Source organism: Orbicella faveolata, unplaced genomic scaffold, assembly GCF_042242905.1.
Source record: "Orbicella faveolata isolate gen_17 unplaced genomic scaffold, um_ofav_v1 contig_4, whole genome shotgun sequence".
NCBI classification, from domain to species: domain Eukaryota; kingdom Metazoa; phylum Cnidaria; class Anthozoa; order Scleractinia; family Merulinidae; genus Orbicella; species Orbicella faveolata.
The window spans coordinates 7,045,204-7,186,678 of record NW_028301569.1 but is presented as its reverse complement, the minus strand read 5'-3'; the positions used below and the strand labels follow the sequence as shown (position 1 = coordinate 7,186,678).

General features: G+C 39.2%; 10 protein-coding genes and 1 long non-coding RNA gene across 18 annotated transcripts; 3 read left to right on the top strand and 8 right to left on the bottom strand.

Moving 5' to 3' along the window:
* Positions 1 to 13,064: 13,064 nt before the first annotated feature.
* Positions 13,065 to 16,286, bottom strand: LOC149101288 (uncharacterized). Its single transcript, XR_016203174.1, has 3 exons — positions 15,584 to 16,286; positions 15,240 to 15,282; positions 13,065 to 14,831 (listed from the first exon to the last, which is right to left on the bottom strand). It is a non-coding gene; the product is annotated as an uncharacterized LOC149101288 (long non-coding RNA).
* Positions 16,287 to 19,166: 2,880 nt separating this feature from the next.
* LOC149101287 (ragulator complex protein LAMTOR5 homolog) lies at positions 19,167 to 23,470 on the bottom strand. Its single transcript, XM_089276356.1, has 4 exons — positions 23,351 to 23,470; positions 23,209 to 23,270; positions 21,232 to 21,349; positions 19,167 to 19,315 (listed from the first exon to the last, which is right to left on the bottom strand). The coding sequence occupies exons 1-4, from the start codon at positions 23,383 to 23,385 to the stop codon at positions 19,255 to 19,257; spliced, it is 276 nt and encodes a 91-aa protein (XP_089132482.1). The 5' UTR covers positions 23,386 to 23,470; the 3' UTR covers positions 19,167 to 19,254.
* A 1,906-nt stretch (positions 23,471 to 25,376) lies between these two features.
* Positions 25,377 to 38,405, bottom strand: LOC149101286 (cationic trypsin-3-like). Its single transcript, XM_089276361.1, has 8 exons — positions 38,248 to 38,405; positions 35,699 to 35,758; positions 34,047 to 34,154; positions 32,011 to 32,124; positions 30,596 to 30,655; positions 27,953 to 28,171; positions 26,415 to 26,662; positions 25,377 to 25,743 (listed from the first exon to the last, which is right to left on the bottom strand). The coding sequence occupies exons 1-8, from the start codon at positions 38,324 to 38,326 to the stop codon at positions 25,447 to 25,449; spliced, it is 1,185 nt and encodes a 394-aa protein (XP_089132487.1). The 5' UTR covers positions 38,327 to 38,405; the 3' UTR covers positions 25,377 to 25,446.
* Positions 38,406 to 43,207: 4,802 nt separating this feature from the next.
* Positions 43,208 to 63,123, top strand: LOC110045545 (fibronectin type III domain-containing protein-like). Of its 7 annotated transcripts, none has more exons than XM_089276024.1 (16): positions 43,208 to 43,349; positions 48,815 to 48,887; positions 49,619 to 49,927; positions 50,478 to 50,795; positions 51,784 to 51,886; positions 52,436 to 52,644; positions 53,485 to 53,629; positions 54,536 to 54,666; positions 55,161 to 55,445; positions 56,698 to 56,946; positions 57,791 to 58,036; positions 58,698 to 58,943; positions 59,637 to 59,945; positions 60,502 to 60,642; positions 61,535 to 61,646; positions 62,170 to 63,123. In XM_089276024.1, the coding sequence occupies exons 2-16, from the start codon at positions 48,821 to 48,823 to the stop codon at positions 62,318 to 62,320; spliced, it is 3,021 nt and encodes a 1,006-aa protein (XP_089132150.1). In that variant the 5' UTR covers positions 43,208 to 43,349; positions 48,815 to 48,820; the 3' UTR covers positions 62,321 to 63,123. The 7 variants fall into 7 exon arrangements, with proteins under 7 accessions (XP_089132150.1, XP_089132147.1, XP_089132151.1 ...); XM_089276021.1 differs by having other exon boundaries at positions 48,804 to 48,887; XM_089276025.1 differs by lacking the exon at positions 43,208 to 43,349 and adding an exon at positions 45,137 to 45,420.
* Positions 63,124 to 64,415: 1,292 nt separating this feature from the next.
* Positions 64,416 to 74,458, top strand: LOC110045463 (tetratricopeptide repeat protein 41-like). Its single transcript, XM_020751072.2, has 7 exons — positions 64,416 to 65,098; positions 66,903 to 67,117; positions 67,605 to 67,964; positions 69,023 to 70,770; positions 71,752 to 71,986; positions 72,614 to 72,904; positions 73,413 to 74,458. Exons 1-7 carry the CDS (start codon positions 64,674 to 64,676, stop codon positions 73,697 to 73,699), a joined length of 3,561 nt encoding a protein of 1,186 aa, XP_020606731.2. The 5' UTR covers positions 64,416 to 64,673; the 3' UTR covers positions 73,700 to 74,458.
* Positions 74,327 to 83,464, bottom strand: LOC110045464 (endoplasmin-like). Its single transcript, XM_020751073.2, has 12 exons — positions 83,307 to 83,464; positions 81,330 to 81,592; positions 80,819 to 81,061; positions 80,501 to 80,703; positions 79,924 to 80,242; positions 79,370 to 79,486; positions 77,770 to 78,146; positions 77,356 to 77,527; positions 76,817 to 77,202; positions 75,880 to 76,042; positions 75,179 to 75,427; positions 74,327 to 74,800 (listed from the first exon to the last, which is right to left on the bottom strand). The coding sequence occupies exons 1-12, from the start codon at positions 83,356 to 83,358 to the stop codon at positions 74,756 to 74,758; spliced, it is 2,589 nt and encodes an 862-aa protein (XP_020606732.1). The 5' UTR covers positions 83,359 to 83,464; the 3' UTR covers positions 74,327 to 74,755.
* A 378-nt stretch (positions 83,465 to 83,842) lies between these two features.
* LOC110045512 (cysteine-rich with EGF-like domain protein 2) lies at positions 83,843 to 95,429 on the top strand. Of its 2 annotated transcripts, XM_089275873.1 has the most exons (15): positions 83,843 to 84,204; positions 85,159 to 85,241; positions 85,614 to 85,668; positions 85,816 to 85,871; positions 86,482 to 86,534; positions 87,071 to 87,109; positions 87,635 to 87,684; positions 90,134 to 90,260; positions 90,638 to 90,739; positions 90,916 to 90,996; positions 91,387 to 91,488; positions 91,985 to 92,068; positions 92,230 to 92,325; positions 93,238 to 93,372; positions 95,251 to 95,429. In XM_089275873.1, exons 1-15 carry the CDS (start codon positions 84,055 to 84,057, stop codon positions 95,367 to 95,369), a joined length of 1,332 nt encoding a protein of 443 aa, XP_089131999.1. In that variant the 5' UTR covers positions 83,843 to 84,054; the 3' UTR covers positions 95,370 to 95,429. The 2 variants fall into 2 exon arrangements, with proteins under 2 accessions (XP_089131999.1, XP_089131998.1); XM_089275872.1 differs by having other exon boundaries at positions 93,238 to 95,429.
* Positions 95,430 to 96,016: 587 nt separating this feature from the next.
* LOC110045564 (tubulin alpha chain-like) lies at positions 96,017 to 100,290 on the bottom strand. The gene is made up of 4 exons (XM_089276349.1): positions 100,225 to 100,290; positions 99,588 to 99,807; positions 98,465 to 98,613; positions 96,017 to 97,530 (listed from the first exon to the last, which is right to left on the bottom strand). The coding sequence occupies exons 2-4, from the start codon at positions 99,703 to 99,705 to the stop codon at positions 96,565 to 96,567; spliced, it is 1,233 nt and encodes a 410-aa protein (XP_089132475.1). The 5' UTR covers positions 99,706 to 99,807; positions 100,225 to 100,290; the 3' UTR covers positions 96,017 to 96,564.
* An 837-nt stretch (positions 100,291 to 101,127) lies between these two features.
* On the bottom strand, positions 101,128 to 112,218 carry LOC110045590 (uncharacterized). Its single transcript, XM_020751190.2, has 4 exons — positions 109,489 to 112,218; positions 108,985 to 109,369; positions 104,700 to 105,016; positions 101,128 to 103,621 (listed from the first exon to the last, which is right to left on the bottom strand). Exons 1-4 carry the CDS (start codon positions 109,540 to 109,542, stop codon positions 102,143 to 102,145), a joined length of 2,235 nt encoding a protein of 744 aa, XP_020606849.2. The 5' UTR covers positions 109,543 to 112,218; the 3' UTR covers positions 101,128 to 102,142.
* Positions 112,219 to 112,327: 109 nt separating this feature from the next.
* On the bottom strand, positions 112,328 to 115,851 carry LOC149101285 (large ribosomal subunit protein eL29-like). The gene is made up of 4 exons (XM_089275889.1): positions 115,743 to 115,851; positions 115,563 to 115,628; positions 115,395 to 115,459; positions 112,328 to 112,446 (listed from the first exon to the last, which is right to left on the bottom strand). Exons 2-4 carry the CDS (start codon positions 115,597 to 115,599, stop codon positions 112,360 to 112,362), a joined length of 189 nt encoding a protein of 62 aa, XP_089132015.1. The 5' UTR covers positions 115,600 to 115,628; positions 115,743 to 115,851; the 3' UTR covers positions 112,328 to 112,359.
* A 13,445-nt stretch (positions 115,852 to 129,296) lies between these two features.
* LOC110045550 (dual specificity protein phosphatase 6-like) lies at positions 129,297 to 132,170 on the bottom strand. The gene is made up of 3 exons (XM_020751150.2): positions 131,634 to 132,170; positions 131,013 to 131,414; positions 129,297 to 130,340 (listed from the first exon to the last, which is right to left on the bottom strand). The coding sequence occupies exons 1-3, from the start codon at positions 132,064 to 132,066 to the stop codon at positions 130,021 to 130,023; spliced, it is 1,155 nt and encodes a 384-aa protein (XP_020606809.1). The 5' UTR covers positions 132,067 to 132,170; the 3' UTR covers positions 129,297 to 130,020.
* Positions 132,171 to 141,475: the final 9,305 nt, after the last annotated feature.

Below are 141,475 nucleotides of genomic sequence, written 5' to 3'. Positions count from 1 at the left end.
GGAGAAGCAGAAAGTTTCAAGTCTCATCGCTCCCCTTTTACTTTCCAAATGCGTGTCACTGTAATTTCATTGACTTATCAAGGCTCTGTGTGAAATTCCATGAAAGTGATATTCAGCGTTGAGCCTCTTGCCAAGCCCACTCTCCACAAGCAAAGGGCGTTATTGGGGTAACTCTGAGGGAAGCCAGGCTGATTTTCAGTGTAATTTTGGCCAGTTTTCAATCTCTCTTTTAGCAACGTGCAATTGATTTCAGACAAAACCAAAACCATATTTGTAATGCACTATTCTTAGGCGTTTATGGGTGAAAACATTAGCTCACAGGAATCTTTCGTTAGGCCGTGGCTGTTATCACAACTTGGTCCTATTTGAGGCACATGGGAAGCAACCGGAAATGGCCTGTTTTTCAGACCGCATATTTTCCATGCCCATGTTTTATATCGTGAAATCTTAGTATCCCTGTAAAGTTCAGCCCTTAGTTTAGTAATATCAAGAAAAAAAATACTAAGGTTGAGGCTTTTTTACTAAGAAAAAACTTACAAGAAAAGAACTAACCAGGCCACTTTCGGTTAAAGTTTCAACAAAGCGTGTCTGTAAAAATCATTCATTTCATTTCGATTAATACCTTTTCTACTTCTAGGTCATGAATTAGAGACTTAATTGTAACCGAAAAGACTCACCGTTAATCAAACATTTTCATGTGATTTTTTAGGACCGATCAGATTTTGGTCCGGCAACGGTTATAAATTTTCTGGAAGAAGTCTTGAAAATTACAGATAATGGAGTCACTGTGAAAAAAACATATATATACCTAGCAATCCATCTCTTGCCGGTTAATCACAATGCACCATTGCATCTTTTTTGGTCCAAACTGCAATATTAAGTTTATTCAACCCGTTCAACGAAACAAGTCTGTGGCTCCGAGTAATGAAGCGTTAATTAAATCAGGAAATAAGCCGCCAAGCTTTGTGATCCCATTTCGTATCATAATCCACCTGTCAGGGAGTTCTTGTCTGAAGAAAACAACTTATTAATCACTCTAAATGCAATTGCAACGTCTCTCGTAACACTATTTTAAAATCGCTTTGAACCTTAAGGAAATTTCGAATATAATTTAGCTAATTGTCTAATACAAAATGCAGTCTCGCTCTTCGAGTCTATATGCAAAGTGTCTGGATAAATTCACTTACTATAAACGCTTACCTGGTTTCAGGTTTAGAGGCATGCCCCTTTCTTATAATCCCTTAAAAGTGAAGCAACGTTTAAAACCTTAGCCTCAGCGATAAATTGGTCGTGAGTGCGTTGTTGCGAGTAATGAAAATTCAGGTTGATTCATACCGTACATGGCGAAGCTACGACACGCCAACTTATCTGTAGTTTGCTGGCTATGATTGACTTGGAATTCAGTTTTTTCTTGTCTAGATTCGTCTCCTTGATACTGCAGAGAATGATTAAGTATGGAACTTGCTTGAGAACCTAAAGAACAAATGGATATGTTACTGAATATTTATTCATACCCAGTCCAACAGTGCAACCGGTCTAGGTGTTATAAATTGAGGACGTCCAAGACGGTCCCTTTTCCCCACCAAGTCGCGAATGTCTGACCAAATTACCAGAAAATTACTTATTGGCACACTTTCTCTATCGGGATTTTCCTTTTGTTGCTTTCTCAGCCAGTACAGATCCAGACTAAATCAGTTTACTGCGCATATCCAAAGATAAGACAGGATAGGAGTGGATTTCCCTTCAAAAACTGCTGCTCATGGCACCCCTAGCTGTAGAATTGCTGGTCCTTAACTCCGATTTCCATAGTAAGAAGCGATAATCCCCAGGATGACCAGTATGCTTACTGAGGTGGTATAAGGTAAGTCGTCACAAGGTCCAGTGCCTCATACCTGCTGGAGCTTAAATTGGTTATTGCTCTCCTTCCCTGAACAGGATGATAATCACCGGTTCCCATTTATACGTCTGGGTGGAGAGAGGCATTGTGAACGAAAATTGCCTTTCCCAAGACGACATGGCAGCGCCCTAGTAACCAGGAGCGCTCGATCCGGAGTCCAGCCCGCTAACCATTAGGTCGCGACCGTGCTATGCTCTAGGCAGTTGCCAGTTTTGTATAAAATCCGACTGTGTCACTACGTTACAGGTTTACTTCAGTCTGTCGTAAATTGATGAAATGCAACCGCGAAATGAATATATGGCTAACACGAGGACGTCTTGTCGGTTGGATTGTTTATTTGCAAGAAAAGAAACTATCTGCGATCAGTTAATTAAACTTATTAAATCTATTCAGTCTGTAAGTGAATTTGTTTCATTTGAGTGTGCTTCAAAGGCAGAGGAGCGAAAGTCTGGCTATTGCAATTTAGTCTCCTGGAAAACTACATGTAGAAACATGAGTATACGGTGTCCCTTTTGGAAAGAAGATGACATATGCGGGGCTTGAGATGACAAGCCATCAGAGCCTGCTGTGACTCTCACAGTAGCGATGTTATATCAAGATGTTACCCACCTGATGGTCAAATTAAAGTGGGCGCTGGTGGTAATAAACTGGCCGCGTCCCACAGAGTTGACAACTTCCCTGAGTGGAAGTTAAGGTATGAATTAAAGAAGATTGTGACTTGCCCACGTCACCGCCGAAAATTCACCTGTTTGCGTGACCAAAGTGGGGCATGTCAACACCCTTTCAATCAAGGAGAAAAAAGAAATTGAAGACACCGAAGAAGATTACCGCTGACGTTTCAGATAGAATATTTTAGGTGTTCGGCAATGTGATACCTACTGCATCCCTTAAGTATCCTAGGGTAGAGTGACTGCATGCATGTTCATCAGACATAAATTCATTTTGAACAGAGAAACAACAACAACATGATATTGAGTGTAGATTCTGGATCGTGGGTTCTAATCCCATCTGGGACTAGGATTTTTTTCGGAGTATACGTTTCTCCCAGAATTCACACTTAAAGATTTTTTTACACGCTTTGATGTCTTAAATTCGTTCCACTTGTTCAAGGATCGTTCTTCCATCATCATCTGCATACATAATTGAACAAAATATCTCTAACTTAAATTGTCTACCCACCCACAATTCAATTGTCAACATTTTCGACGCCATATTGGGTGTTGTTTCCCTTGAAAAGTCGAAAGAGCTTGGAGATGAATTAAGTAGTTTCACATGCCCAATATTAAATCACAGCGGAGACGCTTTGCGTGCCATGCTCAAACAATGTAATCTCCAGGCGAAAATAGGAAGTAATTTGGTCCCCTATTGTATCACGAGGCTTACTTACTTACAATCTCTATCATAACGATGGTATTCGTATTTAGAATCGATACCAAAGAGAAGCAAAGACCGAAGCTTGAAGGAAAGCATCTCTGGGTGTGTCGTAGCTAAGTCGAAAATTTCAGTACCACTAGTCACGCAAGCTATTTGTGATCTGGCAGGGAGAAGGAGAAAAAAATTCAAGGCTTAAACTTCTAATAATGATGAATAGTCAGCTATGAAGGCACTTGACGTTAGAATGTCATAAATTCCAAAACATCCATCATATTGAATCCACCAGTCTGGATTTCATGACTATTTGATGAAGTCAAAATATCGTTTTTGCCAATTATAGCAAAATTAAAAGAGAAGAGAAAGGGTACTAAAGGAATGAAAAGATGCAAAAAACTATGTTTGTCCCAAGAAACTTGAAAACGTCAATAAAAACAGAGAATGGAATGAGAAAACTCAAACTTAGGGTAATTATGCCTGACAAAACAAGGTTGCCATGGAAACAAGGCAGAGTCCCATAAATAAGGCTTTTTTGGGCTCAGCTTTTCCCACCTAACTTATACACTCAGTAAACAGCTTGTTTCATTGTATTTTGATTACTTTTCTTGTTATCGACGTTTAAAGTTTCCCCCTCATCTCCTTTCAGTCCCCAGGGTACAGGGTACAAATGCTGCATAAAATTTAGTTTCAAATCTGTCAGTAGGAAAATTAATTTCTAGTCTATGGTCTGTAAATATATATTTCCTTTTAATAATTCACTTCGAGATCAGTAATTGTATGTTAATTTTGCGGCTAATGTCTAAAAGTCTCTCCTAATAAGGAATTAAGACTTTGACAGGAAGTACGTAGTAGGTAATTTCTCTTGAAGTGTTTCGTAGTAAAAGAGCCTCAACCTTAGTATTTTTTTCTTGATATTACTAAACTAAGAGCTGAAATTTGCAGGGATACTAAGACTTCACGATATAAAACATGGGCATGGAAAATATGTGGTCTGAAAAACAGGCCATTTCCGGTTGCTTCCCATATGCTTCAAATAGGACCAAGTTGTGATAACAGCCACAAGCTAATGAAAAATTCCGTGAGCTAATGTTTCTACCCATAGAAGCCTAAGAATAGGGCATTACAAATATGGTTTTGTTTTTGTCTGAAATTAATTGTACGTTGCTAAAAGAGAGATTGAAACTTGGCCAAAATTGCACTGAAAATCAGCCTCTGGGGACCCCCGAGGGGCTGATATCCAGAACTCGGCTAAAAGAAGGTCGTTGAACCTGAAACTTTGGCATATTAAATAAGGCCACATAAAAACTTTGTATACCAATTTTAAGCAAAATCGGCCGACCTTCATTTAAGTGGAAACTCGCGAAGCTTGTCTTTGCCTCAGTTTTACAGGCGTCTTTTCTGTAGAGCAGAATACCAAAAGTCGGCATACTGTTAGAAATTTTTAGCATATCCTCTACGTTATCTGTAAATACTGGGTTTAAATATCATACACTCATTTTATATGTTGACCGAGCCAGCCTGGGGGTACCCAGAATACTTCTGGGTCCGGTGTTGGCGCTATCAGTTCCTGGATGATGTCTTGAAAATTTCTGAAGTCAATTTTTTTTCAAATGTCAACAACCGAGTCACGTACCTGATGTTTTTACAAGTAAAACAGTCGTTAACAATACCACCAAGAAATTGTTCTTTAATTTCATTTTCAACATTCGGTCACTTTGCGTTGATGGATTCTGATGTGACAGAAAAAATACACATAAATCATAATATAAGTTGTAGTTATCATGATAAAGTAACATTGTAATGCTGACTGTTGAGTTGCCCCTCAATAACAAAACGAGTTTTGAAAAAATAAAATAAAATAAAAAAACAGCAACAACAACAAAACCGAGAGAATCTGTATATGGACTACGGAATTGAACATATTCTTTCACTGGCCGGGGCAAACTTTTAGCTACAAAGAGTGCACGTACCTATAAAAATAAGAACAGCTAAGTAAACTTGTCTAAAAATTTGAAATTTGAAAGTGTCAGAAAAAAGTATCGAACGATTTTGTTTATAACCGTGGGGATTATTAGCGTTATTTATTTCTTTAACACGCGATAATAACCGTTGAACTTACAGCCATCATGTTTTTCAGGTTCATTTTACTTGTTCGTGAAGTTGCTGCTCGCAATCATTCAATTCAATTCGCTTTCGTTATTGCTAACCGTGATCGTGTTCTCAAGAACAGGAAGAAGCTCAATAATTTATAAGATCCTGGATACGAAGGCGATATTAGCCGAAATTATCCGATAATTCAGCCTTGGTTCTAGAAACAGGGAGACCTGGGGTGGGTGGGGTGGAGTGGATGGGAGGAGTGGGAGGTGGGGTCTGTGTTCATATGGTTCAAAAAGGCAAACATAGAAATCCAAACCTAACTTTGTTTTCTCTCTCAGTCATAAATTTAAATCTAAAATGCATCTTATGTCGTGCAAACTTTTGAATTTCATAAGACAGATTAGTATAAATCTACTAGCGTTCTATCATGTAAGTCGTTCTCTGATTGGCTACGGTACTCACTATCTATTCTGAAACACTCTATTGTTAAAATAGAAATCTCGAGCTCATCATCTAATTGTTTAATAGAAACACGATTTTTAAACCAATCAGCGCGCGTATTAATCCTTCAAAGTATATAAGTGCTGGAAAGAGGTACTTACAAGTGTTGACAACCACCTCGCACCAGGAAGTCTGGTGCGAGTGCGCGCATTGCAAGTAAACAGCGGAATTGAATAATAATAAATGGCGGACAATTTCAAAGAAAGAACTCAAGAGGTTCCACTGGTGTGGGATGTTTTGCTTCTAAAACTTGCTGTTCGATCCCTTATTCAAAAAGGCCCTAGGGAGATCATGTTTTATTCTTTACTTTTGTTCGTTTTTTTTTTTTTTAAATACTACAAACTTCATCATGGAGGTTCTTAACAATTTGGTGTTTACGATATGGAAGAGGCTTATATAACACACACAAGTTGAAGATGTCTTTTGATGATTTTAAGTATTCTAGTCTAGTCTGTGATTACTACTGGAGTCATTATCATCTATTCTGACTTTCCTATCATGAGACTTTCATGTAATTTGCGATCTTTGTTGCCATATATAATTAACAATTTCTGGACGAGCTTGAGCAAAATATCGTGATTTTTCAGTGCCTTGTGATCAATTCTTTGCAAAAGCCAAAGGCATCCGCAAATAACTAATCTGTGAGACACTGACATATAACGATATTTTGTGATGACTGAGCTCAATCATTTCTGTTTTATCATTCAATCGCCAAGTTTGTTTTCTTATTTAAATCACTCGCTGACAGCTCAGGGAAGCGAGCTGCCATTTTTCACGTGAGAGCATGGAGTCAATTACGAATGAGCAGAATATTACCAGCAGTAAAACACATTTAGATGGTACTGCGCATGAGCACATTATTTGTGGGCAGTTATTTGCAGGTCATATGGTGGGCTTTTAGCCATTGAAAAGGAAGAAAAAATGCATTGAATGATAATCAGATTTAGCTGTATATCGCTACACTGGATGCTATCAGGGAAAAGAATTCTTTAGGGAATCAAATTAGCTCCCCAAGTCGTTGCTCATGCAACACATTCAGGGTACTACATTAATTTCTAAAATTTTATATCAAACCTTGTAACTCAAATGTCTTTTGGGGTGATTTATGGTAGATGTCAGAGTCACTTTAAAGGAGTATTGAAAACTTAAAAGCACACTAGGAAAGAGCTCGAGAGCTATTTGTGACTTGGGATATTAGAGCAGTTTTCAGATAAGTGCCCAAAAGTAACTGGATTTGCCTTACTATGCCACACGATTGACTTAAAAAATTCACGCCACTTTTTTATCCAGTCATTAGTAACTACCTTCATTCCTGATCAGAAGTGGATCTAGAGTGAAATAATACTCTCTTGGACAGGTGCTCTAATAACTCAGTATGTTCTAACCTTGGTTTTGTCTCTTTTGTTTTTTAATAGCATGACCAAGGTGGTCAAAGTTCTTTTAAAAATAGCTATTTTAGCTACTAGCGTACATTTGTTTGGTAAACATGAGTCAATTGCAAGGCAGTTTCAAATTCTGGGTAGTTTTCGTTACTAAGCCGGTACATTTGACTTATCACAAGTATAAACGTTCCTGCTTTACTTGAATTGCTTTTTATCTTTTGGGTTAAGGGTTATAATTACAGAGTGTTATTGATTTATTGTTGAGAGTGTTCGTCTCAATTTAATTGATTATTTTATAACAGAGTTGCTTGTACTTTTGTGTTACTAATCTATTATGAAAATTACGCTTTTCTATAGAGGGGGAGAGGCGGTGGGAGAATTTTTTGCAGCATAACAACGAGCATACATTTGTAATCGTGACCATAATGGGAAGCATAGTCAGAGGAGTCCATTTTTGGGTGACGCTGAAATCCATAAAGCTCGATTTTAGGAGCAACCTCTAAAGGAAGCAATTTGGCATTTCTTGAATGACGGATTTTACTAAGTCAGTTAAAACTGGTCTTAATTGCTTACTCGATTAAAAATGACCTGGGTAACTTAGGAAAACAGAACAAGTTTTCATCTCGCCATTTTTATTTTCATTTAAGCTCTCTTTATTAACTTGTATCCAATAGGCAAAGACCTGCAAAAGTATGGATCTTAATTGGGAGGTTTTTTATTTCGGAAATATTTATAAAAGGAGTTCAAAAAAATATATCACTTAAGTAAGGTGTTTCATTTTTGTCATGGCGCATTTTACATAAGCATCTCTTGATGTGCATCAGATGTGCATATAGGTACCGTTAAATTTGCTACCCAATTCAAGGAGTCCCCCTGTAGCCCAGTGGTTACATTTCCGAGCTTCGGTTCGGAAGGACATGGTGTCAGCCCCCATAGGGGGACTCCTTTTTTTCATATTTCTGTTGGACCCCATTTTTCTTTTTCGTGCAATCTTTTTTTTGTTTGTTTCAACCGAGTTAGGGATGAAAAGACATTTTAAGAAAGAACAACAAATCTGGCTGACCTTGAAATATATGCAGCTTATTATTTATTTTTTGTTGTAAGCTGTCTTTATTAATTTGTATCCAGTAGGCGAAGAACTATAAAATAACGGATATTGATGGAAATGTTTTTTTTTTTTGTGCCCGGGAAAGATTTCAAAGAGACTCTATAACTTAAGCAAAGTCTTTTACTTTTTCATCGCATATTTTCCAAAGCAAGATGAGGCTGCCAATAAAAACTACATTTCATTTGCTTATAGGTACCGTTAAATTTGCTACCCAATTCAAGGAGTCCCCCTGTAGCCCAGTGGTTACATTTCCGAGCTTCGGTTCGGAAGGACATGGTGTCAGCCCCCATAGGGGGACTCCTTTTTTTCATATTTCTGTTGGACCCCATTTTTCTTTTTCGTGCAATCTTTTTTTTTTTGTTTCAACCGAGTTAGGGATGAAAAGACATTTTAAGAAAGAACAACAAATCTGGCTGACCTTAAAATATATGCAGCTTATTATTTATTTTTTGTTGTAAGCTGTCTTTATTAATTTGTATCCAGTAGGCGAAGAACTATAAAATAAAGGATCTTGATGGAAATGTTTTTTTTTGTGCCTGGGAAAGATTTCAAAGAGACTCTATAACTTAAGCAAAGTCTTTTACTTTTTCATCGCATATTTTCCAAAGCAAGATGAGGCTGCCAATAACAACTACATTTCATTTGCTTATAGGTACCATTAAATTTGCTACCTAATTCAAGGAGTCTCCCTGTAGCCCAGTGGTTACATTTCCGAGCTTCGGTTCGGAAGGACATGGTATCAGCCCCCATAGGCGGACTCCTTTTTTTCATATTTGTGTTGGATTCAATTTTTTTTCTGCACAATATCTCTTTTTTTGTTCCAACCAAGTTAAGGATGAAAAGACCGTTTAAGAGAGTACAAGAAACTTGGCTGACCGTAAAATATATTCAACTTATTATGTCTTTTTTATTTAAGTCCTCTTTCTTAGTTTGTATCCAATTTGAGAAGACTTGCATAAGAACGTATCTTTATAGAAATTTTTTTTTTCCTAGGAAAAGATTTAATGAGGGATTTGAAAAAGACTATAACGTAAACAAGCTCTTTCATTTTTTCCATTGCATATTTTCCAAAGCAAGATAAGGCTGTCAATAAAAACTACATTTCATTAGCTTATAGGTACCGTTAAATTTGCTACCCAATTCAAGGAGTCCCCCTGCAACCAGTGGTTACATTTCAGAGCTTCGGTTCGGAAGGGCATGGCGTTGGACTCCCTTTTTTCTTTTTTCATATAATCTTCTTTTTTTAACTTAACTTAAGCAAGGTCTTTCATTTTTTTCTTCGCATATTTCCCAAAAGAAACTGTTTAAAAAAGTTGAAATATTTGAAAAACGAGCTTTTGTGTTTATCAGCCTATAAGCGGGTTCATGTGGGCTCCATATAAACAAAGGGAATGCAAATTTGTTGCAGGAGAAAGCTTGCAAAGGGTGTTGTAGTTAAAAATTTTTGACGTGCCTGCAAGCTGATTGGTCTAATCTTATTTTGCATATTTATGATGACTATTGCTGACCTGAGTTGCTTGTTTGTCATTTTGAGATGTTTGCCGTCGGAGTAAGATGTGTACCGTTCCCTTCTTCGCTAGAAGCGAATTGGGACTTTGAAGAAGAAATGGTTTCGACGTTTGGGGAAGAGAAGACGGTTGACATCCATTTCTGCCAATGGTTAATGTCAATTTCTTTGCATTCTACCTTTCGTAAGTAAAATTTCAACCAAAAGTATCGGCTTTAAGTCCTACCACGTGCGCTTGCCGGACTCGGCTTACATTTCGCGTTGAACTTAACAGAGTGATACGTGCGTAAGAAGCTAGTTCAGGAACCATACGAGAAGCTAGGTTCTTAGCGGTTTTTTCGATTAAAATTGACCTTCTACATGAAAATGACGTTCCTTTGTCAAAGTTTGTTTTGTACTTGTCAACGCGCACATTTGATTAAAAATTCAGTGAATTCTTTTACTCCTCATTTAGTTGTTTGTTCCTTATACAATTTTTTTATATTCTATTTTCAGGGTCGTTAACAAGACCGTGAGGAAATCAAAAGGATTCAAGCAGGGAGGATGAAGACAAAGTTGAGAATAGATTTCGAAAATTTGATTGAATTGAAATCTCTCCGTTAAGAAATGGCAATCTTGAAACCAGAGAAGATACTCTCGAGTTCAAAACTTCGTAGTTCAGTGAAAATTGTTTTGTTTTGTTTTTCTCGGCTGAAATATCTGCATTCGAGTGGGACATTCGGGTGCGGTAAAAAAATGAAATGAAATCGGCAGTGACTGTTAATTAATTCTGCCATTTTTGACGGAGAGGTTTTAACCGTTTTCCAGTTATCATTTAGTGCATCTTTTCAATTGGTGGAGAGTTTCATTCTTTGCTTGAGCGATCTTCAACTTGATTGAACTATATTTTATCGGTCGGCATTTGCATGCTTTACTACGTGCACTTTGTCAAGTCGAGTATGTTTTGATTCTTTATTTGAAAATTCCAAATTTGTGTAAAATCGCTCAACTCTCCAAGTTTGAAAACCTGTTACCAGGCGATAACATTTGTAGAGTATTTTAAGGTGGCGCTGCATGTGGAAACCAAACCGTGATAGTAACTATTGGTTACGTGATCATGTCAATCATAACAAATTCTGTTTTGATAAATTGGACAAACAGTACAACGCGGAACATTTAATTTGTCGTGTTCTCTAAGTCGCATTTCAGCACTAAGTTCTTTTATCATCTGAGGTTTTGAAACACGTTAAAGATTTTTTTGCATATCTGAATTTGTTCGACACTTTATTCAAGTATTTATGTTTGAAACATTTGTTGACATGATCACAACAAATTATTTCACGCTTTCTTCGTTGTTTCGATCGGGTTTCTTTTTTTTTTTTTTTTTCGTTTAATTCACTTTAGTAAGAAGTGCAAACATTTTTTGACGTTTGTTGTGTATTTGCATGCAGAGCCACCTTGAACATAAATAATTCTAGAAGAGGATATTGGGTTTCTGGATTGATCTTTGTATCCTGAAAATACAACATTTATCGGCAGATGTTCTTTATTTCATTTATTTATTTTTTCAAGAAGAGATATTCTTTTATTCATTTCTATACGGAAAACGTTCGGTTGATATTTTGTTTTTTGTTTTTTCGTCGGAGGGGAAATAAGCGCAAAAAGGTCAATCAGAAACCAAATATATCCTCTTGTTTAACTTCCAGCGAGGCTGTAATGAATTATGTCTGGTATCAAGCAACTCTTTCCAAAACTATAGGTCTAATTGTCTGATTTTTCAAATTGTTTTGGGTTTCATTTATACTATCTGATATATTGAGTTTAAGAAATGTAGCTTCAATTGTCTGAATATTATAAAATGTTAAAGCTACTATTTCGACTGATAAACATTTTTACCGAAAATGTTCACGAGTAGATCTGTTGTTTACAAAAGTTTGTAGTCCCAATTGTTTGATTGTTCTAAAATGGTATTGCTTTCGTCTGCAACCGACAGACAGACAGAATCAACCGTTATATCTCTGATTTTCAAAACTTGGTTCCAATTGTGCGATTCTTTGAAAATTTCATCGCCTTCATTTTTTTCTGATTCACTTTACATTTCTTACAAAAGAACGTAGCTCCATTTGTCTGATTCTTCTAAAATATTTTCGTTATCGTTTGCTACTACACGGACAAACTTTTTTCAAAGATGTTATTCCAATTGTCTGATTCTTCTAAAATGTTTCTCATTTCTGACCGATAGTTTTGCTAAAAGTGTATAACAGAAGATATGATATATAGAGGTACAATTTGAAGCTTGATATATAACCAGATATTAATCTTTAACACCTCACTGGAAGTAATTTCTAGTAGATAACGAAGCAAGCCATGTACAGTTTTTTGTAATTGGCCTTTAATTTGTCGGGTTTTGCTCTTTCATCTCGGCTGGAAATAACGGAAGTTCTAAAATTTCTGAAACGCGGTTTGTTATTTCGTGGGAGTTATCGGGTTCATGGCTTGCCTTTGCTATCTTCTTGAAATATATTGCATGATGATATCATGTTAAATAGTTAAGCTGTGAATGACGGGCAGCTAGAAATCTATTTCCAGAAATGAGACGAGCCAGTTAAATATCTACAACTGCAACGTTTCTGCACAAAATTGAGATGGTGGCGACATTTTAGAATCGTTTTAGTTAAGAGAGTTTATGTAATTGGGGCTCAAGTTACCCGGCTATATAAACTTTCTTAAATATTTCGATTTAGAAATGTTTTCACCCTCTCAACGTTGTGTAGAAACGTTGCAGTAGTAGAAATTTTAAGTTGCTCTTCTCATTTTTTTAAATAGATTTCTAGCTGCTCGTCGTTTTACGGCTGACTATTTAGCAAGATATCATCATGGAATATACCATCTTGAACACAATCAAATATTCAGTGAATTCAAAATCGTTTTTTTTTTTTTTTGAACGACTGGAATCAAAACTTTTTCGTTAGTTTGTGTTCAAAATGGTATATGTTAAAATTTTTTTGGCGGGAAAAATTCAATGGGGTACCCCCTTAAAATTTTTGTCAAAAAAGTTGTTAGGGGAAACGCTGTGCAAATTTTTTCAAATTTTCCCGCCAAAAGTCTTAGTATATATGGGGCAAATTTTTTGATGACACCTTTGTAATTAATTTAATTGAATTTTAATTAATTAAGTTTTGTATTAGAACAATTAAAGGAAATAAAAGAATTGAAAAGAAACACTTGTTGTTTATGCTTTATTGAGATATTTACTTAGTTAATGAAGATTGCAAGAGAACTTTACCCCTGATTAGAGTATTAGACTTATTGACAATGAATAAAAATATAACTTAAAAAAAATAATTAAATAAAAATCAAACTTAAGAAAAATAATTTAAATATCATCCTTGAAAATTAAAAAAAAATAATTGGCGCGTGCGTATTTTGGGCGCCGTATTTTTTCTAAGTTTTATTGGCGGGAAAATTAATTTTTTTTAAACGGAGTACATGAAGTATAAGACAATTTTTTTTGAAAAAAATTGGCGCATGCGTATTTTAAGCGCCCGTATTTTTTCTAAGTTTTTTGGCGGGAAAATTAAAATTTTCAACATAGGTTACCTTGATGAGCATATAGAGACAACCATTCGCTGAATTCCAAAATAAAGCTTTTACACGACACTTATTCAACGAAAATTTAATAAAAGCTTTGAAAATTTTGCCATTCTAGTAGAAAAAAGGAAAACACTTGAAAACAGCTGTACAAAACGCTATGATTTGAGCAACGTTTAAATAAACTGCAACGATATTGTCAAAAAAAAAAACGCACTGTATAGCTTGCAATAAACAAGTTGGAAAAAATAAACTTGATTTGTCAAAATTTTTTAGCGAAATTGAAGTGTTATTCCAAAGAATTTGCACAATTACGGCTGCAGTTTCTTTATGAAGAAACAACCTCCGCAATTATGCAAGGTCTTCTAAAAAGCGCATTTTACCAACTTGTTTATTACAGCTATACAATGCTTGATTAGCCTGACAAGAAATTCTACTACCCAAATGCCTTAAACGTTCGCAAGGTTTAAAATTCAAAACTAAACTTAGTAAACAGGTCGCTCGAAACTCCTCACGGCATCAAAATGTTTACAATTGTGACGAGCCACGCACGAAATATTTCTCGTTTCTCTAAAGATCAATTTTTAGTGCTTAATTTTTAAGACCTTAATATTTCCTCCGCGAAAATAGAAGGCAGCCGGGCAGTCAAAAGTATTACAAGCTTTCCTTCCTTCTTATAAATGACTCCAAGAGTTCGAAACTAATTAGTGGTTCCGCGATATTTTGACAAATTCATTTCCGTTCTGAAATTTTTCATTGGAAAACTAGCAATAAAAAATCTGCCTCTCGTTAAAAACTCGATAAAAACTCGATAAAAACTCGATAAAAACTCGATAAAAACTCGATAATATATCCCGCGAGCGATGTGCTACGTTTCAAAAATATAAACCCACGGAGTCATTTTACAGAAACAAGGCAAGCCTATTGAAATTACGTAAATATTTTGAAACCAAAAATCCTAGAGAAAAGCAATACTCGAGGCTCGTTTGTCAACAAACAAGACAATTAGAATTCAGCAACGAATTTTTCAAGCCTCGAACAAAATGGCCTAGTTAAACTTTTTGATGAAACAATAAAATTTAATGAAACTGAAACGATGAAATGTGTTTTGAGTAGTTCGAAAAATATACATTTTAATTTGCATGGCTCTAGACCATCGTCTTCTCTTCAAATATTTCTTCGTTGTTGTTGTTTAATTCAAGAGAAAAATCGTCATCTAGCCGTGCCTAATATTCTTGAATAAATTTTCAGCTGGAATTAAATCTAACAGTCTATCTTACTTTGCTCCATCGTCTAGTATTCTCTTTGGTGTTTTCTCGTCATTATCTTTCCTCCATATATTCAGTTTGTTTCCAACACCATAGCGCATTGCTTCCATTCTTCTCGTTGTCACAAATCCTGAAAAAAAAAAAAAACAGATTTGATTACTGAACTTGCTCTAGAAATGTAGTCGGAGCTTCAGCTTTCAGCACAAAGCGTACGTATTCATATCGATAAAAGTAAATATATATAAAACGTCTTCAAAAACACTATAAATTTTCATAATCTTAAATGTTCAGTTTTTCCTAAAGCTTACACTTTATTTCTATGTAGATTACGTAAACTTGATCAACATCTGATTTCTCCTTATGAGATCAATAAAGGTCAAGCAAAAAGGTGGTGGGAATAAAGAAGTTCATCAACTAGGGAAACTGTCGAGATGTAATGACCCAAATTCCCACAACTAGCATAGAAAGAAATGTGTAATGACCAGTAAGGAAGGTTTAAATTTTGAGTTTTGAAGTGAAAATTAAGGAGTCAAGTTACCTGTAACGTTCCATTGCAATTGATGTCTTCTTTTCATCGTCATCTGAAAAAGGATAAAAAGAACTATTTAAGCAACCCATTTACAGCCATTTCCCGTATTTTGTGAGCATGTACGTTTATAACCCGTCTTGTAACCTCAGGAAACTGATACATGGCCAGAAGTTCTTAATGTAACCCAAATACTTTGACTTGGTGAACGAGGTATAATTTGCATGTACTGACAACTGACAATTGGCCGTCGTTGACTTTTTCAGTAACATATCTTGTTTAGCGCCGACTAACTAGGACAAGAAAATTAAATTAATTTTACAACCTACAACATTACGTTCGAACACAGTTTTTACCTTGGGAAGGATTCAAAAGCCATTTGCTGCGTGACATCTTGGTTTCTCCAAAGCACGTGCTCTCAGAGTTTGGTTGAAGCAAAGTTCCTGTGTCTTGTTTTTGGGTTTCCTCACAGCTCTGAACGTATAGACAATCTTAAACTGAGGCTTGGTACTGTTTTTGAAGCAATAGGCGAAGCCAAAGGTGGATTTCTACAACTTTAAGTTTCAACTTGGCTGGTTAACCTACGAACAAATTGCACGCGAGAGGAAAATTCATCACAAGCATAATTTGCAATTTAAATTTTGTGAAGTTTGTAATCACGCGCCGAGTAGAATGCGCTTATCTGATTAGCTCGTCTTCTTATGTTTCTTATTGAAAGTGAGCGCGGGAAATTCAAATTGTCTTCAATCTTGGAAATGATATTTGGTTTTGAACTTTGAAACGTTTCCACAAAACTTTACAAAGTTAACTGTGATTTGTTTTGGCAAAAGTTAAACCTCTTTAAAGCACACGGAAAGGGAGGTTATTAGCTTTCAAAGATATTTTGGTGGGTGGGGTGGGTAGGGCTCGAGAAAGAGGGAGCTTCTAGAGGGAAGGACGAGCTTGCTTTGATTGTTGAATCAGCCAGCACATCTGAAATTAAAGAGGACATCATATCCCATATGAATTTTGATAAGTTAACAAGGGGAGGGATGACGCTAGAGAGCCCCCCCCCCCCAAAAAAAAACACTTACACTACATTTCTTTACAATGCCATTTAAGCGTTGCAGGCAATAATGAATGAAACAAGATTTTTTGTCACGACACATGACTTCACTGCATAACGCGTGAGAAAACCTGATTGATAAAGACTTTTCATTAGTAGCTAGTTGGCGGTAAGTGGTCTCGGGCTTTTTGGACCCATATCCGACACACGGGACAGTCAGATCAGATCGGGTCGAGTCGGGTCATATCGAGTTCAGTCGGCTTGGGTCGGTATGGTTCGGGTCTGATCCATGCCGATCCAAACATGATCATCCAGGCTTAAACATGATTATGTTGATATTTTGCTTATTAATTGGGATAACAATGACCGATAAGCCGCCATCTTTAGAATCGTGAATAAAAAAGTATTTCTCTAGCGTCCCTTCACAAATTCCATTTTTCCGTCAGGATAAAATTGTCCGACTTCTCTTCGGCATCGTGAAAAATTACCCTCAATTTTTCTGGCCCAGGGTTGGTTGATATATTTCAGAAGTGTAGCGGCTTCCGTAAGCTTGTAATTCTCTTCATTGTTAGCAGCTGTTATTGTTTTAGGGCTAGGGGTATTGTCTCTGTTGTTTGTTCTATTGTTCTCTCAAAGGGTATCAAGCCATTCATGTGAGACCTTACGAAAGCTGCTACATCATCCATATATTTGAACGGAAAATTCAAGCCTTATTTCATTTTTTTTAAAAAACTTTTTTTCTGGCTTTTTGTAGGCTCAATGCAATGAGTGAAATCACTTACCTGGAATAACAGCACATATGGGGAGCTGCTTGACTTCATTGAAAATCCTCAACTCTGAAGCTTGGACAGCCTAAAACCGAGGCGCCACCTTCTACACGATTTAATCGATGACGTCAACGAATGGCACCGACAAGCAACCCGTTCCCAGTCCCTGACGTGTGCTTTGCGCTCGACCGGAAGAGAACGGCTGGCGAATAGGCTGAAGAATGCATAAAGTTTGACTCCTTGGCTTTTCATACTTTTTCATACTTTTCCAGGTCTGGAATAGCTGAAAAATTGCCCAATCTTTATAGATTTTGGACTTTTTATGAACCCTGCTGATACATGACAAGAGGCACTTAATGACTAACCCCAAGGGAAACAGTGAGTTTTGTTTCCCCGAGACCGTCAATGTTCCCCTAGGCGAAGCCAAGAGGAACACTGGGAGTTGAGGGGAAACAAAACTCACTGTTTCACGTGGGGCCAGTCAGTAAGTGTTTTGTTCTACCTCCCAACTCAAAATAGAAAAAAACTGAAAAAAAATTTTTGCTTGACACCGGCTGACGCACAAATTTGCCGCAGTTTCAAGGTGCACGACCTGATCACTGCGAAAGTTCAAGTTGTTATTTCCCTAGGAAGTTCGTGAGTTTTGATCCATGACACATGACACGTTCTGCTCCAATAAAAAGTATTTGATGTAGGAGGTATAACAACTTTATTTAATGCTGTCAAACGCACTTTGACTGAAAATGAGAAAGATTGGGAAAGAAAATATGAAATGGGAAAGGATGGAGGAGAGGCAGCAATTTACAAATCTGCACGTTGCGGAAAAAACTTTGAATGTAAAGGAAAGAATTGGCATGGTGAGTAAGAAAAAAATCCCAATTCTTTACAGCTAGCAGCAGTCAAAGGGTAAGGAGTGAAAATTTCTGGAAGGCACTAAGAGTACTCGATGGGCGTGGTGGGGGTCTCAAGACCTAAGACCTACGACCCACCATGGCCAGGACCCAAGACATCAATACCCAATACCCAAGACCCACGACCTAAGACCTACATGTAGTACTTAAGACCTAAGATCTAAGATCGTAGGTCTTAGGTCTTGTACATGGTAGGCTAAAGTTGCTAAACTCTGGTTTGTACAGTTCGGGTTTGGACACTGGCCGGGTTGTTGTGGCATTTCATGAACATAGTGGGTCTCTCTACATTTGCACCCGGGGGTATAAATGGGTACGACTCGAAGAAACGTTGGGACGCCGGGGGAGGGAGGGAGAGGAGGAGCTGTGACAGGCTGACATTCTTTCTAAGTAGAATACCTAGCAAGACTATCAATCTTCGTTATGACAACTGGCAAAAAGTAACGCACCTTGCTAGCCTTGTCTCTTAGCCGTATCTCTTTACATGCCTTTCTGCATCTACATGCATGTCAATTACTGGATTTAATGCACACATGAAAATTCAAAAGTGTCTCGCACAAAAACCTAACACAATGTCCCCGGTCAGGGCCCAAACGCAGACTGCTTGATCCAGAGTCAAACAAACTACTGATGAGGGCACCGCACCTCCACAGACCTTGTATCAGAGGACTGCATATTCAAAATAGCTGTCATGAACTAAGAGATGTTTTGTCTCATCTATTTATCCTCTAAATTGATGTGCGCCCACCCCCCCTACCTCCCCACCCCCTCACCCCTTTGCTCAAGCAGAGACACAAAACAATCTCTCTACAAACTCTGTAATTATTGGGATTTTTCAGGCTGAACCTAAGGCTTCAGATTCAAGGGAGCTGAATCAAACATGTGAGGAGACATGCTAGAGGATGGTGCTATCATGAAGGACTAATCTCTGTTCTTCTGGGCCAGGTTGTTCAAAGTTTGATTAAGCTAACCCAGGATTAGCAAGAATTTTGATTTCAGTTTTCTAACTTTTCGGTGATGTTTTCTGTTTATATTGTTTGTCCTTCAATTTTAAGTTGGAATAATCTCAAACTACTCAAAACATTGGTAGTGAAAAACGTTTCTATACAAGAAAATGACGACTTCGGTTAACTTTTAAACCTGGGTTAGCGTTAACTGGCTTTTGAACAACCCGGCCCTGGTTGACAAATAAACACAGAAAAGAGCCACGTGCACCAAGTCATTCTAAGATACCTATATTTCCTTCAATGATAATAAAATGTCATTTACAAACAATTTTAAGTACAAAAGTTCAATATTTCTTGTGTTTATGATGGGACCTTGTGGATTGCAACAGTTACATTTCCTTCTGATCGGACGAGTAAATTACTGCAAGAAGAAAACAATAAAAAATATCTAAGCAAGTAATGTAATTGATCATAGTCCCCTTTCTAATGAACACTTCCCACCGAGAGTTGACTTTCAATAAGTGCCCCTATTCCCTTCTTATAAGTCCACCCATAGTGAATGTAACTAAAAGAAATTGACACAGAATAGAGTGATTAGGTGAATGAATTAAGAGGTCTTCTTATCATCTGAGCATTATATTGAACATTAGTATATACGACACAAGAGAATAGTGCTTGTCAGAAGTGCTGATTGGTTAATTCGGAGGTGATTAGCAAAGCACTACGATTCACCCCAAGCAGCCAAAGAGAAACAAAATGGTTTATTGTCCGAAATAAAGTATTTTTTTTATTTATGTACTAAACCAATTACATGTATTCACTTCAGTATTGGTCAAAGTGGTGGATATTTACCTCCCCTTAGGTGAATAATTGTTAACAAAAACTATCAAAGCCCCTGTTGGTCCCTACTGTAACAGTTCTTGAGTCCAGGTTTTGTTGTTGTTGTTGTTTTTTACCAGAAAAAGGATTGTATTTTAATTATTATTATAAACACCAATGAAATACCACTTGAACTTTCAAGCAAAAATGATACCTTACTACAACAAAAGATCACAGTTGGTATGGTTACATGATAAATCATACCTTTAATAGTGGAAGTTAAATGGTTTGGTATTTCATTGTTCTTTACATAATAAATAGAGCATTACCGCTACATGACCACTCGGAGATACAACATTAAATCTCTTCTAGTGTTGAAAATATTTCACTCATTTGCTGCACTCACTTGTGAAACATTTTCAACACCCAAAGAGAAATTTCTTATCTCCAGGCATCCATGTAATAACCTGTACATGTATATATCCACCCCAGATGTTTATGTTCAAAAAGAAATATACCCTTGCCCCTGATACGTGCCCCCTCTCCAACAGGTATGTGTAATAATTATTTAATAAGCTACCAAAATAAAATTAAGCACCCTGGGTGCTATCCTATCATTACAGATTTACAGATACAATTACCTTCAGGAACCAAAATGATCTGATAATTTTTCAGATGAGCCTTATCACAAAGTAAGTACTTCAATCTGTCTGATGTTACAACATCATTTTTTTTTTCTGAAGGATTTATCTAGAATTCATCTACTGTAGAGATTAATTTTGAGAGCTCAATTATATTACCAAGAGGGATTAGTCTGGACAAATGTATTGCTTGCTTTAGCCAACTAATAAAAAGTAATACATCTACCCCCTGAGAGTTGTAACTCTCTGAAAGTGGAAATAGGAAAAGGTTGCTATCATAAAGTTGGTAAAGCCTAGCCTGCAGAGCAGGCGGGATTTTTTCGAGCAAGCGCTCCCATCGTAAAAATTTTAGCTGCCATCTTGAATTTTTCATGCAGTGGAAGACTGGAGAGAGAAAGAAAGTTCTACCAAGGGGGTGAATGATAGGCAAGAGGAAGGATAGAGGATGGGGTGGAGCGAAGGTTGTAATGCTAACTTGCCCCAATAAGACGCCTGCACTGCAGGCTAAGCAAAGCCACGCTATTAAACTCAGTAAAGCATACATTGGAGTCCAATGATGCATGCTTATAATGTGAGCAAGGTTAAAGTTACATCATCATTTTCGCCAATTGACAATGTTGTAAAACAACTGATTCATGCTACAAAAACTACAGTTAACTCTCGACTATGCCTCAAACAACCCTTACAGTCTTCTGTCATGCTCTTCATTCTTCCTAAGTGCATTACTGTATGTACATGTAACTCAATGATGCACCCCAAAAACTGAATCAATTGTCAAACAAGGATCATTACAGTACGCTTGGTACTTTACAGTATAAGATTAAAACTTGAGTTAGCGCAGACTACACACTTCACATAACACATAACAGTATCTTACCATGCATCTGACTCTAAACAGATGACCGGCTGAGCTTCAGTGCCTGGATAAAGTTTCTTTGCATTTTGCACCAAGGAGCAAACATGTCCTGCATACATAGGATTTGCAGTACCTTTAGCTGTTGAAGGAAGATAAATAATAATTAAAATTAAATCAAAGAGTTAACAATTGTGCACTTCTATAACTACTTCAATCAAAACCAAAATAAAATCAAGCATGTGACATAGATCAAGGAATGGACATCTGTGTTTTACTGTATATAATGCATTAGCCAATTCCAGCAGTGCCTATACCCCCAGGCAATAGCCAGTCATTTGTTCACACCTTAATGCTCGGGGCAGTACACTTGAAATCCCTAAAGCATTTGTAATCCTCCTGGGTTTGGTCTCGCATGTGGTAGAGAAGGCAAGCTTACATGATGTTGTCCTGTTATTAACTCTCAACCTGAGGCATTTGACCTACTTATTTGTTTCCACCCCAGGGAATTTGTCTCCCTGCCAAATGCACCCCAGGGATTTTCTGTAGGGTTGGTCTGTGGGCGATCGATGGGCACTACTAGAATTGAGTAGGGCATTTATAAAATGACAGAAAAAAGTGAGTGCTGTGAAAATGCTCTCAATAAAGTTAGAGTGTTTCTGAAATTACACTATTTTACCTCTCCCCCAGATCACTTATTCCTTACTCTGCACACATCACAGCTCCATTGTCCCCAAGAAAAGATTAAAGCTAATGGTGAGCCAAATTTAATGGTTGCAAATTTAATATTTTTCTGGTATGGTTTAAAAACTCCCATTTCATTTGCATGGAATAGCATTTTTTTTTTCACAGTTCATTAGGGATGTGTAGATAAGGCCAAGACAAAAGGTTACAAGGTTTCAACAATAAATCTTCCCTTGCATCTATAAGGTAAAGCTTAAAGATGTTCATTAAAACACAAAGGACAGCTTGGTTTTCATCAAGTCCTAATCTCTAACATAGTTCAACGTCAACCGGAATTCTCAAAATATGCTAAGGGTAACAACCCCTCAAAAGTAACGAGCCCCAAAGGCTACATGTACTAAATGCGAATGCAACAAGGGTCATTACTTTCAGAAGTTTACAGTTGGTAGAAATGATGTCACAATTTCAGAAACTTGAGAATTTTTTGTTCTTGTTTATCTTTATTCATTTGTGTGTAATTTTGCTGTAAAAATTGGTTTTTGTTTCTGAGTGTGTTCATGATAGAATTATCGCGTCAGTTTCATTCACACTTTGGCTCATCTGTCTTGAACAGAAAGTTTACTACATTTTCAAAGGGACGCATTGTATAGGAAGGCAATTTGACAAGTTACCATTTTGTCTACAGTGTATTTACATGTACTTCTAAAACCTTTTTTAAAGAAATTGCTGTATGTTTTCTTAGTGTGTATTTTAAATTGCTGAGATTGATCGAAAATAATAAACAGCAGTGATACGTAATGCTGATGGCCCAGTGTTTGGGGTGTTTACTTCAATTTTATCACACTAACTTGCTAAAATGAATTTTTGCACAGTGCATGGAGGTGTACATACTTGTGGAAATTCTGGACATATTGGGAGCCGGGGGGAGGTGTTGAAAAAATGGAAATTCTGGGAAGGAGAAGGGGTCGTACGTAAAATCTACTGCGTGGTGGGGTTATGGATATCTTCTGGATTTTACATTGTACACCTTGAACATTCAAACAATTAAACATTTACAGTGTTATGACTGAGAAAATAATGAATGCACCCGTATTATTTGCATTGCAGTGCAAATAATACTAGTAATTTTCTCTAATCATGAAATATTCAAAGTCATGTGATCAGCGAGTGACTTGTGGCAATTCAACTTACAATCTACAATTGTACTACAACTACAAACTGTAGGAAATTAGTAATGACAACACATAATTAAACGCGTTCTTCTGATGTCTGCAAATGCGAGATGTAAGTCTATAAACATGAGCTTTATACACTGACCTGACAGAGCTAGACCTTGTTGGTCGCTACATAACACTCCAATAACGCCATGTTCGGACATGCTAGGAGAAAACATTAAAATAAACATTTTTGCAATGAATGCTTGATCTCCTAATCATGACCAGATGTAAAGCGAACTTACATGTCATCTAAATGAGAATCTAAAGATTTTTCCATCTTAAAAATCGAGAAATATTCCAGGTAATCTTTGAAGTGATAATTATTATGTTACAGTAGTAGTTGCAGTATTGTTACGTGACGGTTCTATGAATTTAGGTACCGACCGCTGACATTTTCCTGGCTCGTCACTCGTGCCAGTATTCTCGCGTTCATAGCCCTCGCCTCAGTCGCCCACGAAAAATCACAGAACAGCACGCTCTTGGATCCCTTACTGGAGCTTTTGTGGGTTTTGAAGAAATTGAAATAGAGAGCAGAACCAACACTGCGAGAATATGCTAAGATATTTCTCCGCGGACATTATCTGTTCCGAGAAATGAACAGTTTTCCGCGAGAGTAGCTCGAGGAAAACTGTGGAGCATACTTTCGCCCCACATGGAGGCTATTGTGTTTATTATTCTTCAAATCATTTTCGCAACGCACGCAGTATTGAAAATTGGGAAATACTCTCGTATATTCCCCAGTTTTAGCCGGAGAACATTCGGTCACGTGACGCGTTTAGACCAATCAAGCGAGCGAAAATATTTGATGGATTATACTCTCGTATATTCTCCAGTTTTAGCTGGGGAATATTCGGTCAAGTGACGTGTTTAGACCAATCACGCGCGAGCGAAAATTAACAAATGGTAAACGCCATAGCGTGCACTATTGAGTTATGGATGCACGCGGGAGGTTGCTAAGCACGAAAGAAGCGTAAGAGTCGCACGAGGCGATAGCCGAGTGCGACTCTAGCTTCTTGAGTGCTTAGCAAACCTCCCAAGTGCATCCATAACTCAAAGTGCACGCTATGGCGTTTACCATTTGTTTTATAACATGACATTGAGACATTGGAACAACAGAAGTCCTTTTATTGAGCTACATCACAAAAAAAATGTTCGTGTAGTCTTGCATGACAAGAGAAAACAAGCGCGCGAAAATTCATTCATGACAACCGACTGCACACTAGTAACTCGATAAAGTTTCATCTTCATACAACTGTGAAGACAATTTCGCATTTCTGGCAGAAGGACATCGGCCATTACTTTGGAAACAATGTCTGTCAAAAGATTTGCTTTGTAAACACTACCACACACGTCAGCAGCGTACACCCATGGGCAAATAGTAGACGCTAAATTAACCAATCAGAGCGCGCGCTTTGCTTTAGTTATGTTATAATATTTGATGGACTATAACGGTCAATATTGAGCGCTGGCCTAGATCTAACGAATAACGCAAGGAAGTATGGATGAGAACTACTAAAGGAACAGAGCAGGGTTAAAATATGGATAAAGGGGGAAATAGGGAATACACGGGGAACTCACTGGAAATGTGGGAGGGAGCTTCTTAGTCTCACCTGGAAAAGATACAAGAGCAAAAAGGGAGCACGCGGTAAACTCAAGGGAAATATAGGAGGAAATACATTAATCTAACTGGAGAGCGTGGTTCGAGTATGGATAAACGAGGGAAGTGGGAACTCACAGGGAAGTACTGAGGACTATTGGATAGAACTCAGTGATCTCCCTGGGAAATGATCGAACGTAGCAGGGTGAGGAGAAACAGGGAAGACACGGGGGATACTTGATGTGAATATTATGCTGGAGGGAACTCATATGTATTGATCTCACTAGGAAATGATAAGCGACAAGGGGAGAGTAGGCTAGGTGAAGAGAGGGAACGAAGGGACACCACGAGGAACCTACGAAGAACTGAATGTATAAGGGCAGACATCCATCGCAAAAGGAAAGAGCTAAGAATAAGATAGGGATAATGGACTGGAAACAAATGAAAATGCAGGGAATTTATGAGAAAAATGCACCGCGGCAAGATCAAGGAACGGACCAGAAGCGTGGAGGGACGAAAAACACATCGAGAACCCAGGAAAGAGAGAGGGGGGGGGGGGGGGGACGGCAAACGTAGGGAGGTGGGGTACTAGGAGAATAAACTTTGAATGAATGATAGAACGCACGAATAAAGGCACAAGGAACGTACAGTACAATCAATCAGTCAATCAATCAAGCTAGCAATCCATTTTTATTTGTTTACCCGCTCTAAAAGCAACCGCGTGAATTTCCTTTAGAGGAATCAATTTGCGTTGATAGTTTCTTGCGCCCAGTACTTCAAATCCATCAAGTCAGCGTACACTCCATATCGACCTTCGCGCGCGCAGCCTACACCCCAGCTCACCGCGCCCATCAGATACCACTTGTTGTCATCTTCGGAACAGACCAGCGGTCCTCCACTATCTCCTTGGCATGCGTCAATCCCTCCCGCAGCGTATCCTGCACAGCGCATGCGCTTTGTGATAGTGTAGCCTAAGTCTTGGTAAGCGGCTTGACAGGAGTCACGTGTGATGAGTGGCACTTGAGCCTGTTGCAGTATCTGTAAGACGCGGAGTCAGAAAAAGAAATGGTTAAAAAATTTCAGAACAAAAAACTTATATTCTAAGGTGTCGGTGAGACAATCTCATTTCTAGATCCCACGTTCTCGTTAATCAGCGGTCCCTGACTTCTAGTCAAGTAGAATGCGAGCTCTGATGACGAAATTGCTGGAAAAGAAGCCAAGCTCGTTAAATGTCTTATCCTGACCCCTCGGTATCAAGGAGAATTGTCCACTGATTCCAAATTATTCAACACGCACACATACATAACAGTCATCTGTCATCTTATTTGAACATCCAGTGTGAAAAAACTTAAAATTATGATAAATACATTGCCACACATAGGCGCGATGAGTGCTATGAAAAAATTAAAATAATCAATTCAGTAACAAATGCAGCGCTCATTGAAAATTATAATAAATTATGATAAATGTGATAAAGGTTAACATTATGATAAATACATTACTATGCAGAGGCGCGATGAGGATTATGAAAAAAATAGTAGTAATTTAATTCTCTAAGCAATCAATAACAAGTGCAGCGCTCATTTAAAATTATAATAAATTATGATAATTGTGATAAAAGTTAACGTTATGATAACTAGATTACCATGCTGCAGAGGCGCGATAAGGATTCTGAAAAAATCTTCAGCGAATTTTTTGGATTCTGTTACCTGCGGAATGTCTCCTCCTTCTGCTGTGTGTCCCCAGCCAGTGATGTAACACTTGGTATCCTTGGGAAAGTCAAACTTTGGAAAACACACAGGCCTGACGCGCTTGTTGTAGGTGAGTGGAGACTGGAGCTTAATAAGAGCTAGGTCATAATCGTGATTGGCGTAAGCATCATATTTTGGGTGTTTGATAATCTTTTCGATTGGTATATTTTGCTCGTACCCTTCTTGTCCATTCAGGTCATGATCTCCTGTTGACAAAAATACGTCCAAATGCATTTCAGGTCCACGACGTTTCACAGCAAAAAAAGGAGGCCAGTAATATAAGCCCTGCTAGCCCAAAGTTACTATTTTCTAATAAAGGAAATTGTTAGCTGCGTCGGCAAGCATGCGCAATCAGTCCTTAGGAAAAAAAAAGATGGCGACTAGTACATTGACCCATAATTCTTAGCTCACGAAAACTTTAACAACGCTCATTAAAACTCACAGGAAAATTCTAAAACCTTCAAACCTCGCATACATGGACAAATATCGAAAAAATATGGCTGTCCTTGTACTTAATGGGCCGTGTAAGGTTCGCAGGGTATTGTAGTAAAATGTGCAGCCGCCATCTTTTTCCTACGGAGAACTGAAACACCTACCTATTTGGGTAAATTTAACGCTATGGTGGTTTTGTGAACATTTACTCTGACGGAGGCGGCCTAATGTTCGAAACGTTACCTTCACAAACTCGCACTACTAGTACAGCCTTGTTTTTTCGTCTCAAATTTACCAAAAATTCATCAATTTCCAAACTTGTGCTTGGGTATCTGAGCTTGATTAGTTAAGACCTTCATGGCCATTTTTTTCCGTTTGTGTCTTAGTCAGATTCGATTTAAAAGATATATCAAAAATTTCAGACAGTGTTTTACCGCATTTCCATACATTTCGAATTTCGTTCAAAATACTCCGCCGCGAGTTGTATTCAATTCTTTTCTCAGCGTTTATATTTGGAAGTGCGAACAGAAACACTTTCTCTCTTTCTGATATATTAATTAACTCCGTTAGTGGAAAACATATTTGAGGCTCTGATCACTGGAAAAATTCCATTTAGGGCAACTTAAATGTGATAAAAAAAAAAAAAGGTCCGCAATGTGTCATAACATAATCGGCGGAGTGTAGAGCTGAGTTTTTGCTCAAAACTTACGGAATGGAGCTTTGCAAAGAACAAATGACTGAGTCAGGCCCGGCTGTCCACACTAATCCGCCACGAAAACGGAACTTTTGGCAAACGCTCTACAAACCGGAGGAATTTGAAAACGCCGACTTTGCGTTCTAGTATGGACTGAGAACATTTTAGAAAACATGCACAGTTTTTCGAAAAGGGTGACATCACGATAATAATATGATTTCCCTGTACAAGATTTCCGGCATAGTGTGGGCAGAAAACATTTGATGCGTTTTCAGAGTGAAAAGGTAAAACGCCGTTATCAAATTTCTTCGGCGTAGTGTAAACGGAGCCTGTGACAACAGGCATGCATTACCCATCATGCAACGGTTACCTGCAACAATAGTGTACTGATCAGGAGCATCAGTATAAGCAAAACAGTGAGCCGCTGACACAATCCACTGCGGAGAAACAATTGAGCCACCACACCAGTGAGGTCTTGCAGCATGTCCCTTGTAGTCCATTGTCACTTGCCATGGCCAAGCCCCTGGTTTAGCATTAGTGCCACCAACAATTCTGGTTCCCATGACTCTAGTGCCACACTCGACGCTCCCTATTACAATCAATTAAGTACGTATTCGTTTTACATTATCATTATTTTTGTTTGCCTTTCGTACAAATTAATATAAGCACAGCTTTATTAAATATAAGTAGGAAATGAAGAAGACCAAACCATTTATCTCACTAGCAAAACACAAGCAGCGTTTGGGAACGCAAAAGAAGTTCTCTTTCTATTGCTCTTGCTTTTCTGTCTTTTTCTTATTTTGTCTTTGCTTGTACTTTTTTTACTTTGCATTTTGTGAAACACAAAGAAAAACATCTAAAATGAAAGCGAATTTGCAAGTTATTGAGTTGTTTTTATTTTCCGCGCTCAGGCTGACGTAAGTAACCGGAAGTGAAATTTCACCTCCTTACGAAGCGCGCAAGCGCGCGCATAAATCGGTTAATGGGCCCTTAAGGCAGAGCAAAATGAATTTACATTGATCAGAAAGCCCTGACATTGCTCTACAAAACGATACAATTGTTATTGGTTGTCACGTCATGTGACGTCTTTTGACCCGCCATCTTGGATCTGCTATCTTGGATTTTATCAGGAGTCATAATCGGGGACGGAGACCGCAAGTCTTGGGATCCGCGCGCACCTATGATATTTTTAGAACAAATTGCGCCATCCTGACGTCATATATCCGCGCGGATCCACGCACATGTCGGGGACTCTCGCGTGGATGTTGTCACGTTGCGTGATCAAATGGTGAGAGTTGCGAGATTCTCTTGCTGATTTTTCACAGCGATGGCAGGGAATAAGGCAGGGAATAAGAAGCAGGACTCTTATACGTAGTTTTATGCTCTGAGCTAATGGAAAAGGTGAGTTTTTCAGGGTCGAAAACATGACTTCGATTTCGCGCTGTGAATGAATGCTCGCGCTAGTTGTACGCGTAAGCTTTGGCGCTTGTTCTACAAAGAAAAGTTATGTAAGAAAACTCTTTACTCTTGTATCGAGTTAATTTGTGAGTTTCCCAAACAATGCTCAATCATAACCAAACCCTGTTTTGATAGTTTGTCATTGCTTCTGTTTGTTTGGCGAATTTGCAAAAGTTTTTGAAAGGAAAGTCTGACGCGTACAAGTAGCTCATTTGCATAGTGCAGCGCGTGCACTTTCAAGCCCGAGTCGGTTTCAACAAATCTTGACAAAGATTTCTTTCGCTGTGTTTTGTGCCGAGATGCTGCAACAATTTTCACCAACGCCAAAAGGCTACTAACAACATGTGTGTTTCTTTAACATAGTGAAATTTTACACTACGAAAATAAAACAGACAAGGAGTTTTGATAACTCAACCAACAAAATCGAAATCTTTATTCGAGCAGCGTGACTATTCGAGTTGATTGAAGAAAGCTGATTATTTCTGCTGTTTTCACATATTTTCAGCTAAGCTTTTAATATGTTCTCAAACATTTATCAACCTTAAACATATTTAAAAACTAGAGATACATGAGTTCGATGTAAGTTTCCACTCAAAAGTGGGGAAGTCCAATTTGTCATGTTTTACTGACTGTACAAAACACGCATCGGCGGGCGCTCTTATTCATCGACAACAGTCAATTTGTTGGATTTTTACACAAGCAAAACTAAGCAGCATCTACAGACATAAACTTTATTGTCACTTATTGGGCCTTAATAAAACATCAAGCGTTGCTTACGATTTAGGCTAATTTCAAACTTGCAATTATTATTATTATTTTTTTTTTACTGTTCGGTCGAGATGGACTCTGGTGAAATCCTCGCAAGCGTGTGGCAAGAGGAGGGAAACTTTGAAGTCCTGAAACGCTGCTATATCCAAATATATCCAACTAGTTTTTTGTTGTGTTTTGGAAAAGCTGTTAATCTTCAACATATGTGAAGCTTAGAGTGGAGTAATGTGGAGCCCTTGTAAAAGAAGCTGCGGAACACAACTTGGTCAGTGATATAAAGCGGCACATAACTAAATTTGACACTGTCTTACTTCACTCAAACTGGAGCAGCTTACGACGGAAACACTGAAGCAAAATTCAACAGACATGAAAGTATTGAGTTGTGTGCCAAAGGCATCAAACATTTCGGGAATTTCGGACGCCATTTCCCCGCGCTACATCCGAAAAAATCCTCGCAGCATGCACGCGAGTGTGCCGCAGGCGATGGCGCAATTTGTTCTAAAAATAGAATAATTGTCCCATATCATGGGGACAATCCCAATACTAGAGGTTGAGGTTAGAGGGTCAAAGAAGTAGGGCTTTTAGCGAGCATTATCTTACAGGGTGCTCTTAGTATAAATTTGAAACGTGTTTCACAGAATCGTAGTTATTTTATCAGTTCTTACTATATTTAGCGAGCAATGGCGTCTTTTTTAGGAATTTTACTCCTTCAGTTCCATGTTAATTTGAACTTTTCAGAAAGCAATGCTAAAAATGTGATTTAACTGACATCCAGGTTTTTTCTCACCTTGGTCAATAGGTTGTTCTGTTCGTGGAGGAGTTGCTGGCGCCGGAGTTGTTGGTGGTCCTGAATGAGGAAGAAATATATCTTAGTCTAAAAGTAGCTGGAGATGGAGAAGGAATCGTTCATCTCCGAAAAGCCCAGCTTGTACCTGAAATCTGAAATGGGCGCTAATAGTTCGTTAGAAAATAGTTGGTAGGTTATTTTAATAACCTACTAACCATTATATGTGTCACCAATTAGTCGAGGGTTTTTCCCCCATCGGCTAAATGTTAAGACACATTAAGAAAGTTTATGTATGTATGTAATAGATGAAGGGAATCAATAATAAAATAAATATAGCATTTCTAACCTTTTCGCACTAAACGGCATCTTTCATTTTCTAATCTAGCACCAAGTTAAACATAAAACATAATAATAATAATGCAAAGAACGGAGGCACCGATTGATAGAGCTTGAGGCGGGGAGGGAGGGAAGGACCCAGGGAAGACCCCATGGAGGGGGCCTTGTAGGGAGGGAGCCAAGGAGGGAGCCAGGGAGGCAGGGAGGGACGCAGCTAGGGAGGGAGGCAGCCAGGGAGACAGCCAGGGAAGATGCCAGGGAGAAAGGGAGGGAGCAAGGGAAAGGGCCAGGGAGGGAACCGGGGGAGAAAGGAAGGAACTAGAGAGGGAGCCTGGAGGCAGGGGAGGGGGGGGGGAAGTTGTAGGGGTAGATTGAAACCTCATTAAAAGAGCATCTTTGCTGAAAAACAGTTCTGTTCCAGATCATGAGCTTGTTCGAGGTTAAGTTTTAATTCCATCGATAATTTTTGCCTTTTTCAAATAATGGGCGTTTCATTTCTGCCATGTTTCGATTTCTAATTTCCACAAACCGTAAAAATTATGTTTTTGCAAAGCGTGATAGAAAGATATGACGTGATTACACGGCCTGGCGTTTCAAAATATATCTTCCGGATTGCGTGAATTTAAAAATGTTTTTGTTTGTTTCTAATAGGTATTAGGCCTCAATATGCACAGTTCTTCTGCGAAATCTTCTTTTTTTTCAGGTAGACTCCAATTGATTGATTTCCAACTGTGCAGTAACGTGTCAAATTATCATAAATTATATAATCTCGTTCCCAGATTTCTTTGACCTCGCCTATGCACCAGAGATCTGGGAACTCATTCAATTATCATAAAATAAACATGGCGGTTACCAGGTGATTTGAACTCAAAAATCGTCGCCTCACATTCGAGCCAGTTACAGAGTTTTCGACTAAAAACCCAAGAACCGTTTTAACATAAATCTTGAGTATATTTTGGAGCTTAAACTGTTTTCACCCAAGATTTCCTTCAATGATGGTGATACAAAATAGTGGTAAACTCTTTGACAATTGTCGCTAAATTAAAAGGTTATAATTAAATTCATAAATGTTATATTACCTTGGCAGAAGCCACATGTGGCTGGACAATAGTACTTCAGTGATGCGGCGTAATTTTCATGATCACAATAGCTTTGGTAAATTTTACAGTCAATTCTATCCACACATTCTTCGCCTGGAAGAAAAAAAATCATCACGTGATTCTGTTCAGTTACTGTCCTGTTCATGCGCACTCATGTCCAAGGCAGCTCGTTTCAGTTTGTAAGGGAGCGAGTTGAAAGTGTAACTAGACCAAAATCAAATTGGGTACACTCTTCCTTTTTTATTAACCCAAGTATCAGGCTTTTCTTAGCAAGAAGGTAGTGGTAGGGGGGAATTGCAGAGGTAAGCCTGACACAAACGTTTTAATTGGCTTATGTCGAAAATCCAAAATCTGGATGTTATGCTGATTGCATAACTGACACAATGCAACATAACGTCACACTACCGGAAGTGAAAGCATTTCGATTGGTGGTAAATTCTTTTCTGTTGGGATATTCATCATCAGGCTTGTTATTTCATCGTCGAGCTCAGAGTATTGGTCAAAAAACAGAGCTCTATTTGTTGAAGGTTTTGGCTGAGCTCCTTCAGCTTTATTTCCACAAGCGCTTTTTTGTTGCCGCTTCGCCTTTGGAATCACTCCAACTGGGGATCGCTGGCCTCGAACAGGAATTGAACCCCTAGGATTGGCTCTCGAAGGAGTTCTTGGAGCGCTTTCCTTCGCCTCGTCGAGTGCCCTACCACCCGCCAATGCCTCCCGTAACTCCGTGAACATTCCGTAGCAATTCACTATTTTCCTAACGCATTTTTTGCAGACAGACCTTTTGTCGTCTTTACTATCTTGAATGACAACAATTCTCAACTCGAGCAATAATTCCACAAGAATGACATGTTTTTCACACAGAACATTAGAAAACTCTGTGTTCGACGTTTTAGAAAACAGCGGCACTGTGGCGACATACCTTCCATACTTTGTGTGAAAATTTTCGAGGCAAATTGTGCAAAATTATCGGAAACCATTACAAACATGGACGAAACTGAATTATTTGCTCAAATTCTTGCCTTTGTGATCTGTGATGCATGCAACTAAACATGAAGGCCGGAAATGATTCGGATTGGTTAATACCTACACTGACGCTTGTCACCGTCGTTATGAGTAGGTGGAAGACTGTAATAAAGACCCTTGTGTCAAGCTTTTCTTTGCCGGGTGTTTCCTCTTCCTACCTCGCGAGTAAGAAAAGCCTGATACTCAGGCTATTTAATTTGATAAGAATATATTTTTAAATAATATCGAGGCTGAAATTTATGAAATTTTAAGAACATTTAAGAATAAGCCTGAGGCTCAGATTTTGAAAAGTGTATAATTTTGGGTGTTGAAAATTTCCAAATACGGTGAAACCCGCCTTACGGTCACCTCGTTAGTAAGGTCACCGCATTATTGCGGCCACTGTATTTTGGTTTGAAAACATTACCTGAAAGTGTGGGGAAATAAATGGATTCTTTGTCATAAAACAAATAAAGAAGCCTCGATCGTGCTCTGTTCCGTTGTAAAGCACTTAGAAAGCGGTAGAGCAAACCAGAGCCCAGTCGAGGCTTAATTTCTATATTTGGTTTACAGGTTGGAATTTTAGAATGTGGCCGTTGGACTTATTAACGGGGTGGTCGCATTAAAGGCCACTAAGACTAACTTAGGCAGCGTCCACAACACGCCGGAAAAATTTGCAAACGCAGCTTTATTTCGACGGTTAGGCCTACCTTCAACACCATTCCGTCACGCTCTTCAAACCGGAGGAATTTAAAAACGCCTTCTTTTCGTTTTAGCGTGGACGGATAATATTTTGAAAACGGAGGTTTTCGAAAACAATGGCGTCACGATCATCATGTGATCTCCCAGACCAATTGTTGCGTTTTTCAATTCCTCTGGCGTAGTGTGAACGGAACTCATTTGATGTGTTTTCAGAGTGAAATCTCCGTTTTCAAATTCCTTCTACGTAGTGCGGACTGGGCCTTAGTGTAAACCAGGAAGCTAAGACTGAACTGCTAGTGTGAACACTTTACCGCAAAGGTTGCAGGTTGCACGACAGTTTTTTTCCAGGTAGTCCTTATAATTAGGGTCGCTGCAGTAATCCTTATATGAAGAACAGAATGAAGACTGGTCGGCACAAGCTGAAGTGGACAAAATGAAGGAAAATGAATCAGTGGTCTTCTTCAATTGATGATAAAAAAAAAAACAGTATGACGCAAATGGCCAATCATTGGTGGCATGTTGTAGTCACTTTTCGTGACGTAAACGGTTACTGTAGCAACAACATAAACCGTTAAAACAACCTTAATTTTAGCTTAAGTTCTTACAACTCACAAAACCAATCTGGCCGCACCCATTTATTTCATCGATAAGCAGTGACAATAACAAAATGAGAGGGCTCAGAGCTTCTTTAATTTTTTTAAAATTTAAGCCTTGCATACAATGGCTGACAAAACCTTCTCTAGACATCTAAGCAAGCCTTAATAACAAAATCCTTGAACAACCTTTTCAGAGTGATAAAGTAAAAACCCACGTATACAAGAACCTGCTGGTCTGAAAAAAATAGGTTCTTGTATTTTGGGGTAGTTATTGGCAAGTTACTAAGCTAAGTAGATTGTTAATTAGGTTCTTAATTTCTATGAAGGAGATATTATAGCTGATGATTACCAGAAAAATAAGTAAACATGGGTTTGGTCCTTAAACAGACACTATTTATATTATTCACAACTGAGGGTAGCACAACTGGTTACAGAATGTTTGCGTATACGCAGTGTTGCCTCTATAACAAGAGTTCATAATTCAACTGTATCCCACATATAAGAACCTGCTTGATCTTGCTTGGCTAAACACCTTCTTGTATTTTTGGGTTTTAAAATGGGAAATTTCTGCCAGCAGGTTCTTAATCAGCTAAGTTCTTACATGAGGGTTTTCATTGTAGTGGCACATGCCAAAATAACTGTCACGGTGAACCAAAGGCTCTTCTCCTTTATTTACAATTTTGCCACGATCACCAAGGTGGAATAGACCAAAAATGAATGTAAAGAAAACCGTATTTAACAAAGACTGAGGTCATGGCTAATTCGTAACAGCTTTCTACTGAAATTATATAAAAAATTTTCTGCGAAAATAAATATTGCCTTGGCCATTATAAGAAGCAACGTTACAGTTTTAGAACTAGCCAATTCTAATGTTACAACATGTCCAAGAATGTGATGACATATTCCAACGCATAGCTCCGGAAAATATCTGATTGTTTTCGAAATAATTTTCATAATTTACTATAACATAATTTTCAATGGTCTTTTGAGAAGTGGCTTGGCTCCCAAGCTCAGGAACAACGAAGGAAATAGCAAGGGGTTGTTTCCAAAACAACAACTTGCATTAACCAATCACAACGCTGATATAGTGGGCTCTTTGTTTTTTTCAACCAATCAGAGATAAAGCAGAAGCAATGGCATTTGACTAACACGGATTTCGCGCGCTTGTAACGTGTTGCATGCTTTATTTGACCACAAATTCTGATCGGCTTATCATTGCGTTATTTGCATTTAATGTGGTTGGTCGGAGTGATTTTAAATGTGTCTGTCAATTACATGGCAACAAATTTTACTTGTCTGCATATTATCGCAATACAAGCCGGGAGTAAATGGCAGAACTAAAATGTAGGAATTCATAACAAACCTACCAGCTCTCTTTTCTCTCAGTTTGAATTCCTTCAACAACGTCAAGTCATTCTTCAAGATGTCTAAATGAAGTATAAGATGAGGGAGCTTAGCCTATCATACTGTATGCACGAAGCATTTAGTCACACGCGGGTGTACGTATTCCACGCGGGGATCGCGCGTGTCTTGCTGGAGACACGCAGGGCTAAAGCTGATTGTCAGATAAAGATCCTCTCGTACTGCTGCAATTAAACTTTTCCAAACTAATGACAAATAGTGATTTATATATTCTGAATTTCTTTGATGCAGAGGTGAAATCAATTTTCCGTCTGCAAATAGGGATTTCTATACTATACTAGAAAGAAATATAATCATTTCAATTCAAGGAATCTTTATACAAAGAGGGACAAAAAAAAACATTATCGAGGTTTAAGTTATGTGGAAAATTGTTGGGCGCAAAATATTTGGCAACTACAAAGTTGAAATCAAAACTACGGAAAACTTAAACTGCTCAAAGTCCCCTTTATTTCCTCGTAAAAGTTGGACTCTATCGATCAGATTAAACTGCTTAATTTGAAATATCTAGATTTCGATTGCATAAAATGAATTCTTCTCTATCAAAGACTCCCATTGAAAGCCATTTACAGAAACTACTCAAATTTCAATTTCTCATATCTCTTATATTTGACATTAATCAGTTCAACAATACTAACTGCCTTTAAGATATTTGGTTATTACGACGAAGTAAAATAAGGAGCCATAATCGGGGACGGAGACCGTAAGTCTCGGGATTCGCGCGCACCTATGATATGGGACAATTTTTCTATTTTTAGAACAAATTGCACCATCCTGACGTCATATATCCGCGCGGATTCACGCACATGTCGGGGGCTCTCGCGTGGATGTTGTCACGTTGTGTGATCAAATGGTGAGAGTTGAGAGAGTCTCTTGCGTATTTTTCGCAGCGATGGCAGGGAATAAGGCAGGGAATACGAACCAGGGCGCTTATATGTAGTTTTATGTTCTGAGCTAACGGAAAAGTTGGGTTTTTCAGGGTCGAAAACAAGACTTCAATCTCGCGCTGGGAATGAATAATAAGATCTGCTCACGCTAGTTGTAAGCTTACACGTATGTTTTTGCGTTTGTTCTGACTTAAGAATATAGCAAGAAAACTCTCTACTCTGGTATCGAGTTAATTTGTGAGTTTCTCAGACAATGGTTCATCAGAACCAAAACCTGGTTTGACGGTTTCTCATTATTTCTGCTTGTTTGGTGAGTTTGCAAAAGTTTTTGAAAGGAAAGACTGACGCGTACAATTAGCTCATTTGCATAGTGCAGCTCGTGCACTTTCAAGTCCGACTCGGTGTTTTCAATTGTCAACAAATCTTGACAAAGATTTCTTTCGTTATCTTTTGTGCTGGGATGCTGTAACAAATTTCACGAACGCAAAAAAGGCTACTAACATCATGTGTGTTTCTTCAACATAAGCATAGTGAAGTTTTACACTGCGAAAATGAAAATGGACAAGGAGTTTTGATAACTCGATCAATAAAACCGAAATCGTCATTCCAAGTTGATTAAAGAAAGCGTCATCGTAACTTTGCTGATTATTTCTGCTTTATTCACATATTTTCAGCTTAGCTTTTAATATGTTCTCAAACATTTATCAATCTTAAACATATTTAAAAACTATAGAGTTATTGTTTGAGTTCGATGTACGCTTTCACACGAAAGTGCCGCGGAAGTACAATTTGTCATGTTTACTGACTGTACAAAACACGCATCGCCGGGCGCTCTCATTCATCGACAACAGAGAATTTACTGGACTTTTTACACGAATAAAACTGAGCAGTATCTACGGACGTAAAGTTATTGGGCCTTGATGAAACATCAAGCGTTGCTTACAATTCAAGCGAAACTCAAACTAGCAATTGTTTTGTTTTACTTTTCGGTCGCGATAGACTGACAAATTCCTCGCAAGCGTGTGGCAAGAGGAGTTAGGAAACTATGAAGTCCTGAAGCTCTGCTATATCTAAATATATCCAGCTAGTTTTTTGCTGTGTAACGGAAAAGTTGTTAACCTTCAACATATGTGAAATTTAAAGTGGAGTTGTGCACAGCTCATGTAAAAGAAGCATCCGTCGCGTCGGAACACAAATTGGTCAGCGATATATGTAAGCTTACAGCAGAACATACCTAAATTCGACACGGTCTTACTTCGCTCAAACTGGAGCAGCTTACGACGAAAATACCAACAGACGTAAACGCGTTGAGTTGTGGGCCAAAAACATGAAAAATTTCGGGAATTTCGGACGCCATTTCCCCCGCGCGACATCCGCAAAAAGCCTCTCAGCATGTACGCGCGTGTGTCGCAGGCGATGGCGCAATTTGTTCTAAAAATAGAATTATTGTCCCATATCATGGGGACAACCCCAATACTTGAAATGGCGCGCGCTTACGGTCTCCGTCCCCGATTATGGCTCCTGGTAAAATATAATTGGGTCCATGTAAAACCATTTTAAAAAAATCGACCTTTAATTGTATTTAATCTTTTCTTCTCATAAATGCTTACCTGGAAGTTCATCTTTGTCATTTCCTTGAGCAAAAGGAATGTAAATGGCCAAAACACAAAACAGAGTCAAAGATACCATCTTTGAATACAATCAACCGAGGGCGAATTTAAATGGAAACCTAACAGCAAGGCTCGTTTTATCTAACATAACTCGCTACAGAGACAGCTAAGTCAACAATGGCTAAATATATTGCGGTTGTCCATACTGCAATCTCACGAGAGGGTATTGTTATGGAAATTTAAAGCTAATATCTAGTGAAAGACGATTTACAGTTGGCTAAACAGCTGCCAGATGCAGTGAAAAACACAATTCTTTTTCGGAATTAGCTTATTTTGCTCTTAAAAGTATTTGTTTATAATATCTGCAAAGCAAATAACCTAAACTGTTGCAGAAGATTTTAAATGCACGAGAGTGTTTTCAGGTCCTAATTGCGTTGAAAACTGTCTAGAGTATTGCCATGCGAAATGAAAAAATATTTTCGTCTAAGTTCGAGTAACCCATGACCCAGTGTTTTTTGTTTACATTTGTAAATCTTTTAAATTAGCTTGAGTCGGCTGTTTAACTTAAACTAGCAAATTAGGCTTGTTGCGCAAAAACAGTTTCCAGTTAAAAAACACGAGCAAGTAGATTTGAATTTGACTGTCTGGGGGCGTTGTGTCAGTTGAAAAATTTCACTGGATTCAGGCGCTGAAATGTTAAGAACCACCAGCAAAGTGTTTCTTTTCGTTATGTTAGGACTCCGTGCACGACAAAGAAAAACAAAACACTAGTATATACATTCTACTAAATAGACAGATAAGTACATAACAGGTCTTGACCGACAGGTCCGTAAAAATAAATATTGTTCAAGGTTAATTGCACCTCGGCAAACTACACAGGCCGAGCACCCATTAGGGGCGGGAGGTGGGGGAGTGTCCGAGTATCACCCATCCCGTACATTCGTGCCTAAATAACCCGTATCCAGTTACAAAAGTTGATAATTTTCCCAGTCAATATTCCGTTTTACCTAATCTTAATACCCCATATCCATAACTTTCTTCCCCAAAATATTCTGTTCACTGTATCTTGAAAAACCCATAATGGGCACTCCAGGCTATTTTGCAAAAATAGCAGATGTTTAAATACGAATTAAAAAAAAAAAAAGATGTTTAAATACGCAATTAGGGCAAAGTAACTTTGGTACACTTGTTCCTGAGGCGACATGCACCTCTCTGAAGAAAGCTGCACGGAATGGTCCAGAAAGGGTAGCCAAATTTAGCTATTTGGGTGTTGTATTGGACGAAACACTCTCTTAAGAAGATCACTTTGAGTATGTGAGTAGCAAAATCAGCAGTCGGCTAGGGATTCTGACTCCTATGCCATCGTGCCTCACGTTGGAAGCATGTAAACAGGTAATTACTTCACTCGTGTAGCCGGTATTTGACTATGCTGATGTTGCCTGGGGTGAAAACTCCGTAGGGTGTTGCAAAAAGCTCCAGCGCTTACGAAACCGTTCAGCTCGAATTATTCTTCAAGGGTAATATTCAAAAGACACTCTCCGTGCGCCTAACTGTTTAAGCTTAGCCCTGATAGGGCTTTTCATGATCATGTGACTAGAAGAAGTATCGACCTTCCCCCACCAAAGCCCAAACACAATATGGGAAAGAGAACTTTTAAATATGTAGGAATAATCCGTTTCAATTCATTACCCGTTTTAAAAGTGCCCCGTCCTTGAGTAATTTTAAAAGTTTGATAATTAAGCATTTTTATTTGTAATTTTTATTCCATAGAAATTTATAATTTTTTTATCATATTTGAACATTTTAGCCTTTTAAATGGTCTAAGATTTTATAAATTGTGCATATCTTTATTTCCCAGGGCCCCTTTGAAAAACAGCTTAATTCGTTGCAGAATGGCTACCCTGGTAAAATACATAGTCACTTATTTACTTGCCACAAGGATTGGCTGAGAAAACAGTGGAACAAGCAACAGCTAGAAACACTGTAACTAGCCCTTCACACAACATAGGTGCATGAAACACGGAGCAAATAAAATTACAGGTTCTTGTGCGTGGCTTCTGTTAGTCTGCATCAGTGATCAGGCTCCTAAGTACGGTACTTTCTCGATTAAACGCCCCCAGCGTTTATCTTAAACTTGAGTCACGGATCAGGCGTTTTTTGACTTTTGCAGTTTATTCGAGCCTGGAGTTTATTAGAGTTTGTAATCGTTATTTTTAGAGCTGTAAAACATCTGATAATTAAACCAATTTTTTTTTTTTTTTACCTAAAGGTTACTATAACTCGAATATAAATTCCTTGAGGGTCTTATTTACGAATCTACGTGGGAGACCCGGAGTTTGTTCGAGACCCGGCGTTTAATCGAGAAAATACGGTATGTAGGATGATTAGTGAGGTTATAGGGCAATCAAACCTGATGTGCAAGATAGTGTAATGTGCATCCGATTACTGCTCCGATTTTCCCAGTTTTGCCCTTTACTGGCTGGAAGAGATTTATTCTGATCTCCATCTCTTGACCGATTTACTTGGACTAGCGCCGCACTTGATAAGAGTCGAACGCTAGAGCGAAAATATTCTTAAGTATCACCCTGCTATCAGCGCTGCAGCCTTGAACCGGGCGTTTATTCGAAAGATTTGAATGCGTGCTTATTCAAAGAGGCTTATGCCTCTTAACCGATTTTCAATTAATATCGAGTTATACAAAACCAAAACCCAAAGTAATCCCTCTGGCCAATCTTTACTTATTTTTGAAAACAAGACCACATCCACATCTACATAAGGCGGGTCCTGTAAAGGGATGCACTCATCACTGCAAGACTAAAATAAAAGGCGAAAAAGGGAGGGAGACGGGAGGAGATAAATTGAAATCCTGCTGGGACTTGGGAATTGGTGTTCTTTAAGTCGATGAACAAGGATGAAAAACAACGAAGGGAAACCACTGCCTAGTACCCGGAACTCCTCTGAGTACACCGAGCATGCGTAAATCACTTGACGGGACGTCAAACTGTCTACGTTTTCATGCTGTTCACATAAATATACTTAATAAAAACTGGATTGGAAAATGCAATTTGAGATTTTTCATTGGCTTAGCCATTATAGGTTGTGTGCCATTATACCATGCTCTACAAATATGTTAAGCGTATGGGTGATTTTTTGGGACGTTTTTATGTTTATTTTAGTTTAGTTTTCTATATTTTTGGGGCGCTTTTAATAAAACAGTTATTCCACTCGCGCTTATTGGATATGATATGACTATAGCCATCTCATATCCAACGCGCGCTCGTGGAACAATTGTTAAATATCGGAAGATAATTCTCCCTTTAAGAGTTTATCCACTTTGAGGGCGGGTGTTCACGTCGTTTATGTCTCTCGTGTGTGGATGAAAGGGTGAAGCCCATAAAAATTGACTATATGTGGGACCTTAGTTAGTTTAACCATTTTGTCACATACAAAACGCAGTTTGGTCTAATGGTCACATGACTTGGTTAATTCAGCATGTTCAGAAATTTCTTGAATATCGGGCGTTCACTTGACGTATTTCTTTTGTTAATCGGTTCTATATCCCAAAGTTTTTACCGATCTTTAAAACGGGAAATGGCTAATTAATCTGGATGCGCTTCAACTTCCTTTCTAGCATTATTAAATTGTAAAGAGGAACCTTTCTAGCTCTTTCCGCTTTCTAATAATCCCTCAGGAAAGTTAGGCTTTGTGCAAACAGAGAGTGAAGTTTAAGACAAACTGAACGGCAAACGGAAAGATCAATCTGGACTAAATCAGTCCAATGCAAAAATAGAAAAAATCTCCTTTCCGCAGCAAATGCAAATTTTACCACAATTGCCACTCATCTCGCAATCTGATTGGCTAATTGCCGTTGTCGATAAGAGTCCAGACAACGCTGCTCGCGTCAATGTGTCACGCAATGCCTTTTTCAGCTCGCACTCTGAAAAAAACCTTTTCTTTGACGTTGATATTGTGGTAAAAAACAAATTGAATGTGGTTTAGCGTTGTCTGTACTCTTATCGACAACCATATGCAACATCACAGTGGTCAAAATTTGTTGTTTTGACCACTGTGATGACGCATATCGTTGTCGATAAGAGTACAGACAAAGCTAAACCACATTCGATTTGTTAACTTTCTCACTTGTGTATAAATGGCTAAAAAAACCGAGGGCTAAGGATTAATTTTTGCCGTTTGCCTTAAGCCGTAAACATTATTCTTAATCTCATTGACAACTAAAAGCCCTAGTAACTATATGTACGTCACGCGGATCTATTTTCCTCTTAGCATGACAGGAAGTCGAACCTTAGCCAGCGTCTAAGTCACGTTTCTGATGTTAATGTATTGTTATCATAGTGCCAATGATGCAGAACACGTTTGTGATAATAGCTTCGGTCAAACTACTTGACACTGAGCTTCGCTTACGACACGCTTTTTTTTTTTTTTTTTTTTTTTTTTTTTTGAAGCCACTAAAAATAACTTTGATTTGTTTTATAAGACGTAAGGCAAATAGACCATGATAAGCCTCGAAAGCTATATCCTGTATGTTCGACGCATGGTCTCCAACCTTTAACCGTTAAAAATATACTGTATATGGCGCGCAAGTCGTAAGCCGCCTTATTCGCCCGAGGGGGGAATGGGCCAGTAAGTATTAGTTAACATGACTGATAAGCACAACACAACGATAATCAGATTTGTGTCTATGCTAATGCTGATAGGGAGTTAAATTTGACGTGTTCTCGAATTTTCGACTAAAACGCCAGCATGAAAGTGTGCTATAAACAAGAACTTTCAGCTTTCAGTTGCCGTCCGTGAAACCTTTGGTCCCTTCGTAGCCGTCGTTTGGGGTTGTTACAAAGCTCCCTCCCCCACCATAACGTGACGACAATTCCAACGTCCGCTGATGCAAGGGGTGTGTCCGAGCTTAACCCTAATTTATTCCTTCAATGAGCTTTGACGTATTCAATTGACGGAAGTCCCGTTATATTTATCTTCAGCGTTACTTTACAACGGTGAATTTTACTGCCCAGTGAAGTTATCCCGCAGCTAACGACAGACACTGTGACAAATTTACTACCAACTCACGCAAAACACACGAAAACAAGGTAAGAGATGTGCATTATACAACACTTATTGATGCATAAGCCCCCAAAGTGATTTCCTTATGAGATAGGATGTGATTCCAAAATCCGAACACTTCTCGCACTCTAGGGAAAATATCTCTCCCTAGTAGCTCATTTTCAGGCTCTGCATGGCCCCAAATTAAACTTTATCTTCAGATACTTGTAGGGGCAAGTTAACGTTAAAGTCAAGGCTGTATATATGTATGTACATAACGTCCCTGAAAACACAGAGCATGGTAAAAACATAACGCCTGTCTTTAAAGCCTCCTGGTCCATAAGCCCCGGGACTTAGCACCGGCCGGCCAGATTGAAGCTGCTGCGTATTGCTACTAGGCCTGGATGGCGCTGCATGTTGTTCCATTACAGGTAACCCCCCAGCATTCGGTCGAGTTTCTGTTTAGGTTACAATCCGGTGGTACTCATTTATACACCTGGATAGAGAAAGGCATTGTGAGAGTAACGTATCTTGCCCAAGAACACCACACGATGTCCCCGGCCAGGGTTTGATCGCCAACCCAGAGACCTCCCGATATGTAGCACAGGAGACTAACCACGCATTGGGCACCGTGGCTTACTATTTCCTGATCTTGCGGAATCCAATTTACAACAATTTAAGAAACTGAAGATAGTTTTCAAAAGTCGCTTTTCAGGAAGTCCCACGAGGTCTAAAAATACCGGCTCCTGTGTACATTCAGAATCAGTACCCTGAAGAAAAAAAAAACATATTTTATAATGGTCTCTATTCGATATATGCCAAACGAAAGTGCCAGAAATGAACCTTCTTTACTCTTTTGTCACTGTGGGTTTTATAAAATTATTTTGATTTTCAAGCTTTTGCTTTCTTTTTCTTCATTTTTGCCAGCAGAGTCATCTGTAGATTAAAGATGCGTCGAGAAAGACGAGATTGCTTGAACGGCATTGCGGCTTTACGAAAAGAATCTACCCTTTTTCGATTCTTGACCTGAAAAAAATGGATCAGTTAAAACCCGCGTGTAAGAACCTGCTGGAAGACTAGAAATTTGCCATTTTAAAACCCAAACAATATAAGCAGGTTCTTATATGTGGGTTACAGTTGAGTTATGACAAACATTTTAACCAGAAAATACATAATCCATGCAGTTGTGAACAAATACTTTATATTAAAGGACCAAACCCAAGTTTATTTGTTTTCCTGGTACTCAACAACTTTATCTCTTTCATAGAAATTGGCAACTTAATTAAGAACCAACTTAGGCCAAATTACCAATAACTACCCCAAAGTAAAAGAAACGGGGTTTTTACTGTAACTTTCGTTATAGTCGATGAGCAAAACAAGGATTAAAAACCGCTTCGTGCTCAAAACTCGGGCTCAAACCAGCTGCTTCGGGCTTATCAGTAATAGGATCAATCTTTTACATTCGAAGCACGCGAACATCACGTCTACGGGTCTTTACGCATGAATTATCACATAGGAAGACTTCCGTTCAATCTACTTCCCGAATTTCCAGTTAAAGCAAAACGGAATTTGCTGATTCTGGGAATTATTTTCCCTTCTTCCAAGAGCCATAAAATGCACTGAGGCTGTATTAAAAATTAGAGAAAGGGATTTAATTCCTCCTGCATGCTGAGTGTAAAAACTCATTCCATACATACAAAAACTTCAAATTCCAGTCTCGAAACTCGAATAAGAGATGCTCTTCGCTTTGTTTCATGATCATACGAATAAGCTGATTTATTTTTTTTCCTTCCTGCAAGTATTCTGCGCAATATTTACTTCAAGTACTTATATTATTTAAAAACTGAAATGACTAATAACGCGTTTACGATCCGCGTTGCACGTGCGTTATTGACGTCAAAGTCATGTTTACAAGCTTAAAACGTCATTTATGCGAGATGTTCTGGTCAAATGCGCGTAGTAATTCTGATAGTCAGTTTGCGGACGTCTGCAACCAGTACTTTTAAAACTTCAGCCGTATCTTTCTACAGCACCGTAAAATTCTTAAGGTATCGCCCGCACGTGCATCAACCGAAACCAAACAAAAGGAAGTAAAACTTGATAGCATATGATCAGAAGGTAAGAGCAGACACAAGTCTATAACTCATGATATCTATATCAATTACTAAAAAAACCTGAGTTCCAGATTATGTCCTGCTGGGAAACGAGACCTCAGTTAAAGAGGTTTTCTTGGAACAGCTCTTGATGGCTCAAATCGTACAGAAGTTTTTGTAATAGCTGTCTTGAAAATTACACATTTTCCTCTGTAGTAAACCCATTCAGTTATTTATTCCTTATCGTATTTCACTGCTTTCAAAAGTTCTGTTTATCTTCACAATATGTAATTTCGATTGTTTCAAGAAAGACATGACGAAGAAATTAAAATAAAATCGCAGGCACACATTCGCAGTCAGCGTAGTTTCAGTGTAACGCAATGAAAATTTAACTTGTGGTAAGAATATAACGTAAACAAAGGTGATAAACATTGCCTATGGTAATTTCTTCAAAGTAAAGGGTATACGGGATCCCCCGGCCCCAGCATGTGAGATAGGCCGGGCCCCACCACCAGATATCGGAAAGATTCTTGCATTCTCAAAATTTTCAGGGTCGTGTATTCCGAATCTCCTCAACTGAGCGTGAGGTATGCAAATAACAGTCATTGCACTAAACTGGAAGTAGAAAAATGGATATTTCTAGTCCTGGAGGATATTATTGCTAAGATTCTTTACATGTTTTTGTACTAAGGCACGTTTCTTCGTAAATATATTTTTTTTCAGTTTATCAACTAACCAACAATATTCTATGGCATTTTAAAATTGACATTTAAACTCGTTACCAGTTTTGTCCCCTTGACAAACTATGTCGCATGAAAGGAAAACTTAAAAAGTGATTTGAAACATTTGAAATACTTTGAAAACATTCGAGAGTTCGTCTATCGTTGGACAAGATTGAATTGATTGCAGAAATAATCACTTAAACTCTGGCAAGCGAACAGAAAATTAAGTTATAAATTTCCATTACACTGGATGGTGTAATTGAGATGGTAACTCGAGAATAGCGTCACATTCCACGTTAGCGTGACTAACCCAGCCCAATTAATTCAGACACAACATGATCTTCAACTATGTGATGCTTTGATGCACAAAAAGTTCAGATCTGTAAATCACCGAAGAGCTATCGTTGGGTTACAATCATTAGAGCGTGTGTTCACGAGAAGTAGTCTTTATAACGTTTTGCCCTTTATGCTGCATGTCCTTGGTTGAAAGACGAATTTAGATGAACTAACGTACAGGTACGGCCTTTCTTTTATATCTCTCTCAGTTAAGCGGAAATGACAACTATTATTCTAAACACGATTTCGAGAAATCACGGAAACCAAGCTATATTATACAAAACACAACTGGGTTTAACGGTTTTATTACGAAAACACTACTCAAGAGTCACAGACATCCATTACGCCGGAGAAAGGACGGCAAACGACCGCGAGGACAGAGGCAATACATACTTCATTCTGACGTTCTCATGTTTTGCTTGAATTCTCTCGAAATTTTGGCCGCACACAACTTCTAAATTCTTTGTGAAACTGTGGGAACTAAATTCATGAACATATTAGAGCTTTGGATGCATTTTCCTTCAAAGGAATTAGTGATTACGCAAAAACAAACTGAGGAAGCTCATTTAAACAGATATCAAACATTGTGTTTTCTTTACGCCAAATAAAAACATGCTTCGTCCTTTTCTCGAATTAAATTCGAAACTAAAATCATGCCATCACGCACAACTTTCTTTAAAGCAATATTTTGTTAAGTTCTCCTATATCAGAATTTATGTGAAAGTAATTTAAATATTGTTCATTACAATTTAACGTTTCAGGGTTGAAGTGTACATTTATGTTGTGCATAAATACATCCTCTAACGGACATAAAAAAATTTTATTCGCGCAGAATAGAACAAATCAGGTCAACAATTTGACCCTTACGAATTTGCACAATCTTTATTGGAATGCTGAAAGCCACTCCAGTGGCAGATAATTTTTTAAACAGGTCACCCAAAGCGAGAAAGACAAATTTCTAGGTACGCTGGGAGAGTCGCCTCGTAAACTATCACAACAATGGTATTATAAAAATCTGGGCCGATTTTATAGAGATTTCAGTCATGTGTCACTTGCGGCAACTTAATTTCCGTGCCGTGCCGTAACCGATAGAATGTTGTCTCAACTTTTCGTCAATCAGCCAAATCCACTTTTCTGTCAATTAAATTAGAAGCCTGCCAATTTGAACTCCAATGACATTGCCAAACCCTGTAATCTTACGATTCCACACATTCTAGCTGACTGTAAGTTCTTTAAAAGACTCGAGACTAAACGTCTTGAGAGCTTTGAGAATATTTACCTCTTTTGGGCAAAGTAGGATCAGGCAACTCCTCGAAGCTTTCTCTGCGCGATGAAATCCGCCATCTTGAAAAGTTAGTAAGTTTCGGAAACTTGGAAGGAAAAGACCGGAAAACGATGTAATTTTTTTTAATCGGATTTCTAACAAGCACAAGACTTCTCGCAAAGTGTAATTGTGTGAATCAAAACTTGTAATTCGACTGCCGACGTTTTCGAAAGTAGAGAAGTGATTCGTGCGTCTTTGAGAGTGTTACAGACAAAAGTAAGAACAACTTACAAAACGTGACTGCGTGCACTCCAAACCGCGCTATTAAATTTTACCAATAAATCTTTTTAGAGCTATCTTGAAGTTTAAAACTGCGGATGATTTAGAGATCAGCTTTACTGAAATAATTCGGCACCGGTTCCGGTTTTCGGCAAACGATAATATTTTTGGCGTCGATTATTTTTTAACGGAAATCGTCGACGAGAAACACAAGAAAACGTTGTTTCGGTAGACATCTCGGTCGCCGAAACGCAAAGGAACTCAAAATGCAGTCGGTCAAAGCAGGGAACTTAACCGGTTCGTAGTGTTTGTTGAGGGTCTCAATGGGGTGGTGTCTTTTACGGGCTAACGGTTCATATTTTGGCTTTTGACGGCTAACAGTTAATTTATTTTCCGTACGGTTTAATAACGGACGTCTTAGAAATTGCCTACCAATGTTTTCGAAACTCAAAAATTAATTTCCATTGACTGCTGTAAAACATATTTATGGTTATTGAACCATTCCAGGATGGAAAAAAGGTATTATTACTATGGTAAGATTTGGTGACGAATAGAAAGTCACCGGGAGATAATGTGATGTTTGAGAACTGGTATCTCTTGCTAGTAAAAGACATTTCAAGCCGCACCAACAAATCAGGATCATGGTACCTCTTAGGGGTTATTTTCAAAATTTCCAAAGAGCACCCCCGCCCTTTTTAGACAAGAGTCTCTCCCCCCGGGTCTTCTCACGCGTATCTTGTTTCGTGGCAGACCTCATTGTTTTTGCTGTTTTGTTATGGATAATCTAATTATTGATCTAATCATCAGTTTGTCAACAGAAACAAATGGAGAAGGTTTACAGATTGCATATTTCAGCTTGGTTATTCAGCCTCATGGCAGCTGTAGTCACAGGTAATCTTGGTTAAAATGATTGGTCAGAGTTTTCAGCTTTCGACAACGTTTATCAGAGGCACAACACATCATTCCTGTTCGCTTTTGACTGGAAACAAAAGCGATTTTTTGGGGGGTGGGGAGGGGGATGGATTGGCTGACTAGCCACCCCTTCCCATCCCCCCACCCCCATGGCAAAAATAACGGCAAATGGCTTTGACAGGCGTTGCTTGTATTTCTGGTGAAACAGTTTTCAATCAGGTTCCAATTCTTAAATTACAACGTTTTTCGATTCTGCAACCCCAAGGTACCAGCTACCCCCCCCCCCCCCCCCCCCACCCGAAAAAATACTGGATCCGCCCATGAGATAGCTCGAGTCCGAAACAAAGTTTGATTGGATATTCCTAGTCATGACGTCATCGAAGAACAACAGGAAATTGTTAAATGAATGTTGAGTGATTGTTGTGCCATACACTAGACCTTTTTAACTTGCTTGTCTGAAATGGGGCAACAAACCGTTCAAACTAAGAAGGTCTATTGGGCGCAACGTTGCAAATTGAAGAAGCAATTATGTCTGGAAGGGTACAGTTCAATTTAGACATTGTGGGCCATGTTGCAGTGTGTCCAAGATTTAATTATTTTAACCTTCAAACTCAGTGGTGTCGTGCCGATTGCAGCGACCAGAACAGAGGCACAAATCCAAGAGAATGAAAATTTGAATAGTAGTTATTATTTGTTTGCATTTCTTTCAGCTACAAGCAAACAACCTCCAATGATCACAAAGTTTGCACAAAGGGATTTGGTCAAACCAGATGATGTGACTACAATGACTGGCTTTAAGCTTCCCTGCGAGGCATCCGGGACAAACTTAACTTGGACCTGGAAACATAATGACAAAGAGATCATCTACTTTTATGGTATACCTTATTCCCTCAGTGAAGACGGCACTTTGATTGGACAATTTTTATCATCAAAACATGGAGGAACTTATCAGTGTTTCGTGAAGGACGAAGAAACTGGTGTTGAAGTTTTCAGTAGAAAGCTTCAAGTTGCCGTAACAGGTAAATTATCAATAAATACAATCGCTTTAATTGCGTAATACGGGCAAGATTTTTTTTCCAACTTGCCATGCAACAATGTAGCATTACAAGTTTTGTAAGAACGTGCGTAAATGAGGCCAATTTAGCTTTAAATCTTTATATTGATGTCGTTTACTTTTACTGTCAGACCCGGCCTCGAAGTAAATAGAAACGGTTAGAACACTGGGCTGAAGTCCCTGCAACGGTCACGTGGCAAAAAATCTCAACGCAAGCTTAAGGGGGCCCAATTGACTTTTGACGGGGTGTTAGTGGTCTGGTACAATCGTGATTTTTTCACCGTTTCATACACTAGGAAATGTTTTTCTCAGGACGTGTGTACGCATTTTTTCCTTCTCCGTGTAACATGCTTTTTTTCGGCAGTGGTCTTGAGCATGAAATTTTTTTCTCAAAAGTCAAGTGGTCCACCACTTAGCAAACATATTTGAGTTTTACATTTTTTTTTCCACCTAGCAGATTGTTCACCTTTAATGATACAAATTTATTATAACAAAAAACCTCTGTTCTTTGTCAGTTGTTGGAAATTTTATCAACAAAAAAGATGTGGTGGAAAAGGTCGATCTTGGACAGTCTTTCCAATTTCGATGCCCTCAGCATACAGCAGGGTTCGGTGCATTTTACAACTGGTTACAAAATAAATGGGACACCCATTTTTCACGAGATGAACGCCGAGGGATTTCACCAGATGGTACACTCTTTATCACATATGTTACCCAGGAGGATATTGATGATATCGACGAGTCTGAAGGAATCAAGTGTCGAATGACTGCTGGGAATTCTTATCAGAATTCTGGAACATTGAAACTTGAGAAGAACAATCCAGAACAGTCAGGTAAAGTTAGGCCAAAAAAGGACAGGAAATAGTCCGTCAATTCCCTGGGATAAAAGGGACAGACACATACCCAGGGGGTAGATTTAGTAGCCCCCATCCCCCGTTGTCCCGCTCGTATTGCTGGAAAATCTACCACACGAAGGTTCAATCTGCCTTTCAAGAAAAATAGTTAGTCGATTCCGTAGGATAGAAGGGGCAGATACATGCCTAAAAATAGATCTAGGAGCCCCCATCCCCCATGTTCCCGCTCGTATTGCTTGGAAAATCTACCACACAAAGGCTCATTCTGCCCTTCCAGAAAATAGGTTATTCTCACTCATTATCGCCATATCCTATAACATTAGTGACCTTTAGACTGAATCAAGGAACTGAAATACGAGTACGATTTGCGAATTTAAAAGCACTGACATTTCCAGAGCCCTCGCTCTTCATTTTGGTTTAAGGTAGAGTGGGTAGCTTATGGGATGAGATGGGTATGTGACGCCTGATAATGTGAAGCCTGCAAACTAGGATTGGAAAGTCGTACTCGTGCTCGATCTCGCACTCGTGCTTAAAGCGAAATTCCTCAAATGAAAGGGGGTGTTGTAAATTGAAGGGTTTTGCTAAAGAACTAGTCACAACCAGATCAAAGCCAGACTCATAATGTGAAGCTGTAAACTAGAATGTACCTTTTTAGCTTGGGTGGTTTGTTTTCTCATTTCAGACCACGTAATATTCTCCAGAGAATTGTTCTTTTATCCATCTGAACATTATTCAGTCATATTGACGCAACTATATAAAACTTTTAAAGCAAGACTTCTCAAGAGTATCATCACATGGTCTGAAATGGGACAACAAACCGCCCGAACTAAAAAGGTCTATTGAAAAGTCCTAATCTTACTAGATCTCCTACTCGTGCTCAAATCTGAAGTCCCCTAACTTGTTAATTTATTCTTTCGACTTTTAGTTAGTGAACTTAGAAGTAAACAACTTATTAATCTTTCCCCAGACCCCAACACTAACATTCTGCCTAGCTGGGCAGAGGTTCCCGAAAAAGAACAGATGGCCATAGAAGGAAAAAGTAAAACCCTCTATTGTATGGCTTATGGAAAGTAAGTATGCCTTGTCTAGTGAAATATAACAAGAGTAATTACATACATCGTGGATAAGCTGTCCAATTCAAGGAGAGCATAATGTCACATACACTGCATACGTAATTAATGAACTATTAGATTATTCACTCTTGATTTCTATCGCGTGATAGTTGGCAAGGGTGCAGCTTTCTCACACAGGCACTTTAGAAAACTCAAAGAAGCGGCCGCCATTTTGTTTACAACCGCACACTGCTAGGGTACTCACTATCTACAACAGAATAGATAGTGAGTAGCGTAACCTATAAGAGAACGGAATTCGTGATAGAACGGTAATACGTAATAACATCGGAGAAAAAGTACTTTTTCACTCTTGATATTTGATGGTTGTTTGGGTGCAACTGCGACGGTTGAAAATCACAGCATTGAATTTTGTGTGGTGACTTGTCATTTAGTTATTAACCAACCAATTAACTCGAATCTAAAGTAGCTTGAGTACGAACGTTTTATAAAAGCTTGAGATTACTTTGTTCATGATAATTAATGATTTATAGAACACATTACTTGCAGACCGCCACCCACCATAACTTGGAAGAAAAATGGACGACAGATTGTCTCTGGGCAGAATTCCTTTGAGATCCCAAGCCACTACCATGGAAGACTTCTGACCATCACTAATGTGAGCAAGACAATTCATCAAGATGTGTACACTTGTGAGGCTACAAATTCTCTGAGTAATGATCAGCCGTTAATTCGCACCATCAACTTGGTAGTGAAAGGTAACTAGCTTTTGTTATGCATGTACTTGGGGCTCCTCTAATACTTGAACGTTTACTTGACTTTCAACGTGAAGTATTCGAATGATTTGCACTCGGAAAAAACGAGGCATAATAAACAGTACCTGTTTAAGTGCGGTCGATAGCTTTTATTGGAATGGTCGTACTCGAAGGATTCATGCACAAACGAACAATCTTGCACTACTCGGTAGCTTTTATAATTACGAATGGTCACTTACTACGGCTTCATCCACAGACTTAAAAGTTAGAACCAACTTGTACAGCATAATAAACAGTACCACATGAGAGTACTGCTCAATAGCTTCCATTTGAATGGTCACACACTAGGGTTTCATCCACAGACGTAAAAGTTAGAACCACCTTGTATAGCATAATAAACAGTATCACATGAAGGTATTGCTCGATAGATTTCATTTGAATGGTCACACACTAGGGTTTCACCCACAGTCTTAAAAGTTAGAACCACCTTGTACAGCATAATAAACAATAACACAAGAAAGTGCTGCTCAATAGCTTTCGTTTAAATGGTCACAAACCAGAGTTTTGCCATCAGACTTGCAAGTTTATAGAGCCACCTTAAACAGCGTATAATTTATAATGATTGTAATTCAACTCTAGCGTCATCCGACATCCGACAATATATGAAAAGGAGACACACAAAATGCGAGAGCGTATTGAGTATCTCAGTTTTGGCGGCGTTACACATCCAGCTCCTATACATTTATTTGTGTATTAGTTGTACTCGCGCATGAACACTCAAACTTAATTCGGCAAGATTAAAAAAGCAAGTTACAGACTCAACGATTTTACGTTTTTCTTCAGTTCCTCCAAGATGGACTAAGGGCCTTCCACCAAGGAAGAGTGATGTTATCATCGAACGAAATGAAACTATAGACTGTACAGTGACGGCAGATCCTGAAGCAGCAATCACGTGGTATAAAAATGGAAAACCATTGCAATCATCAAGGTAACTTGACTTTGGAGATTGAATGCTTTGTTTCCTTGTAAATTTAGTTGAGCAGTTCCCGGATACCTCAGTGGGGCGCGGGCGGGGGTTGGAATGGGGGCGGATCTCATGTTAAAATGTCGGGGATGTTCGTCGTCTCTTTAGCGGTGTAAACCACGGATTTTGGCCTCACTTAAGGTGTTGACGACGAAACGCCACTATTCTTAGCCGTCAAGGTATCTTCTAGGATTGCACTTTCACAAATGACAATATAAAAAAACCCCTATCTGTTCGTTTTAAAGTGGTATCTTTTAGGGTCATTTAAGCCTCAAGCTATTAGGGCTTTAATTTAAATCTATCGACGAGCTTCCGCCCTTTTTACATCGGGGTCCCTCCTCCCCTCCCCCCTCCGGCAGGATACATGTAGTTCACATCGTTGTCACCCACAAAGAAAGCAAGTGTTTACTGACTTTTCCCGCCCTTTTACTCGACAGTCTACTCTGATCATGAGGGAAAAGTACCCAATTTGAAGGTATTAAATTTCCAGCCATTCTCGGACCTTCTAGACATAGGAATTTCGTCCTCTTGCTAATCCTTGGCAAATGATGGTTTGCAATGCAAAATGATCATAGCCATGGAAATAGAGGCGGTTTTCAAAAAAAAGGTTATAAGTATGCTGTTTTAAGGGATCAGATTGTTTTGTCCAAACTATATTTTAGTTGCATGGCGCACTGAAAAGTGTTTGAAACTTACGAGAGTCTCTGTTAACTGCGCGGAACAGCAGTCCCAATCTCTTCTGATGTAATATCAATTGCAAGTTTGCAAACGTGAGCTTTGAAAGACCGGACTCGATTTACAGTGCCAGCAAAAGCTAAATCAAAATTGTGTTGTGCTCAGCAGTTTATGGATGTATTTTTGACTTTACAGTGATCACTTGATAGTGGCTGGAAGCAAATTACATCTCAGAGATGTAAATCTCACCGATGATGGTGTTTACCAGTGCGCTGTAGAAAATAAATACGGAATGCTTGTGTCCGCGACTTGGGTTAACGTCAAAGGTAATGGAACATGCATGTAATACGGCTTTTCTTTTCTAAAAGATAATCATGCACTCGTCTAACACTGGGGAAACTGATCTATCATTTTCAACAAGGGTGTTCAACGGATAATATAAATGGCATTTAAGAGTTTACGGGAGATAAAGCAAGTACAAGGAAGGAAAAAACGAGTGAGTAGGCAGCCCAGCCCCTGCGTGGGAGCATTAATCAGTGCCGAGCATCCTAGTACTTACGAGAAAAGCTGTGAAAAAGTAAGAGATCTTTAGGGTAGAGATTGAATAACGAGGGCGCAATGGCTGATAATTGTACCACAGTTTGCACGTAATCTCCAAGATACGGAAGCGCAAATTGTTGTGCGCAATATCGCAGAATTTGGAATGCAATGTCAATTTCAGGGTTGCAACATTATCTATCATTTTCCGCAAAGTTTATTCGTGTCCAGACCCTAAGAACTTTTCAAGTTTGCTGATTTTAGATTTTCTCTCACCATACAGCTTGGAAACCGTCCTTCGCCGATGGGCAGTTTGGACCTTTTTCCCTGTTGCATGGTAATGAAGGTAAACTGCAGTGCAAACCGAGTGCGGAGCCTCGACCAACGTTCCAGTGGTTTAGGAATGGTGTCCTCATCTTTTATGGAGAGAACAGTCGCTATACGTTACAAAGGGACGATACACTGGTGATTAAGAAAGTAGAGAAGGCCAAGGATTCTGTGAATTACACTTGCAAGGCTCAGAACATGATGGGCCAAGATTCAGCAACAACAGTTCCAGTTGTGCTTGGTAAGATATCAAGTTGTTATACACTAAGGTAAAGGTAAAGTCTGTCTACGAGCCAAGTGACCCATTAGGCCGGAGCTTATCTCCGGTTTCAGTAACATAACGCGAATAGGAGTATTTCTACCCCCCCCCCCCCCTGGATGGGATGCTAGTCCATCGCGGAGTTACCCCCCGGCGTTAAATTCGCTGGTACCCATTTATAAACCTGGGTGGAGAGAGGCACTGTGAGAGTTAAGTGTCTTGTCCAAGAACACAACACAATGTTCCCGGCCAAGGCTCGATCCGACCGCTCAATCTGGAGGCGAGCGCAGTAACCATGAGGCCACCGCGCTTCAAAGTTGTTATACACTATCGGGTACTTAAATTTAGGAGGGGAAATAATGGATCGCGATAGAGTTCTTTTTGGTTACATTGTGTGGTACATACCTAACATGGAATAGAATAACACCACCTAAAAATGGGTTAAAACTTTCAGAAAAAGAATAATAGAAATACTAGATCTGCTACTGCTATTCTTCATAGCAATAAATAATAACATTACACCAATCGCCACTATTTGTTCATATAAAACCCGAGATCTTAGTTTCCTTACCGATTATTTCTTCTTAGGCTGAGTGCAATGGGTTCTAAAGCAATCAATTTGCAACTGATTACTGTTGCGCTTAATTAAGGACCCCAAATTAGGCACAATCCCCAAGTTACTCAACTCAGTTTCAGTTTTTCCTATAATCCCGAATTTTATCATGTCATACATGAATGCTTTTTCGTTCATAATAGGCCCTTTGCAGCTGGGGTCACGTGACCAAATTTTTCCTAAAAAATTTTTGTATTATGGGCTATAACTTAAAGAATGCCAGAAATGGAAAGAGCGCATCGAAAATACCAAAGAGGCCAAGTTTGAGGCCCCAGGAAAAAACGAGTAAGTTTATATCATAGTTTGAATTTTCGGAAAATTTAGAGGATTCGTATGGAAAATGTTGCTGGAGAGCAAGGTCTTGCTCTCCAGCAACATTTTCCCATACAAATCTTCTTATTCTTTCAAAAATTCAGACCATCATAAAATCTCATTCTGTGATGATGGGGGCCTCAAACTTGGCCATTTTGATATTTTCGACATGCTTTTTCCATTTCTGGCATTCGTTAAGTTGTAGCCCATAATTTTATGAAAAGTAGGTCACGTGATGGCTTAGCTGCAAAGGGCCTATTGTATCTCAGGTGCGTTTCTGAGATCTTTTAATTCTTTATCCCTGTATAGTACTACCAAGTTTCGTAACGAAACCTAGGAACCAAACAGCGAATGAAAACGAAAGGGTGACATTCTATTGCAACGCCAGTGGTAACCCAACACCAACCATAACCTGGCTAAAAGACGGAACAACTGTGGGTACAGGGAACACACTAAGATTCGATAGTACTCGGCGTTATCAATCTGGAAGATACTGGTGTGAGGCACAGAATGGACTAAATGTCACTATCAGAACCAGCGCTGATCTTAATGTGCAATGTGAGTATAAACATGTGCGAGAATTAAAGGAAAAGTCCACAAGATTTTGTTTAAAAAAGCATACCTCTTGATGCGCGTTCGCACTGATGCTCCGTCTATGCCAACTTGTTTTCGCTCAGATGTATTTTCGTCAATGCCATTTTACCTATTGTCTCAATCGATACGATCGAAAACGCGAAGATTTTAACACGCTGGCAAGCGTGGTGGAGACATTTGAAAATGTAACCCCCATCGTATCAGTGTTGACGACGAAACCGCATTGGCGACAGTTAACGTATTGGTGTGGGCGGGGCATAAAATTTTGAAAGCCCTCGTCATCTTTATAAATGGACAGAATAAAAACGGACACTTGAGAAAACTCTTCACGAACTGAAAACTGTTGAAAACGATACTCAGTGGAATTAGCAAAGACAGGTCAAAACGGAGCCCCGTTGCTTCCGCCTAACAATGAACAGAGCAGTGTGGAGGCGAAAATAATATTAGTGCAGATGGATGAAGGGACACTAAACTGGCTTAGCTAGCTTAGCTTCCGTCATGGCATTTCGAGTTATTTGGAAACGTACAAAATTGCCTTTAAATTGGAGAAAACCTTAAAATATTAGTTAACTAAGATAGAAAAATAGTAGTTTACTAAGAAAGAAAAACGCCAAAGAGATAATAATAAACCATAAAGGAACAAGGATGGTTAAGGATGGAGAAGACTGACAAGGGTTACAAACGACGAACTTGAAAAATTTAGGCTAAACTTTTCAAGATGCGCAAACCGTGACGTAGCTCCTTTAAGCAGCAGTCTATAAAACCTGAATAAGCTGTTATGTTGACATTGTTTTATTAAATATCCCAGTTCCGCCATATTTCACAAGGCGACCAACTGACCACTCCGTCATGGAAGGCCATGAAGCTTTATTCTACTGCACTGCTTCTGGGAATCCAAGCCCGATGATAACGTGGCATAAAGATGGCAAGATTGTGGGCACAGGGGAGGTACTGAAATTTCTTACATTCAAGAATAATTCTGGAAAATATTGGTGCTCAGCGGACAACGGTTTGGGTTTACCAATCAACACTAGTGCTGACCTTAATGTGCAATGTAAGTATGAACCCTCTATAGCTTCTAATGTATACCACCTTATTGAAGAAGTGAACATTTGATTAACGATGAACATAACTTAATGTATTTCCTTCGTTAATCCCAGCGGGTGCTTAGTTTTAGATCTGACAAAAGGGTTGGAGATTATTAGAACTTTGTTTGGCCAAGCAAATGAGCTTCTGACCTATTTCCGATTCAAGTCGTAATGTTATGCATATATTACAACAAATGTCGTGATTGGTACACCTGATATTCTTGATTAAGACACAGTTTAAAATAAAACTGGAATGGGAGAACGTACCCCACAGGAAGGGGATAAATTGAGGTAATTAAGGAACTAACTTGCATTGTTCAAGTTCGAGCTATTGACAGAAAACTTAAGTTCATGGAACTATTTTTGCGTTTTTTTTTTCTACGCGGGTTTACAGATTCATGTAAATTAAAGATGACACGGGGTTTGATCAAATTGAATTTCTATTTACTCTCAGATTCTTGTTCTTTTTTTATCTCCATGCACCATTAAATACAATTTGTCGAATCAATTAAAAGTCTCTTTCCGCTGTTTACAATTAGCCTTACGTCCGAGGTGGAACGGCCCTTTTTTCAACCGACTAGTGTATTGTCTTCCATGTACCCATAGACTTTCGCTATATATTCACAGTTCAGCCACGTTTAATCGCCAAACCACGAGACCAGAGAGTGGTCGAGAACACTACAGTGACACTTCAATGCAGTGCCACTGGAAACCCAACCCCGAAGATAACATGGACTAAGGATGGGCGGAATGTGGGGACAGGAAGCAAACTGACCTTTGTCGCCTTGAGGAGTCATGCCGGACGATACTGGTGTTCAGCGGACAACGGTTTAAGTGCAGGCGTCAAAGCAAATGCGTATCTTCATGTGTTCTGTAAGTAGTATAACGTGACAGAATTGAAATCACTTGTAAATATTTGAAATCACCTTTTCATATGGTTATGTCCGCCTTGCATACGGCGACTGCGCCCGCAGCACTAGCGGCAGTCTAAACCGAACTTCGGACACGACACGGTAATGGTCTTTCTCTTCGCAGCTAAAAAATTAGAGGTGCTTAAGTCTCTTTGGCCTCTTCTAATATTTTTTTCGAGAATTCTCGGCTTAATTTGATGAGGAATAACATATTTTGTTCACAATAACACAACTTTTTTTCCAACCCGGCGACACTTGACGAACTACGAGTGAGTTAAAGGACGCGGGCGACCCATTTTTGGCGCCAAATTAACACTTGGATCCACAAAATATTTCATGTTTTTTACTTTTTACAATAAGGTAGGGTTTTGGAAATTACAAATTTTAGCCGCGCCAGCCGTATGCAAGGCGCAATGTAGTGGTCAAGATTTTTTTGGCTTATGGTTTTCTCTGTGACCAAGTCAACTGTCCCAATATAAAGGTTCTTTGAGAGAAGAGGCTCGATGACGTAAGGGAAATCCTCGAAAACTATAAATCGAAAGAAAAAGTCTTTTGAACAACTTGAACCCACACGTTATTCTCTGAATATTGCAGAATTTACTGATTATCGTACGTCATATTTACGTTCTTCTTTTTATTTGCTTAATATTCTCAGCTGTTCCTTTGCCTCCGACAAATGTTAAACTATCAGACTGCAAAGATTGGACTGCGAAACTATCCTGGGTCCCAGATCCCTCAGACAATGCCTCCATCACTCACTACCTGATTGAGCAAGAATCGAGTGGGAACCCCGGGGTGTTCTTATCACTGCTTACTGTTACTAACCCCAATACAACAAGCGTCTTCTTAAAGCTGAGTAAGGGGTCTGTGCCACGTTTCCGCATGAAAGCAGTCAACAGCGTTGGAGCTAGTCGCCCTAGTTTAACAGCGGAGACCTCTTGCAAGAGCAATGAAACTAAAGTTGGTACGTACGTGTATTTTACAAACTCTAAGTGGAATGGTTGTTTAAGACTGCGCTTGTCCAAAACTAAAGCAACAGGATCTCGTTAATGGCAGGGCCAGTCAAAACCGTTATTAAACGCGGGAAAATATACAACGGGCGCCAAGCGCGAGAAAACGCGTGAAACACGTAAAAAAGATACAACCGGCTCTAAGTGCGGGAAAAACGCACATAACCGGTTCCAAGCGCGGGGAAAACTAATGTTAAAGGCGAAAAGCGCGCGGAAACTAATGTTAACGGTAAAAAGCGCAGGAAAACATGCAACGGGTGCCAATAACAGCCTGTGTATCTTCTCCCGCATTAGCCAACCGGTGACTAGCGTCTGTTTTCGTTCCGATTGGCTCGGGTTTTGCATTCCTACTTTTGATTGGTTCCATATAATGCCTATTGAAAGAAAGTGTCATTCAATATTACTTCTTGTTTTGTTGTTGTTGTTGTTTTTGTTTTTGTAAGAAACTATTCGTTCGAAGTTTTCTTCTATCTCAATAAATATTAATTTTTCTTTTTTTTCCCCCTTCAGGTGCGCGGCAAAATCAAGAAACTCCTATCTACCGCACGGCTTGGTTTCTCACTGTGCTTGCTCTCGTCGCTTGTGCGATCTTGTTCGCGTCGCTTCTTGTTCTCTACCGTAAATACAAAGGAAAAGGCGTTAAATACAATGGTAATGCAGTGAATTATTACGTAAAGTAACGTAACGTATCGTAACGTAACGGAACGTAAAGTCCCAAAAGTGATGACTCCAGCCCGTCCCCCAAAGAAGCGACCCTTAGAAAGTAAGAATGAATTTTTTAAATTTGCTCTGTTTTGATGTAATATGCATTATATTAAACAGCATTTACCCTTTTCAAATCTCTACAGAGAGAACACATTCCTACTTTAGTAAAATGAATCGGTCAAAATTTGGTAATCGTTTTAGCGACCCTTCGAAAGTACAGGTAGTGAAAAGACACTGTCAGACCAACAACGACGGTCGTTACTTTCGGAACAATAAAAAAAAAAATTAGAGAAACGTAACATAACGTTACACATCAAAGAGTAACGCAAAGAAACGATACATCAGACCTACGTGAACCTGGAGGAGTAACTGAAATACCATAATGAAATATAGGTTATTTTGCAATTCCCCTGTATTGTAATATATTGTACTATCATCGAAAGCCTTAGTTATGCTTAAATGATAGCTGAATCACAAGTACTCCAGATGGCTGTATAGTTAATATATCAAACACGAAAGACCGTGTTTGACCACATTTCCAAACACCGAGAAGAGAACACGACGCGAAGCGGAGCATTTTTGGCGAACTTCATTCAAGGTGTTTGGAAATGTGGTCAAACACTATCTTGAGTGTTTGATATATCTTGTCAATCGAAACTAAAGCGAAGGAGAAAACGAAGGTATGAAATCGTAAAAATCTATTATAATTAAGATCAGATATCCAAACACTGTCACGGTCGTGATTTCCTCTGTTTAATGAGTTTGAGTAGATAATTTCTTACACGAAATGATCTGAATACTTAGCTATTAATTATACTTTCTTCTGCTTATTTTTTAGTTGCAAAACGCGAGAAAAAACGAGGCTGTAGAGACGAAGTACCACAATCCGAAGAAAAAAGCGATGAAGAAGGAACGAATAGCTTAGTTGTGGACTCTGAAAACACACCACCGTAAGTTAACAAATCAAAACATAACATCCATCTATAGATTTATATCCAGCTACTTGTTAGAGCCTGTGCACACGCCAGTTGAAGAACCATGTCAAAATATATCTAGCCGTTTATTATTCTGTACAAGCTCATGTGAAAATGGGAAAAAAATGCTGTATAAAAACCCAAACGAGGAATGAGGTTGGTGAAGATTCCAAAAGGCAGATTATGAACCACGAATTTGAATCGTTTTAAAAAAATCTTTTTTACGTCTACATCTGTGTCAACATGGCCAGAAACTTCGAACATGTCAGTTTATTTTGAGGTGTTACTCTAAGCGAGCTTGAATTAAAAGGCTGAATCTGTAACTCAGTTTGTGTAGAATTCGGTAACTGTTGGTCTTACGAGTGAAACTGGGTCAACCATGATATAAAGAATCTTTTTTTGCCCTCCTTGTCCTGCATCAAAATTATACGTCAGGGCTAACAAAGAGCCTAAAAAGAGATAAGGTCATTGAAATGTCTTCGCCGTTTTTATCTTTCAGCGATGAAAAACCACAACAGTTAAATCGCCGCCCAAGACCGACCTCAAATTACAGTCTTTTTGAGGTGCAATTCGGTGAAGATGCCTCTTTTACAGAGGAATATGGCGACCAAGATGAAATGTTTCAACATATCCAAGGCACGTTTGTTTGAACTGAGGAGTATTTAACCTTGAACCCAGATTTCCCACGGCTGTGTCAAATAGAGTGTGGTCTGGGAACGAGATTAAGGAGTATAACGAGCTTAAAATGTCATGCTACAAGAAGTATACCTTGAGAAACAATTGCGATGACAAATGTCCACGACTACTGTTCCTATAAGGAACAGCAAAAGAGTAACTGTTAGAATTTCACACTACAAGAGTTGTGTTTCAGGTGATGAGGATTATACCGTGGCAATCCTAAATGAAAAGTACCGTATAAAATGACAGGCTACATCAAGCGTTGTGTTACACATGACAAATAGCGCATCCCTTTGGGTCGATCTGGATCAGGATCAATGAATGAAGACCATTCAGATCATATTGTGTCAAAGGAACTGCTGAATCCACTCTGGACCAGGATTCATCAGTTGCTTTGATGTGCCAAGTGATCTTTGATCACTGATCTCAATCCGGATCATCCAAGAGGAATTTTCCCAAAGATTAATGTTGTAAATAGATGTGTAAATTTAGTTAAGTTTTACTTTTGGTATCAAAAAAGCGTTGAAAATTTAAATGAAGGTATTTATCCACTACAAAGCCAGGAAATACCATCTTTCGGAAAAGAGAAAAGCCACTTGTAAAGTAAGGTTTGAACTTATTTAAATATTCATTTAAATTAAAGCCATCTTCAGTTTGTTTCAGTTAAAGAAAAATAATTGAGAGATATATCATTTTGTATATTACATATTTAAAATGTTTGAATAAATGGATGACATTATTGATGAACTATATTTCATCAAGCCAGCCAAGGAAAGTAATCTGTACTTGGACTAGCCTCCTTATGCAGACTTTCTTTCATCACTGATCACTCACGCCAGTCAAGATGTGTCAAAAAGATGCCTTCGCAGGAAGATATGGCATAGTGAGTTATAAGCACAATCGCTCTATAAATTGCAATTTAGCCTGCATTTATATCATGTGCTATGTTACTGAACTTGTGCACATGAGTCAAGAATTAACAAAAGAGATCCAGAAGGCTTTAGTTGCCTTGAATCATCTTGAATGGTTTTGAGTGAAAGGAGGCCTTTTTACATGTCGTTTTATGTGAGTTCACACTTGCTGACAGAAAAAGAAAATGGCAAAACATCAAGCAATTCTATAAGCAGTTAAGCCTGGGGGGGGGGGGGGGGAGTACTCCCTATAATGGCCTATAACCCTTAGGCTTCGGATATATAAAAGAGTCAAGGGAGCTAAAAAATTGAGTTATATGGAATGGTAGGGATTAATCTGTCATTGAGTTATTTTTAAAGGTCCTTTAATTAAAAGATTTTGCACAGACGCACTTTATGGCTGGATCATTTACTTTCATGCACAACATGAAAATAGCAAGAAGACTTTTTTTTGGTGCTAAAAAGGTATCTGAAAGGGGTACCCCATCTGTCAAAATGGTATACCTCGGGGTGGAGCCCCTCCGTATTAAACTTTGTAGAGTACTCCCCCAACCCCCCTGCCCCGGGAGGTTAATGATTCTATCAGTCCCAGCACTAACAATGATCTCCCAACAGACATGAACAGACATTTCTCGCAAAATGCTTTGTCAAAATAATTGTAAGCTTATGTAGGTATGAAAGTTCACATACCACACTGTCGTCTGCCATCTTGATTTTTTCCTCAGCTGTGTTTCGTGACTGTCTTCCAGCCTTCAAATTTTAGATCACATCACTTTTTCCTCTTTCAACTGTACCTCACAAAACCAGTCTTTGAACAGTAATAGACGACCCGCAGCAGAATGCCAAACCCTAGTAATCATCGGCCTCACATGGAGAAAGAAGCGTGATTTCATTTCATAAGCCGGCATAAACCTTACAGAACTTCTACAGGAGAAGTGAATCTGACGCTGTCAGGTTACTGCTGTGTAGCCAAGCCTATCAGGTCCATTCTCCCCCGTCGGGGTGAGGTCTAACCAAAGTATCTCCCAGTTTTTGAAAGAAAAAAAGGCTCGTAAATGAACTGGTGACCAACTTCTGTGAGTGATTGTTAAAATCGTTTCTAGAGACCAAATTAGTGAAAGTACGTCAGAAAAAAAAGGTATTTTATTTATTTTTATTTTTTTCGAGTTAACACTCCAGTCTCCCCCCGTCCGTGTTTTGGTTTGGCTAGTACCCAGACTTCTCTCTGCCGCAATTAGCATATTCTCGTTGCTCCTGGAGCTTGTTATGTTTTCGTGGGAACAAAGACCGCCAATCGAGAACGCAGTTATTGACTCATGATAAAGTCGTTTAAGGTCGTTTTTGTAAATACTTCCTATTCATCTAAACAGTAGTGATACGATAGTTTTGATTAGGAGTGATTTTCTCGCGATCGATGCCGAAACTGCGAGACGGATCGAGTTTGCCCTCGGTGAGAAGTGAGGCAGCGCGAAGACAGATAATTCGTCCTTTCGTGTGTTCCACGTTCAGAGATTTCCACACCGAGCGAGACTTCTTGCAAGAGAGGATATTCCCTCAGCTGAACAGAATATGCAAAGAGCGAGGAACTTCTTTCATTCCCGTAGATTTACGTTGGAACAAGAGTCAATCTCAACAAAATAACGAACATGTTCTCCGCGTGTGTTTGGATAGTATCGGTAGGTGTGCTCCGTTTTTCATTTGCTTGCTAGGGGACAGGTACGGGGTCCATCGGGCTGCTGAGTCGGAAGAGAAGGACCCCGCTACAGAGGAATGGTTGGACAGGAACTTCGAGACGGCTGCAGCATGTGGGTACGACTGGGTGCTTGAAGAGGAAAACAGGTAGGTGCTTCATGCACATATCCCGTATATCACCGGCTCTCCCCCTAGGATTGATCCCTTGGTTAACCGTAGGGATATGTTGGAAAGTACTGTACACAGGTCCACAAACATGGTCAAACATAGTCTGCGAGCAAGCATTCTTAGGTTCTTGAAGAGGAGAACATGAAGGGCTTTTTATACCATTAGACATTACCACCAGTTTTCCCCCAGGGAACCATCCACGGGGTAACCGTAGGGATATGTTGGGAAATACACAAACATAGCTTGCTATCAAGCTCTCTTAAGTTCTTGAAGACAAGCACAGGTATGTTTTTATGCACATAGATCACCAGCATTCCCTGGAATCAATCCCTTGGTTAACTGTAAGGATCAAGTTGGGAAGTACTGTACACAAACATATATAATCTGTTAGCAAGCATTCTTGGGTTCTTGAAGAGGAGAACATGTGGTGATTTTAATTCACATATCACATGATGAACACAAGGTTATTATCTCTCCCTCAAAGAGGCCATGAAAGTGTCTCTAGTAATTGCTATCTGATTGGCCACAGCACAGTGGCTGTCTAGAAATTGACAGACACCTTAAGGTTAGGTGAACTTACCCTATTTCAGACCCAAAGTGTGGTTTCAGAGTATATTTATACCCACCCTGGGGATCTCAAAGCCAAAGTTTTTTAAGATAGTATCAACCAAAACTGGAATTTCCAGAGGGATAGGGGTGCAGTTCATGGGCAGGGTATAGATGTTTTCTGGAACAACACAATACATTGTGTATGTCTGTTTACATAGCCTATTTGAGACCTGGCCCAAAAATCATTACGCTATTTCAGACCAGGCATATTAAATTTCAAGACATGAATGACAACAATGATAAACTCAGATAGTTTACATAATTAATGACCAGACTAAACCAGTCATAACTTACATGTATTTCATACCTAAATGGTCAAAACGTTATACTACATAACGTTATACTCTTGACTACCTATTTATTTCAGACCAAATTGGCTCAAAAACCAGAACTCCTGTAATGCCAAAGTTCTCATCTCAACTACATAACAGTAGGATATTTTACCAAATCATACGTTTTATTGGCACTGTACAACATACAATATGATATATAGATTTAGCCAAGCCTAAAAGTGGAGCTACGGGACCGGGTTTTTCAAAGCCCAAAAAGTCTCATTTGAGTTTTGTAACTTTGCGGAGAGATTTTCTGTTTTTTGTTTGGCTTTCTATAATCTCAAAGTACACAAAACAAAAGACTCCAGGTTAAGAGAAGTTCACTGTTGGTTGTGCTTTGGAGTCTCTCCACAAATTGTAAGTGTTCACTGTTCACTGAACAATCCAGCCTTGATTACAACAAGTTAACCAGACATGAGCTCACGATCCAATCCACAAACCAGCACTTGGTCAGTGGTCAACTTTAAAAAAACCCTCTGATCTCGATGAGCTCTAAACTTGAACCCGCAATATGGTCACATGATACTGGTCAGTGGATACCCTATTTTGACAGGTGTCAATTAACCATAACATGGATGTCCAATATCAAAGATGAATGCTGTAAACCAAGGCTACATGACTTGGTATTAGCTGTAGTATGGCTGCTATGTAGTGCGATGTCGTCGTCGTTGTTGGGCGCACGCGCCTGCGATCCATGCTGACCATGAGAAAAAAGTTGCATGGGTTTCTATTTCTATGCATGCATGTGGTTCTGTTCCTATGGTTATGGTGCTCCGCTAATAAGTTATTTTTGTATAACTGATTAATAAAATGTTATTATCTTGGGTCATTTTGCATTCTAGATATAACAGCATCACTGAGTTGGAAATTGTGCAGGCTTCCTTCCGTAAGAAATATGACTATGGTTATTTCTATTTCCGCAACTCCACCCATGTGGAAGAAAAGCTTCAGGATGTCGAGCCCTGCCAGCAAGACAGTATTTTGTCTATTTATAAACCTGAGAATGAATATGCTGCAAGGAAACTAAGAGAACTTAAACAGCAGACCATTGACACAGGTTTGTGACCCAGTCTTGAATAACTGATGTGTTGATTGTAAGGCCATTGGTTGGATGTGGGAGAATTATTCCGGGCTATAAGTAGTGTTTCTGTTTTTGGGAGGGGGTGAATTTCTTGGGGGCTGAGTATTTAGACAAAACTTGTTTCAAGGTTTAAAAGTCATCAGAAGGGTTTCAGAGCCACCTTAAATTTCTAAACTAAAATGGGCTCAAAAGGAATGGAAACCATTTCATATAACTGACATGGCACTGTGGGCACCAGACAAATTGACAGGCTGAGAGGATGGTTTTGCTCACCTGGTTTGACCATCTGGAGGAAAGTTTTTCTTATAAAGAAGTTCAGTTCAAAAAGTTTTGCCCACCTGTGAAAACCGGTTGCCCTCCTGCTGGTCAGTCTTTTTGCCACTTCTACGATTTCTATGGAATTTCCTCAAAGAAATGCAAGTCAGCAAGACAAACTGGTATATATTTCTCTTTTTCCTATCAGAGTTGCCTGTGCGTCATTTTACCACCCTGGAACAGCTTGGAGACCTGTTGATTAAAGACTGGGCTGCAGTTATTGACTTGCTGTACCCTCCAATCAATCCACTCGTATTCTCCAGCACAGAGTCAGAAGTCTTCCGTCAGTGGTCCGCTCATGAGGCATTTGCAATGGCGCGACGCCAAGTCTTCGTCAAGACACCAAGGATAAGAGAGATGCTTGAGGTGCTAAGCGTTCATGCTGAAGTGGACCAGGGAATTAGAAGAAAGACAAGCATGGTGGTACCAGCTGCGGTGTTAGGCACTTTTATGACCAGTCTTCCTGGCAGTGACAAGGAAACATTGCCCCCTGTGTTGGTGATAGCTGGTATGTGTGTGCAGAAGATCTACCATTGAACCCCCGGGGGAAGGACTCACAGATAAAAAGGACTGAGGTGTTCTTCATCCCTTTTAAAAAAGCGGTTTTGTTGCCTCTTTAGTCTTAGGGTGTTCAGCCTCAAAAGGTCCACGGCTGGAGCTTTTCCGGTATCATTTAGGGTATTATGTCGGAAAAAAACATAACAGGGGATTATGTGTTGTTTTAGAATTAGCACCTCTTAGGGATGATAAAAATTTCCAGCCACGCCCACAGAACAGGATCTTAGTACCTCTTATGGGTTCTTTTCAAAATTTCCGACGGGCACCCCCGTCCTTTTTATATGGGAGTCCCTGTCCCCGGGGCGTTGAAACCCCTGGGAGACTCCTACGTGAAAAGGTTGAGGATGCGCAGCGGAAAATTTGAATTAAACCCCAAAAAGAGACCAATTTGGGCGTGACGCGACCTTTATTTGACCCCTAAAAGATACCACTTTAAAACGGACATAACAGCAGTTTTTATTACTTCTAATCGGAAGCAACCCTAAAAGATCCTAAAAGATACCTTGACGGCTACAAATAGTGGCGTTTCGTCCACGTTTGAGTTGCCAGTCTTCCTGGAAAGGCCTGTGGAAGGGAGTTACATGATCAATTGTATAGTGATTTGAAGACTCGAAGAAAATAGGCCTGGCTCGACTGAACTCTGAATGTTTCAATGTTGTTCAAATTACAATAAATACTACCTGTAAAATTCTGAAATTAAAGATCTTCGTTGCTTTTAGACCTTTCAGACATTTCATAGCGCTACTTCGGTTGGTCTTTCCATGAGGTAGCAAAACAAGCGGTACATAAATTGAATCTTTTATGTGCATCATTAGAAGTTGTTTGGCGGCTTCTGGTAACTTTTTCAAGCCTTCTTTTTTTCAGCTGTGAGCATACAAGTTCTTTATTTTCTCGTTTTCTTTATAAAAACTTTCTTTAATTTATAGTCGAAAGGATGTATTCGTAGCTTGTTTTGTGTCATTTCCCACCTGTATTTCAGACTACTGCTTGCTTCTTTCTGTTTCTCAGGTGAGAGCGGCTGTGGTAAATCTACCCTCGTGGCTCATTGGCTGAAACAGTTGACCTCAAGCTATCCCCAGGTCGTCACCATTCCCCACTTTGTCGGCTGCGACTCGGGCAGTAGTGACATTGCTAACTTCATGCGCCGCTGTACAAGCCAACTACGGCTTCAGTATCTTGATTCTGACGTCGATGACCTCGCGGACAACCAAGACCTGAGCGACTTCACTCGAGTGGTGGAAGCGTTCAGAGCGGCCATCTCCTTAGGTCCTTCTGTAATCGTCTTGGACGGGGCCGATCATTTGGGACACGCTTTAGATGTTGCCGCGTTTAAAGTCAAGGAGATGCAATGGCTGCCGTCCTCAGTCCCAGTCTCCTGCAGAATCATCGTCACCACGACCAGAGCGGACATCACTTACCGCGCACTGTCACAAAGGAGGGATGCCTATTGTATTGACATGCCCCGGCTGTTTGATGTTAGAGGCAAGAATGATCTTCTGAAAGAGTATGTTGGCTCCAACTACAAGTTCTTGGACGCGACCCGGTTGTCAAGGATAACTTCTTCCAATCTGGCACACCTTCCCTTGTTTTACGTCGCCCTTTCCTGTGAGTTGCGTGTTTTGGGCGCGCACAAGAACGCGGACAGGTTGCTAGAGTCGTACGTTCATGCGCCGACTCTCTTCGATCTGTGGAGCTTGATATTTCGTCGTTGGACTCATGAATACGGCTGGTTGCGCCCAGCGGTTTCGCGCAGCCCTGTTCCCGCCATTAAGGCGCAGGTATCACGTGATCGTATGAACAGTGGCTGGGTGGCTGATGTGCTGAGGCTCTTTGCTCTGTCACGTGAGGGATTATCTGAAAGCGAGGCTCTAGGCGCTCTCCAAGTCATGGGCTACATAAAGAACTACGAGGTGACCAAGGCGCATTGGGAAATGCTTCGTTTGATCGCGGAGCATGCGCTCATCGAAATGCCGTCTGGGTTGTTTACCTTTCCGCACCAGTCTGTCCGCGGTACCGTGGAAATTGCGTTGCTGGGTAACCTCACCTCTCCGTCCCAAGAACGCGCGGTTTCACCCGCATTTCAAGAGAACTGGGAACGACAGAAGCAACAGGGTCACACTGTGCTCTCAAGTTTCTTTTCCAAACAACCTTCATCCGGGCGCATGGTGGACGAGTTACCATGGCAACTGGAGATGAGTGGAAACATGGACGCACTGAGCAAAACAATTTGTGAACCGAGAGTGTTTATAAAGCTCGTGAGTTTGAAAAGCGAGCAACGACGAAGGATCGATCTGTTGTCATACTGGAGTGTTTTGAAGCAGGCAAACCGTAAACCTGAAGAGATTCTCTATCAAATGGCCATTAAGGCCGAAGAGAGATTACAAAGCGAATCAAAGGAAACAACAGAACGAGACGTCAGATCTGCTTCTTCAAAAACCAGAGAATTCTCGGCCGTTGACGAGTTGTGCCGTAAGAGCAGCGACGAGGAATTTTCTCAACTTGAAGTAGCGCTTGTTCACTACTTTTCAGGAAACTTTCTGGCGGAAAATGGGCATGATGTTATGGCCCAGAATCTCCTCTTGAACGCTTACAAAATGGCATATCCTGTCGTTTCAGTAAAGGACATTTACTTGCTCTGTGATATACAGGAGTCATTGGGGAATTTGTATCTCAAACTATCTGAGCCGAATAGAGCGGTGTATTGGTTTAATGGTGCCTTGAAATCTGTAGCAGAAATGACGCGTGTTTCTGACACGGTAAGTCGTGTTTCTGACACGATAAGGCGTCTTTTGACACGGTAAGACGTGTTTCTGACACGTTAAGGCGCTTTAGTGATATTAAACCCACTAACTTTATTACTTCCGTTTTGAAATCACTGGTGGTCCTTGCAATCGGATTGGTTCTCAGCAGTGCGATTAATTCACGAATCGCACTATTTTTTTCGCTTAATCGCATCTTTTTCTGTTCTGCGTACAAAATGACATGTAAAAGCGTTTCCGGTTCTGCTTTTTCAACAAACCGGCTCTGGATCAATAAAATATTGGTAATGACCAAAATCCTGTATTTGAGGGATTAAATTGTGCGATTTCAAAATGGAGGTAATAAAGTGACAATTGAACTTCGTGTCGTACAATTTTCGGTCTGAAATCATGCTTCTGATTTCAGCATGATTTCAGACCAATGGTAATTGTATTTACAATTACCATTGTAAATACAATTTTCGATTTGAGAAACAGAGAAAATAAAATACCACCACATGAAAGTACTATTAATAAGGTCAATAAGAGCTTCCATTTGAATTGTCACATGCTGTGGGGCTTCCTCCACAGACCTACTGGCTGCATGTAAAATTGGAATCCTTTGTACATGAAAGTTCCAGTCACATCGGTCACACACTAAGGTTTTGTTCACAGACGTGAACGTTAAAACCACCTTGTAGAGCAAAATAAATAGTACCACACGAAAGTACTGCTCAACAGTTTTCATTTGAATGGTCACACACTAGGGTTCTGTTCAGAGACTTGACGGATAAAAACAACGTCTTTGAAGAGTCCACTTTAGGCCAAATCGATGATTGCCCAATGTGGAACCTTCGAATCCGCCAAAAAATCGAGATTCCTGTTGCTTTAGGACAATGCGTTCCGAACGGTGAAACGATCCTTAAAGTCTCGTTTTCTAGATTTTGTTTATTGCTATCTTATGTGATCCTTTCTAAGTTGCATTCTGTTGGGTTCCAGGTTGAACACGCGGCTATGATTGGCCGCCTCTTGAATCACATCGCTCTATGTCAACTGCCAAGTCACGTGTCACTTCCACCGGAAGTAGTGAGTCGATCACGTGCTTCTGCAAGGAGCGGAAGAGTGAAAACGCCAACCTCGGTTAAAGATAAAACAGAGGAGACAGGCTCGGATAACGTCGGCGCTATTTTGGATGACGCAATGAAGCACATGAAACTTGCCCAACAGTTTCCTGGTAAGTACCTGACATAAACTCCTGGCTGTTATCAATTCCAAGCAAATAAGCCACGTTACACTCGTATTCTGTAAAGCAGCTACGTCACGGTTAGCGCATCTTGAAAAGTTTAGCCTCAATTTTTCAAATTCGTCGTTTGTAATCCGTGTTAATCTTCTCCATCCTGAACCATCCTTGTTCCTTTATCGTTTATTTTTTATCTCTTGGTGTTTTTCTATCTTAGAAAACTATTACCTTAGGGTTTCCTTTAATTTAAAGGTAATTTTGCACTTGGCTAACTAAGAATGCTGTGACTGAGCTCCTTTTATCAAGATGGCCAACACTGCTTTCTCGAAAATTTATAATAGAAAATCTTTCCCTTCTTCGCAACGCTACCGTTATGTTAGAGAATTGCTTCCCTGGTCCAATTTGTGTAACTTTGAAAAAGAAAAAACCTGTAGCCCTGTTCATTGCCAGCTTTTAGTGACAGAAGGTTAAAAACAAATAATTCGAACTCAAAGAAGTTACAACTTGTCTTCAAAACACTGCGAGCTCTTTACATCGGGAAGCTTAACTGATCCCCTTGGCATACTGTTGAAAAGGCCGTGTTATCCTATATCTCGTCTTTCTCTTTTTCTCTTCGTTTAGGCCAGAGCAGCGTTTATTTTCGCATGGGTTTGTTAGCGGCAAAACAAAAACACTGCGAAGACGCCGAGTCTTTGTTTCGCAAATCGTTGGAGATGAGAGAGGAATGGTACGGGTCTTCTCATCCTCTGGTGGCGGAGATTTATGACGCGCTGGCCTCGCTCTCGTGTTCAGACGCTGCAGAGTCCCCGGATGTCACAGTGGCGGAGGAAATGTTTCGCCGTGCATTGAGCATGCGTGAAGATCTCTTGGGTCCGTCTCATTTGCTTGTTTCAAATACGTTGTTCAAGTTAGGTCAGTATAGAGAGTGTTTTGATATAGCTTGTATAATTGAGGGCATATTCCTTAATTTTGATTGGTTTACACATGGGGCAGTTTTCGTAGAATACACTGAAGCAGTTCCCGAACGTTGCCCGAGGGCTTACGAAGCATAGAAGTTGGCTCGGAAATGATCCGACAACAAATATTCGCGAGTCTCCCACTTCCCCCCGATGTATTATGGCGCTAATTTTGCTAGCCTTGTCATGAACAAGCATACTAACTATGGAACAAGTAAACGCAGGTTCCGTTCTAGATTCTGAGCACACAAGTAGTTTGCCTTCTTTAGATCTAGGTCGAGCTCGGAGCGGGAGAAATATTTACGACGTTAACAACCCGATTGCGGAGAGCGTAAAGTGCAGGAGCGAAAGCTGAGAATACCTACAACAGCGAAAAACCTGGAAGTCTATTGCGGAACTTGTGCAGATGAATTATTTCCCCATGAAAATGCTTTTTTTTTCTGACTCGTCTCTTCAATTACCAGGTAAACTACTTCAATCCAAGGGCACCAAAGATGCCACGAGAGAAGCCAAGCTGCTTTTCCAGCGTGCACTGGACATAAACACAGCAAAACAGGGCGTCTATCACACAGACACCAAGACAATCAGGCGTGCCCTGATGTCGTTGGAAACAGTCGATGTGGGCGCAAAATTTAGTGGCAAAGGAACTGCGAAAGACCAAGAGTTACTTGCATTGGACGGCCTTAGAAGTCGCCCTTTAACGAAGACATCTTCTCGAAATCTTGATTTCCGCCAAGCAAGTACATCGTAGAACGGTTGTCCCAGATCAGTTATTGTCTAGGCGCAGCTTTTGTCAGCGAAGCGAGAAGTGCGAAAGTATCCTTGCCTCGTCGCTAAGAATCCGCAATTCAGAGGCGACGATTCCGCCCCGAAGTTTACTTAATTAAAGGAGTATTCCAAACTTGTTGCGACAAAATAGTTTGAAGGCCTATAGTTGGACACAATTAGTCCCTCTCCATATAAGGAAGATATCAGTGACGTCACAAGCACTCTAAAGAGATTTCCTGGTCGGCGAAAGTTTCAAACCACTGTATCGTGGACTGTTTCTATTACGGCAGGTTACGATCGAAAATCTGTTTTTTCAGAGCGGTCTCTGTGAAGCGCCTCAGCGAATTTTGATGTTCTCAATTAAAATACGAGATGCTTCACTGTAAACGCTTGAAGGAAATTCGAACGCTGACACCTACGGAAAATCGTGTTAGACATTCAACACCAAGCGAGGGTTTCACTTGCTTGAAAGATCTTTCTGCCAACCGCACGCTTGGGTGATGTTAGCGTACGTGATCGTAAATGACGTTAATGTTTGTAAACTGATATACAGTTTTTTTTAATCATTTAGCAAAAGTTATTATATTTATTAATGAGAACAAAAACTACATTGTACTATAAATGATATTTTTATTAACCTCGCCTAAAACTTTTCTTTGTAAGAATGCAATTTACTGGACAGCCATGTTCCGGAGGCCCTGGTTAAGTTTTCAGAATAAAATTCAAGCGAAAGTTTCCAAGATCCACTGAGAAATGCCTCTTCTAAAGCTGCTTATATTTCAATATTGGCTTTTTTAAATGGGAAGGGCATTACATTAAGTTCTAGGTGAGTAGTGCAGGTTTGAAACAGAAGAAACAGCTTCCAGAGGGCACTTCCAGCATATTTTATCCTGCGAATTGGGCGTCTTTCTTATAAATACTTCTCGATCCAGGAAGTTCTTTGGCCGTCTTATTTTTGTACAACCGTGGAAGACAAACATCGCAACGTGAACGCACCAGAATATAAAGTCTATCAAAATTCTAAAGTGTTCTTGGGTTGTTAAAGCTCGTCTTTCGGTTCTGCTGGGGCCTCTTTCGATTCACCCTGAAGAGAAACAGAAATTAACCTGGCAGTTAATTCTCTGCGGCAAATAAACCCTTGTCAAACCCAAAATGAAAATGATTCAATGAGAGTTACAGGCTAAAACCCCTCACTTGACTATTTTCTATATTCTTGTCACTTGTCTGCTAGACAGTGGCTTCGTATTGTAGGGAGAAAATTGTCTCAGATCACCTGGAATTTTAAGGCTCGAAGAGGGCATTGTTCTTTGTAGGCTATCAACCCAAGGAAGTGGTAATGGAACTATTGGTTGTCACCTTACAGAACTGAGGGAGGACGAATCTCTCAAAGAAAAGAGGGGTCAATGTTTAACTTTGCTGTGCCAGCTTCCTGAAGGGCAAGGAGTCAATATCGAGTGTTTACCTCCACTTCATCTTCTTTCTCATCCGGTTTAGTCTCTCCTTCCGTCACTGCCTCCTCCGCAGTAGCAGATTCCTCTTCCGTCTTCTCATCTTCTTTGTCTCCCTCTGCATCTACCTCTTCTCCATCTTTGTCTTCCTCCTCCTCCTTCTCCTCTGCTTCTTCCTCCTCTGGTTCCACCATGGCTTCCAGGTCTACTCCCATGCTAAGACGGAGCATGCGCTCGATACGTCCAGCGAAGTCTTGGGAGTCCTGAAAACGTAAAAAAGTTGATCGTGTGAAGCTCGCTACAAAGACACGCTGATCGCTCACTGTACATTAGTCAACACAAATGTATGGAGACGTCTGAAGCTCTCTGTAGAGTGCACCACAAAGAAGACTCGATTTACAAAATGAAGGTAACCTTTGGACAAGATCTGCATGCATACCTAGTCCTGGTTATAACCGTTCCACCCTAATCACAAGCCCTGAGGTTAACACTGAGTTACAGGTGTATAGCACTGGCATGGCTTCTCTTTTAATAACATCCGGAAAATGAATTTTATCAGCATCAGCGGACCGAACAAACTTGCACAATTGAAAATCATTTGCTAGCTAACAAACGAAGCCTGCAAGTTATGTAATTATTGCCCATTAAAGCTGCAGTCCAGGCGACAAACCCTAAGAGAATTTGCAAAGAGCCACATTCATCAAGTCAAACTCACTTTGATTAAGTACCCTGATCTCAAAGTAGCAGTTTCAAAGAGCACACGAGCAAGATCTTTAGCAGTTTTGTCTTCTTTGTCTGTCTCCACTCTTTTGAGCAGCTCTTTGACCAATGGATGTCTGGGATTCACTTCAAGGGTCTTCTTCTGGTTGGCATAGTATCTAGTAAAGAAAACCAAACAGACAGTTAGGATAACTAGTAAAGCACTTTTAAAAAAATCAAGTTTATAACCCCAAATGTAAACACATTTCTTCATTTAGCACCATTCTTTGTAAAGTGGAATCTATTTTCAAGAAGTTCATTCCATGTTTTGGGGTACACTTTGTGTAGGATGTGATTGGAAGTTTGGAAAATGAGAAATGCAATGCAAAATAACCCATAGCCAAGTTTTGCCCACCTTAAATTTATAAAAACTGGATTGATAGATACACTTTGGAAACCATTAATTTTAAAATAAATTATCTTGGCTGGACTTCTTTGAGAGACTAAGTACAATGTTGGCATTGACAATAAGACCAACTCAATCAATAACTCTAAAGTTGTTCTTTATGATCAGCACCAGTTCTATCTTGCTACTTTTTACTAACATGTGCTAAGTGGGATCCTCAGCGCATGGGAAAGGGAAGTAGCGAGAAACTAACAGTTGACTCTTTGATGTATACTAATGCTAAAAAAAAACTGGTCATCCTCCATTAACCCTAAAGTTTGACTTTGTGACTTAACAAATGCCCTGACTGCATATACTGTAATGCAAGTAGTACATGGCTCAAAAAAAGTGCCATCCAAGGGCTTGAGCAAGTCTTCTCCAACTAAATTACAAAAAGAGCAAACTAAGACTTGCCTAGGGCAAGCAAAAGCTGAGAGCTGCTTGTCCAAAGGGCAATTCAAGTTTTTTTTTAGGCCTGAGTACTCCTGATAGATAGTGTTGCACTTACTCATTACTGGGGTCACCGCTCTTGGCATAGGCCTGAGATCTCATTATCCTCTCCATGTTACCAGACCAGCCATATGAGCTGGCTACGAGGGCACAGGGTGACTCATCCAAACGCTGAGAGACAGCTGCCTTTTCAATCAGATCCTTGAGGGCATCTTCCTTCAGCCATTTCAGCAGAGGCTCATATGTGCTCTCCAGAGCTGCCTGCTTCTTTTTCTGTTTCTCAGAATCTTCTCCAATCTTCAGCCCTTCTTTGGCAACATTTTGGAATTTCTTTCCTTCAAACTCTGGCAAGCTCTGGATGCAGTATTCATCAACTGGCTCTATCAAGTACAACACCTCATAACCCTTCTTCAGGAGTTTTTCCACAAATGGCGAGGTCTCAACCTACATTTGTAAAAAAGTGAAGGTATAAGTTATACTGGTGAAACAAATAAAGGTGGCATATGATATCTCAGAGGAACAGGAAACTACTGTTATACTAAGCACAGAAATTGTCTTCCTATGGGATGTACTTTCTATTTTTTAGCTGAATCTCACCTCCTTACGGCTAGTTCCTGCCATGAAGTAAATAGCTTCTTGCTTCTCCTTCATCCTCTCAATATAATCAGCCAAGCTTGTCATTTCTTTCTCAGAGTTGGAGGAATAGAATCGCAGTAGTTTGGCCAATCGAGTTCTGTTGGAGTGGTCCTCCATTACACCCAACTTGATGCTATACAAGAAACAGACATTAGCTTTTTTATAAAATAATACCATTACTAGATGAAAGTGTTAGCTGATTTAATCATTTGCCAGAGAAGAGAGCCCCTTCCCTGGACAATACTACACTGTACTTGAAAAACGTTTGTCTGACAATGTGCTCTACAGCAAAACCCTTACCAAACTTCCTAAGCATCTCCATTCCTTGCCCAACCCTATAAAAAGATGGATAAAAGTCATCTAATGCAAAAATACCTTGTACTGAATTCTTTCCAGAATTTATCCATGTAGTCTTCCTTGGGGATTTTCTTGATCATGTCTAGAGCCTTTCGCACAAGTTTCTTCTTGATAACCTTCAACAATTTGTGCTGTTGAAGAGTTTCACGACTGACATTCAGTGGCAGATCATCAGAGTCTACAACACCACGGATGAAGGAAAGGTACTTGGGCATCATGTCCTCAAAGTTGTCAGTGATAAAGACACGTCGCACATACAGCTTGATCTGGTCCATTTTCTTGCCGTACTCAGAGAAGAGGTTGTGAGGGGCTGATTTTGGTACATAAAGGATAGAACGGAAGGTCACCTCACCCTCAGCAACAAAGTGAGTCTTGGCAAGAGGGTCATCATGATCCTGAAACAAATCAATCATAATATTATTGATTGATATCTTGAAGCAATCTTATAAAACGGCATGCCAAAACTAGTGTACTTCATTTTCAACATTTCCGCCATTCCAAATTATTCCAGAAAAGGGAAAGAGGTTCATAAATTTATGAGTTTCTTGTTAGATTACATTCTGCGTACATTTAGGTACAATAATGAACACATGACAAAAGCAAGAGAACCCTTCATTTACATGATAAACATGATTTTCAAGAGTAAATATGCTTAGAGAAGATAAGGTAATTGCCACACTAAGTCATCTATAAGCAGGACTACTACTCAAAATGCTTTCTCTTGCCTGAAAGCAAACTTTATGACACATCAATCTTGTTGAACTTACAGATTTTTTCTCTTTATCTTTCTTATCAAAGTAAAATGACTGTTCATTTTTCATGGTTAGGAAAAGAAACAACCCAGAAACAAAGTTAGAAGGTACAGAGCATACCATTACACTCAAAGAAAATACTATAACAAAATTAAAAATTACACATACATGCAGGCAATAATTGTATGTAAAGTGGAACCTCTATTTAACGAAGTCCCCGATATAACGAACGATATTCTATATCCTGGCCAAAGTTACAGTAAAATATATGGAATAGAACCTCAATATAACAAACCTTGATATAATGAATTCTTCGATATAACGAACATAATCCAGAAGCCCAAACATAAAATCTACCTCGATATAACGAATTACAATGTTTCCTTGTTTACAAAGACAATTTTCTGTATGACCTCTATGTTGCAACATTTTCAAATTGCTACTCTGAAAGTGTCGTTCTTTTGTAAACAAAAGGTGTGCATCTGCTCAAAAGTGGAAATAATTGATACCGAAAGTCACCATGCTTAGTGAATTGCATGACAGAAGTCACCTGTGTTACAAATCAATCATTAACTATGACCTCGATATAACGAACATTTTGGTCGTTTTTCCTCAAATTTGTTATGTCGAGGTTTTCGAAATAACGAACCCTTGATTTAATGCACAAATTTGGCCGCTCCCCAGTGACTTCGTTAAATCGAGGTTCCACTGTACATGTAAATGTATGTGCAGCAGGTCATATTGTTTTCTGATTACCAAGTTTCAAACCAGACCCCAGTTGTACAAAAGTTGGACAATGCTATCCACTTGATAAATAACTATCCTGTGCATAGCATCGAGCAAGGTTCACTTGTAGCAAGATTTACCTTGGTGAATGATTTGTAGAATTCATTATATTCCTCGTCCTTGACATCTTTGGGTTTTCGGCTCCAGATTGGTTTGTTGGTGTTGATAAGTTCCCAGTCCCAGGTAGTTTTCTCCACCTGCAGGTAAGAACATCAAAGAAGAATCAGCAAACCAAACAAGATTATTGTTTCCAATAAGCCAACTTACATGTATTGCCAAGAGTGATCAGTTGCTTAATTCTCTCAACTTCTTGTAACAAGTTATAAGAATGATAAAATTGATTATATCGGCAAAACTACCACTAGCACAATAATTCTCCCAAGAGCAAGGATTTTCCAGGTTGGTACATTTATCCACAAGTCTACGGACTTTTTGAAGAGTTGCTTACTTTTTTCTTTACAGATTGTGTTTTAAATTGTTGGCTTGATCATGAGCCAGTCTAATTGCAAATTTCAGACAACTGCTTTTCAAACCCAATAAGCCTGCCCGAGACATCTTATAGAAAATGCTTGGAAGTACTTAGGAGTATTGCCATCATCTAAGGGCCAAATGGGTTCATTTTCAAGATGCACACCTTTTTAGTCTTGGGTTTCTTCTCCTTCTCTTCTGATTCTTCCTCAACCTCCACATCATCATCCTTGTCTTCCTTCTCCTTCTCTTCATCCTTCTTCTCTTCCTCTTTCTCTTCATCTTTCTCCTCTTTCTTATCTTCAGCAGATTCATCAGCCTTCTTATCGTCAGTGCTGGCTTCCTCCTCGACTGGCTCCTCAACTTCCTCTGTCTTGCTTGTCCACAGGTAGATGTTGAAATTTATGAACTGACTATACTTTTTCACAAGGTCTTTAATGGTCTCGGGCTCCAGGAAGTCACGAGCTTCTTCCTTCAGATGTACACTGCAGAAAAATATTTACATCTGTCAGTTAAAAACTAACAAACAAACCAAAAGTACGTATCTTAAGTTACTGCAGTATATATTGCTATCTTGCTTAAATCATCATCATCTCTTATAATTGTGCCAGTAGGCACATAAGGCCATATCTTGCTCAAATCTGTGTCATTATTTGCAAAGACAACACCTGCCTCATGGCCTTGTTAGTCAAAAGAAACTAGGAATTGTGCAAAACTAGTGACGAATGATAGCTGTCCATTACCTGACGGTCGTTCCTCTCTGGAGGGTATTGCCCCTGGGATCCTCTGTGATGCTGAAAGAAGCAGCATCAGATTCCCAGATGTACTGCTTGTCATCATTGTGTTTGGATGTGACAATCACACGGTCGGCAACGAGGAACGAAGAGTAAAAACCAACACCAAATTGGCCAATGAGGTCACTCGCCTGATCGCTTGACTGAGCATCCTGAATATTGAACAATGAAGCTTGAGGTAAGAAAACCACACAATGCAAGGCCAAGATAACACTGAAAATAATAAATTCTACTACAATGCAATAAGTTCTTAGGCTAAGTTCTTACCGCCATCTTCTGGAAAAACTCGCTTGTTCCTGACTTGGCAATGGTACCCAAGTTTTTGACCAAATCGTCCTTTGTCATACCAATACCAGTATCAGTAACATGAAGAATGTTGTTCTCTTTGTCCGCTTTGATCTTAATGGAGAGTTCTTCTGTAGCAGCAAGGGCTGATTTATCAGTAAGACTCAAGAATCTAATCTTGTCCAAGGCATCAGACGAATTGGAAATAAGTTCTCTCAAGAAAATCTGGAAAAAAGAGAAGCAGATTTTGTAAAAGCCACCACTTGTAGTACATACGTAAAATTCATGTTACTCTTTGTTACTCTTTCTCACTATTTATTACCCGGCTCTGCATCAAAGTTGAGTTTTGATGTTTCAGGGAAATGTTACATGTACTACAGTTCAACCCCTATTAAACGGCCACCCTCAGGAACACATGCACAGATATACTGTATGATATTTTTCCAGCAAACTTTCAACTATTCAAAATCTGTAGGCTATACCATTGTCTTACCTCTTTATTTCTGTACAGGGAGTTGATAATAAGCTTCATCATTCGACTAACTTCAGCTTGGAAAGCAAATTTCTCTGCTTTCTCCCTAAGTTCCTTCATCTGTGCTACATTCAAACCATCAAGTTTAATGGCTTCCTCCTCCCTCTGAACAGCCTCGTCATCAGTCTTTGATCCGTCTCTACTTTTGCCAACATCTTCATCTACAGTAGGTGGTTCTGTCTCTGTTTTCTCATCTGTCTTATCCTCTTCGGCTAAACACAGAGCTGAAAAATAGAAAGAAAAATTAGTATTTATAAACACATGTCAAGTATGACCATAAATTTAACTCTGTTTCCCCGATTGGGTTTTTGTCCTGTTAATTAATACAAAACAAGAAATTGATGAAACAAAAGTTGATTGTTTAGTTCGTTACTTGCTGTTGAAAATGGAGAAATTTTAGGTAATCAAGCTACATGTACATGTACAAGTCACTGACTCTTATGACAAAGACCTACATGTCAAAGACCCTGATGGAATTGTATTTTCAAGTTTAATATTATTATAGGTGCATTGAAGCAGCAAACAATGAATATCTAGCAAAAAAGACTACATTCAGTGTATTGAAGCAACAAAAATTGAAAATCTAGCAAAAAGAACCTAGATGACTTTAAAATGATGGAATTGTATTCACAAGTTTCATAATAATATAGGTGCACTAAAGCAATAAAATTGAAAATCTAACAGAGAAAAACTAGATGACTTTAAATTGATCACAATTTAACTGTAGATGACATTATCATGTTTAATTGCATGGAAACAATAAGCATTCTTATATGCTATTTACTAAAACTTGTACATCTGCAAAAAACTTTGGAAGCTGAGTAAAGAAACAAACAAAACACCACCCGCAAAAGAGAACAGTATTATTCATCACAAAAAGTTAAAAAAGGTACGACAATGTTGAAATTATTTCAATCCAAAAGAAGCATGGAAAATGAAAAGTCATTTAACTGTTGAGAAAACAATTAAGCAAACTGGTAGATGAATTAAATTTTAAATTCTTTCTCAAGTGGCTAAATAGCCTCTAAGCACTCTGTTCTTGGATATGGAAGACATATCTGGCCTAATCTAATTGGCTGACAACAAGCAGCCAATCAGAACTTGCCATATAACCAGGACAGATTTTTAAAATCTTGAAGTGTCAGTTTTTGCAATACCTCATGGAATGTACTACATTTAGACTTTCCCCTAAAATTTTGCTTTACGAATTGTTTGAAAGCCGAAAACTGTATTCAGAGGCAGTTCCAATGGAAAAGGTTTAAACTTATTCTTTCTAAAATGGTGAGAGAAAAATTTGGTTGGAAAAATCGTGAAGCATGAAGCGATAGAAAACGTTTTCTGCTAGAGTTTTCGAAACTGATTAAAATAATTTAAATGCAGATTGTCATTCTTAATATAGATTTTTATGGATATTTCATTGCGAACAAAGAAATCTGATTGAAGTGAATAGTACCTTATTCAATCGATAAAAATCAATTGTATGAACTTTTCAATCGAGATAAAAGTAACAACACTTGTAGGCCAACCGACAGTCTTTAAAATCTAAACTGATCTGCAGCTTCATGACATAGTTCGTAAATTCTAGAGCTCATATTCTAACAGTAGGCATATAAGAGAAGACAATTGCTCAAAAGGAAATTCAACTCTCACTAATTGATAACTACAAGTGGAATGAAGATCGAAACTGGTTACGTTACGCCATAAGATTTTTTCAAATGACCCAAACAAATATTGGATGTTCTTGCATTCAAGGAAAACCGACGGAGATCTGTGCTGAACATCTGAATCGAAGTATCGTTTAAATTTTCTTGAAATTTAAAGCTTTGAACCCAGTTTAAATTCTCCATCAGGACCATCAGTCACGACAAGGAAGCTTGCAAAACTTTAAACTTACTTGTGCAAAAGAAAAAGCAAAAAGAAAGTTAAAAATACACTTACAAGAAATTAGAAGGAGCCCCAAGAGGCTTAGAAGGTACGTTTTTCTCCCCATTCCTTGAAAACCAGTCGCAACAGCTGAAACTGACAGCGAAAGGATAAAATCTGTGCAAAACTTTCTAGCGAAACTGCAGCTTTCAAGCGATACAAACCAACCAGGACTTACCACGGCCAAAGCTCGTGTCTCGTGCTCATTGGTTAATTTTAGTCACGTGCTTAACGTGGAGCGCTTCCATTGGTTAATTTTTGGCTGCAAACTCATTGATTCCCGCGGGTGAGCCTTCGCTTTGCGCCAAAAATTTCCCAATAGTTGTGAGAATTTATAAATATTTCTGTAAACTAGCAAAAAATATTCCGTTATTTCTAGTATGAGGTAGTTTGAGAGAAATTGCAAGTTTTGGTTGACTACCATCTATACACAAAGTTAAATTTTCAACTTTTTATATTTATTACAGTAAAAAAAACTTGGAATAAAAGTTCTGATTGAATTATATTCTCTCTTCTACTCGCCATGGTTTTCCCTGGCTCCCCAGCGGTTTTGTACTGCAAAGAAACACGATAATTGAGCCGGTGAATTTCCACGACCGTTTTGTAGTACAAGAAACTTTCAGTGCTGTGGGAAATCGTATACTCTTTTTTCAAATTATCATACGATGTGCTAGATGTTTACTTCTGTAGTTTTTCTGTGCTAAATTTGAAGTTGCAGAAATTTTGTCGCGCTTGCAGTACCGCAATTCACGTGGACGATTTTATGGAAATTTCATTGAAGATGTCAAAAAACTGGATTGTACAAATCGTTTTAGTCGCAAACATTTTATTCTGTAGTGGTCTTAGATCAGCTGCCAGGGAAAAGAAAGCGAAATGTCCAACGTGTACTGACATTGTAGACGCTTTTAAAAAGGTAAATAGTTTTAGCTTATCTGACCTGTCTAATTATAACATCAGGAAAATAGGTTAATGTTTAATCTGTGCACGTTTTGAAATTTGATGTTATGGATATCGTTTTATGCTTTGGCACCTTGCTATTGTGAATAGAACCAATTCATCACTTTGTTGCAAGCTTTAAATTTTAGAAATTTTTCATTGCAAATATCAAAAGTTGTTTGCCACTTCTTAATCAGATGACAAGCTGAGTTCTGAAATTTTCAGTGTTAAAACAATAACTATTTATTTGGGTTGAAAATATGCGTGGATGTTAGTCTGTGGACATTACCGGTTTGTGTCCCAAGAAGTGAAAACTGTGAGTTTTAGAGTGCACTTCTTTGGGATGATCATGGTCAGGGTCAGTGGTCTAAGATGACTTGGATCATAGTGCATCAAATTAAAGGAGCCATTGAATCCATGACCAGAGTGGATTCATCAGTTCCTGGGATGCACCATGACCTGAGTGATCTTAGATCACTGATCCAGACCCGGGTCATCTCAAAGGAACGCATCCTTAGTTCAGGGTCAGTGATCAGAGATAACTTGGATCATAGTGCATCAAATTAAAGGAGCCATTGAATCTGTGACCAGAGTGGATTCATCTGTTCCTGGAACACACCATGATCTGAGTGATCTTTGATCACTGATCTTAACCTGGGTCATCAAAAAAAAAATGCATTCTTATTTGAAGTGTTGACAACATGATGCACACATGCAGACTTGTATGCATGCATACATGCCTGCCATCCAGTACTCTGACAGTCAAACAATCAAAACTAGGATCAACTTTTGCAGTTTTAATCCCAATAAAAGTGAATACAAGTTGCAGCGAGTCAACACTATCTTATTTGAATAAATCAGTGAAAGCTGGGAGTCATATTAAGTATTTATATTCATTGCATGGTGTTCTGTTTCTCATTTTACACCATAGGGTAAAGATAAAACAGAGAAAGCTAACTTTGGTGGGGGAAACACAGACTGGGAGGAAAGAAAACTAGGAAGTTATGCAAATAGGTATGGTCTGTAAAGGCTCTAACCTGCGATATGGAGTTCTTATTCTATTAATAAAACAACATCCCTATGTGTTCTAGTCACTGGCCTCAAAACCCTAGTGGCAAGACAGTCAGGGAAGCAGATTGTAGATGCTGAATTCCAACCAGTCTCTGAGACCAAACTGATTCCACTGTTTTCTTCTTAAAGTTTTTTTTTTCTTCTTTTGTTTCTTTCCTCTTCTTCTTCTTGAATTTGTTAATTCAACTGGTTGAGTCATGATGGTCTGACGACTTTCAAAGCTCTCTTGAGTGCTTGTGTTGTACTTGATTGGGCAGTGTTGACTTTGCTTTTATTCTTATATTAAAAAAAAGTATTTTTTTTTTCCTTTACTAGTGAAACAAGATTAGTTGAAATTATGGAAGGGCTTTGTGATGAAAGTGCTTCTGAGGTATGTTTCTGAAGAAAAATTTATTTTTTCATGTCATTGTTTGGCTTATATTTCAATGATTTTTATTAATAATTGATTGACACTACCTCTTTAGCAGTTAGCCATAATTAGTGGTGCAAATTGTCATTTTTATTTTTAATTATTTAGTGCCATGCAATGGTTGAAGAACAAGAAGAAACGTTAGAGGAATGGTGGTTTGATCAGTAAGTACCATAATTATTAGTATTTTTATAAGCCCCAGGGAAATGAAATTTTTTGTAGGGGGGGGGGGGGGGGTATGCCAGCCATTCCTCCTTATCCTGCTCTATTTCAGACCCAATAATGATTTTTCAGATACCCATCCCAGCCTTGACCTTCAACATCCAAAGTATTAGATATTGTCAGACCTGATACATGTACACATGTGTGTATTAAAATTATGTCTATTGAGTTAAATAGTGTCCCATATCCTACAGGGGTCGGAAAGTACATGCAGACATGGTTTTCTTAACTTTTTGATGAGGCATTGATCAGCTTACATGCATCACAATTTTGGGACAATGGGAAAAAAATCCACTGTACCTCAAGTCCCCAATAGGATTCGCACCTTTTACGTCATTAAATTCTCCCACTCCTGCAGTATTTAATAACACATGTCTTTAAATATCTTTTTCTGCCGTAAGGAACTTGACTTCAATTAATGTCCACAATTTTTGCCTGTGACCCAGTATTCACTAGCTTGTTTCGAGCGAGACTACAGTACGTAAACATTTAATACACTAAAGAAAAAGCCATCAGCTCTTAATTTTCTGTTCATTAATTTCCTATTTACAGCCAGTTCAAAAATAATGACATGAAGACGTGGCTTTGTATTGACAAATTGAAAGGTAAGCCTGCGTCAGTTAGTTTGATCCTTATTTTGAAAATACAGACTGTCAAATTTCTGCCCATTTCTAATTTATGACTCACCCGCTAGACAAACACCAGTTTATTTAATTTGTGATTTTCCTTTTGATTTGTTTATTTTGTAATACTGGAAGGAAGGAAGATACTAGGTCAACACAAAGGAAGTCTGTCATAGTCATGAACCATAAAGGATATCGAGGAATCCATTTTTCCCAGACCAGACAAATTACTGGGTTTTTTTGGTTGTTGTTGTTTTGTTTTGTTTTGTTTTTTTTCCATATTTGTTTTCTTTGGCCTGTTTTTTAATTACTAAACCTGTCATGGGAAATGAACTTCAGGGATTGAAATAAAATGACTCATGAAATTTTGTTCAGAGAATTTACATATGACTGAGCGAACCACCCATCTTTGTAACTTTGAAAATGACAGGGAAAATGCATTTTTTTTCCTATAAATTATGTTCAGTAGATCTACTGCAGTGTTATGAACTTAAATTAGTGTTTTTCATTATAACTAGTTTGCTGCCCAGATGGAACTTTTGGTCCAGATTGTAAAGGTAATAATATTAAATTATCATGACATGATAAGAAGCAAACCTTTCATTCAAAATTTACCTAAAGTTCAGGGTGCAAGAATACTACAGTGTGTAAGCTAAAATATTTACTGTGTTTTACTAGCCCAATTAATGCCACTCCCATTAGCCCCCCCCCCCCCCCCCAAAAAAAAAATTGATCTGATTCTGTAATTGCAGTACTTCTGTAAATTGAATTGCCTACATGTATCATGCAAGTGAAGGACAGAATCTATTAGCATGGCCGGAAAATCCACAAGCAGTACAGTGGCTCCATGATATCCAATTTGATGTTCTTTGCACACTGAAGTTCAATAATTGAAATCATCTTTTACTGCAATAATAGCAGTAAATTCCCAACAAATATTAATTTACTTTGCTCTCTGGTTACTCTATGAAAATACGTACCAGTAGTACATTTTAATTTCTATATTTTTCTCAGAGGTTAATGACCATCATACCTATTGAGGAATCTATTTTTTTCAGTTTTCTGAATGAATTTATTTACAGAATGTTCAGGAGGCAAAGAAAGTCCTTGTGATGGTCGGGGCAAATGTGAGGTATGCAAGAAATTCTGACTGTCTCGATATTTTATAATTATATCAAATAAGCACAACTTACATAAAACACTTTGTGGATGGCATAAAATTGAGGGTCCACAGGTCTTTCTACAGAATGTCAATCAGACAAAGGCATATGGTGCACGTTATGGGTACAGTTTTTCAATTTTTTTCCTTAGAGTATTCTAGTCACCCTTAGTACGTTAGTACACCTAGTATGGCAGTGTTTGTTTTATCTTAGTATTCTGGCCACCCTTAGTAGGTTAGTATGCCTAGTACAGCAGTGTTTGTTACACTGTAGTATTCTGGTGACCCTTAGTACTTTAGTATGCCTAGTACCACAGTGTTTGTTGTAGCTTAATATTCTGGTCACCCTTAGTATGTTAGTATGCCTAGTATGGCAGTGTTTGTTGTAGCTTAGTATTCTGGTCACCCTTAGTATGTTAGTACGTTAGTACACCTAGTACAGCATAGCCTGCGAATGCAGACGTATTTCTGGCTGTCACTTGGTTCCGCCGAAAAATAACATCTGCGAACCCCAGCCAGAAAACGATTTCTGTGGCGTAGAAATTCTAAGCCAATCACAGTTTAGCTTAAATAACCCCAGAACTACTGTGCGAGGTATTCGCAGTCATGTCATAGTATTCTAGTCACCCTTAGTACGTAAGTACGCCTGGTACCGCAGTGTTTGTTGTAGCTTAATATTCTGGTCACCCTTAGTATGTTAGTATGCCTAGTATGGCAGTGTTTGTTGTAGCTTAGTGTTCTGGTCACCCTTAGTATGTTAGTACGTTAGTACGCCTAGTACAGCATAGCCTGCGAATGCAGACATATTTCTGGCTGTCACTTGGTTCCGCCGAAAAATAATGTCTGCGAACCCGAGCCAGAAAACGATTTCTGTGGCGTAGAAATTCTAAGCCAATCACAGTTTAGCTCAAATAACCCCAGAACTACTGTGTGAGGTATTCGCAGTCATGTCATAGTATTCTAGTAACCCTTAGTATGTAAGTACGCGTGGTACCGCAGTGTTTGTTGTAGCTTAATATTCTGGTCACCCTTAGTATGTTAGTATGCCTAGTATGGCAGTGTTTGTTGTAGCTTAGTATTCTGGTCACCCTTAGTATGTTAGTACGTTAGTATGCCTACTACAGCATAGCCTGCAAATGCAGATGTATTTCCGGCTGTCACTTGGTTCTGCCGAAAAATAACGTCTGCGAACCCGAGCCAGAAAACGATTTCTGTGACATAGAAATTCTAAGCCAATCACAGTTTAGCTCAAATAACCCCAGAACTACTGTGCGAGGTATTTGCTGCAAGGAGCACTCAAGTTTCATTCTATCCTGGAATCTGATTGGCCAAGGAGAAACAAAAGTCATTACGTCACAGAAATCGTTTCGTGGCTCAGGTTCACAGACGTTATATTTCAGCAGAACCAAGTGACAGCTGGAAATACGTCTGCGTTCGCAGGCTAAGTACAGCAGTGTTTGTTGTGTCGTAGTATTCTAGTTAACAATTAGACCCATAGCCCACAAGTGCTACGGGTCAATAGCCCATTCGGCTTGGCCTCATATTTGGGCCCGTGGCCCTTGAGGGCAAAGGGTCTAATTGTTTTAGTATCACCCTACTAGTCGGACAGAAAAGGCAGTAATAAAGTTAGCAAATGCAAGTTGAAGAAATATTTATTTGGGAATAGAACGAGAGGAAGCGTCACGCTCGATTGCGCCAATTTCGCTACTCGAGGACTATTACTAATAGTCCTCTAGTAGCGTAGCCAATTAAAATGCAGGATTTGCATTAGTCCACAAGTTGGGTGATACTAATCACACTTAGTACATTAGTACGCCTAGTGCGGCAGTGTCTGTTGTAGCTTAGTATTCTAGTCACCCTTTGTACGCCTAGCACAGCAGTGTTTATCAACTGAATCTAAACATTCTGATATGCTAGTATTCTAGTATCCAGCACTAGCATATCCTTATAGCAGTGCACTGTCGAAGACTAAAGTTTTAGACTATCAGTTATACACATGACTGAGATAAACAAAATGTTTATTCTCTTAGTAAGCTAGTCAGCCTTACTGAGCTAAAAGCAAGAAATATGATTCCCGTCTTATGCCAGGTATAGACAGAGGAGCCGCTCCATTCAGGAGGCAAAAAATTAATCTAGTCTCTGATCATAGGCTTTGAGAGCCTTGGTGCCAGAGTTCGAGTCCATGGGCTTTGTCACTGGTGAACTCTGAAGACAGGGTAAAATAAGAGTTCAAGGGTAGTAACTGGACTCGAGAGCTTTGTCCGATAATTCTAATGAGGATTAAGCATGACTGACAAAATGTACCCCACCCAGGGCTTGAGACCAGATTGCTTGATTTGAAGTCCAAGGCCCTAAGCATAAGGCCATTTTGGTTTTCACTACTACTGATGTACCAGCATGTTGATTATTAATGTTTTTGTAGGGTGATGGCACTAGGGAGGGGACAGGAAAATGTTCGTGTGACAGTGGATATGAAGGAGACTTGTGCGACGAGTGTGCTGAGTTGTACTTTGAAGAGCAAGATGAAAATTCTAAAACCAAATGTACAGGTTAGTCTTTTACATGGTCTCTCAAGTTTGCAAGTTATTTTGGTGTTATTTGAGTGGTTGTTTGAAAATATGGAAGGGGTTTGTAACTGAAAAAAAAATTGGTAGGTGATGGGTACATGTGTCTACTGCAGGACAATAGCAATAAGTGCAGGATTCTTGTGTGGGGGACTTTGGTCAAAACAGGGAAGAAATCCAACTGAAAACCAATTGAAAGTTTTCTTTCTTTGATAATGTATGACTCCATCTAAGACAAAGAAACGCTTTGTCATCTAATTAGCAGTTAACAGCGGTTGGTACATGTACTGTTGAAGAACATTAACCAGATATGGTAATTACATGCTGGTATACACTGATTGCAAACTGTTGTTTCTAAACAGCGTGTCACAAGTCTTGTGCTGATGGCTGCAGTGGCGGCTCTCAGAAAGATTGCGAAAAGTGCAAAGCAGGCTGGGAAATGACAGATGAGGATGGCTGTAAAGGTATATGTTAAAACTAAATCAGTTTTAAAATGGTTTATTGATTTAAATTAGTTACTAAATGATGGAAAAGTCATGTACACAGATCATGGCTGGTTTCAGATTTGTTGTTTGTCTGATGGGCCACTTGGTTTGTTCATAGACTACCATACTCAGTTGAAAACTGTCTCCTTTTTCAGACAAGAATGAATGTGATGAAGAAGACACATGTGAAGCTGGACAATATTGTGTAAATAACCCAGGGTCTTACATTTGTGAAGGTAAATCTCCTATCACCTGATAATGAATTTTACGCCCCAGTTCAAGTGGCTGTAACAAGAAACAAGGAAATGATGTACAAATTTATAATGTGTAAAGTTGTGTATGTTCACGGTACAAGTAGAATAATCTGACAACATGAATGCATGAATGTTGACTTACGGGTGTACTGTATCTTCAAGCCTAAGTTAGCAAATCTGTTGTTGCCTAACCCAAATGTCAAATTGGTGTGAATAACAGACAGCAAAACAGTTGCTGGCAACAAGAAGTGAAACTAGACACAACGATGCATGTTATTCAGAGTACTTTAGTCCAAAATTGTTACTTAAACAGTAGAGTTGGGATATTGAACTGAAACAGCTTTTTTTTTTTAAAAAATCATTCCAACCCAGACTGCGACGATTCATGTGCAGGCAACTGCACTGGTAATGGACCCAAGGGATGTATTGAATGTGCCAAAGGTTATGACAAGAGTGATGAAGAAGGATGTAAAGGTACTTTCAAGCTTAATGTTCTCCTTTATACTGAAGCAGTGTAGAGCTACCTAGGAGTATATATCAGCCATTCCATTTCCTAAAATATAGTATGGCAAGAGGGCACTTCCCGCCGAAAGTACTAGGGCTTGTGCTGCTCCTGGCAAAACTACCAGGTCATTTGCTGTTCCCACCAAAACTGCCTGGGTGTGTGTTATTCACACCAAAACTATCAGGGCATGTGCTGTTTCCACCAAAACTGATCGTGCTTTCAAAGTTCTAAGTGAAATGCTCTGTGCTGTTTTACTGAGAAGTTACCTATTAGAAACAAGGTCACAGTCTGGAAGGTGGAGAAGACCCAACAAATTACACAATGACACTTTGCCCTTTGCTTTGATTAGATGAGAAATTTGATGAGCCAACAGGGAGTAAATGTCACAAAGAAATCAATCATGTGATGTGTTTCTCTGAAAACTTTAATATCTTGAAATAAAAGCAACTGGTAAATTTGTTTCAGATGTAGACGAATGTGCTGAGAATGCGACCCTCTGTGAAAACGGCAAGTTTTGTGACAATACGCCTGGATCACACGTTTGTCGAGGTAAATACCTGATTTTCTTTTTCGGGGAGGGGGGGGGGGGGGCGAGGATTTGGTCTCGATTATAATTTGCTCAAGTGGTTTGTTTGCCTGTTCACAAAAGTTGTAAGGTATATTTTGTGCATTTTAGTGGGCTCTAAACCTGAGCTGTGTTGTTATTTTAGTCTGTCACTCAGCCTGTGAGACTTGTATTGGAGAGGGTTCCCAAGGATGCACGAAATGCAACACAGGGTACAAAATGGCTGACAATGAATGTAAAGGTAAGACAAGAACAAAAATTCTCCCGCTACTGATATTTGGGTTTAAGGTTATTCCCCAGTATTGCATTGCGCATCCCTACTGCACATAATTTCACGCGTGATTAGCGCGCATTTAATTAAAATGGCGGCTTTTTCTTTACAGCTGAACCTCGCCATAGAGGTAAATCGTCATTTTCTCGCAAACGAGTATGGTGACGTCCTATCATTTTTTCTGCTGTTTTGAATTGAGTAATAAATTTCTCAGTGTAAAATAAATATGGACCAATTCTCAGTGTAGAACAAAAAGCAATCGTCAGAAACGTGAGTTTAGCAAGCAATCTTGACTACAATCATGGTGCTATTATAAGGATTTATATGGGTATAAACAAGGTGCTGTTGCTACTAAACGAACATGGGGACCCTTAAATTTTTATTTCAAAGTTTAAGTTCCTATAATATAAACAATCAATAGGCAAAGTTTCACAAAAATCTCAGTGCAGGTTCTATTTCAGTGGAATAACCTTAAAGGGTTGATACATCATGAAATACTCCCAACTAGTTGGTTGGAGGCGCGGTGGCCTCACAGCGAGTACGCTTACCTCTGGATTGAGTGGTCCAGGTTTGAGCTGGCCAGGGACATTGTGTTGTGTCCTTGGGTGAGATGCGTTACTCTCACAGTGCCTCTCTCCACCCAGGTGTATGAATGGGTACCGGCAAATTTAATGCTAGGGGTAACCCTGCGATTGACTAGCATCCCATCGAGGGGGCAGTAGAAATACTGTCTACCAGTTGCTTCATGCTATAGAAACCGGAGATAAGTGCGAGCCTCATGGGCCACTTGTCTTATATGCAGACTTAGTAGTTTAAGAAATGTATGGAAGCCAGTGTCGAGTGCTTTTATGTTTACATTAGAGCTATATTGTTTCTCTCCAGATGTGGACGAATGTACTTCAGGTGAACATCACTGTGATGAAAAATCAGAGTCGTGTAGGAACATGCCTGGTAGCTTCACTTGCGACTGTCGGAAGGGCTTCAGACGAGATGGGGACAAATGTGTGAAAAAGAAAGGTAAAAAGAAGACACAAAAAGACTCAAAGACCAAAGAACAAGAATTAGAAGAAGACCTAGAGAAGGGCAATTACTACTCCGCAGTGCATATGAAACTTGGGTCTGTCCTATATGCAGTATTTTTCGCTTGTGTGGTTGCCGCTGTGATGAAGCGCAGCAGACTCGCTATTGTTCTTTTAACACTTGTGTATGGCTGCATCTTATGGTTCTTAAGAAGGTGACATGCGGCAGGAACCACCTACTGAAACTATAGGTGTTTCTGGCTTCTGATACTACTAGCCCTGTGTTTTACAGAGTTTCTCAGGTTGAAGCAGTTTTGTTTGGCAGCAATTCCTTGCATTGCACGCTTTTGAATGCTTTAGTCATTGATTAGTTCCCCAAGGGTTTTTTAATTGGTCACAAGAAAGCCCCCTAACCCCCCCCCCCCCCCCCCCCTCTCTACCTGATGCGTTCTTTTCTCAACACATTTGACTGGACAAGGAGAAACAAGAACTTCACTTTCCAACCCCTCCCCACCTAAGCAGTTTGACATCAATGCATTTTTTTTTCTTTTACAATTCTTTGGAGGAAACAGAAACTAAAAATAATAACTCAGCATAACTCTAATTTAACCATTTCGTTACTAAAGTAATGTAAATATCATAACATTGTCTGAATTTCACGAGTTATAAGTTTCTTCAATGATCTCTTTGTTTGATAATAAACACACTGACGTTGATCCTCAAAGAAACAAAAACAGGTAAAAGAGTTATTAGGGCATTCAAGATTGTAACTCCATTAACCCTAATCTTTTACTAACAGTTAATACTGTAACCTATAGTTTCAAGCTGTCTCGTTCTGAAGCTCTCTCAACTTTCCCGTCAAAGTTGTATATCAACAAGGGATTTGTATTAAAGGGCGTGGATACAGAAAGGTGACACAGATTAGGTTCAGTTCATTACATTGTTGCAGTTCAACATTGTAAAGAGAAGGGAGAATTTCCTACTTGAATGAAATAATGAACATGAAAACTGAATTAAAGTATTGCTAACAATACATGTAGAACTGTGTATAATATGGCTTGCAATACAACATAACAACAACACAGATGAAAAAACATCAAACTTTTTTAAAGCTCTCTCGATGAATTGAGCACCTTTGATTACACAAATTATAAGTGGGTGTAACTGTAGAGGTTTTTTTTTTTTTACATTTGTTCCCTGCGAAGCCAGGCTTGTAATTAGTAAATTTGAAAGACTGTTCCATAGGGTGACAATAGTGTACAACGTGGGTCACTGTAATTTTTCATTACTTTTTAGAGTACTTTTGTTGGACTAATATAGTTGGCTTATGGTAACTACCATGTCTTCACATGTGTAGGAAGGACAATTGTTTTTGAAAAAGTTTCTCAATTTATGGTTAAGATTGTTTAAAATAATACAAAGAAATTTAGAAGGAAATTGAGTTATAGTAGGTTAGCTGGATCCTGACTTAACTTGATATATAAACACAGATAAACCTAGATTTATCAGAAAATTAAAAATCTTCTAATAATTTGTAAAACATAGGGTGGGAAAAAATTACTTGAAACTGCGAAACAACTAAACTACTAGATTTCGTCTCTCGATTTTTTGTGTTCTCTCTCGCGGGATGCACATGAGCTCACAGCATGTGTCACGCAAAGCGAACCACACCTCACGGTCATCACAAGCGTGACTTCGCAATTTCTCTTGTCTGTGGTGTCACTTTTGCTGTTGTTACCACTCTTTCTCACGCTGCAATCTTCTGAAACTATGGGTGAGTCGATGTCCAAGAAAGACGCTTCTTCTTGCTGGGTTTTAAACTTTCTTGAGTTTGTTTATTTTGTTTTATTTTATTTTGTTTTTGTTGTGACTGTAGAAGTTGTGAAAGAGGAGGAGGATGATGTCGATGACGACGAAGAAGATGATGAAAATGATAAGGAAGAGAAAGACCAGGATAATAGCAAAAGTGACTCCAGCGAACGAGAGGAATTATGACACCAAACTGTTGTACAATTGTAAGGGAATTTAGAAATAAATTATTTGTTCAGTTCGTAATTGTATTTTTAGTTTGTTCAGGATGTTAGTCGGGTTACTGGAAGATGCAGTTGCCAATCTAAGACCGCATTTTGTTGGGATCGGCCGTAACATGTATCAGGAATATCTTTGCGCGCTGTGTGGTAGAGACAGAAGTGCTCTTACATTCTATGTCGCACCGTGAACTACTGCAACATTGTGCGTAACAATTTACTCTGAGGGCAGGGTGTTTTCGCCTAGCTTGAAACGTCTCGGCATGTTTGAAATAGATTACAAGCAGCCAGAGCTCGAGAACGCGCTTTAATTTTTTTCCCGCGATTTCGTGCCCTTGCCCTCGCGCGCTGTCGCGCCACGCTCAACAGAGTAAGAAACACCAGTGGCTGCTCATAGTCCGTTCTTGAATAGTTAACTTCCTTGTTCGCTAACTTTTGTTCATACAATCGTGAGTTAGTATTTGTGAAAAACAGGTACCTTTCCGTTTTCCGCATAGTGCAAACCTCCCTCCCTCCCACCCTCCCTCCCTCCCCGACCCACCCAAATACACCACAAGCTTGAAAAGTCTTGCAATCATGCCACAATTAGGTATCAAATAAGATTTATTTGCTTGAGACATTTATCGGCCTGAAACACTTACTTTCAGTATTAGAGTTTGGTTTGTTTGACGATTTTTCAGTGAGACGGTATGAAATGTCATTTGTTTTCCCGTAGACGTTTTCCCTAGAGTTCCTTTTTACTATGGTACCGTATGATAAGCAAGAACACCACCGACAGTCGCATGAAAACTTGTGATCACGATACGTTCTGTGTATCAGTATGTTAGCGATATTGTGGGGATTTTTTTTATCTGAAAGCTCGGAAAAAGTAATCTAGGATAAGGAATTTTGACCCATTATATTAGCGTTTTCCGACCCAATTTATCGTCGAGAAAGCTTTGCTTGGTGTTAGGTCAGTTAATCACCGTGCACTTTTTTTTGTTTGAAAGACAGTAATGCCTTGTTACAAGTCATTGTGGTAATTGACGATGTAGATACACTGATTATAAGTTTGGTTGGAGTTTCATGTTATTTTTTTCCCTGCTGCCTTCAAGCTCTTATGAGGTTGATGAAGGAAGAGAGCATTGATACTGCGGCCCTTTATGCCTTTCCCAGTTCAATTTTCAGTACTCGTCATCACTATCAGGCTGAGCTGCCTCCACCTCCTCGTAATCCTTCTCCAGAGCAGCAAGGTCCTCCCGCGCTTCAATAAACTCTCCCTCCTCCATCCCCTCGCCGACATACCAATGAACGAACGCTCGCTTCGCAAACATCACGTCGAACTTGTAATCCAATCGAGCCCAGGCCTCGGCGATGGCAGTGCTGTTACTAAGCATGCATAACGCACGAAGTAGCTTGGCTTGATCCCCGCCGGGGACAACCGTGGGGGGCTGGTAGTTGATGCCAACCTTGAAACCCGTGGGGCACCATTCGACAAACTGGACAGTGCGTTTGGTTTTGATGGCACAAATCGCCGAGTTGACATCCTTAGGGACTACATCGCCTCTATAAAGCATACAACACGCCATGTATTGACCATGGCGAGGGTCGCATTTTACCATTTGATTGGCCGGCTCGAAGCATCTGTTTGTAATTTCCGGGACGGTCAGTTGCTCGTGGAAGGCCTTCTCGGCTGAGATGATGGGCGAGTACGATACAAGTGGGTAGTGAATTCTGGGATACGGTACAAGGTTAGTCTGAAATTCCGTCAGGTCGACATTCAACGCGCCATCGAAACGAAGAGACGCGGTAATCGAGGACACTACCTGACCAATTAGACGGTTGAGGTTCGTATAGGTGGGTCGTTCCACGTCCAAGTTTATGCGACAAAGATCATAAATGGCTTCATTGTCCAACATGAACGAACAGTCCGCGTGCTCCAAAGTGGAATGTGTGGTCAGGACTGCGTTGTAAGGTTCCACAACTGCGGTAGAGACTCTAGGTGCTGGGTAAACGCAGAATTCCAGCTTGGATTTCTTGCCGTAATCCACAGCCAGGCGCTCAATAAGCAGAGAGGAAAAGCCCGAGCCGGTTCCACCGCCGAACGAGTGGGACATAAGAAATCCTTGAAGACCGGTACATTGGTCGGCCTGCAAACACAGAGAGCGCTTGGGTAGACAAGAAAACTTCACTACTGGCCCAGCCATTCCAGCAGGAAGTTGTCTTGTCTACCCAAAGGCGTCATAAATAACCTTTCCGCAAAGTCTTCCATGATCTCAAACCACCAAAACACAGACTGAACTGAAGCAGAGGGAACACTAGTGCACCGCCAACAGCAGAGCTTCATGTGACTTGCCCAAAGTCACGGCTGCAAATAACAACTAAAAAACTACTATTTGCAGCTTAAAACAAAACCGCCCCACCACAAACACGAACCTCTCTCTCGCAAGAGAGGTTAAAAATTATAATAATTCTGCCCACAACCGTGAATTTTGACAAACAACGAAACACCGTTCTTGACGGCTGATAAATCACCAATGGAGATTTCCACCCTTTCACAATGCACCAAGTTTTATATATTTTTTTGTTTTGTTTTACTTTGTTTTGTTTTCAAATCGAGCTTGACCGCAGGAAGGGTCGAATGAAACTGCTAACAGATGTACCTTTCGCCAGTGGTGAGGGAAGAGATAGAGCATTTGAATTGTTCTTTTAATTTCCTTTGTGGAGGTAGTGCTTGTTTCAATAGTTCATCTGCGTTTTCTTTTTATTAGTATTGGTAGAGTTTGCTTTTAATTTAATTACCTCTTTTTGTTTGTTGGGTTATTTCGCTTTTCCCTCAGTAAATCTGTTGGCGATTTCATTCGGGGTGGGGGCCGACCGGATCAAGCTTCGTTTGTTTTGTTTTTTTGTTTTGTTTTGTTTTGTTTTTTTGTTGTTTTTTTCTAACCACAATTCCTTTCTCACTTTCCTCTCCAGAGGTAATTTCACTACTATTCCTTCCCCACCCGCATCCACCTCAGAAGTCTGGCCACTACTAAGAGCTACATAACATCCACCCACACAGTAGTATGTCAAACTACTGACCAGTTTTCGAATCCTGTCCATCACCAGATCGAGGATTTCTTTACCGATGGTGTAGTGCCCGCGAGCATAATTGTTAGCGGCGTCCTCCTTACCAGAGATCATCTGCTCGGGGTGGTAGAGGTTGCGGTAAACTCCGGTCCGAGCCTCGTCTAGAGAAAAACATGGGTCAGTCATTACAAAATTGTCGTCAGATTTTTATAAAGTTATTTACTCTGGTGTGCAAATTATTTTGCTTTTAAATCAAACTCAACCTCTAATTTATAACTCATTCTGAGGCGGAAGAAAACCAAAGAGTTCATTAACAACCAAAATGGAACAAGCTTGGTTAAAATTTAATTAATGATCAATATTTAATTAGTATTTAATACATAATTAATGTTTATGAACTACTCAATAGCTATTGACTTCAGTTAGGTGTCCCCAATTAGCTAATCTATAGCTAAATGTACTGACACGTTTAAAAAGTTTCATTCATTCATTCATTCATTCATTCATTCATTCATTCATTCATTCATTCATTCATTCATTCATTCATTCATTCATTCATTCTTTCATTCTTTCATTCTTTCAATATTGGGAAAGACTGAGAACTGATTATGCGCGATGAACTAAAAACTTCAGGCTAATTTTTCAAGTTCTGCTATACGTGACAACTCTATTGTACACTGAAAACATTGCCAGATAGTCGAACTTATTGTAGCATACCGTAAATCTGAGGTTGATATAATTCTAAAAATATAATTTCTTCTAATAAAATAAACAGTCTTCATTGGTGGATCCAGACCTTGAGCTAAAAGGGGGGGGGGGGGGGGCAGCTTTTTTTGCTTGCCCTGCCGGCTGCGATTTTCCTTTTTTACCCAAAATAAGGTGGGGGGGTGCGGGCTTCCCGGACCCCTCCCCTAGATCCGCGACTGGTCTTTATTTCAAATTATTAGTTTGTGGAAGCCTCCTTTCTTACATTCCCCAGAACCTGCACAAAAATAACGCCCCTCCTCACACCCTCCTCTATTTTAAGCCCCGCCTGGCAATAAAAGTCTTCTTTCATGAGTTATAAGACGGAAATGAGGCTTACTTGAAACATTTTCAAACCATCAAAGTTTATGCCATAGTCTCAGAAACTTACCCACGACAGTCGGCTCCAAATCGATGAAAATTGACCGAGGAACGAATTTTCCAGACACCGTCTCGTTGAAAAATGTGTTGAATGAATCATCTAGCACTTCAGCTGAAGTATCGTTCATCTGGCCATCTGCCAAAATGCCGTGTTCAAGGCAATACAGCTCCCAGCAAGCGTTGCCGATTTGAACGCCAGCTTGACCAATATGCAGAGATATGCACTCACGCTGAAAGAGAAACCAAACAGCAAATAAATCTAAGACAACTGCAATTTTTGAACGTGAAGGAAAAATGTCAGCCATGACTGATTCGTGGCAAAGCTGCGTCGCTGCGAACAAAAAACCGCTGCAAAAAGCTATTTTATTACACTTAGCTTAAGTGTTATTTTCGATAAGATCTATTTACCAACAAGAGACCTTATTACCGAAGAATAAAAAGTATCCTGCCTACCATTTTGAATGAAAGACGGGTAAAATTCTCAACTGCTGAAAAATTCGTTGGCTAGCTTTGTCAACTCTCTCAATCACTCGCTTTTTCGTGAGTAGGTTTCGTTGATAAGTCAATTAGAACAATAAAAGTAATTAGAAAATGGATATAATTGGAAGATTAATTAACATAATCTGGGTATAAACTTATCTACTTACCAGTTCATTTTCTCGGTAGTTAGTTGCTCAGTAACCGACATCTTGACTGAAAGTTGACTACAGAAAAAATTGATGGCGACTGGAGAAACGTTCGCTTTTCATACGCGTGCTGCCGTGCGTATACGTCATCCAGAAGCTAGCCAATCATGTATTTTGTTTTGTGTGACGTATAAATGAGTCACGCAATTAACAGAAGCGTAACGGTTCAAGCGTGTAGGACAACCGGCCGTTCCGTTTCATTCTGCAAAGAAAATCTGCAAATGCATCCTGGGTGCGTGGATAGTTTACGATACAGATAGAGAAGGCCTATCCATGCTTACAAGGCTTGAGTTTGGAGGCTTGCGGTATCAAACCTGCTTTCTCAGGATAATATCACACCGTGCAAGCGATTGCCCTGGCCGTCCGACCTGACATGATTTTGGTCCTATAGCTTCTGTTTCGTTTGGTCACGACATTTTCATATCGAGTAACATCATGGGAGGAAGTGAACGGCAGCAATGACGTCACTCCTGTTCTACTAACAAGCCAGTTCAAAGGTGGAGACTGAGGCTATGTTCACACTTGGTGCTAGCCTGCATAGCAAGCGTTCCCGTTCGAAGAGCTTTTCCGCATTCTGGCCGCGCGTACACTGGAGCGAGAACAAAAATTCGACTAAGCAGAGGTTTTTGCTCTCGCTCAAACTTACGCGCGGCCAGAAGGCGAGAAAGCTCTTCACGCCGTAGGGGAATGCTTACTACGCAGGCTAACTTGGTGCCAGAGTACAGCTCTCACTGGGCATTAAAGGCACATTTTTCCAAGCACTCACACCAGAATTCGGGCACTGTGCCTGGGTACAAGGTCTCGGCCTTGTACTCGGGCACTAAATGGCTCTTCACTCATTGGTACAAAGAGCACGCATTCACGTTAAGTAAATAACGGAAATTTATTCAGCAAATAACAAAAAGTTGTATTCAAAATAATATTTAAAAAATTATCTGCTTTTAAAACAAGTTTTTTATGCAAAAAAGCAGTAATAATGGTACGGGTATTTTCATGAGCCATGAATTATATCCTTTTTGTAAGAAATGATTGATTATCTGTTTTACGAGTATCGAGTACTTAGTTTCCGTGAAAGGTGGCCGATTTGTTTTTACGTCCTGAAGATCGTGAACTGACAATGGCGGAATAAAACGTGAAATTGTCGTTTTATTTTCCGTGAAACGTTATCTGTGCCTCTCCCCACCCGTCCCCCCACCTCACTATCGCCACCACTATCATTCCCCACCCTCCCATTTTTACCGCCCTACGGAAATTTATTCGCGAGCTCTGTAGTCTAGTTAGTGAAACAACCGAAGTTGCACAAAGTACAATGCATGATGAAACCCCGATAAAACAAATCTTCAAGGAACGGGGAAAATGTCTTTGTTAAAACGGCATCTCATTATGCTAGGTTTCATACAGTCTACTCAGTTTTTTAAAATTTGGTCGAGCAGAAGAATATCTTTCATTTTGTGGGACATTCCTATAAAGGGTCTCATTAAGTTGGGGTTCCACGCTATGTCACGTGAAAGTCAACAAACAAGTCTCCATGGATTTCCTATAGCTGCAGTAGTCGAGAGAAATTATGTTTCGAATATCAGGAGAACTTTTACGCTGATAAACCTCGAAAATAGACTACTAGTAGTCCCTCTTTTGTTCAGTCCGTCGTGCGCGGTGCGAAAGAAAACCGCGAAAAAACGGCCCTGCGCGTTCCCTCCGCCCGCCCCAGGATTTCACACGGCCATTTTTTACCTCGCAGGTTATTTCAGGCCACGCTCGACGAACTAAGCGAAAGAAGGACTTCTCGTAGTCTAACTTGAAAAGTAGAGGGATTGTTGAGTCATTTTTCTCGTGAACGTTCTCATTACTAGATTTTTAGGTCAGGTTTTGCCATTTTGCCTCAGCTTTCTTCATTCGTTTCTTTCTCTGGAAAACGCTGCAGCGGCTCATAAATTGACGTTTTGTCCATGCCGCAGACGTCATTTTCAAATCTGCTTTGTGATTGGCTTGATTTAAATTTCCTTGTATCACCTGGTTGAGGCTGATAAATGCTGTCTCCATAAGGCGCTGCATATTTAGAGGTGCTCAGCGGTTGTACGTATGACTTAACACAAACCAAGTCCCCCACGGCCTGAGACGTCACTGTGCCCTTATCGCTGGTTCCTCTCTTGTGGGCCACTTTCCTGACAGGAGAGAGCAATCCGGCCAATGGTTCAGGTTTGTAATTCAGGTCATTTTTACAAAGATCTATAGAAGGACTTGACAACGTGTCAAAATTCTTGGGGCCTTTCTTCTTCCCTTTTTCTTGAAAAGCTTGGGATCCCATATCTACGGGGAGTATTTCTTTGGAACCTGGCAAAACGTCCGTGGAAGATCTACAGCCGTTATTGAAATATGAACCAGTACAGTCACGTGACGGTATAAAAGTTTCGTCCCTTGTGACGTCCATCGAGGGACTTGGGATGTCGCAATCAACAGCGTGTTCTTTGCTACTACTAAAGGCGAAGTCATTTCTTTTGTTTCCGGGTAGTCCAATCGATTCACTGCTACCAGCTTTTGCATTGTCAAGCCTTGATTCTTGCGTGATTTCAGAATCAACAACCTTAGAGTTTTTCTTGGATTCGCAATAAGAAATATTGAAATGCCTCTCAAATACTACCATTTCAGGCTCCGCCATTTTGTTCTTAGGTGGAATTTGAACAAATTGTGCCTCGAAGTTGAAAGTCGAAGGAAAGAAATGCACCACCTTAGGCTTTGCTTTTCCTCGCGTCGTTCCCATCTTTAAGCTGCTCTTTCGTGGCTTTGCAGTATTAAACAGATCTTCTGACTCGTCGTAATTCCCTAGTTTATCAGTGAGAGAAAACTTTCTTAAGTCTGACTCGGAAGTCAACCGTTCGGAAACCCAAGACTTCTTTCTATTCTTTCTATGAAGCTGATCCCGGTTGGGATCAAACACAACCCCGGGGTCAGATTCCAAATCGACGTCCATGTAACTCTTCGAATATCCCGGGGGAAACTCTTGCAGCTCTATCACCTGACGTCTCCGTGGGCGGAGCCTCAGGGCGTATTCCACAACCTCGTCCCCGGCATCAAGCGAGTCACGTGATCGTCTACCATAGCGGTCCACAAACTTCCCTTCTGAATCCTTTATGCTTCCGTAACTGCCAGATTTAGGGCTTTTGTTCAAGAAAGCACCAATGCTCGTCCATTCGGGCTCGTAACTCCACGATTTTCTTTCTTCCGGATTTTTCAGTGGCTTATAGCGGTATCTTACAGGCTCGCCCAAACGGCCTACTTGACTTCCTGTAAACAAGTTTGATACTTTGCTCTTGGCTTGTTTTAGTTTCCCAGATTGTTGTGTGGCATTTGCCGACATATACTAAAGGGAAAAAATGAAAAAGACAATTATGAGCAAGTAGACAACTTTAACTGAGGGAATAAACAAACGTACAATTAAGGGGTAAAGCGCCGTTTTTCTTTAAAGCACTCGAGAAGGATTTGATCTCTAGTTCAACTGAAAATCTAGTTCGAGCACTCCGAGTCGCATCAGAATGACACAGTTATGGTAGATGATGTTCCTTAGCAACTTCTGTAAACAAGACTACGAGCTCTCTTTTATTACTTAAACCTTCCTAAACCTATTATTAATCCATGCCTTTGAAATCGAAGTGCTGGGAAACCCATTACCATGCTCGCTTGCAGTTTATCTGTCCGTCATTCGTTCGTTCGTTCAAGATCATTCGTTCATTCGGTTGGTCGGTTGGTCGGTTGGTCGGTCAGCCGGTCGGTCTCTCGGTCGTTCAGTCATTCGAACAGTCACTCAGTCAGTCAGTCAGTCAGTCATTCATTCATTAATTTATTCATTCATTCTTTCATTCATTTAGTCAGTCAGTCCGTCATTCATTCATTTAGCAGGTCAGTCAGTCACTCAGTCAGTCGGTCGGTCTGTCGGTCTGTCGGTCTGTCGGTCGGTAGGTCGGTCAGTCAGTTAGTCAGTCAGTCTGTCGATCAGTCAATCAGTCAGTCTGTCAGTCAGCCAGTCAGTGAGTCAGTGAGTCAGTGAGTCAGCCAGTCAGTCAGTCAATCAGTCAGTCAGTCTGTCAGTCAGCCAGTCAGTGAGTCAGTCAATCAGTCAGTCGGTCAGTCAGTCAGTCAGTCAGTCAGCCAGTCAGTGAGTCAGTCAGTCTGTCAGTCAGTCAATCAGTCAGTCGGTCAGTCATCTAGTTTGTATGTAACAAATTAAACGCGTATAATTGAATAACCTGGCTTCTCTCATTCCCAAAGAATTCTCAACATCAAGTAATTTTCTTTACGATATCTGACAGGTTTTCAGAATGAAAATGATAACAATGTTGTCTTGAATTTCCAGCAAATTCACAGCACGTACATTAAAGGAATCAGTATAGCAATGACAGTTCTAAGTGAAAATTACTATTGTCATCTGTAATGATCTTCACCTGCATAGAGGAGTTTCCTAAACTCTGACGGTGGTAGTTGTCATTGGTAGCCATGGTAACACTCACATGTTGTGGTCTTTCCTCAGACGTAACTTTGTTGGTGGCTGCAATGCTGCGCAGATAGCATACGCTGCACTTCCGTTTCTGTGAAGCTGTGATGGGACAATTGACATCAGATTCGCTTCGGTGGCGCTTCCACAGGCAGCCACAAGGTGCGTAAACGCAAAGGGCTACGACAGATAGCAGTATCAGGACCGTGGCCGCTGTGGTGATGTACCAGTTGGTTCCTTTGTGTTCTTTTGGAGCCGGTGCTACTGCTGTTTTAAAGAGAAACGCAGGAAGTTATCATAAACCGGCAGAGAAATGTCTTCGGTCTTATCCCTCAAGAGTCTGAGAGTACGTGCCGAATATCAGAAGAGACACAATCCGCTCAGATTTCGTTTTCCCGAATATTGCAAATAGATGGCACGAGACGAAATACCGCTCAATAGCTTTCGTTTGAATGGTCACACACTAGTATTTCATGCACAGACTTAAAAGTAAGAACCACCTTGTACAGCATAATAAACAGTACCACATAAAATTACTGCTCAGTAGCTTTCATTTGAATGGTCGCAAACTAAGGTTTCATCCACAGACTTATAAGTGAAAACCACCTTGATTAGCATTATAAACAGTACCACATGAAAGTACTGCTCAGTAGCTGTCATTTGAGTGGTTCCAAAGAAGTAGAGTTTAATTTTATGCTCAGACCTTAAAGTTGGAACTGTGTTATATACATGCATCATCATTGAAGAGTACACAGTACAAAATGAAAGTATTTTTTACTGTCTGTTGCATGGCAGACGCTTATTAAACTCACTGACATCTTTCTAGAGAAGGTTGTTTCTCATTTCCTTCTTTTTTATTATGACCGAGAAAATTACTTCTTTGTGATTGGCTGAGAGCAGGCCAATTTATCGTTAACTTTTAATTTGCACTGCAGCGCAAATTAAGACAGGCGCGTTCATAATTTTCTCGGTCATATATTAAACGAGTAATCTTATGAAAGCTCGAGCAATTAAGGATTTATGAAATCTGAAAATTCTGTCAAATTGCACTCGCCTTTGGGCTCGTGCAATTTTAAGAGAATTTTCAAATATCACTCGTAATGCAAATTCTTCATTGCATTCGCATTCATACTCTTACAAAATAATTTTGTTTTGACGTTGAAATGCTTTTGACAGTGAAAATTAAGGCCAACCCCCATGGAGATTTTCTTTTCATCCGGGTACCCTTGCGGCACTGCATACGTCAGCCCTGGATCAAACAAACCACGTGATGACGTAAACAGGGCCAGATGCTTTCATTATGTTCGTCCCCACACACTACATCAGCAATTCTACATCAGCAATTCTTATTTGATTTGCAGAACGACATGAAATTCAAATTATATTATGATCTAAGCTTTGCACGAAATTCCATCAATAATTTCTCATTACTAAATCGGTTCCCTTGCAAGACATCTCAGCTGGTTTTATCCAAAATGGCGCCCATGGGAAAGGAATAGATAACAGGCAAGATTGATAAAATGTATGAAAATTTAACTGAGCTAAGAAGGTATTTTGTTAAAAATTTGTATGCCAGAATTTTTTAACCGTTAAGGGAGGATTGAAAACCAATGACAGCATTTCAGTTTGTAATCAATCTTTCCTTATTAAGACTAGCCATTTGTCTTTCTTTGAATAATGAACAAAAGGGAACTCGCGGAAATCTGGAAATAATTTCTTGCGTTTTGACTAAATTCTTGTTAAATTTCTTTTCAGGTAAAGGTTCGAGAATCTAATACAGTTTTGACAAAATAAGTGTAAAATAATTTCCTTGTTTCACCGTGCCTCTGATTACCGATTCTTACGTCATGTAATCAATTAGACTAGGAATTTCCTTAAAAAACAGATGTCTCCGTTGAAGTGATTTTGTTTCGTTGGCATTATTAGATTTACATTCCGTCTGCATACACAAATTATGAATCAAAGTAGAAAAACAAAACACTCTTGTTTGCCCACGTCTGTCTTGAATTTGAAGATTGGCCGGCCTCACTTCTACAATCGAGATGTCTACAGGCAACTAGATAACAATCTCGCAGAAAATTTGATAATTTTTTGATTTTTATCTTTTCGTGGAGCAAAGATTTGTAATTCACTCTCACTGACTTTTACGGAAATAATTGGTCGTTCACTTAACCTTTTTCTTAATAAAAAAAATTGCTTTTACTGAGAACATACTTCTCATCAGAATCAGATATAATTTCAGTTGATAGTAGAAATTAACACTTTTCGTTTTCAAATCATTCAACTAGGACGTAAGCTGATACATTCTTTTAAAAGCATAAGGCGTTCAATGGAAAGAAAGATAAATCTTTTCATCGCATTTTCAGCACAATGCATCAGTGAAATTTCTAATGTGTAGTTCAAGCGGGGGATGTGATATAAGAAAAGTACCATCAGAAAATCAATTAACTTGTGACGAAAGTCTACCTTTTTAGACTTGTGGTTCCAAAGTCACACTCGTCGAATTAATTTTATCGCAATCATCTGGTATATAAAAATCGCAAATATCTAATTCTGTGGAGAAGGTGATGGCGTTTTAAATTGCAAAATCTCTCGAGATTTCGGGACTTTTTGGTGATCAAATCGCAAATATGAACGGTTTACTGAGAAGTTGATTGATCTTGCTCTTATTAATGAACAAGGCCAGCTCGACGCGAAATGGCTACTTCTTATTTAAATGGTTCTTACAAGTCCATTATCGAAGATCTGGCTAGGAAGCTGGCGTAATGGCCATCAAAAACACCTTTTTTATTCAACTCTCTTTCTAAAAAGGATCTGCTATTAAAAATCATTTCATTGGAAGCGTTCCTGTCAACAGAATGACTGGAATATATTAAAACAGAAGATGAAAATCGTGCGTTCTGCTGTAAAAGCGTTAAAAAACAGAGACCGCACTGACGACAAAATTCCTACGCAATTTCTCCGCAGATTTTATTTATTGATTTGTATTTTTTCGACCATTTTGATGGCATACATTAAATCTTTGAACGTTTTGAAGTATTGTCATCTTTGTAGTACAAGAAACGTCAGTATCATGGAATGGTGAAATATTCCTTTTATAAAGCCAAAAGTCTTCGAAATTGTTTCTATCAGAGTGTTATTTCTCTTTGACACTCAACCACACTGGACTAAAAACAGTAAATAACTAGGAAAACTCTCAATTCTTCAGCGAGCATAAAATTCAAAAGATATGATAATCGTTTAGAAGGAAGATTACAGCTGATGACAGAACGGAGTTTAGTACGTTACAACTATATTGGTGATTGAGCGAAAGCCAGACAGCGTATCAGTAGGCACATTTTTTTGTTTTATTTTGTTATCGCTTTCCAAAATTTTTCCTTATCTCTTCTCACATAACATGACTTTTCCGCAAACACCATTAAACTTCAATGCGTTCAAACCTGCTAACAGCAGATTGCAACGTTTTATTTCTGAAACATGCAGCGAAAGGAATCTTATTCTGGTCTACAATAAATTTTCGCGATAGCTCTCTAAAATATTTCAGTTGATTCCGATTCGATTTTACTTACAGCTCGGCCAGTTTCTAAAAAAAATTCTGTCTTGATAGCATCCCCAAAAGCGACGAATTTATAATAAATTACGCGCATGAAAACATATGAATCGCCGCACTTTAATGTTACAATCTACCGACAAAAAAACTGCAAACAATTTGTGGAACCAACCATTTTTTTTCGGAGGGAAGGGGGGCAGATTTTAAAAACGCACACAGCGCGGCGGGTTACATAATAAAGAAAGAATCCATTCGCCTAGTTTTTCCCGGGTGGTGCACAAAACGCATGTCTTCGTTTTTGGTCGTGTTTTGAATAACCCTTTTGAAAGGCAGATCAGCTGCAGGAAACATTTGCTTTGCATACAAAAGAATACATCAGAAAAGCAGACAGGTAGATATTTATATCGCTAATAACAGCGTCCGGCTTTCTCTCTGAATCGCTTCAGGCAAGAATGCAATGAACCCACGTATTCTCCATTAAAATGTTCAAATGCAAATTAAATCCTCGATATCAGATTTTCGCGGGAAAATAACTTTGATATCGACTGGCAGGCTTACTATCCATAAAATAAGGCTTCTTGGCGAAAAATGAGAATTAGAATCGAATTTACACCACAGCTAAAATGTTCGTTGGTTAAAGTTAAAAATCAATCATATCCAATAAACTCGAATGGAGTTTACCTACCGTATGAGTTCAATCTGTCAGTGTGAACAATGTCTTGGAAAACATAGTCCTTGTTAAGTCTTTCGCTCGACTGAACAGCTGTTGAGGATGTCCGCACAGAATTCTTGTTTCTTGTCGTTTTGGACGTATGATAATGAACTCTCGGTAGAAGTTTGAAACTGTTCGTCGCATATTCAGCTTTTTTGTCGGGTTTAAGCTTGAATAATTCTGCCAGTCGATAAGATTTCTCATTCGTTTTACCCCGTGAAGAAAATCCAAGGGATTTTTCATGCGGGTCAACTGAATTTTTGCGTAGTGTCGCTTTTCTGCGATGAAGCTTTTCGTCGCTGATCTTAAAATGCTTCGGAAGCCGCCACGGAAGACCAAAATTTCGGTGGGAATCAACCTGAATCACAAAAGAGGATATTAAAACTAGATTTAAAAAGAATTCCCTCTACCAAAATATCAATATCTAAAAAGAATTGAATAGTAAAGTAAGAAGTTGTTTGGATCTAGTTGACTTACCCAGCACTGTAATAAACAAAGGACAAGAAATCCTTTTAATAAAGGCAAGGCCATCGGAGTGAGGTAGATTTACATTTTATCGGTGTGTTCTTGAATTCAACACGCTAAACTCAGTCTACACACAGACGATTCTACAGCCGTTTCAACATACTGTTGCGCCAGAGGGCGTCGCTAAAATTTGTCCATGTAAACACAAATGAAATAAATTTAGAATGAAACGCATTGTTCTCGACACTCTTGCTAGATCACCGGAAAAGCGTGTAGGCAGAATATATAAAACAACTTCATTGGCGGGTTTAAAACTGAGACTGCCCTTCAGAATTGAGCTGGAACAAATACTCTTATCCAGTAACGCGGAACTTTTAGATTTTTTCTCCCAGTGATTTCTTTTTCAAATGTCGCAATTTTCTTGATTCACACTCAGGTCGTTTTGAGTTAATTTTTCCTTCTTCTGAGCAGAGAAAAAACGTACAGAAACCGTTGTAAGTGGGAGGTAGAAATTTTAATAGACCCAAGCGATTATTCTTTGAGTATCCGAGCCGGATTATTGGCCAAAAGGAAAAAAAAAGTGTCAAATTAAACAATAAAGCCCAAACAGTACAAAGCTATTATCTTTGCCGTGACGCGCACTAAATTTTTAATGTATTTTCTTTCTTCGCCGACTAGAAAATGAATATCACTTTTTGCTTTTGAAATCGGCGGAATACGGTTGTCCGCGGCAGAATTTATAGACGCGCGTTCGAAAACGCAAAAATGGGCCAAGTATCGAATTAAACATCGGTTATCTCACGCAAATGAAGTAAAACGTTTTCCTCGCAGCTGGAGAATCGTCGATATTCGCTCGATCACCGCGCGCATGGAGCGACATTTTAAGGTGGTCTTGTTAATCGAAGGTCTGCGGTGTAAACACTGACAAAAATCGTATTAAGCTGGATATCTGCGGTTTGGCGCCTATTGTCAGTCGGTACGGGGTCAAACAGTTCGAATATACTCGCTTATCACCTAACTGTGATATATAATTGGCGTATTTTTGCGACTAATTCGAAATCCTGTGATAAGCGATCGGCAATGGTTAGGCATAATGCAAAATTTATGCGGTTGTGTGACCGCTGTGACGTCATAAAACTGAGGGGAAAGAGTTTGGGCACTGACATGCTAATTCACCCTCCGTTAAAATTTTTTTAGGGAGGGGTTGTGCTCGGGAGGCCCTGCTCTCAGGAGGGCTTTTTCACGCGCGGGCCTATTTCCGGGGGACCTTGTTTTCGGGAGAGCTTGTTTTGCGGGATGGGTTTTTCTCGGGAGGCCCTTTTCCAGGAGGGCGTTTTCTCGGGATTGCTTTTTCTCAGGTCCTATTTTCGAGAGGGCTTGTTTTCGGGTATAAACCTGATAACCACAGGGGCAAGAGCGCACATTAATCTTAGCGAACTTACCATCTGAAGGACTACTGCCTTTTTAGAATTATTCAGTTGCCAAATGAAGCTTGTCAATATAATGGTAGATAATTTAGAGCTTAATTTACTGGTTGAGTCTGGTGTTGGATTTTATCGGGTTCAGGATTAGTATGAGTAATCAATTGTGAGGGGTGAAATTAGGAAATAATTTCACGCGCGTTTTGTCAAAATTCTAACAATTTCCCGAGTATACTATTTGATTACCTTTCAATATCATGGCTGACAAATTACACTTACAACTGTGGGTTTTTGATTTGTTTACTGTATCGAAATATTTCTCGCCAAACCTTGCCGTGGCAATTTTGTAATTATAAATTAACGCTCAAATTTTGCTAAAGGAACTTTCGATAAGCACTTCAGACAGCACAAAATGGAGGATGTTCCAAAATACAAGACGTGAAAGGTGAATAAAGTACCATTTGATCACACACCCACAATTAGAAATCAACTGCGTCATATGTTCAACGTCAACTCTAGACCCTTAACCCCACAACTAAATTAGAACCCTAGTTTCAACCAGTTTTTCAACCGTTACAGTAGATTTCTCGCTAGTCATTTTCTTTGTTGTAATGCCGCGACTCTTAATACACCAGACACACCTACCCATCTGGTAGATATTTTTCCGTCCGAGTTTGACGACTTATTTTGAGAAGGTTTTGAGACCAGGTAGTGTTATCACCGGCAGTTCAGTGCCTTGCCTACAAAAAAAGTTACGTAAGCCCACACTTTCATGCGGTTTAGAATTCTAAAAGTAGGAAATTGCAGAAATTTGAAATCAGCCTTCAATGTTGCTGCTTTTTAATATGATCAGAATAGAATGTTTGATATTTCACAATGAATTCCAATACAATTTTGAGCGAGTGAACGTTAGAACAAGGACACAAGTATAGTTTGTTCCAATAATTTGACCTTTTTTTTCGGTCTACAAAGCGTGTTTTTGAGATCATGTCAGATCATTTCTTGAATCAGTGGTCCCGCAACTTTGTTTCACTTTCCCACAGATTTTTATTTCTCAGTCCTGAAAACAAAACTGTTTCTTTCCTACTTTGAAATTAAACAAGGTTTGTTTCTCCACCTTTTACGTTTGTTTTGAAGTCACTATTGTTAAATAAGCCACTGGTAAGGTTAGCAGCTGTCTGTACCTTTGATTTTGTACTGTTTCATTAGTAATCCAACAACTTTTAAAATTTTAAGCTGGCAGAAAACAAAATTCTGCTGAACATTTCTGAACACTGGAGTCAAAGTGACTCCCTGTAGAAACTCTTTGGAGTCGGGAATAAACTTTTTTACGTATTTGTAACCCCCGAGTAAAAGTAATACTAGTAGACCTTAGGTAATAGCTGACCCTGATCTAGAGGTCCAACCCAAAATAAAAATAACCATGCGAAGTTATTTACATTTTTATTGCACAAATAACATTTTAGGATTCCATTTTCACAGCCTTTCCACCGTGACCCTTGTTGTGCTTCTTAGAAAACCGCAAGTTCCTGAGGAATTTTGGGTCAACCTGAAAAAAAAAATCCCAACCAAACGGAGATAAGTAAACTATTCAGACGTTGATATATACAGTCATGTTTCAAGTCACATGTAATGAAGTATACATACTCTACCGCTACCTGTCACTAACACGTTTTCCATCTTCTTGGTTTTCTTGATTTCTCAGCCAATCAAAGATAATTACTTGTGATTTATCAACTTTCTAGTCCACCTTGGTTTCCAAATGGCACCACCACTGGTAACAAATGTCAGACTAAGATATTGCAAATAGATTACACTACATTTTCTAAGAGGCAGGGGTTTCATTAAAGGCTAGACACCGGACGGGTTGATTTTGCCCGCCTGGTTTGAGCATCTGGAGGAAAGTTTTTATATTAGAATTTCAGTTCACATAGTTTTGCCCACATGAGAAAACCAGTCACCCTCCTGCTGTAAACACTAACAAAACACCTGCAGAGGTGTAGGTTTCAATAACCTTCACCAATCCGATCTGAGCTGATACCAGTATATCTTTGTATGTTTTATTTTTGAAAATTTGGTTTTGCATATTTTTCTCAAAATTATTGTGATTATTTGATGTTCCGGGATGTCCTGGGATGTTTCAGAGTGTTCTTGGATGTTCTATGTTCCTGGTTTTATTGATGGCCTATACACACTTGTACAAAGCTAGAGAGACATATCACTTGTAATATTTATTATCGTAAACATTATCTACTATCTGTCATTAAGAATATTATCAGTTGTTACACCTCTCTTTATTTATTTATTTATTTATTTTTTGCACTATGTTTGTATCAATAAAATAAATGATAAAAAAAAAATTGATTGATATTTTCTGACTAAAATGAGCTCTATCCTCCATGGCAAGGAGAGTGCATAGTCAGCTCATGAAAAGAAGTTCCCCTGGAGCTTAAAATGTCCATATGTCTAAGCCCTATCACAAATACACAGAAAAATATGCACTTTTTTTTTGGCGATTTTTTTTTTTTTTTCTTTTCCATAGCTTCATTAAAGAAATTACTATGTCATTTGATTGTTAGATTCAAACAGCATTGTATTGTTCATGGTAAACATATGAATCAGTCAAGCTACTTGATACAGAAAACCAAGTTAACAGAACTCAAAGCTATAACCTTCTGCACATCAGTCTGGAATTACAGTACCACGTCTCAAAACATTTCTCCCTTACATAAGCTGCCTCTTTTTGTGTATCATTTGGTTTAAGCCAACAGAAACACATGATGTAAATAACAGACAGAAAATCAAATTTTAAGAGCCTATCAGGTTTGAAAACCCCATGTTCAGAGGTACAAAAATTTTTTTGGACTTTCTGCATAAACAAAATATTGTTTCAATGTGAGCAGCTTCTCAGTGGTTAGAGTAATCAACAGTTGGCTTAAAAAAAAAAAAACAGAAATTCTATCTGACATAAAGAAAGCACTCCTTGTGCTTTTTTGAAGTTCTATAATTTTCAGAGGACTGCAGTTATCATTTTTGTTTTTGACCATCTCAAAACAATTTGGTGGCCATTATACCATGAATTACTTTCAAGGTAAACTAAGGCAGTAATTCAAAGCTTCAATTTCCTAAAAACACATACAATACCATAATGATATTGTGAGTTTCAATCTTTGCAATCTTGTTCTTGATCTGCAGAAGTTCTTCCGAATGCTTTCCAGGATTTTATTTGTTACCATGTGTTTACTGAAACCGCAGCCATTTCATGATGAAATGCCACTAATTTTAGCTCTCAAAGTATCTTTTAGGGTGCACTTGGAGGAAAAAAAAGCTCTTATTTCTGTGTTTAAGCCCAATTTCTGCCAGCCTCTGGAATCCAGTCTACTAAAATGGGCTTCTTTCCTGAACAGAGGCTGGAAATCAAACCTGTTGAATCAGTTTCAAGTGGAATCTTTCAGGGGTCAAATAGAGCTTGAGACACCTCAGATTGGTCTCCTCGAGGGGTTTAAGATGGATTCCGCTCAGAGTTCGAGCAATAAGTGCAGAAATTATTTACCAAAATCTACTCATAGCACATTAACTTTTGGAAATTATACTACTTAAAACAACTCACTTTTAGTTCATTTCTCTAAGTGACCCTATGATTAAATTCTCGAGCATTCTCAAGAAAGTTAATGTCAAACCTCATAAGAATGCTTAAAGCGTGTGTTATTGTGTTTTCAACTGCGTGTGTTTTAATATTACTCAAATATGGATAACTTAGTTCAATATTCTCTGACAGGGTCAGCTTGAGAACTCAAGTCTCGATAAGTTCTTCTTAACTGTATTGAAAATATTACCATACCATGAGGATTTTTTTGGTAACTTAATTTTTGCCATTATTGCTTGAATGTTCTGCGGAAGTCATCTTAATCCATATTTTCTGGTGGGCATCCCCAACCTTTTTCATATGGGAGACCCCTGTCGGGGGATGACAATTGCTTAGTTTTATACATCAGAAGTTGAATGATTGATCTTAACCAAACTCAATGTAGGATTCAGTTTGGTGATTTGGAATATTATAGCTTTTTGTAAATTTGCAGACTTTAAGATCTTTTATGCAAACTCAATGATAATATCATGAATTTGCACAAAATTCAGACAAATACATCAAGCATGTCTAACTGCCTAAATGTTTTGACGAGTTTGATTAGCAGCAGTATACATGAAAAATAATGCGAACTGATCGATTGCAAGAGACGATCTTGGATAGATTACCACAGGGAATTTTGTGGAAACAGAAGTGTTGTCTACCAAGTTGAGGTGGTAACGCAACACATTACATGTAGGTCACAAATATATGCGTTACTGTTGAGCACTGCTACAACTGAATTTCAAATAAAACCTCCGTGATCAACCAGGTTATAGCAGCAATGGTTGGGCGAATACGGAAATAATGTAAGTGAAGAGAAAGTAACTGACTAATGCTAAAAGAACAGAAACACACCGTTGATAACTCACCCCTTTCAACGACGGGTAACGCTGCTTCTTCGGTTTCTTAATCCCATTCCTGTGCCATTTGTGGCCTAAATATTAAACACAATACATTAAAACAGGAGGAAAAAAATAATATCGTGTCTTCCACGTGTTTTCAATACAAAACGACAGCTATACAACTGAAATACAAACCTTGATTGTGGTTCGTATGATTCTTGGACTTCGCCATGTTAAGCTCTGAACAATCTCGCTAAAAACCTATAAATATCGTAGAAAATGGCATATTTCAACACTGCTATGACAATCCAAAGATTAATTCTCACAAATCAGACATCTTGAGAATCAGATGGCAAATGAGAGCAAAGATATTACCTTGATTGTCTCACGAACAACAAGGCAAATTTCTCAGAGAAGAGAAGAGAGGAAGAGAGAAGGACCACGCGGCCCCAGAGGCACCTGGGAAACTCGTTCCCAGTCTGTTTTCAACACAAAAATTACAACGTAAGAGGAGTATGGAAAGGAGAAAATATGGTATGTCAACTGAAAAATATGATGTTTAACGAGCGAAAAGTAGCTTTCACCTTGTAAGAACTGGAGAAAAAAAGGGTTCATTAGTTGATTGATATATGTATATTTTTAAAAATCAGGGCTCCTGTTCGGGTGCAATGTAATTGCAATTTGTTGATAAAATGTCCGTAGAGGTAACTTTGGACAGTGTGTCAGCTGAGCTACAAAAAGGAAGGTACCCACTTATATGTCGGAATCAGGGTTGTACGACATGCATAGGTGGTTAACGCGACTGTACTGTGAAATCACTTCCCCCCTCCCCACCCCCGAAAAGAAAAAAAAAATCAATTGTATTTTGACAAATTGGACCTGAATCTATTTATGCGTGATTCTAATTTGGTATCATACCCCCGGAAGGGGGTACTCCCCAAAGTTTCTGGTAGGCCATGGGGTGTACAGACTGAACCTTGAAATCTGTACCCTATTTCGGCAGACCAAAATCTGTGATTTTCCATATCCTATTTCGGCTAGCTCTAACATTTGACGACTGCAGCTAACCAGAAATGGCTTCCTTTTGGGTAAACATTTCAGAAGAGCTACAAATTTGCCAATTTTTGTTGGGAAAAAGTGAAAAAAAAAAAAAAGAGAGAAAAACATACCCTTTTTCAGACCAAAACCGCTCAAAAACCATACGGGTCACATAAAATTTCGAATTTTTGTTTTTAGCGGAATTTGAATTTCTATTACTGTAAGTTAAAAGTTCGTTTTCTCAAAAAGAGTTATTTTTGCTTTTGAAAAAAGATGATATTTTGAGAAGGATTTGTCCAATTGAGCTGAGGTTTTTAGGATTTGTTGTTCTGAGTAAGTTTTGTGTTTTAAGCTTGGAACTTTTCCATGCAGTGCATTTTGTCGAAGTTATTATTCTCTTGATTGAAATGTATGCTGGATTTTCTGTGTCAGATTTGACTGGTCACCATTTCATGTTTTTTTCACTTTTAAAAAATCTCTATGCTAAAAACAGCAACTTTTTCCTGCTTTTAAAAAAACTAAAAATTTTTCATTTTGATCAGTTCTTGTAGGAGTTATCTTTTCTCAAGTAAGCCCTGGCATTCCCCAACAGGTGGCAGATTCAATCAGCCGGTGTCAGGTTACAATACAGTTCTAGGGTACAAAGATATCTTTTTCATAATCTTTGGTCGTTTAGCTTTCTACAAAGTGAATGCTTTGTCATGGTTTTGAATTAAATCTTAGCCATGGAAAAAAGTTTGAAAAATGGTGTGTTTTCATGTGTACCCCCGCCTTAAGCAAGGCTGGCATGGGAATACCCCATCGGCTATCGGGCGGTGAGATACAACCTTAACTGAGCCACTCCATGAAAGGCCGGTTCCTTGTGCCGTAGCTTGATCCTCAAATTTGATGATGACAAACTTCTTTTATCAGTGACTGAAAAATTAGGAACAAGGATTTGGTTAGCCTGGGTGTTCAGATGTGTATAGTAGTTGGTGTGACGTGATTCCAAGTTCTCGCGCGAGTCAGGGCTTCGGTGGCGGAGCTCACTCACTCCACTCCTCTAAATCTGAAAGCCTGAAACTTAAATAAGCACTAGTGCGCGAAATCACTAGTTATATTTAATTATTAATTAAAGGCGGGTGTAAACAAAAAAATTGATCAAAAAGGACATTTTTTTTTCTCTTGGAGCCATCTGTGACTGTATCATTGAGGGTTCTTTAAACAGGTGTTTGAAGGTCTAGTTTGTAAGTTTTATGCCACTTCGAGCTCTTTAAGCCGTGCGGTTAAAATAAACAACTGCATACACAACTACATACACTGTATGCAATGTACACAGGCAGCGTCCACACTGCGTCGAAGGAATTTGAAAACGCAGCTTTATTTCTACGTTTAGGCCTACCGTCCACACTAATCCGTCACAAAAACGGGGCTTTTCAGAGACGCTCTTCAAACCGGAGAAATTTGAAAACGCCAGCTTTGCGTTTTCGTGTGGACGGAAAACATTTTGAAAACGGGGCTTTTCGGAAACGATGGCGTGATTTCCCTGACCGAGTCAAACACAAATCCAAAATGACCGGTGTTTGTTGTGTTTTTGAATTCATTCGGCGTAGTGTGGACGAAAAATATTTGATGTGTCTTCAGAGTAAAACTTCCGTTTTCAAATCCTCCGGCGTAGCCAGTGGACGGGGCCCGAAACTCGCGCGCGAAATCCCATGCCACTAATTATATATTTATACATCATTCTGGTCTAGGAAGTAATCACAATGACGTGTCAGAACATGTATATAGGTTCACCATCGTTATAGATTATAGTTTTCCCTCCTTTTAACGCTTGGACTTCTTCCAACGTGGCAAACACCATGGGACACGTAAACTAAACAAAGACGGTAAAATTTATGAGTGCGCTCAGAAAGGAGCTTGCCAAGCCAACCCAAAACACACACAGGAAAAACGATTACAAACCACAAATGTGCGTCCTCTGTACGTAGCAGAAATTTTAATCCTCTGACCATTAGCTTTCAGCACTGTGTTGTGTTTGTAAAAGAGCTTGTAGGATCGTATCAGAGTAAACAGGGGTAAACCACAGACAGAAAATGAGGTTTGCCCACCAACATGAAACATGACTTGGTTAGAACGCGTTAAATGGAGCTATAATCCTCCCTTACAAAAAGGAAAGACATTAGTTATTCAATCATATTGGTGCCGGCAAGGGTTCAGACAGCTTTACTAATGAAAACAAAAGGATGAAATCACAAATAGAATGGATAAGTTTCTCGCCTCAACACCGACAAATTCAAAGCAACAACACAGTGCTAGTAGGGGTTAATCGTGATCGAAAGAGAAGCAATACCTACTCCGGCCCTATCTAAAGAATTCTTTTTTCGAGAATACGTGTGTCACTGACTGAAAAATTATCTTTTCAAAAACGATACAGTTGTTACAATCGACTAGTACACCGAAATGGATTTTGACCGCAAATAGAGACAATTTCCGCCGGTTAGTTTGATCAAGTCTTCCACAAATAACATATACGTGATCTACTTCTTTTTAATCATTTCCGGGGATGTATTCTAGAAATCTCGGCTAATAATAGACAGTTAATAAAGAAACAGAAAGAAAACCATATTCATACTTGTTAGTTTTAGTTTTGATCTTATATTACCAAGTAGTAAAACCCAGTTTATGAAATTAAGCGATTGGTTATGTGAAGGAGCTACATCAAAAGTTTGCCTGAATTTTTCAAGTTCGTCGTTTGTAATCCGCGTTAATCTTCTCCATCCTTAACCATCCTTGTTCCTTTATGGTTTGTTATAATAACTCTTTGGTGTTTTCTATCTCAGTAAACTACTATTTTCAGATTTCCTTCAACGTATATGTTAACTGAAGAAGTTGTACGTGGCCAAGTAACTCAAAATAACGTGACTGAACTCATTTAAGTGCCCGATTAGCACACCTAAAACCACAAATGGTTACTAAAAGGTTTTAACCACAAAAAAGCAAACGTGACGTTTAGTAACCAGCCCCTTTAACCATCTTTTTTCCCGTTCGTCTTTTGTCCGCGTTCAAAGGGCGAGAAGGAAGAAGATGCTGGAAACAAGATTAATTAATACTTTTTCCTTGTTCTAACCATATACTGTGCTCAACGGAAATTCGTATATGTCATAATATAGAATTGAAACCCCTGCTATTTTAGCCCCAACAAAACTTAAAAAGTTAAACCTGAAGGTCTTAAGGGCTTTGGCGTAGCGTAAATCTTCAACTAAACAAAAGCCCAGTGTACACAAAGTAAAGCTAAGTGAAGGAATGATCGATACTGGCAGATGTATCCAAGTTATTTGTATTTAACCGGCTGCAACGCAGCGAAACTTGATTTTCACCAGTATAGTGCCTTTTGCGATACCGGTGCAGTGCTCTGAATTATGATTAAAGTCCCCAAACAACCTACTTTGGTTGCAGGCCAATTGTGAATACTTCCTTTTCTCGAAATACTAAATTTAGAAATAAAACAAAAAGAAACTAAATATAAAGTTTCAGTGAAACCAGAAGACTGTGGACCTGATATAGGAACACTTTAACTAGTCTATAAATTTTAAATGCGTAGGCAAATTGAAGCAACCACTCCATCTGTAATTAACTACATCTGTAATTATCACACAGCACGCTGTGTGGTAAACAACAAAAATTCCATGAAAGGAAGGTAGATATTTAGTTTATCAACCCGTTGATCATGACTCCCAGTATTAAGTGTTTGGGTTGGGCGTGGAAGCACGACGCTATGGCGGTGTGAGTACCCGGTTTTCGAAACCGCTATTTCACAATGACCGCACGTACTGACAGGATGTTTCTAGATCTGTTTTTTGGGCTGACCGCTATATGGTATGTATCAAGATTTAACATCGAGGCTGTCTTGAATGCTAACGCCTGAGAGATCAACTGTGCGTCCTGAATGTGGTCTCGTGGATTTCCACAACACAAAGCTGTGTCCACTAAAGAACTTACACCATATAATACTCTGCTTTTACATTAGAATTAAGATTCTAAGATATGATAAAGGAAACTATGTTGTGATTTTGCACATCAAAGTTGTCGTTTATTTTTCTCTGATCGATTCAGCCAAACAGCGTTGCTTCTAACAGGAAACATGCAGAAGGAAAGTGTATGGAAAACCGGCTACGTGACCTATTTAGTTAACTTGTTTAAAAGACATGAAAAGAGCTTAATTAACGAACAGCTTAATGAACATTTAAAAACAAAAGCTAACACTGCAGAAAGTTTTGTAGGGGAGTGATTTTCCGTTTTAGATATCCTGTGGTTTGGCAGACAAGCAAATAGAAGATCTAGAGTATTTACTGGCATGCATGCTTTACAGTCACGTATATACAACTTACGTGTCCGCCGTCATGCAAATTTGAGGGAACGCATGAAAACGTGATCATAAGTTCACGCTTCGTGCTCATTGTTTACAAACATTATAGCTTCTCTTTCAAAGCGAAGAAAGGAGCTTATTACCAATGAAAATATTTGCTTAACACAAATTTTTAGACTTTGAACAAAGCATTTCAAGGTGGTATACACACACAAAAAAAAATCAGTTTTGAGGGACTGCCTGAAAACATGCCACGAGCTCTTTGTTTACAAACGCTGAAGCTTGTTTCTCTTTCAAAAGAACAAAGGAGTTTACTTCCAATGAAAATTTATGAAAATGAAAAACAAAAAATTTCTAGACTTTGAACACAGTGTGACAAGGTGACACAGAAACACTCCGGCAATGTTCAGAATTGAAGAAGAAACGTCTCTTTGAAAATTTTTAAGTCGTGTGAAAAGCTGTTTTTAGGTTTCCGTTTTGATATGCCTTCCACGTATTTCTGGCTGAGCAAATTAACTGACTAGTTTCATTCACTGGTAATACTAATATTTCTTGCTTTCCAAAAGGCGGATTTTCTGTCCCTTGAGAACGATGAATGACGAATGGATTTTTCACCATGTTTTCCATCCAGACGAAAACGAAAAGCCGACGTTATCAAATATTCCCTCGATTTGAAAAACGTTTTCGAAAAGCTTCGTTTTCGTGACAGATTAGTGTAGACAGTTGGCCTAACCGCAGAAGTGAAGCTGCGTTTTCAAACTCCCCCGGCATCGTATGGACGGGGCCTCACTAATTCTGCATGCCGTTCGTCTTCTGCTGACTGGCTGCCTGCGTTTTATGCATTTCTTCTGAGGCTTACGTGCCAAGCCAATTCGCGCGTTTGCGTGTGCAGAGAGCATACTCTTATGGCCGAAAATGAAGAGCAAACAATCTTTCAGGTTTGTAATTTCCGTGTGTTCAAAACAAAAGGGGCAAAAAATCCGTTACCGGAAACTCATCTCAAGTCTTGCCTTTCCCGTCATACACGTGAGTGACGGATGAAGACCCCCATGATGATAAATTACCGTCAGGAGTGGAGAGGGGGAAATCAAACAATCAAGTCAAAGCCTGACTGACAATCAAAATGTAACTACTTCATATTGAAATATCATTAACTTTGCAATTTGGTAACTGAGGAGGGTCGAGAAGCAATGAAAATATCAAGGGAATAATCTGTCGGAGAGTGAAAGCACTGTAACATTCGAAGAAATGTCTGACACGGTGTATTTCGGTGTTATAGCAATTTAATTTGCCTGTTTTGTTGTATAGAATTTTCAGCTTTTTGAACGAAGACATCTTGAAATTTCCCGCCATTTACGTACACGCAGAATGCGTGGCTGTCCGCTCCAATTGGTCAATTTAAACTTGCATGGCACGGGACGAAGACCGCCTGTTTTGTTATGTAATAAATGTAATATGATAAATGAAAGATTAAGAAATTGTATCGTCACATATTCGGTCCTTTTTGATTATTATTTGTGGGCAGAAAATTTGTTTCAAGGCTGATATCAAGGCATCAAAAGGATATCTCTTGTCAGTTTTAATAGGTGTGTGCGTTCGATATTGACTGTTTACTAGTAAGGAAGTTTAAAAGTTATTAGACCCTTGGGATAATTATAAAGCGCCGCAGAAATTTGAAAACGGCGTTTTCACTCTGAAAATGCATCAAATGTTTTCCGTCCATACTGCGCCGGGGAAATTTGAAAACGCAGCAATCGATCACCGATCATTTTGAATTTGTGTTAGAGGAAAACTCTGGCTGGTAAATCTTATGTTTATCGTGATGTAATCGTTTTCGAAAAGCTCCGGTTTTAAAATATTTTTCGTCCACACTGGAACGTAAAGCTGGCGTTTTCAAATTCCTCCGATTTGAAGAGCGTTTTCCAAAAGCCCCATTTTCCATTTTCGCGAGGGATTGACATGGATGGTAGGCCTAACCGAAGAAATAAAGCTGCGTTTTCAAATTTTTCCAAGGTTATGTGAACGGGCCTCTCTGAAAGACACCGTGAGGTTTTACAAACAAGTTTTTTAGAGAAAAATGGGGGTTTGAGTTGTTTACAAACCTTATTTCCTTTGTAATACAAATGGATTGATTTCAGAAATTTCTACGGGAACTTGTGTGACAAAATGAGCTTACATGTAATTAACTAAGTTACAAAAGAAAGCTTTGTTTTCCTTTCTGCTTATTAGCTTATGTAACTTTCCTCGATGATATCTAGCGATCTGGCTTGGCAACGAATTATAAATTGCATGACTCCTTCTGTTACACAATCCGATGGTATTGTTTTCACAGCCATTAGATTAAGAACCGGAAAACGATGGTATTTCCTGCAGTCGAATCTTCAGTATTGCTAAATACAGACTGTGAAAAAACATAGCAAACGTAATATGCCAGAACGTGATGTTGTTCCTGTAGATAAAGGTTGAGATTATCGACTACTTTCTTTAAGTTCCCTTTCCGGTTGCGGTGGTAAGTCTCAACAAAGTTATTAAAAGAATGTCTTCATAAAATTGAGATGGAAAAACAAGACTGACTATTGACGGTGAGCGCCCAGGGCTGAAAGAACATCATGATATTAGAACTTACACAAACACACACAAAAAAAGTACAAAAGCAGAAATGTTGAATGCTATCACCTTAGTATTGCTTAAAGTTCCTTAACCAACGTTTGAGTCTGGGCAAGTTCACTAGCGATGAAAAAGAGAACAATTTCAGTCAACACCACAATCGGTACGGGTTTAAACCGGTTTTACACAGCCGTGCGAGTCGTGCGAGACAGTGAGCGATTGAAAGCTACAGTACGTTGGGCGCCGTGTTCAAAGCCTCAATGTAATAGAACTTTAGAAAAACAGAGGAACCCTTAGGCCTAAGAAATGATACTTCCCCACTGATTGTCACACATTTCCGTTGTAAAATGTTCAAGGCTTATTAGAATAAAACATGAATCTTTTCTTACGTAGCCCATAGTTTGGCTAAGACATGATATCTTCCTTAGTGTCAAACATTTTCGTTAATTAGGATTAAATGTTCAAGACTACCTTGCCTTAGAAAAAAAATATGAACCCTTTGACTTGACCTGTCGTCTGGCTAAGAAATATAACTTTCCCTACTGACTGTCACACATTTTCGTTGTAAATTAAAAATGTTCCGAATATAGAGGTAACCAATACGAAAGGATCAAGTTAAGCTTGATATTCGTCGCTTTTGATTTGTCTTTTTCACGCGATATTCCTGTCAAACTGGTCAGCGCTTGGCAATGTACATGAATTGGTGTTGTATGAAATTGAAGGGATGCAGAGAAGTCTTATGGAGGGAAAGAAACGAGCAAATTTAATAACAGCAAGTAACTCAAGGATAGAACTAGGAACTGACAAACTGTGCGTTCAATTTGAAATATAGGATGACTTAATGGGAATAATAGTTCACTGACCAGAAAAAACTCAGTGTTCAACGAATTAGAGTTTTTTATTATTGTAATTATCATTTTTACAGAATTCATTCTAGTTTGTTTAGCCTGTTCGCTGGTAACTTTAAGTTTATGATGCAGAAGCTGACTATAATCTTTGGGACACTAAATTAAATAGCGGCTTTGCTGGGTCCTCTTGCTTACTGCCGCTGCTTTTCAATCACGGGGCTTGCCTTACCTTATTTCATTCACTATTAATTCGAGACACCTGGAAAGGAAATTGGTATCAAGTAGACAGAAGTTATTCGCAATATCAAAGTTCAAAGGTTTCAATCTTTAACAACTCTATATATACCATGAAAAAAAAATAAGAGCATTACGACATCTGACGACCTCAGGCAGAGAACACAAGATGGCGCCGAATATTTTATGACGTGTCGAGGAAACTAACATCATGACACTTATCTAATCACGATCAGCGATTAAATTCAGCCAAAATGTTACTTCCTTCAAACACTGCAAGTCTGAATCGCGCCAGATTTATATTGGAAAGCTTCCGGTAATAAAACCACGGGACCTGAAGTCACGAAAATCACAAGACCTTATTTTTTCATGTAAACTTTAGCAGCTCACGATAGGTGAAAATATTACTAGAGGTCAAAAATGTGGTTACTTTTAACCGCCTCATCCTCAAAACCGTATATTTAAGATTTTGTGTTTTCATAAAATTACCTGTTTTTCAGGTTCAACACAAGTTTGTTGTCCATATCAAATAACGGGGGTAGTGGAGTGGAGTAACTCTCCGAGTTATGACCACACGGCATGACGGCTTAAGCGGCTAAACGATCAAATATTTTTGTGTTGGATAAATACGTGCAATCATTTAGCCGCCCCTAACTCAAACTTTGTCATTCAAAACAACAGCGTTTCATCGTTTACCCGTTCATTCAACTTGTTTGGTAAAATAAACAGAAACGGATAGTGCATTAAGGTTGAGAATCTCAGGCAGTTTTGATAACTTTTAGAATATTTATTTTCACAGTTTTAAGCTAAGGAACTTCTTCAAATAAGTCGCAAGTAAACAGGAACTGACTGTTAAAAACTGAACAGGCTAATTTCCATATACTAATAACAGAGGCTTTGGATAAAAAAATAAGAATAGAAATTAGCAATAATAATTTTGAGTGACGTTTAGGTGACTCGTTCATCATTTTTAAATTCTTGAAAGAAACCTTAACTGAACACCCAATCTCACTCAATCAAAGCAAAACTATTTAGTACTTATATCAACGCTCTCTACATTCCACATTGTAGAGTTTTTAATTACATGCAGCGAGGCTTTCCGCACGCATTCTTAGTATATAAAGAAGATATAAAGAAGTCATAGGAATCTGACTTTTAGTTTTAAGAATTTGAAAATGATGAACGAATCATCGAAACGTCATTCATTTTCGCTAACTTTTAATTCTTAATTTCCATATATTGTATTAAAATTCTAAATTGGCTTCGAGGCTTAGTGGGAATAAAAAGAAATTAATTATCCATCCCTGAACCTCGATGTGATTCGTTTTAGTGGTTTTTTTTTTTACCCTCAGCCTCGGAAGCAAATTAGAATTTTGATATATGAAACTAGCTTATTGACAAGACAGTTGAACTTTTTTCGTACAACGTACGTGCCTCTTGTTCAACCAGTATCGCATATCAACATCATTTTTGTCGATTTTGCCAAGTGCCTTGAGATTGGGCTGCAGTGTAAAGCTCGGTTCACTTCTTACGAAGGGTAAAAAAAAAAATTAATTGATATTGAGCGACGTCTATATAATATGTGTGAAATATAGTATATGTTAAGGGTGTTATTCTAAAAAACTTCTGAAAAGAAACTACGATGAAAAACATCTCAGCAATTGTTTTGGTAACAATCTCGAATAAAAATAAAAATTCCCATGAAATTTCTTGTCGTGTACAAGTACTGGGTTTTGTAACCACGTCAAAGTTCTTAAACAAGATGGCGGCGTGATTTTGTCTGAGGGGTTGCTAAGCAACGTGTCTCAGCGGCGCATGAATAGAATGTGCAGAGAGGACTAAGTCCGAAGCCAGACCTCTGACAAACCGTTGCCTTGGCATCCTCGTTCACTTTTTAAAAGGGAAAATGATTCGTGATTTTTTTTGACATCGAATGTAAGATAGCCCTTCATTTAATCGACATTTAAGTCATTTTCAACGCTTTCTGTGTGTAGCACGACGCATCGAGAAAATTAATTAACTCATAAATCCGCCATTGGATGTCTCGAATCATTCTGCTAAAAATAGACTTGACTGACGTTCCTCTAAAATTAAAAGATAAGGTTTTGTAATGATCTTATAGGGTTCAGCACGTAAGGAATTTTGCCTTCTACAGTGACAAATGCAATTGATCTTGGACAGAGTATATGATTAATTAGTTTAAAAAGTCACAAAATGCTTGAAAACATAAACGAGATCGGAAACAAATGAATTTGCTAGTTGAAAAAATACTGCTGATTAGACTGCTTAGGTCATATTATCTAACCTTTAATGTCATTAATTCAAGTAATCACTGAAGCGTTCAAATAAAGATCGTTTGTTCAAAGATAAGATTTGTTTGTGTAGGATCGGATTTGTTTACCTCAGTGAGGCGTGAAATGAAATCACAACTGCCGATGGACTGCTGATTTCACTCAAAACTACAAATGAAAAGATCGCTTACATTAGGCTACACAAAAGCTATGTATGCTATGTCTGCTATTGTTGGGTGAACAAAGTTATCAGAAAACTTCATGGAAGGACTGAAAAGTTGACCCAACTAGTTCTGTGCGCTCGATTGCGCTTATTAAATCTGCTTAGTTAAGCACTTTCGCTTCGTCCCTGCTTTTTTTTTTGTTTTTTTCTTGTTTTGTTTTTTGACCCCTTAAATCAAAATTGTAATCTCCTGTTGGGAAGATGAAATCCGGGGATGAAGTATGTATCACTATTTCCTACGTGAATTTCAAATATTTACAGCCTCATCACCTTTAGCTGTTTGCGTTTTGGCGAGATACAAAGTCCAGTTATGTCGGGATAATTACTGCTTCGGCGAAGAGCGGAAAATTTTCTTATCACGAGTTGTTGCGACACACTCTGGCGTTGTCATTCTAAACACAGGACTGACGCCGTAGAGCCAACGACATAACTGACAGTGATATTATTCACTCCCATCAACGCGATGCTAAATACGCGGAACGGGCTTTCTTGCGCGGGCGGTAGGGAGTGGGCAAGGGAATGGGGGAGGTAACTGATAAGCAATTTGGTCACGAGAATCAGTCTTCTGTCCCGGCCAGCGCCTAAGTCTAGATGAGGCTACGTTGTAGCCAAGGCGACCAACGTTTTCTGCGAAGGCTAGCACTCACAGTTTATCATTCTTTTGTGTATTTAAGTCACATTTTCCATCTTCGAATCCACTACACCACAATCTCAATCTAACGGAAGTCAATGGAAGGCAGAGAGGAACACTCTACAAAAAGCCGAATTTTTCCGGTTAAACGGCTTTGGCTATTTTTCCGTTATATCTCACAGCTGAAAATACAGAAACACAGACACTTAAAATTACTTTAACTTGGAGATTTAAAGTCTACTCGTTACTTTACATAAAAGGATAGCTTCTATAAGTCTTATTCGCGTTCCCTGCTTGCTCACCTCCCCTCTCTCCTAGTTTGAAAACACACAAACTGCGACCCCCGGAAACCCAGACACCCACGCCTATCGACGTATCCATCTCTCTCAGCTCTATGCAAGGAACGCAGAAACTGCTTCGTCAAGGTCTTATGACTGAAGATTACCGGTCTTTGTTTTCCGGTGGGTGGGAGCACAGTTTAGCTTCGTCGCAAATTTCATAAAACGGAGTTTGATCTTCGCGCGACCGTGTGGGTCTTGCTTGAAAAATGATCGCGCGCTGAGAATGAATTATTAATTATTAAAGCGATCTACAAAGTTTGCCCAGTCGACATCCGTTCTGTATTACATCAAATGCGAGAGAGGTTTGAAAATAAACTTTCTCGTTGGAGCGTTGAGAAGGTCATTTCCGCCGGTGTCCTGCCACAGTTGTCTGGTGATCTTTTCAAAAACACAGAGATAACCTTGTAGGATTATAACCTTGTCGATTAAATGAGCAATATTTCAAAGTGGATCAATCGGACACCACATAAATGACCAACGCTATCTCGATATCTCGCTTAATTAAGCCCGATCCACACATTATCGCTCTGCCTTGCCTCGCGGTTTCACGCATGCGTAGCCGCAATAACAAAAATAGCCGGAAAATACTGATGGCGCCAGCAAGTCTATAACTCCGGAAACCGTGCTGTTGACTTCCCGGCCCGAGCGCGTGAGGCAAAATACCGCAACGGCAGGCCGGATCTCGCTTATTTAAATTCTGCCTTTCTGTTTACTCAACGACTTTCCCATTCAAGCTTCTTGCTTCCACTGATCTTTTAAAAAGTGGGATTAACAACGATGCCCCAAGCAATGCTCAGTAATAAAAAGGTTTTTGCTTGAATTGAAAACTGAACACAGTTTATCCGTTTCACAGTGTCTATACTTCCAGTGGTCAACTTCAAAACCTTCGTTGAAGCGTTTAAGGTCGTTCACTTTATCCTAATTACTTTTTTTCGCATTCTAAGGAGAGGTTTCATTCGTTCACAAGCCAACAAACTTCGAATCAACATTCAAGTAACAGTACTCCGGAAGTGCGTGTCGAGTCGTTCTTGAATTTCACTAGCTCTTCCAAGTATCAAGATACCTCCCAGAAAGACTGGCAATCTTCTCGAAAGGTTCTCTTCGTTGTCAGTCTAATAAACTGCCAAGAAACACGGCTGGATTTGAACACGATCGAGTATCTAACGAAACAATAAATCACAAAGGGTGGATTGCTGTAATTGTTTGACAGTTGTCGATATCCTAACAACCGCAAAAACAGCCCCGGGGCAAAATTTCGTGATTTCCACCACAAGTTAATCACAACACAACATGTGTTTCCTTCCTATGAATTCCAACAGTCCCAACTCCCATTTGTTGTGACTAGTTTCAACCACGTTTCTCTTCCAATTTCGGAACTTGCTAGATTTATTAAAGTAGATATTTCGTAATATATTTACAATCTGTATATCTAATAATAAAGTACTACTATATACATCTGACTTTGTGGAATTTGCAGGCGCTGCGCGAAATATCGTTTCAACATTTTCGCGTACTGTATTTACAAATCTTCGCGAACATAAATTAAGAATTCGAATTGCAGATAACTCCTATTTGTCGAGGTCGATCGTAGTTTGATCATAAACATTGGCTATACAATGATTTACAATTAGAGGAATGAACTCTTTTGTTGATACACGTAATTGTTATGAAGAAAGAGAATTAAGCATATCACAAAATTGCACGAGAAATCTTTGGCTGCGAATATGAGAATAGATTGAAATGTTTTAGGACAAATTAGAAATGTCTGGGTGTTAGCAAGAAATTGGCTAGAAATCTATATGAAAGCTCGTTGGAGTAGAAGTACACTCAAAGAGTGTTTACAGTTTAATTGCATGTAATGCAAAATTACCTCAAAATATTCAAAACAGCACATCTGGTCTAATGCGCCATTCATAATATTAATTACATTATAGTTTGCTCTGTATTTAAAGTACGCGTACTTCTCTCTGAAACTAAATAATCTTTAACTCTGCCGTTATATTTGTTGCAAACACAAGTTTTTCGACACATCGCTAGAAGTTCTTTGTCGCTAGAGAAATAACTTTAAGGTCTGTGATACTGTACGAGAGGTTTAAACTGTCTGACAACGTGGAGCGACGATGTTTAAGTCAACCACGTCTTCTTCGCTGTCCAAACTAGAATCACTCGATAAGGTGCTTGTGGTAGAGCTTGGGGTTTGTGGCGTTCGCAATTGCCTTTCAAACTCTAGTAATTGTCCCATAAAGTTCAGGTTCGGATTAACACTTGGTTTTCTTTGTTTCACAAAGTCGTAAGCTTCATTCAAAGTCATGTTCAACGCTGAAATGAGGTAGGCGATTGTAACTGTGACGGATCGCGAAACTCCGGCAAGGCAGTGAATCAGAACTCCACGGTTTTGTGTAATGCCCTCCTCTGAAGAAAGAAAAGAAAACAATATTTGATTGTTAGTGGTGCAGGTATCAAACTTAAGTAAAAGCCGCAGCAACAATATAACAGAGTGCAGAACAATAAAATGTCTCGTTGACTACGAGAAATTAAAAATTCTCGCTTTCGCGGCAAAATTTTCAAGAGCGCAACTCTAGTAAGATGTTACAATTGCTAAAATTCGCCAACATGTGAAAGCGCGGCGAAGAAAACTGACGTTAACTGTAACTGAGGGTTAATTAAAACGCTGATTTGTTTCATTCCACGCAATATCTACGTCAAGTGTAGTACGCGAATTTCATTATTTTCCCTACATTCAACCCACACTAAACAAACAATTGAAAGGTCGTCCCAACGCTCGTTCTATCAACCGTGTCACTCCTACGCGCTATGTTATGGCAAATAGTTTCCTCCCATAGTTTCTTCCTTATCCACTTTTATTACTTTGAAGGTTCATTTGCGGTTTTTTAATCGAAAGTAATGATTTAGACGATTCGTCGTTACCAACGGGGGCGTTTTTCAGCAGCCAACATCTATTTATCTATACCTCACTACTTAATAGTTATTCAACATTGCCATTAAAGTTTTAATCAAAATTAGCGCGGGTACCCCGCAAATGAAACTAATGCAATAATAAAAAGATATTAGCGTGGAACATACCTATAAATTCAAACGCCTCGGGGAACATGTCAGACAAATTCGCTCTCCAATTGTCCTCCACTGGCAGTTTCTTGTATTTAAAACCAGGTAGATGTTCGAAGGAGTTTGGTTTATCGTGAGTAACATTCAAAATATACGAAATTCCGTATTTCTTCAAAATGTCCAAGTCTGATGAGTCCTTTTCGCTGCCGAGGTATAGGTGTGGAAGAATCTGTACAGGTACTTTTGTGCGACTTTCTTGATGATCTGTAATCTCAGGTGTGCTTGGTTCAAGTTTCAAAGCAAGATCTTGTTCAATGTTGTCTTGAATCGTAAGTCCGGAAAGCGAGAGCAGAGGCCTCTCGACTTCTTCGCCCGTTTCACAAAAACTTGGATACTTCTTCTCGAACTTAGCAAAGCCACCTGGAACACATTGAAAAAATCAAAGTAATTAGTGAGGAAGGAATATTAAATTAAAACTTCAAAAAACAAACAAAATTCTAATGGATCTTCGCGCGACAGACGAACTCCCTTTAAAATCAGCAAATGAGCAAGTGGATTGGCGAAATTTTGTAAGCACGTAAAGTGATTAAATGAATAGAGATGAGTTTGTTTAACTAAAAAAATATATTTGGCCCTTACCTTCGAGCAACCAGACGGGAATGTTAACATCCTCAGAGAACTTCTTCAACAGGACTCCTAAGGCACTGCTCGAACAGACGTTTGACACATCGCTTGTTTCCGAATCGTACAGAACTATACCCGAGGCGAGGTGAAGATTCCTATTAAACTGTACTTTGCTTTCTTCAGACGTGATTAACGAACTAATGGCGAAGTTGGTGCCTTTCTTTAGCCGCCGTAACATTAGCGACGGAATCGTCAAATTGATCGCTCCTTGTACATGACAACGGGCGAACTCTGAGTACGGCCGGCAGTCAAGGAGAAGCATAAATGCCCCCTTGCTTAACTGGTCCGAGAGCCATGAAATAGTGGCCCCCTTAGCCATCAATTTCTTCTTTTCCACTTGAATTCTACGATAACTTCTTGGACTGTCCACGACGAGTAGTGAAGGCATTTCAAATTCAGTTTAAAGTATCGTCTAGGTAAGCGGGAATCTTAAGACCATTCAATTGTTGTTCTTCTCAACTCTACTTCATAACCAATTGACGCGGTGAAATGAACACATTGTTATTAGCGCGAAAATGATTGACAGCTATTATCAACGTTGAGTGTTGGTATGCGACAGCGGACCAATTAGAAGCCCGCACGCCAAGTGTAGCGCGCTTTCGTCATGATTCCCATAGCAACCCATTAGGACTTGAAAGAAAAGGAGGGGCTATAAGTCTCTCGCCTGTCAAATGTTTCCGGTTTAGCGAAATCTAAAAATTATCATAACATAGCTTGCGAAATGCCCTATTATTACACCGTAGTCGAGCAAAAACATTGGACATATTCGGCAGAAAAAACTATCAAACATAAGACAAGTCACAACTATTTCTGACACAAACGTAGTGAAAATCTCAATAAAGAGTACATTTAATGAACCCCGTTGCTTCGAAACACAAGGAGAAATAGGGCGCGGTGGTGATTATCAATAATTGCTATTCACAGAGCGTTACGTTTTCCCTTACGTAAGAGCGAACAATACGATCATTCCTTTTGATCAGTTTATGAAATACCGATGGATCTTCGAGCCACGCTCGGAGTTTGTATAATGATAAAGTTGGAATCTTTCGCCTGAAATGGAGCCAAAGTGTTTAGAATAACTTTTAGGGACGATTTCTGGCATCTGTGATCAGTTTACACGCACCATTTCATTTTCAGAATATTTCTCAAAATGCTGAGGTCACTAGGTCGCGCTGAAAAGACTTTGAATATTTCTCGAGAGCCAATCAAAAGGAAGCTGACTATATTTCTGGTTTCTTCGGTTCTCATTAACTTAATGGTTAATTATTCGTGCGGAAATGAATGTGCAAACCCAAGAAACACTGAAAACATTCTAGATGTAGACGATCAAGAACAAAAAAATATCTATTTTTGCCCAGTTCTTCAGTGTTGTCTCAAAGAAAATATTTTCTTTTCGCTTCTGAAAGAAAACATTTTTGAGTGAGATATTAAATTGAAGTTGAGACTCGCACACTTCTGTGTAAAACGCACTTAGCCGAAAAACTGTTTTCTATAGTTACCTTTTTCCTCAAAGAAAAAAAAATGTTAATGCGTTGAAGTAACATGCGGAAGTGGTCTAAATCTGTCATAGATATTTGTCCGGGGCTGTACGGGCACGAAAACCGCGCTGCACCTTGGCGGAAAGTATTTTTAAAATGGCCGTGATTTGTCGACGCCCTACACCGGCTCAAGGGCGAACATGTGTCCAGAAGAAACCGCAACAAACGGGAAAACGCAATTTATTAAGAATGTAGCTTTCAGCTCTGAAAATATCAAACACAAAGAAACAGCTTAAAAACGCTATGACAGAGCTATTTAAAATCGATTAATTTATTTGCTAGACTTAACTTTTAACAGCTGAATGTGATCGTTTTACTGGTTTTCAATAAACTCTGTGTGTCCTAATACTAAACTTAGGGCGTGTGACAGTCAAGATTATAATTAACCGTTTTTGCTGGCTAATTCGGGAAATTGCTACATTCTTGATTTGAGAAGGTGCTTAATTAATTACAGAGAAAGGCTCTTCGTACAGGAATATCTACGCTTAGTTTGCCCCCTTGCGCTCGACTTCTGCTAAACATGAGCAATATTTCAGTTACAGGCCGATATTAGATTATTTCCGGCTGGGAAAGGCTTCGAATATTCAGTTTTTTTTAATCTGATTGGTGTCTCCGAAACCCTCCGCAGGTTGGAAAACCAACCATCAGTGTGGCTTGCAGTGGTTCCGACTTTGGGCAGTGAGTTAGACCACTGTCTTGTCTTTATTTTCCGGCGGGAAATGTTGTCCTCTGCTTTGCAGAAATGTTAAGAAGTTTGCTAAAACGCGCCCACACTTCCAACAGGCTAGTGTTTTGGGGTTTTGACGCCTACACCTCCTGCTGCTCCCCTTAAAAGTGCCCTCACCGGTACCGGATCGACAATCTCAGTGATATGAGAGCTTTACCTCTCTGATCACTGTTAGCTTTAAGTTCTAAGCTGAACATTGTTTCGTTTTCCGCGTTTGCAAAATCGTTGAAACTAAGAGAAACTCACTTTCTATGGCCGGTAAAGAACATGTTTTGCACTGTGTCCAGTACAATCTTCGATTCAACACGTTGAAACGAAATTTTGAACGGTTTTTAAGCAATTTTAGAGGGCAGTTTATGTTTAAGTCGTTCTCGGGCAAACGAGGCTGCAGAACAGTTCAAACTACGGCCGGATACCATTCTCGCCGCGGTTTTCGTGCTGAACTGCAAGAAGAGATGGGGGCTGAAGAGGTATCGTAGGTGATTTTGCTTGGAGCATTTTCTTTCAATTCATTAAAAGCTATTAGGGAGTATAAGAAGCTACGGCGACGCCGAAGACAAAGTCGATCAAAAAATGACTTTATACTTTACCTACGAATCTCGCGATACTCTTTACCTTAAGCCATTTAGTTTGTTTCTCTTTGCCAAACTGATCACTAAACTGGTTATGCGGGAACGCAAGCTCGAAAATATAAATTTCAAAAAATATCCGTCGTATGTGGTTCACGTTCTCCAGACAACGCGGGATTTGGTCATTTCACGTTGTTGTTTTGCAGAGGACAGCAAAGAAATGTACCAAGAATTATAACGCACGTACGCAGCCTGTTCTGCTCTTTAAATCTTTTGTTTAAGGACGTTGTCGTCAGGCCATTTACCGTCGTGGTTTTCTTAACTCCCTATTATTGATTCACATCTTTCTGTATCCACCATTCTTCGTTTATTTTGGTGTCTAGCTGTTCTGTTAAGACTTTCTTCAATTCCGTTTTCCTAAGATGAAGTTGATTTGCCGCAAGTCTATTTTTGTTTTTAACCCGTTTTAATTTAGAATCGCTTAAATAACTTTACCTTCAAGCCACATGACGACAAGAGGGAGTTAGTCAGCAGAAAAATGATAAACAAAATCGTTCGCGTCATATAAAATGTGGGTTAATTAAAAATAACGGAAGCGAGAGTAATGGAATATATTTGCAATATATATACGGCACCAAAGTGGGGCGGCGGCCCTAAAAGATCTGTCTCTGTTTCTATAGATACAAACTTCTACTCTTCACCTTCTGGTCGATTTAACCCTTTCACGCCCAAATGGTAGCCAAAAAAAATGCCCTTTTTAACCGTTAAATCAATCAGTTTTTGGGCTGCCATGACGCTAAATAGGCCTTAATTTTGCTGTAAAAGCTATTTTTTTGCCAAACAGATAGATTTCCCCAGGACTAAGTACAAAAATGTAGAATATTTAATTTTTAATATTTAATATTTTTGATATTTTAATCCCCCGCAGACTCACTTTACAAACCCGGCAAAGACGTCAACAAACCTAAACATATACCATTTATAACTACCTTCAACCCATCACTTCCTCACATCTCTAACATCATCGAAAAACATTACAATTTGTTGCTCCCTTATAACCGCTGCAAAACCGTTTATCAGCATTTGCATATTGTAGCCTTCAGACGCTCCCCTAACCTTCGTGATTTACTAGTTACAGCTAAACTCTCTCCTAATCCTATCAATCCTCAACTTCTTTCTGGTTCTTTCCGTTGTGGCAAAAACTGTGCTACTTGCCTACTTTTCTCAAGGATTTACTACATATACCTTCTTTTCTACTGGGGAAACGCGCCCCGTAAAATCTAACCTGACCTGTGACACTAAAAACATGATTCAATGTAACCGCTGTAATTTACAATACATAGGAGAGACGAAACGACGATCAAAAGACGACCCCGACCTAACAACATATCTAAACCTACTACAGCCGCGGACCATTTCCTGTCCTCTCCTAACCACACTGCTAACGACATGCAATTAATCCCCATCGAAAAATTTTTTCCAACCGAGACTCTATCCGTAAGGCAGAGCAATTGATCCCGATGGTTTGAACATCCTTTTATTACGCCATTATAAGTCGAGATCTCGCGTTGTTAACGCGAGATCTCACATTATAAGTCGAGATCTCGTGTTACTAAGTCGAGATCTTGCGTTATAAGTCGAGATCTCGTGTTAAAAGTCGAGATCTCGTTTCATAAGTCGAGATCTCGTGTTATAAGTCGAGATCTCGTGTTATAAGTCGAGATCTCGTGTTATAAGTCGAGATCTCGTGTAATAAGTCGAGATCTCGTGTTACGACTCGAGATCTCGTGTTATAAGTCGAGATCTCGTGTTATGACTCGAGATCTCGTGCTATAAGTCGAGACCTCGTGTTACTGAGACCAAACTAAGTCGACAGTAATATTTTGGCTATGTTAAAAGAATGTACTCAAATCCAGATGGCCCTTACTTACGGGCCACAGTACATGTGCTTATCTTTAATTTACACTGTCAATTAGTTTTACGTATTTCCGGACTACGAAAATATGCTACATAAAAACACGGGCCAATGTAAAATTCTCATTGTGCCTGAAGAAGGCTGGTTTGGCCAGCCGAAATATAGTACATCTTCAAAAAATCATCCCACGTTGCGTCGGTTTTTGCTTTTATATTCTTCTTTAATTTGGTGCATGCGCATAAGCCAAAATTTGGACTCCTTTTTTTCTTGTTGTTTGTTTGTTTTTTTTGCGATTGCCCTTTCCGAAATTTTCAGTTATTGCCCTTTTCCTCTCGTTTTTCTCGGCCCTTTTGTGTTTCATATTCTTTCTGGCTGCCATAAAAAGTTGGGTGTTAATTATGGGCAAAGCCTGGAAATGGGACTTTGATCAATTATGGGTATAATGGGTCATCTTCCCACCATTTTTTGCACCAAAACTGATAACGTTGTTTTTCAATTTGCGACGTCAGAATGCCGTCGTTATCCAAAAACGACCGTTGTGCGGATAGATCTATCCTAGCTCTAATATCTGCTTATCAAGAATATCTGATGACATTTAAATATTGATAACGTCACAAGTGGTACAAAGAGCACGACCATTAAGCAGCCGTATATAGCTCCTTGGGCGTCAAAGGGTTAAAATGAAATCTTCTTCTATTTGCTGAGTTGTGATATGCAGTCCACATTGATATTAGTTTAATTTTTCCAAGCTGGCAATTATCAAATGGCACACCTTTGACGGTTGCACTGACCCGCCATCACCTTGACTGGCTTTCCGTTGCTCTAAAAATTACTACAGCAACTTGTTTCCGCTGCCTTGCTTTTTTGTTCATTTTCCTGTTTACCGCGCGAGGACTGGTAGTTGAACTTCCATTGAATAATAATGGTACAAGTTGTTTTGGTTATTCTGCCACGTATCACGGCTGTTAGGAAATGCGTTCTTCCGCAATAAAGAAAATCGCATCTGTGCTCTAAGTTTCTCCATAATCCTGGGGTTTTTTTGAACAAAAAAAAAAACAAACAAACAAACAACAAAAGAAAAAACACTTAATCTCAAAAAAAGACAGTCGCAGAACCATATATGACTACATGATTAGTATAGATAATCTTATAAATGCGAGTGCAATTAGGAGTTTACACTGAATAATATTTTCAAATATTACTCAGTGTAAATCCTTAATTGTTAAAGCTTTCATACGATTGGCTCATTTATTATAGGACTGAGAAAATTGCGAACGCTCGCGCGTTGATTTGCACTGCAGTGCAAATCATTGAAGAATTAACGATAAATTTCCCTGCTCTCAGCCAATCACAATGCAGTGATTTTCTCAGTCATATAATCAATTTGTAAATACTTTGGAAACATTCAGACTGAGACGGCACGAAAAACATCATCCAAGAAATCAAACTATAATTTTCTTGAGGCATTTTCATTTGTCAATCAAGTCAAGGAGAGGGGCAGAGATGGCGGCCTTGAGAGCAGACGCGCAAGGCTTGGATTTCTTCATGAAGGTAGGGACGAGAGAATGGAAAGTAGGATACAGAAGGGAGGGAGGGTGGGTGGGAAGGAGGGATGGCGGGAGAAAGATAGAAGAAAGAAAGAAGTACTTTCCCAAAGATTACGTTGAAATTGAGTTCCCAATGTCTGACATCATCTAGTCAGTAGAAATTTGTCTCCCTGGTGCTGTTCTGCGATCTCTTAACACAACCACTCTTGCAACAACTCAATCATAATGTCTGTCTACCTGCTTTTTTTGACCAAAAATGGTTTTCTTTTTTGTGTGTGGAAAGGCGTGGGTGTCTCACAAACGATGAGAAACTTTCATATTAGGCAACACCCACGGACTCAGGACGTTTTTTTAACGTATTTTTAAAAAGTCTAATGAGGCCAGAACAATTAGTACTGCTTAATAACGTTCATTCGAATGGTCACACACTAGGGTTTCATCCACAGACCCGACGGTTTACAGAACCACCTTGTACAGCATAATGAACAGTGGAAGTACTGCCCAATACCTTTCATTTCAATTAGAACCACCTTTTACAGCATATTACACAGTTTCACTCAAAAGGATTGTTCCGTAGCTTCTATTTGAATGGTCACACACTGAGGTTTTCGTCCACGGACTTGAAAGTTAGAACCACTTTATGTTGCTTAATCCCTCCTGAATAATAAAAAGTAAATGGTGTATGTTACACTTGTACACTGTTCAATAGCTTTCATTTAAATGGTCACTCACTAGGGTTTCACAAGAGACATGGTTTCACTCTGGGCATGGTAGCAGAAAAGATTTTCACGATATAATGTTGACTTTCGAAACTAATATGGTAAAATGTCGCCTTTCGCAATCATAGGACTATTATGGTTTTACTGCGCCTCTTTTGCGCGCCTCCACAGACACTTCCATCAACAGAGTGACGTGCGAAGCATCTGTATTGTACGGGCTAATAATAGAAGCTAATGGTTCTGTCGAATGTCAAAAAGTAACTCCAAATACCACGTCATCGTCTTAATATTTACACACCCTTTTTTAGCCCGTTACACGAAGCGTGCTAACGCTCAGTGTAATGAAATTTTTTATTTGTTATTCTTCTTTTTCTGCATGGCCAAACTAAGTTGTAGTTGTCCGATCTGATGACTTGCGAATTTCTGTCAAGGGAGGATTTTCTATATTTGTCCTATACACATGCTCACCCAAATCTCACTGATGTGTTTCATTCTCTTGAAAGCGAAGGCGCCCGGATGTGGAGATTCCAGCTGCACCCACTGTTCAAAACCTTTACTTACCGTGAATTATCTACAAAACTTTTTTTTTTTTTGAAGTGAAGATCTGTGTAAAATAATCATCTAATCCCACGTTACTATTTCAATGGGGCACAAAACGTTGTAGCAAACCGCTCCGAATTGTAAATAAATTTAAGGTGAAGCAATAGGAAATTGCGAAAGAATATTTTTATAGGAGTTAAAATAAAAATAAGGCTCCATGAGTCAACAGTTTATGACGCAATTGATGCGTTTAGAGACTAAAAGAAACAAACGAAAATGACAATTTTTGGCGTTGAATGAAATAAAACAACAAGAAATGTTGATCAATTCGTGACAGTTTGACGTGTGAGGCAAAGTTCTTTCAAAGTTCTTTCAGGCAAAGTTTACTTTCAGTTCGTTTAGTCGCAAGCTAAACTTGAAATAACAATTCTCTTTTCTGACTGGTTATAACCTTGCATTATAATGCACGTATCATCAGTGTCTTGACAGACAATGGAATATGCTCCTGTAGTCCATTCGTGCTGTAGTGCTTGCTGTTAGAGATCATAGCAACGACAACTCGTTTTCTCGGAGAGGCATCGGACGAGTCGTAGTTGTGCGCACGCGCTCCATTTCTCAAATCTTGCAGTTTCTCTGTGTTAAGGTAAATTACGTATTAACTCGTATTGTTCAGCACGGATCATATTTCTCTCATCTTGAGATCTTCATCTTCCATGTCGGTCTGTTTTCTTGAAATGTATATCATTTTAGAGAACCTATGAATTCATTTTGGTACTACAACAACGATATATACTCCAGGTCTGTTTTTTTTGTTTTTGTTTTTGTTTTTTTTCTTCTTCTTCTTTGATATAAAATTCTAGATTGCCTTGATGTCCTTCTTGGATGAGACCTAACTAACGAAAATTTAGACCATGCCTCTCCCCTACCATTTCAGTTTAAAGGTAAAGGCTGCATAAGAGCCAAGTGGCCCATTAGGCCCGAGCTTATCCCGGTTTCTGTAGCATGAAGCGACTAGGAGTATTTCTACTACCCCCTGGATGGGATGCTAGTCCATCACAGGATTACCCCCAGTATCAAGTTCTCCGGTACCCATTTATCCACCTGGGTGGAGAGAGGCACTGTGATAATTCAGCGGTTTGCCCAAGAACACAACGCAATGTCTCCGCCCAGAGCTCGAGCGCACTAACCGTGAGGCCACCCCGCCTCCCCATATCAGTGCATGATGTTAAAATGGCGCAATTTAGGAAACTTTTCCAAGGAAAAGCTATTTTTAGATGTGAAAGTTTGAAAAGATTGAGCTGAATTGGGTGAAGAATACTGAATGTCACAACTAAGGTGGGCGTGGCCGGGTCAACTCCCACATTGTTGTCCATTGTGGTAACATCCCTCGACAAAATCTAGATTCAGTCTAGACTGAATTTTCCGGATTACTCCACCCACTCTCTTTCAGTGTTGTGTAGGCCAACGTGAAATTCCGGCCACATCAACATCTGATAAATCTTGATCACACTAGACCATAGAGAAGACACACCCTTGTCTAATTTGATTACATTTCAAATCTGACCCCTTCCTTTCAATATCCGGCGGAGCGAATGAGCTTAGAAAATTAAGCCATCGTTTTATTAGGGTGTGTCCAAGCACACAATCTTTAAACCGCATTTGACAGTCTCAGCCTTCAACATTAATTACTTTTTATCACCAAAACTTAAAGGGGTAATGTCACGGTTTGCGAATCTTGAAAAGGTGGCCTAAATTTTTCAAGTTCGTCGTTTGTAATCCGTGTGTTTGTAATCGTCTCCATCCTTAACCATTCTTGGTCCTTTATGGTTTATTATTATCTCTTTGGTTTTTTTCTATATGAGTAAACTTTTTTCTTTCAGGTTTCTGAGTCAATTCAAAGGTAATTTTGTACTTGGCAAAAATAACTCAAAATACCTTTAATGCTAATAGTGTTGGAATGGAAGCAAACATAGAATGAAACTTTACTCAAGGGTCAGGACAATTTTTCAGCATGCTCTACCAGCTGAAATCGAGGACAATGAAATAAAATATCTCGTCTTGTTGATGAGTTTGTTTATTCTTATTAACTGCCCACATATTAATCATTTGACATTGTTGGGAGAAACTAGATGTTACGGCTTTCTTTTGGGAACTGACAAGAAAACACCGCCATATTATCGAACATTTACGAGATTAAGAACATTTTCTTAAGTTTAATCGTAGATAACAACGTCTCTAACAA

Coding starts and splice junctions, on each gene's coding strand:
- LOC110045550 (XM_020751150.2), bottom strand. CDS start 132,066: ATGCCTTCACTACTCGTCGTGGACAGTCCAAGAAGTTATCGTAGAATT. Junction 131,415..131,633: donor TCCCGTCTGGTTGCTCGAAG/GTAAGGGCCAAA, acceptor AATGTGTTCCAG/GTGGCTTTGCTAAGTTCGAG. Junction 130,341..131,012: donor CGAGGCGTTTGAATTTATAG/GTATGTTCCACG, acceptor TTCTTTCTTCAG/AGGAGGGCATTACACAAAAC.
- LOC110045564 (XM_089276349.1), bottom strand. CDS start 99,705: ATGAACGATACTTCAGCTGAAGTGCTAGATGATTCATTCAACACATTT. Junction 98,614..99,587: donor TTTGGAGCCGACTGTCGTGG/GTAAGTTTCTGA, acceptor GTTTTTCTCTAG/ACGAGGCTCGGACCGGAGTT. Junction 97,531..98,464: donor TGGACAGGATTCGAAAACTG/GTCAGTAGTTTG, acceptor CTGTGTTTGCAG/GCCGACCAATGTACCGGTCT.
- LOC110045545 (XM_089276019.1), top strand. CDS start 49,477: ATGTTGCAGTGTGTCCAAGATTTAATTATTTTAACCTTCAAACTCAGT. Junction 52,645..53,484: donor CATCAACTTGGTAGTGAAAG/GTAACTAGCTTT, acceptor GTTTTTCTTCAG/TTCCTCCAAGATGGACTAAG. Junction 54,667..55,160: donor GACTTGGGTTAACGTCAAAG/GTAATGGAACAT, acceptor CTCACCATACAG/CTTGGAAACCGTCCTTCGCC.
- LOC110045590 (XM_020751190.2), bottom strand. CDS start 109,542: ATGGCCTTGCCTTTATTAAAAGGATTTCTTGTCCTTTGTTTATTACAG. Junction 105,017..108,984: donor TGACAGATTGAACTCATACG/GTAGGTAAACTC, acceptor TCTTTAAAACAG/CAGTAGCACCGGCTCCAAAA. Junction 103,622..104,699: donor TAGGAAACTCCTCTATGCAG/GTGAAGATCATT, acceptor TTTTCCCTTTAG/TATATGTCGGCAAATGCCAC.
- LOC110045512 (XM_089275872.1), top strand. CDS start 84,055: ATGGAAATTTCATTGAAGATGTCAAAAAACTGGATTGTACAAATCGTT. Junction 87,110..87,634: donor TTTTGGTCCAGATTGTAAAG/GTAATAATATTA, acceptor ATTTATTTACAG/AATGTTCAGGAGGCAAAGAA. Junction 92,069..92,229: donor TGGATCACACGTTTGTCGAG/GTAAATACCTGA, acceptor TTGTTATTTTAG/TCTGTCACTCAGCCTGTGAG.
- LOC149101285 (XM_089275889.1), bottom strand. CDS start 115,599: ATGGCGAAGTCCAAGAATCATACGAACCACAATCAAG. Junction 115,460..115,562: donor TCATACGAACCACAATCAAG/GTTTGTATTTCA, acceptor TTTAATATTTAG/GCCACAAATGGCACAGGAAT. Junction 112,447..115,394: donor GTTACCCGTCGTTGAAAGGG/GTGAGTTATCAA, acceptor TTTTTTTTTCAG/GTTGACCCAAAATTCCTCAG.
- LOC149101286 (XM_089276361.1), bottom strand. CDS start 38,326: ATGGTATCTTTGACTCTGTTTTGTGTTTTGGCCATTTACATTCCTTTT. Junction 35,759..38,247: donor TGACAAAGATGAACTTCCAG/GTAAGCATTTAT, acceptor TACTTCATTTAG/ACATCTTGAAGAATGACTTG. Junction 25,744..26,414: donor AAGGAGGAGACATTCCGCAG/GTAACAGAATCC, acceptor CGCGTCTTACAG/ATACTGCAACAGGCTCAAGT.
- LOC110045463 (XM_020751072.2), top strand. CDS start 64,674: ATGCCGAAACTGCGAGACGGATCGAGTTTGCCCTCGGTGAGAAGTGAG. Junction 65,099..66,902: donor GTGCTTGAAGAGGAAAACAG/GTAGGTGCTTCA, acceptor TTTGCATTCTAG/ATATAACAGCATCACTGAGT. Junction 67,118..67,604: donor ACAGCAGACCATTGACACAG/GTTTGTGACCCA, acceptor TTTTCCTATCAG/AGTTGCCTGTGCGTCATTTT.
- LOC149101287 (XM_089276356.1), bottom strand. CDS start 23,385: ATGGAAAAATCTTTAGATTCTCATTTAGATGACAT. Junction 21,350..23,208: donor ACAAGGTCTAGCTCTGTCAG/GTCAGTGTATAA, acceptor TTCCTTCAACAG/CTAAAGGTACTGCAAATCCT. Junction 19,316..21,231: donor TGTTTAGAGTCAGATGCATG/GTAAGATACTGT, acceptor TTCTTCTTGCAG/TAATTTACTCGTCCGATCAG.
- LOC110045464 (XM_020751073.2), bottom strand. CDS start 83,358: ATGGGGAGAAAAACGTACCTTCTAAGCCTCTTGGGGCTCCTTCTAATT. Junction 80,243..80,500: donor CAGAGAGGAACGACCGTCAG/GTAATGGACAGC, acceptor ATTTTTCTGCAG/TGTACATCTGAAGGAAGAAG. Junction 76,043..76,816: donor AGCGGTGACCCCAGTAATGA/GTAAGTGCAACA, acceptor TTTCTTTACTAG/ATACTATGCCAACCAGAAGA.